General features: G+C 29.3%; 4 protein-coding genes and 1 long non-coding RNA gene across 9 annotated transcripts; 1 reads left to right on the top strand and 4 right to left on the bottom strand.

The window, feature by feature from the left end:
• Positions 1-2,680: 2,680 nt before the first annotated feature.
• Positions 2,681-8,530, bottom strand: LOC107171725 (uncharacterized). Of its 4 annotated transcripts, XM_089224224.1 has the most exons (10): positions 8,347-8,530; positions 8,174-8,284; positions 8,024-8,074; positions 7,852-7,942; positions 7,718-7,782; positions 7,421-7,561; positions 6,431-6,607; positions 5,956-6,171; positions 5,831-5,884; positions 2,681-3,325 (listed from the first exon to the last, which is right to left on the bottom strand). In XM_089224224.1, exons 3-10 carry the CDS (start codon positions 8,042-8,044, stop codon positions 3,284-3,286), a joined length of 807 nt encoding a protein of 268 aa, XP_089080350.1. In that variant the 5' UTR covers positions 8,045-8,074; positions 8,174-8,284; positions 8,347-8,530; the 3' UTR covers positions 2,681-3,283. The 4 variants fall into 4 exon arrangements, with proteins under 4 accessions (XP_089080350.1, XP_089080349.1, XP_089080348.1 ...); XM_089224223.1 differs by lacking the exon at positions 8,174-8,284; XM_089224222.1 differs by having other exon boundaries at positions 2,683-3,325; positions 7,852-8,074.
• A 33,693-nt stretch (positions 8,531-42,223) lies between these two features.
• On the top strand, positions 42,224-60,771 carry LOC107169851 (nose resistant to fluoxetine protein 6). Its single transcript, XM_015519779.2, has 15 exons — positions 42,224-43,254; positions 53,059-53,231; positions 53,822-54,000; positions 54,080-54,255; positions 54,323-54,370; positions 54,445-54,612; positions 54,728-54,821; positions 55,058-55,186; positions 55,275-55,440; positions 55,528-55,607; positions 57,089-57,184; positions 57,280-57,409; positions 57,489-57,663; positions 58,651-58,793; positions 60,063-60,771. The coding sequence occupies exons 1-15, from the start codon at positions 42,513-42,515 to the stop codon at positions 60,186-60,188; spliced, it is 2,625 nt and encodes an 874-aa protein (XP_015375265.2). The 5' UTR covers positions 42,224-42,512; the 3' UTR covers positions 60,189-60,771.
• An 842-nt stretch (positions 60,772-61,613) lies between these two features.
• On the bottom strand, positions 61,614-67,402 carry LOC107169635 (26S proteasome non-ATPase regulatory subunit 5). 2 transcript variants are annotated; one of them, XM_015519443.2, is made up of 10 exons: positions 67,085-67,402; positions 66,868-66,991; positions 64,499-64,676; positions 64,287-64,431; positions 63,986-64,207; positions 63,612-63,870; positions 63,326-63,541; positions 63,107-63,228; positions 62,314-62,512; positions 61,614-62,211 (listed from the first exon to the last, which is right to left on the bottom strand). In XM_015519443.2, the coding sequence occupies exons 2-10, from the start codon at positions 66,911-66,913 to the stop codon at positions 62,000-62,002; spliced, it is 1,599 nt and encodes a 532-aa protein (XP_015374929.1). In that variant the 5' UTR covers positions 66,914-66,991; positions 67,085-67,402; the 3' UTR covers positions 61,614-61,999. The 2 variants fall into 2 exon arrangements, with proteins under 2 accessions (XP_015374929.1, XP_015374937.1); XM_015519451.2 differs by having other exon boundaries at positions 66,886-66,991; positions 67,085-67,401.
• A 4,503-nt stretch (positions 67,403-71,905) lies between these two features.
• On the bottom strand, positions 71,906-79,255 carry LOC149057701 (uncharacterized). The gene is made up of 3 exons (XR_016190968.1): positions 79,191-79,255; positions 77,533-77,744; positions 71,906-72,353 (listed from the first exon to the last, which is right to left on the bottom strand). It is a non-coding gene; the product is annotated as an uncharacterized LOC149057701 (long non-coding RNA).
• Positions 79,256-97,860: 18,605 nt separating this feature from the next.
• hb (zinc finger protein hunchback) lies at positions 97,861-104,799 on the bottom strand. Its single transcript, XM_015519837.2, has 2 exons — positions 104,262-104,799; positions 97,861-101,587 (listed from the first exon to the last, which is right to left on the bottom strand). Exon 2 carries the CDS (start codon positions 101,578-101,580, stop codon positions 99,847-99,849), a length of 1,734 nt encoding a protein of 577 aa, XP_015375323.1. The 5' UTR covers positions 101,581-101,587; positions 104,262-104,799; the 3' UTR covers positions 97,861-99,846.
• Positions 104,800-144,179: the final 39,380 nt, after the last annotated feature.

Below are 144,179 nucleotides of genomic sequence, written 5' to 3'. Positions count from 1 at the left end.
TGAATATATTAAAGCCTTATAGGTACTTTTTTTATTAATTTTTGGGGTGGATTGCATACACCCGTCTGTATAGGTACAATTTCCAAAATATTTGGACCACAACCCCTATTTTTTTATTTTATTTAATTGAACTTTTAAGCACAGACCACAATGAATCCAAGACGTACCTACCTAAAATGTACTAAATATATACCACCATACTTATTCGCGCATGTGAATGTGAACAAAATGCATATAGGTATAATGACATAATGTATAGGTACGGGTGTGAACTGTAAATAATATATAATATAAATAGGGTTCAGAAATTAGAAGCCAAAAAAGACAAAATATGCAGAAAATTATAAAATATGCATGAAAAATAAATCGATTTCTAGCTTGGTCTATAAATCGAGAGCATACAGAACAATATGCAACTCCTATAACTCCAAACTCTAAATATAAAAATACATTTTATTTACTTATTTAGGTACTTATCACATATATATCATATATGGCAATTCTGATTCCAAATGTGTTCTTGCAACAGCACAACGCAGTGAACACATACAATATTGTTATTTGATATTCATACAGCGTGTACATTTTCACATCGCATAAGTAACATATACCGCAGGTATATGAACGTGATAAATCAGTAAGATAAAAACTATACATTTTAAGGTTTAATCTTTTTGGTATAAATCATAGATGAGTGAAATGCCTACACGCACATCTGCACAAAACCAAATAAAGCCGTAAAAACTCGCATTATGATGATTTAAGGACCAAATAGTCGCGAGACATCACATGCGATACAATACATAGGAATGGGTGTCATGGTGAATGATAATAACATTAATACCTAATATAGACATCTTCTTCATAGGCAATATTAATTTAAAAAATAGCAATAACAAGTTATGTAAACGTGGTAAACAATACGCTGCAGAGAATTTGACTGAAAAACAAGATCCGAAGAAACATACAAGAAATACTTAAAAGTATACATATTGAATTCATTATTCTTCTATTATTGTTTGTAATCTTCATTATTCTTATTACCTATACTGAATGAATTTTTTTAAATACATTTAATTTAAATAAGTTGAAATCAGCATACCAGACATTTTTTTAAAAATAAATAAGCCTCGGCGTCTTTGGCCATTGGCATTCAAGGAGTTTAAACTTAACTTTTTTTAAGGATACGGTATTTACATATTATATAAACAAGAACAGATTTTAAACTATTTATAAGATTGGTTTTAATTAAAAAGGTCATCATGTGACTTATGGTATCTGGATGGAGAACTTCCGACATGATATTTGATACCCCAGATTCTCGTTTGTCCGTTTCATAGAAACGGCATTCAGATACAATGTGTTTGATTGATAGGAGTATACTGCAACTGGCGCATCTTCTTGCTTCATCAAGTACTGGTGTGTTAGCGACGTGTGTCCTATACGAATTCTATTTATTGCCGTTTCCGTCTTCTTTGAGAAGTCCGGTAGAGAGGGTCATGTGTGGAGGATATTTTTGATTTCGTTTAGTCTTGAGGTACCTTGTTTCCATGCCTTTAGCCATAGGTCAAGTATTCTATGGCCATATATTGATTAAGATTATATTTGATATGGATTTAGCGTCGCGGAGGTTGAAACTATTAAGTCCAATAGCATCAGAGAAGGTAATTGCTTTACGAGCTTTTTCGTCAACTCTTTCATTTCCCGATATTTGGTTGTGACTAGGAATCCAAATTAAGGAGATTGAATAGCCAGATTGAATAAGGTCGTTGAATTAATTATATATTTTCCTGGTGATCTCGTTTGGGTAGAAGTTTTCAATACTCTTCAATGTACTTCGTGAATCGTTTAGGATTATTGAATTATGTATACGTTTTGTTTTTATGAGGCCCAAAGCAAAACAAATTTCCACTGCCTCAGCTGTGGAGGTATATAGAGCTAAAATTTGGTAGTCTCAGCATGGTGACGTGATCTTGAAATACTACCGCTGCTCCGTCACCATTTTCCATTTTGAAGCTATCAGTGAATATTTTTGTATAATTGTGGAAATCGGAGATGATTTAACTAAGTTATCGGTAACGTGTCTTGTATATGTAGTTTTTTAATAACCAAGGAGACGTGTAGGAATGGAACAGTAGCGGATCTGAAGTTTATTTGAGGAGGGGGCAAATTGGTATCATAAATTGATAGCTACCTAATAACAAAGACGCAACCACGTAACTAAATACACATTTCCGATTTTCATATTTAAAAAAATACTATTTTTTGTATCATATATTTATAAGTTAATGTTATAGCTATGACTTATGAATTTCATATTCATCTTATCATACGGTGCTATAATTTAAGTAAAAAAACTTCCCTAGGGAGGGGTAATCGCCACGTTACCCCCCCCCTCAAATCCACCACTAGAATGAGATGTCTTTTAGAGCGTATATGGTCTGTTTCGATAACTTGAGGCTATTTTGGGAGCGTCTGGTTTCGACTTGTGAGTAGCATGGTCTCTCCTGATGTCGAGTGGGACTACGCCGGCTGTATTAAGAACGCTGGGAATAGGGCTGGAGTGAAAGGCTCATGTGACAAGCCTTAGTCCTGTATTGTGCACAGTATCGATCATTTTAAGTGCTGATATCTTCATACCAAACTTATACTGGACACAAAATGCAAAAATACAAAATAACTGATGACTATATTTTATAAAATTAAGTGTTGTATTATTGACTTTTTTTCTTAAAGTAAAAATGCACACTATGTAAACTTAAGACTTAACTTGAACACATTAACATTTTAAGATTAAATAACCATGAAAACTCGACAGTTAGATATTTACATCTTAAATTTAAAAGTAAAGGCTTAACATTAAATATTAAGTATGAAGTTTGGCGTATTTTAAATGCTATAAATAAAATCTTATCGTAAAAATCATATTATTTATACTAATTTCAATTTCATCATGAAAAAAGCTGTTTGGAACACATAATTACCATTTACAACTATTACCAGTGCAAACATTTGAAATATAATTTTCAAAAAGTAAAATTATAAACAAGTTTCTTTTTTGTCTTGAAAATCCCATAATTTGTATCAAAATATTTACAAATTTTTTATGCTATAGGTAATGAGTATAATATAAAGAAATAAAACATTTATATACAAGTACTTAATAATTTAACATTTGAAACTTTCTTATTAAATATTAGATGACAAATAAAAATGTAAAAATATAATACTATCTTAACTATTACTAAACAAATTTTATTTATTTTTTATGACCAACTAGTGTTTATGATGTATTTTTTTGACATTCTTTGCTATCCAACATAGACTGAAAAAAATAATAGATTAAAACTTAAACATATAGTGAAAAATCAAGATATTAATAATATTATCAGCAAATAATCATTTTTTCTAGAGTTCCGTGCTACTAACAATTTTTAAAAGACAAACATAAAAAAAAATATACAATACATACCTACATTTTAGTTTAAAAAAAGGATATGTTAACATATTTATGAAATCAAATATTAAATACTATCGAAATTTCTCCACATTATTAAGTCTGAAAATTATATGAAAATGTCTTACAGATTATGAAAAGTAAGAAGAGTTTGATATACATTTTTTTTTATGATTCTGAATCTCTTATCCAAATCATTTCTTCGACTCATGAATTTAAAACTTTCTAAAGATTCATTAACAAGCATTTATTAGCCATGATTTAGACAAAAATTTTATGCAAATGTAAAATCATTATATAATACAATCTGCTAACCATACTTTACAATAAATGTCTTATAATATAATATAGAATACAGAATTATAACCTAATTTTCATTAGAATACGTAATCATACAACTATCAATTAAAATAAAAAATGTTGATGTAACAAAAATTTAGTTTAGTAAAATAATTTAGTAGTAAATGTTTTCAAACCCAATTATTTTTATTAGTCCTAACAACTATAACAAATTTTCCTGGTCACTTGAAATTCATTACAACTAATTTTTACTGATGTATTATATTTATAACAAGACTTAGATATTCATTTTAATTAAATATGTAATATAGTAACAGTTTGAACAATTATTGACAATACTTAAAAATGTTTGATCAACTGAAAATTCAAGAAATATTTCATATTGAAACTGTTTTTAAGTTAAAGTTGTAACAGAAATTTGTTCTAAACAGAATAAAAAAATATTATAGACCTATATAAACAGTTAAGCTAAGAAATACTTTTCAAATATTGAAATATATCAGTCAATCAACACATGACTCGACAAATTAGTAATAATTTTATCCAATCATTACAATGGAGGGTGCAATACATTAAATAATTGCTGTATACAAAAATATGGCAGTACCTAGAACATGTTTTAATGGCAATTCAGACAGTAAAATATTTTTATTTTGTATGTACCAACCAAAATATAAATACATTTTTAAGTATATTACTAAGCTTTTCATAGAATAAAAATTATTATTATATTAAAATATCTATTAATTGTAATTGATTTAAATTATATTGGCAAACATACAAAGGGTCTAAAAAGTCTCACATAATATAGTACATAATATAGTAATTTAAAAGTTGAATAACTATAATAATAACATTAATTAAGTAACACATTATAATTGGTTTAAAAAAAATAAAGCATCCATATCAATTATTTTATTATTAACATGTATATTTATAAACTATTTTAGGAAATTAAGTAATTAAACTTTTAAATTACTATTATACAGGGTAGGTATACCACAAGGATTTACCCATTGTGATATCTCACGGAATAATGGATACATAAAAATTCTGGTTTTATAAGAAGATTCACAGGTATAAGAACTACAATTATTTCATTTTTAAATTTATTTTAATGTTTTTGTAAAAAAAGTAAAAAAAATATTTTTTTATTTAATTATTTCCAAAAAAATTAAAGATAGCCATTTTGTAAAAGTTTATTTTTCTGAAAATAATGACGTTTCTAAATTTTATTTTCATTAATTTCCTGATTTTAATATTTTTTTCTAGTTTTGAAGAAAAAAATATGATTATAACATTTATAGCTATTAGGAACACAGAAAAGTATTCGGCCCGCCGTAAGAGAATGCGCGTGGGTTGCATGGTCACATGTTTGATAACATTACGATGTTAAATAATTCACAATTTTTCTCGAAACTAAAACAAAAATTAAAAATCGGGAAATTAATGAAAAATAATTACAAAATTGTTATGGTCAATTTTTTTGGAAATAATTAAATAAAAAAATATATTTTTTAACTTTTTTATTTTTAAATTTTTTTATTGTGTTTACTGTACTTGTATTTTGTAATTCGTAATTGTAATTTTAATTGTAATTGCTGAAACTAATTGTATCCACAAAGTTTAGATTAAAAAAAAAACTTTTTTACCAAAACATTAAGATAAATTAAAAATGAAATAATTGTAGTTCTTATACCTGTGAGTCATATTACAAAACCAGAATTTGATATCACCATTATTTCGGGAAATATCGCAATCGGTAAATCCTCATGGGACACCCTGTGTATTAGTGAAAAAATCTATTAACAGTACCTATAGAGAGATTTTTTGATCTACTGTAGCATATCAACCAAATAAAAAAGTAGTTACAGTAGCTAAAACTAAATCACTACTTGAATTATTAAATTATGGATAGACTACATCATATAACATGAATAGTAATATAAATCAATAATGTTTAATCATACATTAAAATTAAAAAATATTTTTAGTACTTTTCAACATTTCTAATCTTCTTTTGTTATAATTGTATTATTAGGAAGTAATTAATAATAATTTGTAGTATTATACCTGTACTATTAGTGAATCAGCTAAAATCTGTAAATCTTGTTCAGCTTTAATAAGCTAAAAAAAATAAAAATATTATTATAACCAACAATATTATTATTACATAGCCTAAATGAATTTATATTAACCTTATGGATACATTCCACTTTTAATTCTAAGTTTTCGGTATGAATCAATTTTTGTTTTTCTATTAGTTCAAGAAACTCTTGTGAGGTCATTTTAATTGAGCCCTCATTTATGAAAGGAGTCATGTTTTTGTTCATTAAAATGTTAATACATTGATCAACTTCTTTTTTTATTGATACTAAGTCCATAATTTCAGAGCTTGAATCTTGTGTTTGTTCCTAGAAATAGTAGAACATACTTTATATTATGTATTGACAAACTTATATTACATACTATTTTTATGTTGGAACTTAAAGTTAATCAATAAAAGTTATTTATTAATAATCATTAGTTATACACAACATACAATATATATTTTGATTATTTACATATTTATAAAAAAAATAAGTGAATAAAAATTATCAAATATATTAATTATATATCTAATATCAATTATCGATTATACATTTTTAAGAAATTTTAATTCTTACAACCTACCTCACAATTTGAGGTTGTTTTAAAATCATTATTTCCATTCGGTAATATTGGTTTATTTATTATCTTAATTAACTGGTCTGAAATATCATCAATACTCTCACCGTATTCGTTTAGTACTGTCTCAACTTTTAACTTTGATATAAGTTCTGGAGGAAGATAATTTTTTTTTTCAGCAGACTAAAAAAAACATAACAAGTAAAAATAACAATTAAGATTGATTGAACATTCCAATGCTATAATATAATATTATAAAAAATAGGCTTCAAAAAACATAGTTGGTACTTTTCTGTTATCCCTACTACCGCGACTCTCAATCGTGTTATTTCGACCATTATAGTACTATCCAGATAGTTCCGTATTTTAATAAATAATACACATCATAAATTGCCATTTATGTAATAATGTATATTAGTATAACGTTTATTATCAGCAATCACATAAATTATCACAGTAGTGGAGAGTTATAGTATAAAACCACGATTTACAATAGTATTAACTTAAATTGTGTATAAAACATAAAATCGTCAAAATTATCACAAAACATCAAATTACAAATTCTAAAATTATCACAACATTGGATAGTTATTATAATATAAAACAAAAAGTCTTCAAAATTATCAATAAAACGTAAAGCGGTAGTCGCGGCATCGAGCGGTAGTAGGGATAACAGAAAAGTACCACATAGTTCATAGTGAAATACAATAAAATATGAATGTGCATAAATCATTAGTATTTAGTATTTATCTATAATACACAAAAACAATGTACTAAAACATTTTATTTAATTTTAAACTAAATAACTGTTATTTTCTCTTAGTTTTTTGGCTGGTCATCCATTACTTACTTCAAAAACCAAAAGTTATTAGAATACATGATATAAAATAAATGGAATAATAAAGTCACTCAATATGTTTTACTACTCAATACATTTTACATAAAAATTTACTCTAATAATAATAATACCAATAACAAATTTATATAAACTCTTACTCGAAAATAATTACTCTTTTCATAAATGTCATTCATTAGTTCATCATAACTTGGATATTGAGTGGTGACTGTTGTAGTTGGTATCAAAGATTCAATAATTTTTTTCCAAGTAGTTGTATGTAACTTTGTAGTCATATTACCCTAAAAATATAAATTTATTTTTATTTAATAAAAAATTATTAATTGATAAGAATTCAAATAAATTTTTTTTAAGTTTTTAAAAACTTAAACTTTTTATTATAATTAACAATATCCTCAAAAAAAAAAAACTACTTATAGTTTAGAAACTTTGCTTACTTTTAAAAAATTTTGTGCAGCTATTTTATCCAACAAACCAAATGACACTAGTATATACTCTAAATCTAAAACAAATTATAATACATTATTTTACTATTACTATATTAGTAATAAATCATATAATTGTTAATTACCATATGTGTTTGAGTCCTCAGACTCAGGATCAATATCCAATAATAATTTATACACCAAAACCTTTATAAATTCATCTCTGCTGGGTCCATTCTGGAATATCAATGATTGAAGATTTTCATCATCAATATCAACTAAATACATTAAATCAACCTTGGTGAAACGGTTACGTACCCATTCCAAAAAAGACTTCATAATGTAAAATTATAATGTACAAGCTATAATCTAAAAAATAATTAAAATACATAAAAATATACAATATACATATAATTAATTAATCCACCACTATCCTATGAAGTGATAAGCGATGAAATCGATACAAACATCAAAAACAACACCCATCTTTTTATGTAATCGGGTTAGAAAAGCATACATCAATGTTGTAGAACATACAAAAATTTAATTCGAATATTGGCTATGATGTTAGTAGATTTTCTATATTAAAAATTATTCAACGAAATTAATATTGAATTTAAAAAGTTTAGACTATTACATACTTGTTTGGTAAATCGTAAGAAATAGAGAGCAATAGGTTAAAATCGGAATCAAAATTATGTTAACGGCTGACTTGATTTAATAAGCTTAAAACTTTAAACAATTAAATTAATCTTCATTGTATTTAAAACTTAGTAGGTCTCCAAAAACAAAACGGTCATTGCTCATCAATATGAATATTATCACTTATCAGTAATACAAATTATGAGATGATACTACAATCATAGAATAAAAAGAGATGGGAACAGTTCGGTCTCGTGATAAGAGTTCGGCATTTTGATAAGATATTGTAACTGATTAAAATACACAGATATATAAAAAATATTTTTATATATCTGTGGTTAAATACTAGTATTTATAATCAATAATATCTATGCTCTAATCCACGATTTAAAATACAATTTAAATAATAATAATAATATTTTAAATCGTGCTCTAATCTCAAATTCTCAAATAATAAATATATAAATTAATATCAAGCATCAGATATTGTAAATAGTCCTAGTACGCTTTTTGCTTTTTTTGAGTGTATGAATTTCTCGTCCTGATTCTGGATCATAGGTATACATTATTTATTCGTAATTTATCCGTCGGCCGTAATTAATATTAATAGTAAATAAGTAATATTACTGTTATTTAACGACTTTATTACTTTGCGGGTTATCATTTTATATTTTTACAGCTGATAGACGTTGGTACTTGTGTTTACTTAAACTTTATCGAATAATTAAAAAGTTTGATCATAACTATCAATGTATACCCATCCAAATAAAAAGTAAAATTGTTCAACCAATAAATTATCATTTCAAAAAATAAATATCTAATACATACTTCAAGCACCCGTATTTAAATTAACTATCATCGAGCCTGCGCTGAAATTATATTACATGTGAAAAATGCTCTACATTTAGCTACATAACCTTTAAGAATTTATTACTTGAAAGGTTGAAAGCAAGTAATGAAGATTTTGATCCCTTCCCCATCACCCCTGTGTTATCATATGACATGAACTACTCTTAGGGAGCCCTAGGGCTCCGCGGAGCACAGTAAGAACCACTACAATATGCAATATATGAGATTTAAATAAGGACCAATAATGACCAATGACCCACCTCTGTATCCGCCACTTATTTACGTAATTCCTGTGTAGATATACCAGGATTACGAAATAAATTCGGTCAAAGATATGGTTATAACTTAGAACTATAACGTTCTGCAGTACACTTGACTGACCACAAATACAAATATGCAGACATGCAGTATTATTATATTGTAGTATTGTACATTGGTTTCAGAACTATATAATAATATGACTTATAATATACACCAGAGGTTCCCAAACTTTTCATACTCGTGGAGCCCTTTCAGAACTGAAGTTTTCTCATGGCGCCCTTAATAAAATTTACGTCCTTTTTTTCATCGTAAAAATAAATATCGTTGTTTATTTTTAGACCAGATAACATATGTATAGTCGAAAGTGAGGCACAGCCGCAGCTCCTCTGACAACGCACCGCGGCGCACAGTTTGGGAACCTCTGATATACACATATTGGGCCATATCGAACGTTAAGATTCTGTGACCAAGTGACCAAACGGAGCTGGCCGAATGGCCGGATACGACCAGCTGCAAGTGTGTATGTCTCTATACTCTCGCTGTACAAATGAGCACCTTTAATATTGTACTATGTATTATATAGTGGCACACATAGAAATAATATAACATATGGGACTACGCACTCAAGCGTACACGAGATAGGGTACTAATACATATAATAAATACATGGAATGTAAGCTATAATATCATACAATTAAATGAGTATAAGTGATGTAGTGGAAAACCCACGACAAATGTAGACCAAGGTTTTCAGGTCAAGTGTTATGCACAACCTGCGCTGAACACTCTGGTAGTCGGGTAGGAACACGTCAATTATAGAAAATAATTGATAATGTATATATTTACGATTACACGCCGAGTATTTCGTTAGCTCTAGCCTATAATAATAACCGTTACGGGAAAAACCATTGATATATTAATAATTATATGGGAAAAACACAAAAAAAACGCCAATAAATCGGAACAATTTTTGATATACTACATATTCGTTTCTTTCGGTATAGAAACGTAGTGCAAATATAAAAATCGCTAATGTTTTTTTCACGTAATCGTAGGTATCATATTCTCGATTGAAAGTACAAATTATTGACATAATTGATTTTTGTACGGGTTCATTTTTTCTTAAGGCGATTTCGCGATAAAGTAATTTTTATGGAAAATTAAATTTATGGATATATATACACAACTTATTTGAAAAGCAATTCGTTTGTATAGTGTACATCCAAAACAAAAACTGAGCATAATTTATCTGCCCTATTGCAAGTTCTACTGCAAGTCTGCAACGCATCAGGCAATCGAATTGCAAGTACATTTTTTCCTTTCATTTTTTTATTTAAGTAGTAGTGTAGTACATAAATGATTTTTCAATGACACCAATCCCTATGTATGCTAAGGGCCTGACCACAGATAAAAGTATTAAACAATTATATCTAATATGGGTTGAAATGACCTTTGGGCTTTGAGCCTCTTAAATCATATACGACTGAAAAAAACCTTCTGATAACATATAAAGAATTAAAATCAAACATAAAAATTTGTGGAACAATTTTGTTAAGGAGTTGTTCACTATAATATTACAAAATCAAAGTATAGATTATGATTATTATGATTATTTCCTGCCAAATATCTAATTTGTAAGGCTAAGATTTTAAATCAAATGTTTTTTTTTTTATATATAATATAAGATAGAAATCTTATTTTTTTATACTAAAATCTAAAGTAAAAAATTCTCAATATTTTTCTAAATAATCGGGATAAACGAACTAAAAATTAAGGGAAAAACAGAAAATTTTACGCACAATTGGTTTTCGAAGAAATCGATTTTGGTTTTTAGGGTGACTTTAAAACAAATGACCATAGATACATAAAATGTTCACCATATGTTTATATAAGTAGATTTTAATCACCATGCAATTTTCAAAAAATTTCGACTCTTTACAATTACACTCTTTATGCACAATATGCAATTTGCGATCATTATTAGTTTTTTTTTAAATTAATATCGATAAAAATGTATTTTTTGGGTAGAGAAGCTTCAAAATTTAATTCAAGCTCCTAACACATTGTTACAAAAGCATTTGAAAAATAAAAGAAATACATATTCACAATTTTTTTTTACTAGTATTCAAAGTTTGAATTTTGACAACAAACGTAAAAATCACGAAAATTCGCAAAATATTTTAAGCTAGAAATTCATAAAAAATCTTCTTTTTAAATCTAAGATTTGAACATTTTTAATAGATAGATAGTATAGAATATAGATATATTAAAGGCAAATGTTAAGAATATAAATGTTAGAATATTTATCGATGATAAATGTATTTACTATCTATTGGATAATACCTATTTTAATTTTAACCTTAGATATTCAGGCTATTGATAGGTTTTGCCATGAAATTTAAAATTTGACAATTATTAAATAGTGTCCTATAGTTTTTAGTTATACACTTTAATGATTTTAAGAAATTACGTATTAGTGAATTTTACCTTATATACCTTGTATGGCAACCTTGAACTTATATTCTCCTGAAAAACCTGTGCACAATATTTGTAAGAAGGATACTTTAAATAATTTTTATGCTTATATTACCCTTTATCTTTTATCTGTTTTCGTGACTCTACTTGAATAAAGTAGAATAAAACGGCGTGGATTTAATTTTACTATTTCTGCGTTGATGTGTGGAAATTATGATGAGAAATCTGTATAACAGGTACATTTTAAGTTTTATCGATTAATAGTGATTGGTAAGTTATAATGAAATGTTTGTCTTCCGTGTATAGGAAACGCGTTTTAGTACGCTTATTGAACACTTATTTTTCTAATTTATTATCAATAAAACAAGTTAAGGATCAAACCTAAAACCTTTTATCCTTTACCAGTTTTTGGATCCGACGCCGATACTCTACGCTATCGTCACTGTTGCGTAAAACCAATTCGAAATGATTGCACAATATCTGCACAGATAATAATTGTGAGTTTAACACACACCTCGTCATATAAATATTATTATTGTATGTATTAATATTATATTGTATGCCTAATCTGTACGGCACAGACGGCATTGGCAATTACATAATATAGGTAGGTAGATACATGTGTTATAATATGAACGTGAATATAATTTATATTATATATAATAACAAATTATAGTATGTATACTTACTGCAGGTAAATAGTTTATTCAATATTGTATACATATTGTAATGATATTATGATTGTAGACCGTGTGACGAATTGACCGGCGGTACGACATTATTATAATAATAATTCAGCTGATATCGCGTCCTCCGAAGGTCGCTACCGATACCAACCATAACACGCCGACATCGACTCCTTATAAGAACGCCCGTGTGCGTTTTCCTCCGCCGCAAACTCCATTAGTTCCCTCTTATTATGTTCGCTTTCTTCTCGGCATACCGGGCCACCGTGCTCGCAATATGTTGGAAAAATCTGTGCGGTTTCCAAACGCCCATAAATTATGATAATATGATGCCAGCAGTTTGCAGCCTATTGCAATAAAAATATATGTACACCTTATACATTATTATACGACTCGAATCGCGCCCTTGTAACAGTTGTAACACATTTGGGACGATCAACGACCCCGAAGGGTCTGGAGTGCGACAATGGCGGTTTCACGGGAAAATACTAAGACTATACATAATTATACACAATACTTATACACATATATAGGTTAGTATATGTCATTATTTCGACACGCCGCGGTCGACTGCAGTATAATATTAGTAATAATAATCGATATATAAATTAGTTAAACATGCTTTTCCCCAATAGGTGTACGAATTTAATTTTGATAAAACCAAAACCGTTAAAAAATGCAAATCATATTTTTTACATAAACGATTTGTTTGATTAATATTGGCCTCGTAGAAATACGTATGTGTTAATAAAGCAAAACTTAATATACTTTTACATAGGTATACCTGTATAGTTATTTTTTCTCATTTCCAAATAACTTGTTTTCTGGAACAAGTTAAACAGTTGAAGCGATTTTTAAAAAAGAGAATTATATGTATACCTAGTAGTTAGCAGAAAAAAAACATTTTGGGATTATTTTCGACACAAAAAATGCTTAAAAATCACATTACGATAAATCCCGAATCTCGAGATTTCCATTGCTGGTTGAAAGTTGTAATCCCTACCTAACTTTTATTTTCATAAGTTTTTCTACTTGCAATGTTCCTTTAATCTACGAGATTATGAGGAAAATTTAAAAGTAGTGTCTCACTGAATTAGTTTTGAAATAGATATTTATTTTATTCTTTATCATTTTAAAATGTACAGCGAGTAGAGAGGGATAATGGGAAAGCTAGTGTGGCTTTTTATTATTTTACAAATTACAATTAAATACAAACAATTATTTTATTATTTTAATTACCCCCTCTATAATCATACCAATATAACTTACAAGTCTAAACTAGAAACGTTAAGCACTTTTAATCGACAAGACGACAAAACTCTTACATCGTAGATATATATAATGTATACAGTAATACCTATACAGTAATAATATATTGTTAATATGTTTTGACAAAACATATTTAAAAAAACTCCAATTACAGAGTTCTACTTTGGGTGATGGTGTGTAAACGATGCTAAGAATAATATAGGCACAGGATAATTCACACTGTATACTTACTCCAATGGCCAAAATGGTATATTTTCAACAATAATACATTTATTCGAGTTATGATTTCTGGGATTTTCGGGTATCCTTTATAGGAACACATTTTCAAATGCTTTGATTTTTGAACTATCTATTTAAGTGCTATTCTGTATACATATTCATTTTTTCAAATGAAAACCACTCATTTCTTTACTATAAATTGTTAATCCAATGATTTTTTTGAAAATGATTATAGATCTCGAACGAGTAGGTACTCAAAGTTTCTTAGTTAAATAAAATGTTTGTAGAATAAATGGCTCTCTCACTGGCGAAATCTCAACACCAAACTCAACAAAATAAAAAATAATATAAACCCATGGAAAAATCTTGAACAAAATAGAAAAGATGAAACAATAACAAACCGCCTCCAAACTGGTCACACACACTTAACACACAGCTACTTGATGAGTAAGTAAAGACGATCCTCCACTATGTGAGTCATGCAGCATACTTTTAACCGTCAACCACATCATCACTGAATGTCAAAAATACAACCAGTATCGAAATCAATTTCACATATCCGAACAAATCTGTCAAGCACTTAGGCCAAACCCACAGGATGTAAAAAACTTAATTTTATTCTTTAAAAAAACAGAATTGTACAATTTAATTTAATGTAGAAAATGTATACTTAAAATACTAAAAATGTAACAAAAAAATGTCTTTTACTAATGGCCTAGTTGTCGATGTACTTTGATCAATAAAAAAAAAAAATGTTTGTAGATACTTAGATTAATAGTCCTTAACATTAGTTTTACATAAAGTTCACTTTAAAACTAAAAATCAGAAGTTAAGTAAATGAATAATTTATGGGGAAATGGAAGTAAACATATACTTAATGAGTCACTTTGTACTGTAATAATTCATACATCACTACATCAAACCCACGCGGATAAGATGCATACCTACCGCTATTGCCTAAATATCGGTGCATTATACATAATATACGTACATACTCTGAATTACGCCTATAGCACTCTAATTTAAGGCCACTAACCTAACTTAAGACCACTGCGGAAGGTCATCAACATCACTTTTTCTACAACACGCCCCTCGAACCCGACAACTTTTCATATCTATTATTAACATTTCACACTAGTGAGTCGTAAAGCATTCGATAAGAGTTTTCATTTTAGTATTTATTTTTATCAAAGGTAATTCAAATATATAAAAAATAAGTTGATACCCTCTGACTCGTTTCAACACGATAGTGAATAGCTATAGTCCTTATACTGATACTTGTGTTATTTGATACCCTTGTACAACAATTATTATCATGATGAACAAATCAGGTAAGAGAAAACCGAATTTTCCATTCTTAATGGTTTCTATCTATATGGATACGGAAATTCCTAGGTAAGTAATATACTAATATATACACAATTTAAATTTAATCAGCGTGACAACATCATTTTACTGCCTATGGAATTCTGTATAGCTGGATGGTAAATATACACATTTGAACAGATTGAACTTCACGTTGTAATATCATTATCATTGGCTTCCTGCAATAATAATTAAAAACATACGGAATGTAGTTAATTTAAATAATAATATTATATGTCAACAAAACGATGGAATACGATAAGGACGTTTTCTTGTGAATGGGGCTTAAAATAGGTGTTTTTTAAGAATACAAATCAACAACATTTATTTACTCAATTATACATTTATACTTATATGCTTTAATATAATATGCTTATTAAATAAATTGCGATCTTTTCTGTCAGTCATCCGTTACCTACACACTATACTTCTAGTATTATAGTAGTGTAATATATGAATATGTTTACCATTGTCATATTATATTTAATTACAAAAATATACAAAAATCTATTTTGTGCCAAGAAACACTTATTAATAAATATTTCAAATATAGAAGACAAATATTTGCTATTAAATTATAGCACAGGGCAAAATTTGTGATGTAGCGTTATTTTTTTTCGTTAACTGAATTCAAAAGTTGTGAATACAGAATAATTAAACAACAATCTTAAAAACTAATTAGATACTGGTATAGCTACTTAGCGTTTAATACCATTTTGACCTTCTTATACGTTATAATTTTTTTTTTAAATTTATATAATACATATTTTTGGTTCAGGTAACTATTTATCACCTATAATACCTATTTATAAAGACTTGTTAGGAAAATTATACTTGTGAGTTGTGATTACTATATAGTTATATAAATAAATTCTTGAAATATTATTCGAGAATTTTTTTTAAATGTTATTTTTGCTATAAAGCAATAAACTATAATATAGGTAGTAGTTATACAGACACAAATTCTTTAAATTGTTAGAAGGATCTATATTCGATATTTAGTGGCCAGTATAGGTAAATGAATACTTGATATAAAAATATATGATGTGATACTTGCAACGTAACTCTATCAATTGAACATATCGTAATCACCTGCCCCAAATACACTGAAGCACGCAAGATACTCCAAAATCCTGCATCGCTCTATCAAGCCTTCAAAGATGAAATTACAGCAGCAATCAGTACATGTTTCCATAATATAAACACTAAATACCCATTGTAAATAATAACTATAATAATGTAGTAAAATGTATTCCAAAATTTAATGTACACATATATATATATTCCTTTCTTTTTCTTGTATAAATTTTGATTAAAGTAGGCTAAAAACCTGCGTTTGAAGCCTTAATAAACTTTAAAAAATATATGTATATAAATATATGTCGAACAAGATCACTGTGAGAAGACTTTATAATACAATATTTGGAAAAATTCAAATGTTGTAAGTATTCGGGTATCCACCGAATTTTTATTGGGATATCTGTTAATATTAATACCCTTGAAACTGTCACTGACAGTTATTGTCAGAAATTAAATAAGTAAATGGAAATATACAAGCTAGAAAGCATCAGTTACGAACAAAATGTCAGTCATTTCCGATATAAATAAACCAAAATGTATCCAAAAATCCTAATAGGATTTATCGATCTTGATCATTGGCTTAAAATTATAAGACATTTAATATCATCTGTAAACACGTTACAATTTCAGTATTCAAATTTTCCCCTTGTAATTTTACAAAGGATTCCCTCGCAAAATTTGTATTGTATACTAATACTAATCATCATTAAGTTAAACAGCTTGGAATAATATTATTACTATATCATAATAATCGCGCAGTATTTAAATTATGTTGTTATTATTTTTTATAATCAACAAATACCTATTTATAATGATATTTTTCGCCAACATAATAAATATTATAATACCTATTCCGCAGCGAAATACCTGTACCTATCTATACGACGGATAACATAAATTTTTAAACCAGAATTTTCTCCTTCCGAGCGTGTTTTGTTTATACTCTCAACGATAAAATCCTGAACACCTTGAATAATAATGCGGAAAATGCTTGCGGTTTAATCAGGCAGTTCTTTTTTCCTATATGCTCAATAAAATATTATGATGTATAGTGCCTTACCTACTAATAACGATAATACTCGTACACTATACACTATGAAACTGATACTTGCTGTTAACAATGAAACTACATGTGGTACCGTGCCTATAAACATGGCGTAGTAATAAATTAAACGATTAAATACGTAAAAAATAAATTTGAATAATTGATTTACACGCATTTTATTATTATTTTTTAATATTTATGCAGTGGGTGTGAACGATGATGGTCTAATAGATATTAAACATTTGTAATCGAATTATTTAAATTCGATATTTTGTTATTATTCACATGGCTGATCTATGTCAAATTATTATGTTTTCCTTAAAACCTAGCATAACCCTGAAATTTTATTTTTCGACAATAACAAAAAACAAGAACTCCTGAAATTGTATCATTTTACAATATACTATTTAACATTTATGTAGGTATATATAATGTATATGCACGTATAGAATATTGCTAAAAATGTATTTGAATTACACAGGTTTACTGTGGTTATCATTGATATATACTATTATAATTTATACAGGATGTAACAGAAATATATGACACATGAAATATATAAAAATATATAAAGACATATTATAAGATATGGCATTCATATTTCTGTTACACGCTATATACTAGCAACTACCATAAAGGCTGAGTCGTTAACTCGAAATTATTTTAGAAAATAAAATAAAAAAAATTTATAATTTAGTAAAGCAATGTGATAACGGTATGATATAATGTGCATAGAAAAATTAATTTCGTCCAGTGATGTCCCAAATGAAAAAACTTGTCTTCGAAAACTTATTACATTATCTTGCCTTAACTAATTTCACCAAAAACATCGCATATAAATATAACACCATAGGCAGTTTCTGATATTGACCCAAGCAGCGCCGATCATATTTCATTGTTGTTAGATATTCAAGCAATTTAAAGTATCTGTATTTGAAAAAAAAAATTCAAAAAAATTTACATTTTATAGTAAAAATTGTGTTTTTTAAGTTATTATAATTAAATAAAAATATTTTATATAATTTAATTGAACATACCAATTTTTTCGTGAGTTTCTTGAAATTTAGATCACCTATATGTCGTAAAAACGGTCAAGAGCAAATCTTTATCACAACTTATCAAGAAAACAACTAGTGGAAAAGTAGAAAATTTAAAATGTCTAAATAAGTCAAAATAACCTATTTTTAAAATTGTATCATGTTTAGAAATTGCTGATATAAATGTTTTGAGAAAATAAATTACAATAAATAAATTGAATTTACCAATAAAATTGAAAAGTACAATAAAAAATGTGCTCAGATGTTTATATTATTATTAAGGCGGATGGTATATTCGCAAACGTTGTCTCCGTTTAACAACATGTTACAAATTATATGTTCTAAACTTCTGAATAATCGATTTAATTTTGTTATGTTTAATATTTGAGAGAATTGAGTAATTGGCTACTATCACATTTAGAAGAAAAAATATTATCTATTGAATTTAGTGAATTTTTATATTTTAATTTTAGTTATGAACACATTGAAATATACAATTATTAATTTACAATTAATGATCATAACAAGCTTTAAAATTAAAATATAAAATTAAATATAAATTATTTTCTAGATAATATTCTCATTTCTAAACTTGATAATAGTTCATTTTGCCCTAATATTAAACACATTAAAGTTAACAGAATGAATTATTTAGAACGTACGATTTGCTTTATTATGGGTTTGTAAAACGAAGAAAACATTTGTGGATGTAGCGTCCTCCTAAGTAATTACGTGAGATCTTATCTTAAAACATTTTTTTTTATGATGCTATAGACTTAAGAAACGCTGCTATATAGAGCAACTGGCGGACCGCGGTCCAAATCCAGACCCAGAAAGGCAGAAAACTGGACCGTCAACATGTCTTAACATTTGCTTGTTTTCATATAGGTAACTACTATAAAAATATAAAGATTTTACAAAAATTGTTTTAGTTGGACCTCATTTATTTAATATTTTAATCATCCAGGCTCCGTTAGAAATTACTTGCTGCCCCTGCTATAGAGCAATAGAGCTTTGCAAAACGTAACGTACTAACATGCTACTAGATATTTTCTACACTGCACAGGTAAATATTAAATCAAGGAAATGTAATGTATGTTTTTAAAATTATTTATAAAAAAATGTATGAACGAAGTTGGTATAATATGGTAACATAATTGTAATAAAAATCGTTCCTATAGGGCATAGGCACCTACTTTATAATATAAGAATAAATTATAACGTTCTATAACATTAATTCGATATATAGTCGCCATGGCAATTGTAATAATGTTAGAAAAATTCGATTAAAAAAATGTTGTTTAAGCCCAAAAATCTCGTCGAAAACTGATTTAGTGTAAAACACACCTATCATGACTTCTAACAATTATTTTGAAAAATATTTATTTTTTTACTTTTGACCCTAAAATTCCGCTTTCAATGTTAAAACATTTTTATTGCTTCAAAACCAGACATTTCACAAGAACTATACTAGGTCTAGTGATTGCTATACCTTGAATATAAGGGGGGGTGGGTATAATAACATAAAAACATAAAATAATTAACTTGAATTATGTTCATTATTAATTATCATATCAGTTGGTACCTATTTACTAATATTATCAGTTAAAATATGATAAGATGTATAAAATAATATAATTTTGAGTTTGTGAAGGGGTGGATAGGTTAGTAAAATTATTTCTTGCTACACCTGAAGAATATATCTTAGGTGACACTGACTAAAATGTAAAACAAAAATCATTCATCATTGGTGCTCATAATCTAAATCGGAATAAACCTCTTCAATGTCAATATATATAGTTATACAATTTGTATAATATATAATAATTATAATACATTTTTGATACAATATTTTACCGGTATAATATTGATACTACGTTGATAAATTAAAAAGTAAAACTTGAATAAGTTATATTATTATAATTATGTATTATAATAACTGGTTGAAATATCACGTATTTTTCAATTTATTCAATACGTAAATAGAAAATACCCACCGTTTTATAAAAAAACTACCTATAGTTATTGTTTGAAAAAGCGGAATACATCAATTATTGCTAACGTAAGCGGCATTGAAATAAATTGAAGGTGTTGTATAATAATAATAATAACACGTCATAATATGTGATATAATAATATAATAACTTATTATAATACTAAACGAATTCGTGAATTTCACGTATAGGTATTAAATATAAAATAGTTAAGTATAATAATGTAGAAAATGTAGTTAATGGTTATAAATAGGCATAGGTACATTTTACATTTACATATCACTATATCAGGCAAAATGATGAGTAAATATTGATTCAATATTGTTGATCGTTGCACTACGCGTGCGTTAATGTTAACTATTGTGTACATATAATAGGTATTTAACATAAATTATAATAATATACGAGGAGGTATAAAGGAAGTAAAATCATTTAAGGATACATCGAAATGCCTTGCATCAAGTACTACCTACTACAAATGGAAGAGTAGTATAAAATATCAATAAATTATTGTTTTATGTTAAAACATTTTTAAAAACAATACTTAAATATTATTGTTAGTATGTATTATACGATAAATATTAAACACTTTATACTTATTGCTTTATATAAATTATATATGTTTATTATATATAAAATATTATATTATTATGTGCATTGTACATATTATATAGTCTTGATTGACTATTTCGATCACAGAAAACACTATTCTGAGCCATTGAGCACGTTGATTCAAAAACTGTTTTTACTATAGACGTCCAATCCGCGTATCGTCCAGATTCATAGGTATTCTCTCAAATTTAAACTCAACATATCAGAAAGGCCGTTTTTGCTCTTAACCTAATTTTATTAGCTAACATATTCATACAAATCTCTGATTCTAGCCACATTAAATTGTATTTCAGTATTACACACAAAAACTATATGATAATTATTAATTAGTATTACCTTTATGTTATAATGTGATATCTTAGAGGATGTTTTCTTGTTTTTTATTGGACATTTCAGATGATATGATCGCCTAATGCATTTTTATGGAGACTAGGAAATAAATTATGATTTTGTGTGTTTAATAACTCATGTTGGAACGTCTGATTTAGTCATTTTTATTGTTTGATGGTTTCTGCTCACAAGGCCACTCGTACAATTTATAAACAGAATTAATGAATACTTATAAGGAAGGACACAGGAAGGACCATTAATCTAATGCTATAGAGCAGCCTTTTAAAGCACTTATACTTATCTACATATATGCCCAGAAATTTAGAAACCAATTATACGAGCTTTATTTGGTTTAGATTGAATTAAATAATAATTAAGGCACATGCATTGTCTAGCTTTATACTCTCGTGGCGTCATCGTCCTTATATGGATTCTAAATAATTCGGGGTCAGGTAAATGCAACATATATACGTAAATATCTGTATTATTTTTTTAAATTATTTTACTATGTTTATTTTCGAACTCAACAATGTTAAGAAAACAAATATTAACACTTTTACTTATTGTCAGAATTGAGATTTCAAAAAACCCCCGTTATAAACTGAGGGTCAAGATAAACTACTACACTGTTCAGTGTTCATTCGACTACAGAATAATTTAAATCCCAGACAATAAATAAAATCTTTTTATTTCAATTCAGTTACGAACGGTTTTGTTCAAAGTAATTATGTCTTATCTATACGTATAAAAATAAAAATATATATTATATGGCTGTATCGTGGTTGCTTGTGAATATAAGTACAGTGAAACCTTCCTTGAGGGACACCTCTAAATAGCGGACACCGCCAAATGGCGGACGTTTTTTCGGGTACGGGAACATTTTCACTATTTATTTATAGGAAAACCTCTAAATACAGGACACTTTTATGACATTGATATCGTTCAGATGAAATTCTGTACCTACGTAACTCTCATATAGTAGAACCTAGTATAGATGTTATAATATCCAAATTAAAAAAAAAAATGCCTGTGATTAGTATTTAAAAGTCGGTGGTAGAATATAATCATGCAATCAGTACTTGTGTTGTAGGATTAAAAAAAAGTAAATTTGTGAACGTGAAAAAACTGGTTTAAATTTCAGCCACCTGCCATTTGCCAATGCAGCTTTTTCTAATCCTTTCATGAAAACACCATATAAGATATACCGTAATAAATAATAGTTATTATGAATTACAATTTTTTTACATTAATTAAAAACACGCATTTATAATAAAGTTTATCAGTATATATCATTATAAACTTATCTATACACAACAGCAAAACTCCTTACTAGCCAAGTAGTTACGATTACGATATCAGAAGATATCTTATACAAAGGTAAAAAAATAAATAAATAGGGAAGAACCCAATGAATTAATTTTCTTTTCAAAAGTGACAAAAAAAGTATCATAAATTGTTTACCAAATGCAGACGAATGAAAACCTATACAGAATGTAAGAATGTCTGTTTATGTGCTTATATTTATAATAATTATTGATAGGGTCTGAATTTAAATGACTTAAAAACTAAAAACTAATAACTATCAAATAATAATAATAAATTATTTTGGAAAAAATAGAAATTATTCATCATTGATGGTTTTTTATCGGTTAGCAACATGTCAAGATATCATCTTAGGATCGTACTATACATCCTATAGACGTACAAAATATACAACTAAGATTATTTTATGTTATGTTGAAATTTATGTTCAGCTATATAACATAATACATAACATATAGGTAATATGTATATAATATAATTGTTTGATGAAATAGAAGGGAATTCCTTTTATGATGGTTAATCGAACATGGTAATCAAAATATCAATATATGTATATATATATTGTAGATAGGGTCAAAGCCCTTTGCTCAATACATAATGATGAACTAAACTATAAAATAGACAACGCAATTTATAATAATACTCGTAATATCTTCCAATATGATCAAAATAATTTTTTGTTCCTTATACCTTATACCTATACTAATGCAAAGACTTAACACACATATATTATGATAACTTACAATTATTTTTAAGAGTTCTCGGAGGGGACGGAGTATTATATTCTTTGATTCTCATTGATATTTAGTATAATAATAGCCAAATGGGTACCTACTACTATCAACTTATTAGGGGCCTGAAATCAAAGGCACAGTTTCCGAAGAATTCCCGAGTACTGTATTGCAATATTTTTTGGGTTAATTGATTGGCTTGTGGGCCGCGGTAGTGCAAGTTACAGCCGCATAGCCTCAGTCGGAGACCGATTGGGAAAATTCATTATTCAATATATTGAGTAAATAAAATGGATTTGAATCGATTTTTTCACTGGATAATAGATATTTGATACTTTGCATAGTATTATTATAAGTGCCTAGTTTACAAAAATAAATAAGTACCTGTAGGTAGTTAAAATTACCAATTACATTATTATAGCCTTGTAGCCACCGTATTATAGTAACAATAACACATCCTACCCGCAGTGTACCATACAATTTATAATTTTGATTGTTAAAAATGTATATTTGACCGATTGTAAAATAATTGACCAATTTACTTTGTATATTTTATTCTAAAAGCTAAATAATAAAAAAAAATACACGTTGTATATGTTTCAGCAGCAGTTTAAGTCTATGAACGCCTATGTCTAGCATATATTGTATAAAACGGATGGTATCTTTTTCGGAGGTCAAACTGTTCAGTTTTATAATAATTAAAATTAAACTTACTATAGATGCATGTTACAAATTACCACAATGATTAGAAAATCGTTTTAACGTCCAACTTATTATCGTATACCTACTTTGTTTAAACTGACTAGTTGGTGCGAAAAATCATTTTGAATAAATAATAATAATTATCATTTACAATTCGCATATTTATTAATTAATAATTAGTATTCATTATGAAACTGCAATTTTATAAAATTATAATTTCGTACCCCTTATCTTTATGTATTGTACATAACTCTAAAAGCATTTATCGAATAATTTAATCAGAAAGCTAAACACAATTTTATACAACCCGTATATAATATTTCCACACCAGGCATCGTCGAATAAAAATTAGGTAGATAATATGTTCATTAATATTGTTTTACGTGAGATTCATTATTTCCAATATTTTACTAAGCAATTTGAATTTTAACATATTGCTCAACTTGGTGGCTTGGTGCATACTGCATATTGCATATTATTTGAGATGCTCAACCTACTTTTACACATTTTTATTAATCAGTGTGACATCGTATCTTATAATCTTAAGAGTTATGTTACATTATGATTATATGACTAAGCCAACTATAATTACAATTTAAAGGAGCGAACGGTGCAAAACGTTTTTGTCACTCCATACCGTAATTATATTATGATAATTAATCAAAATATTTATCCTATCACTTATAACAATTTTTTTTTTATATTTAATAAATAATTATTAAGTAATTAAAAAGTATTTTCACGTGTTATTTGAAAATTTAACCATGCTATACTTTTTTATAACTGAACGGTTCTAGTTTTACTGCATATTAATTGCATAATTTTTATACTCGAAGATAATAAAAAATGCATAATTTTCGATTTTTATATTTACTAGATTTTGTAACATAATTAGTACACGACATTACGTTGTTTCTGTGGTAGATACATCTTAGTTCTGAGGTGGTAAATTCCAAATCCCCTTCTCCCTTTATTTTATTGGTAAATATATTACATTAATATATCCACATTTGAATCAAATATATTAATTTAATATACTTTGGTGATAAAAAATTACGCTGGCTTATAAGTTATAAGTAACAGTGCATCAAGCTACTGTTGTGCTTCTCTTATTTTGGCTTCAATCCTTCAATGCAATCGCCAATCAGTGTATTAATCAGCAGATAAACATTAGGTATATAAATTCTTAAGTATTAAGACATTAAATTGTAACCTATTGTAGGTAAGTAATATTGTAATAATGTTATAATTGTTACAAAAATCCCACCCTTTGACGATTCGCCAATTAATCCCCCTTCGATATCATCGATCGGTGCGCCGTAACTCCGCACGGATCGATATCAACAACTGTATTGTTTGAATGTTGTAAAGTACACACAATTTCAGTCACTCATAATTAATAACACATAGTTTTTATATTAAGGAATTTTTTTTAAATTTTAATATCTACATTTTTCTATTTTATCATATATATGTCGCAAATATGTTAAGCTAATTAGTACATATATATATATATATATATATAATAAATAATAATTACTTAATCAAGAATAATAAACAAATAATTACATCACATATAAAGTGAATTTTGTATCACAATTAATTTAATATTCATTACCTACTATCTACCCTTCCCAAATTTAATCTATGGCGTTTTAGAGTTCCGTGTTTGGCGTTTGTTATAGATATAATAAAAACTATGTGGCAAATTTATAACTCAGTCCTGAAATACTATTGAAGATATCCACAACAGACACAATTTTAAAACATAACTAATTAAACAATTAAACATTTGTTTCGACTTAAGTTTTATGTCAGCAATTAAATAAAACTAATAAAAAGTGGTTGATTGATGAATATGATAAAAGTTTTATTTTAAAATGGATTAAGAAATTATTTAGTCGGTTTAATGATTATTTTTCCTTATTTTTTAAATATTTGGATTACATTTTGTTCACACGCTCAAGTCATAAATTCACATAATTATAAATTAAAAGTTAGATAACGAAAAACGAAAACGTTATTAAAAACTGTTAAGTTAAATGATTGTATGTTGCAGGTGACTTTGAATACACACCACCAACATATATTTTATAGCACCACCTCCTTTTTACGCATAGTCACCTAGATAAGTACTTAAAAAAACTATTGTTTTTATAGCACAAACATCAATCAATTTAATGTCATATAGGAAAGAGGTCTTGAGCAACATCTGTATATGTTAATGAGAGAAAATGATCTTGACTCTCGAGGGTATTTCGTATAATTTATTTTCATCTGGCAACGAACAAAAATCAATTTGTACAATAATAATTTTGATTATTATTTTATTTAGGAGTAACTTCATTTTTTATCTATTACCAAACAGTAAACATAAAACAATCACTGTTACACTAAGATAGATATTATATATTATTTTTATTTTACCATATTAACGACTGGTGGCAATTTCGAGTAACATATTATCCCTGCGGTAAAACTATATGCACCTAGATAAGAGATAATATGTTTATGAATGATGATTTATGACGACTGGTAGTGGTGTTATTCAATCGACTTAAATTGATTAGTTTAAAGGATGCATAATAGGGTACTGCCATGATGATGATCTATCATACATACATGTACTAAGTATTGCGTGCCTGTCTTATTATGTCCTCGTAAGAAATTATGAACAAATCGTTCGAACCAATATTAATGGGGCCTATCCTTTTATTTTGCTATTAATTTTCTTCTCGGAAACTCAAGAGATTGTATAAGTTCAAAACAAATAATATTCTATCAGTTATTAATACATAAATATATGAGTTAGGTACTTTGGCTAACTTTCGCCTATAATACTATATTATGATCTTTATTATGTAATGTACTATGTGTCTATGTGCATACAATATATCTTAGACTCAGCCACACGAACTATAAAGGCTGGTATGAAGCGTACAAGTATATTTTATGAGAAATACTTGAAGAAATGAACTATTACTACATTCTTTAACGTCTGTTTGTTCAAAATAAAATAACTTAATGCCCCAATATAATATTATAGTTTAATATTTGATTAGGTAGTGAAAGGAAATTGTATTCTACAAACACTGAATAAATTTAAATTATTAAATTATTATGCAAAGACTAGCTAAATGAATGAACTTAAAATTATATAATAAAATGTATTTATTATTTGAATGAATGTCTATGCCTTTATTTATTATTAAAATTAAATTAAAGGAACTAGTTAGTAGCTAGTATACACAAAAGTGAATTAAAACTTTAAAATAACTAAGAAGCAATGTAATACTTTTTTTGTTTGGTATAGACTCATCAATTTATTTTTAAATATTTTAGTAACTTTAAAAGTTTTTAATACCTAGAAGCTGAAAATGTTTTGATTTTAGTCTACACTTAATCCATTGGAATTAATGTATTTTATATTCATTTTGACTTGGCCTTACAGTTTATGTCCTTATGATTTGACATATATTTTGGGATTATAACAGATTTTCTAGGAAATTTCACAAGCTTTAATATGATATTTGTCTCACGAGAATTCTTTTTTTTTCGTACAACAGCAGCATTATCTATTGTCAGAAGTTCATTACCTAATTTGATTTTATATTCTATATTCCAATCAAAAACAATTGTTTTTTAAAAGTGGTTTCATATAAGTAGTTATTTAATCTATTTTATTTTATTTCATTCATAAAAATAAATTTTAAAAAGCGGGTAAGTTGTGGATGTCGCTCTGCTGTACAGTAGGTTACAAGTGGGTTACTGTAATGGATGGAATTAAATTTGAATCCAATGATATTATATCATTGTATACGAAAAACGATTCTGAGCGAAGACGGTTTATCTGTTTAGAACATATTATAGATTATTAACAATTTTCAAATCTTAGATATAAAAGGAAAATGTTTTATGAATTTCTAGCATAAAATAATTTACGAATTTTCGTGATTTTTACATAATATATATGTTGTCAAAATTCAAACTTTGAATGCTTATAAAAAAAATCGTGCCTACGTATTTTTAATATTTTTTAACTGCTATTGTTACAATGTGTTAGAAGCCTTCTATTAAATTTTCAAGCTTTTCTACCGAACAAATAATTTTTTATCGATATTAATTTTAAAAAAACTAATAATGATCGAAAATTTCAAATGCCTATGAATAGTTCAACTTAAGTCGTAAATTTTTGAAAATCGCATGGTGGATAGATTATACTTATATAAACATTCGGTGAAAATTTCATGTATCTATATGGTCATTTGTTTTAAAATTACATCAAAAACCAAAATCGATTTTGTCCAAAACTGATTGTGCGTAAAATTTCCCGTTTTTCCCTTAATTTTTAGTTTGATTTTCTCGATTATTTAGAAAAGTATTAAAAAGTTTTTACTTTTGACCCCCCCAAAGTACCAACTAGATTCACTTTCTGATCGAACGAGGTACTGAAGTCAAAAATCGAAGCACTTTTATTGCCCCAAAACGTGATGACAGACACAAAAAAAAATTTTTTAAAAAAAACACACATCATGGTAAAATCAGTACATTCATCGCTCCGCTCAGAATCTAAAATCTATTCTAAGCATATCTGTTAAATGGTTTATTTTGTTTTGATTTGGAAATCAAATGGATTCCTACTTTATGATGAGTAGTTTTATAGTTAAACCTATCCTAATATTAATACTGCGTTCTGTTTTAGTCTACTTTAGTAGCATACAACCCACATTTCTGGTAAGAGGACGCTACACCCGCATGAGTGCATAAGAGAAAAGAACAACCTGTAGTTACCATAGTTTATACTATGTAGGTATTGTAATGATATTATATTCAACTCATTTCCCTATCCATAATCACAACTATATTCACAACTACTTATACTTGTCCTGATTTTTTTGTTTAGTACCTGTATAATAGCAGGTAGTATATATGAATAATTTTCGAGCAGTAATCAATTTTGGATCCCATTACACTACCAATTTGGCTATTGATTATAGGTGTATATTTTGTTTGTATCCAATAAGATCACGTCACTATATTAAATATTTATCTAATGTTATTATAATAATTTTTAATTTGTATCTACACATGCATACTGTACATTATTAAGTATTATATAAATTATGGGAACTTACGACAAATCATGACAACAAAATAACTCCATGTTAACAAGTAGCGTGACGACAATAATGAGATCTCGTGATCCTATGCTATTATATCAATCTATTAATATCTGAAAATAATTATCAATGGATTATTGATGCAGGTTTATAATATTATAATATTATTATGTTCGGCACACACACAATTCTTCTGACCCACTCCCACCTGTTCATCGACAGCCCTATAGTTCGTGACAAGCCCAACTGGTTTTAGCGTTTTTTTTTTTTTTTTTTTTTTTAGATTCTTATTCATTGAATAAATATTGAAAACTCATTATGGAGTAGTGAATAAAGTTTGACAACTAACAAAAAAAATGAAAATGTATGATAATAATGAGAAAGTGAATAACATTCACTTAAATAAATGACATCTTATTACGGCTTACTAAATATAATTTATGTTGAGTTATTATTTATTTTTCTAAACATGTACTTAGCCCACCACAGTATTATTACTGACAGCTGTACTATAATGTTCAGTACTTCGATGATTATTGATTAGTGGACGTAGTGTTAAAAACTAATTGAGAACAAATTTGTTATACATTTTCGATTATCACTATGCAAATACAGATTCTAAATGGAAATTAATTAATCTAAAAATAATAAATATAGTATTAATCTTTAAGTGAACTAAAATTTTTTTCCGTAAAAACTTAATATGACACTTATAACATGGTACTTAGTAAAAAATAGTAATGTAACAAATACGCCTTTGAAGTTTGAATAATATATTACAATATATAATAATCTGTTCGAATTAATTTTATTATTATTATTGTTAACATTCGCCCATCATATGACACAATATTGACACCCGTCGTTAGATATCGCAATAAATAACGTAATGAAACGGCTTTACGGTTAGTAACAATGGTCCCCTCAACAATGCAACAGATCACTCTCTCAAAGCATAATATACGAAACGTATATGCATATGTCGTATGTGTACTGTGGACGATGTAATGTGTAGGCACCTATATAATATTATCATGTTGGATGTTTATTGATTCAAAAATAAAAACCTTTTATTTACACACACAGTTTTCGAGAATATATCGACACTTCTTGTTTTGTTTTAAATGAAAAGAGTATAAAAATCACTTCTGGTTAGCTAACGTTGAATATACCTAAACATGAAACTCACCATGATAGAACAAATAATATTATATTATGATGCATTGACGCCTATTAATTAAGCAACGTTGAATTCACAAACAAAACGTCATTATGTGGATTACGACAATCGTGCAACTGTTGTTGCTGATGTCTCCGCTGGTTACACTATATTGTAATACATAACTAGCCGTCTGTTTCTTTAATTTCACTAGTAATTTGGTTGTTCTATGGTAAATCCAAGCACAAATTCATCTCGACAACAATTATAGGTATACACGCATTTGGTGTTTAATCACTTTAATTATAACTTCGAAGACAGCAGATGATTTGTGGGTATTATTTTACTTCGAGTCCATCATATACGATTTAAGGTCGAATACTTTACTGTAATTCACCTAAAAAGCAATTACTCACAATCAAAAACTCTACTCATAGACATTATCGAGACGGCCAGGCGCAAGACATATTACACTTGTAAAATATTATTTGCCAATACATTTATTTATATGTCTTTAAACAATGAATCATCTGCTACTAATATTTCGTGTAATATGACAGTTCCTACTTTTTGAATCCTACATAATATTTTATGTTCAATCGATCACTGACGAAATTGTTTTTTACATCGTTTTTTGAAATTTCAGAATCTTAAGCTATATATATTTAGTCAGAAATTCAGAATCTATATTTTTATTGTGTTACGCAAGTAGCGGTAACTGTAAAGTTTGTAACCTCAATAGGAGTAAATTGAAATCCGGTAAAAATAAAACGTACATAAATGTTACATTTCCATATAAAAATTATGATGTAGGTACACTCTTCAAAATAAATTCCTGTTATAAACATATAATTATTATTATAACATATATCCAAGTTGTGAAAAAAATATGATATCGAAGGACGATCGAAAAGCATTATAATTGTTTACAGTTAAATCCTATACGTGTTTTCATTAACTTATACGAATATGAATTTTAAATTAATCAATTACTTGAAAAATCTGTATATGTAGTTATTTATTGGAGTGGTTTTGTGTATACGGAGTACTGACTTAATTATTGTGATTATAATTATTAAAATACATTTATTTATTTTTTTACAGTAATATTGTGCTTATAGCTTAGGAACTACATTTATCATATCTATTATATCTGTTTTAATATTTTTATAAGAAAAACTGAATTATTACAGAATCTTATGAATTAAATTTAAATTACTGAAAGTTGTTTTGTGTCTTTATGTTTTATTTAGTCACTAAATAAAAAAATAAAAGTTTTTTCAATTTCAAAAAAAATAATGTATTTTTCTAAAAACATTTATTCATTGTTTATATTTACCTACTAAAACTTTACCCATCACGTTATTATTGCGTCCTAAAATTCACCATTCATTTTTTGTGAAAGTCCAAATTATATAAACATATGATTATAATTATTTTAGATAATTAAATTAATTGTGTCAATATACCAATATTTTACAATCATTATAATAATCTTTCGAGGTATGGAAACTTTTTCATTTAATTTACAGAGGTAAATTGGTAAATATATAAATATATAAAAGTCGCATATTGTCTAAAAAACAGTTGGTATATCTAATACTTATATAGTAAGATATATTAAAGAAATTCGTAATTACCTTTAACCCTTCCCAAAAAATTATCAATGCATAATTCATCATTATACGCTATATAAACACATAAGATTTAATTACACTTTTCAATATTTTATGGAAGTATATAGGTAATATATTGTATACATTTAATTTCCAATAATAATATTGTTTTGGAAATTAGTTAACTAAGTTTAGTATCTACCTATAATTTACACTGATTTAAAAATTTTATAAGCACCATCGTATGTTATTAAAGATAGACAATAGTAAAGTACGATTAACTCGTCCATTGTGGTCCCAAAATGATAAGCTCTAAATTAGAATATCTATAAGTTTTCTACACATTTTTACTGAATCCACCATTGCCGTAACTATATATATCATCTGATTCATATGATACATTATAGTTATATATTAATGTGTGTATACCATCATGATTCATAACTAATGTTTCATTTGAAATGGTAATTTTAAACTGTATAGCCAATTCAATTATAGTTTACGGTGATCGACGACATTTCGTTTGTGGTCTGTGTGTCACTGAATCAAACAAGTGGTAGTATACATATAAGTATTAAGCCAAATCCAAAAATCATTCAAAGAATTATTGTTATTCAACGTCGAATAGATACAATTATAGAAGTATATATATTGAACATAGTACGCACTATTGTTATAGTATTTAAAAAATACCGGTAGATTTAAAATATATAGGACAGGCGTGCATAACGATTATATGCAATATTATTGTATGCGTGTTTTGTTGATATTGTTATGTAGGTATTTGTACTCCAAACAAATGCGGTGATTCGGTATAGAAAATGGGTTAACCAGCCGATCATCCGAACAAATCCGCACGGTGTAAATCTAAAACCTGTTATCCAACTATGTTCATTCGATTAAACCGTTTTAACGCGTGTAATATAATGTTGTCGAGCGGAAAAAACAGATATAAAACTTGTACTTTTTTATCTTATTTTTTTTTTTGTTTTACATAAAATGTAATACGTTATATTATTATCATAACATAAAACGAGTTAACTCGATTTATTGTTACCATAACAACGCTGTAATGAGATAATGTGTGTAACACAATAATTTGTCAAAATCAAAAATGCTCTACAATCAATATAGGTATATAAGAATATAACTGCAATATGTGATATATTATATTATAGTTTTTCGAGATTGCCATTTACAGTTGATTTAGGTTTATTATGATACTGATATGTTAATTGAAGTGGGACGCAAATATTTGTTTTAACATGTTCTTAATAGAAATATTGTACAGTTATTAAGAATTCAGAATGAAACAAATAATAATTATAATTATATAAAAACAGGTATTTTTTTTCTCAGAATAAGCCGTGAGCATGTGAAATGAATGAACTGTATTTTTTTAGTCGAAAATCATAACATTCTTTACGGTAGAGGCCGGAGCGTTGTGTTGCATTTTAATATAGGTATTAAGGAAAAATGCATTTGAGAAGATTTATAGTCAGTGTCATGGGATGGTTTGGTAATTCACAATGGCGTATTTGTCAGTTTTTTGGCACATACAATTATACAATAACAAACAAATGAACTGTGTATGACCGTCGCCGGTGGCAAGATGAGACTGCGATGAACACAAAAGGACTGTGCATCTGTGGTTAGTGTCTCCCAAATTTTTTTTCGAAACGAATTGCTCTTAAGCCCATCTACGAAAAAGTATTAATACATGTCGTAAATGATACAATCTCGTTTCTAAATTATTTCGCCGAGTGGCGCTCGAAACTCTACCAAAAACGAATTCTAAAGCGCCATTGTAAAATAAATCGACCAAATACACACGCGAAAATTTCATACAATATAAGACTCCTACCAGCGTTATACGTGCCAAACATTTGTGAATTTTTTTATAAACTAATTTGTAAAAATACAAGGTGTAACAGAAAGACCTGACCAAAAAAAAAAAATTATGCTAATTAAACGTATGACAAAAATTGTTAATATTATATGATAGGTAAATAATTTAAGAAATATACTTATGTCGGCAAATTCTCAAAAATCATCTTTTTAAAAAGTTATTACGTTCCAAATTAATTTGATCAAAAAATATTAATTTTAAAAAGAATTCTAAAAAATAAACCCCTTGACGTAGATATAAATCTTTTTACCGTCAAAATTGTTCTTGTAATCAGATTCACAAATAGGCTATTTTGAATTTATTCAAACATTTTTAACTAATTTTTTTTTAAGTACTAAAAAATAAAACATAAAAATGTATTATACATGTAGCACAATTGTTGCACAATAAAAAAAGATTAATTTGAACAACAAATGTTATTCCAAAAATCAGTTATATCTATTACACCTTATATATATGTAAGTCATATTTCTACAAACTGTAATAGTAATATAGTATTTTTAACTGTATAAACTGACTCCACAAAGAAAACATATACAAATATAAAGTAAAGCGCTATGTATGAATAATTTGGTTTAAGTGTACCTAATTGTATTGTCAACTGGATGTTGACCATGAAAAATTCAAATCTCCAGATATCATATTTTAAGTTCTATATTGCGACGCGTTGATCAGTCGGAAAACCCAAATTTTCTAATATTCCAGAGATCTTGTTAAATTTTTTTCTCCGTAAAATCTTATTCACACACCACAAATATATATATATATTTTTTTTAATGAGCCAAATTGGACTAACCGTTATCATATGATGCGGTTAGTTAGCAACGAACAGCATTTAATTTTTATTTATTTAGATTAATTATTTCTTACGTATTAATTATTTTTAGATATATCTAAATAATTTTTTTAAGATATCCATTAGTAAGCCAATCCATCATCCATTGTAGAAAACTTTACTAAAATCCGTTAAATACTTTTTGACGTATACGCGTACATATCTATTCGAAAAAGAGGCTTCTTAAAGAATTATATTTTATTAACTTGATTAAAATTACTAATACGTCTGTAGGTCTCACCGGAAAAGTCATGACAACTCGGTTTATTTTGAAATGTTATTATACATATAATGTGTTTACTTAACATTATAATGGCCAGTGGCGTAACTTCAAAATTTGGGCCCGGGAGCGAGATTTTCAACGGGCCCCCCATCGTCCAGGTATATATATTAAGAAGATCCGGGGGAGTGTAATCACCTTACTAAAATAACTAAAAAAAAAATTTTTAAATAAAAGATATTAATTTAATACTTCATATTATATACATACAAAAAAAATTAGTAAACAGTTATAGCAGTTGTAACAAATAACAATTAACTCAAAACTTAAAACATTCTTCTGGACTTCTTATTTGCCAAAGTAGAAATAATATCTGATGTATTAATTTCTTTCGCAATTTTCTTTTCTATTAATATTATTGCCAAACTTGACAGACGAATTTGAGACATCGTACTTCGAAGATAGTTTTTAATTATTTTGAGTTTAGAAAAACTTCTTTCTGCAGTGGCCACCGTCACTGGTATTGTCAAAAAAAGAAAACAAGCTGTACATAAATCTGGAAAACTTGCCGCTATTAAATAATTGTCTACAATTATAAATTTTGCCAAGTCATGTACAGAATTTAATTTTGAAATTTGATTTTCAAACGAACGTTTAAATTGAATAATTTGGTTGACCAAATCTATTGTTAAATCATGTTCATAATTGTTTACCAAAGAGGTAGTTAAATGTTTAAGTTCATTTTCATTCATTGAACATATATTAATTGGTAATATTGAAGAAAAACGTTTTATTACTTGGTTCATACCATTAAAACGGTGTTCGAGTTATTTGATAATTATGTCCAGAGTTTATTCTGTCCACGTTGATATAATAATGTTCATACCCATATCGCCTACCGCAGCGAAAAAGGTCGTATCTAACAATTTTGAATTAATAAAAAAAAATGATATGTTCAATAGTATATTATAATAGAAAAATATAGGTAGTTTTAAATTTTTATTAATAATTAATAGAAAATTTTTTTTATTTATTTGGGCCCCTATACGAACGGGCCCGGGTGCGACCGTACCCTCTGATCCCTCTTAGTTACGCCACTGATAATGGCGTGTATTCCAAAGTCGACAAATCTATGGCAACCTCGTTGCGAAAAATCAGCCTGTTATAGAATCTGCAACTTTAGGCTATTTATAGGTATAGTTACTCAGCACAGCTATATAACTTATATACATTTGATCGCGATTTAACGCTTGAAATCGGATTGATCTTAACCGTGGTTATAGTATCGATGAGACGTTCTACCATGTTACATTATTAATTGATGTACGTTACATCTATACGTTTGAACGTGTCCTGCAGTGTGCTAGATTTTAAATACAATATTTAACACAACATTTTAACAAATTGGTATCTATAAAATCTAAAAGAGGAAATATGACTGAAGAGGTTTAAGAGTTTGAAAAAAATATTGTAATTATATGGAGAGTTTTTTTTTTTTAATTTGCATTTTATTAAAAAATAATTATAGCAAAACAATTACAAACATATGGAGAGTTAATAAATATACTATCTTGCTTACGTGAAACGAACTGGGACATAGTATAGTTTAATACAGATATAGATAAAAACTATCGATACTGCGCTGAATTACTGGACTGTTTTCAATACATAACCGGCCTGGAAACACGCCTTCTAATATAAACGGGATCATATGTACCCATACACACCAATATGTTTTTGAACGGCTGACAAGAAATTAGTACGATTTTGGACGCACCTTGCGAAATACGCGACGTCAACAAAAAAAATCGAGTTTAGAGCCGTCGAACAATGCGTGTCTATAATATGGAACAAAACTAAATCAGTCAATGAAACTATTATTATTATTATTGTTATTATTATTATTATTACTATTATCATTGTTATTATTGTTATTATCGTTTCAATAGATTACATCAGAACCTCGCGGTGTATGCGTGTGCGTACATTTTAATGAATATCCATCGACAAATAAGACTTACGCTCGATTCGTGTGTACTTACACAAACAATGTGAGTTTATTAAGTAGTAATACTATAATAGTATAGTAAGTGCAAAAATTCAGAAGCAATTATTGCAGAACCATGAATTGCGTGAGATAGGAGAACATCGTACGAGTACAAACACTACAAACGCATCAAATGTGTAAACACGATTGACTAATATAATATAATGGTGTTACGGATGATATGTCACCCGTCGGTGATGTATTCGCGTCGCGTAATATTAACCATATAACCATTTCGGGTAAGTTCCGTAAGTTTTATTATTTTAACGTGAACCGCAGTATACGGGGTTGTGTCCCGCGAAGATATACCCATTGCGATATCTCAAGAAATAATGGAGATATCAAAATTCTGGTTTCATAATAAGATTCATAGGGATGAGAACTACAATTATTTCATTTTTTAATTTATTTTAATGTTTTTATAAAAATTTAAAAAATATATTTTTTTATTTAATTATTTCCAAAAAAATAAATGATAGCCATTTTATAAGAGTTTATTTTTCTGAAAATATTGACGTTTCAACATTTTATTTTCATAAATTTCCTGATTTTTAATAATTTTTCTAGTTTTGAAGAAATAAAATATATGATTATAAATTTATAACTATTATAGGAACACGGAAAGTATTCGGCCGACCGAATGGGAATGCACGCGGCTCGGTGGGTCACATGTTTGATAATATTATGGTGTTAAATAGTTCGCAATTTTTCTCGAAACTAAAAAAAAAAATATTAAAAATCTGGAAATTAATGAAAATTAAATTTTGAAACGTCAATATTTTCAAAAAAATAAACTCTACAAAATGGCTATCTTTAACTTTTTTGGAAATAATTAAGTATAAAAATATATTTTTAACCTTTTTACCAAAACATTAAAATAAATTAAAATATGAAAGAATTGTTGTTCTTATCCCTGTGAGTCTTATTACAAAACCTGCAGAATTTCGATATCACCATTATTTCGGGAGATATCGCAATGGGTAAATCCTCACGGGACACCCTGTATATTATGTCTCTCGGCGTCTGAAATATTTTGATGATTCAAGTTCAACGGGTACAAGCGAGTATAAAATATAAAATATTATTAAGCTCTTGCAAAATATAAGAAGTTTGATGTGCGCGTGGAGTGGGTTTTATTGGTGTTTTTCCGTTCACATGTGTCAACTACTATCACGAAAAACACGAGGGTGGATGGCTTCACAATTATAAGATTGTATGGAATATAGATATTTCAAATACACGAATGACGCGTAGGAAATCGTTTAAAGACGTTGTTGACCACGATTCACTGTGAAAATAATAATAATTAAAGCGCACTGATGATTGCATAGTGTATACCACTTATAATATATCACGTTAAGCAATGACGTGCGCATCAATCGATTTAAAAATAGGTATTTGATATTGTAATTTGTAATAACTTTACGACCGTTTCGAATTTTATTATCATTAATTCAGTAATCCACAAATTGTATATGGCCAATGTTATCTCATGTGGCTCGTGATGTCGTATATGAGTACGATTGTGTACAACTATAAAGGTTAGGCAAGGTAAATGGGAAATACTTTAATCATATATCCTGACTCTATATACCTTAAGTATACTATTTCAATACTTCTTAGTTCGCTTTATAATATTTTAATAATTTATTGTTTAACGCACATTTTGATCATAAAATTTCCTAAAAAGAACTATCGTTGAAACCTTTATTTGAACATAAAAAATTGATTCACAAACTATTATCTGTTCACGTTGCTTGTGGTACTGATAATATAATAGTTAGGTATACAAATCAGATAAATAATTAATCGAAACGATTATCCATAATAAGCGATATATACGAGTATGAGTATATAACTGGAACATTATTAAAATAAGATTATGTTTTGGTACCTAATTTACATTTATTCCAAACCGTACTGTTGAGAAAACATGCCTGTTTAATTAACATAAATAAATGAATAAATGAATAGTATTTTATAGGTAATACAATTTCTCAATACAAGCGGAAAAACATAATGATATTATAATCCCACTTATTAAATTACACGTCGTTATAATGTTTCCCAAGTATTCTTAAGTATGAATTATTATATATGTGTATAAATATATATATATATATATATCATAGTATTACATTGGATAAATGTATTATAGTTAGTAAGTATTATATTTGCAAAATAAACGTACGCTTCACATATATGTATACATTTTATGTCACGCCAAGATTTTATGTGACCTTTAACTTTTTGACTTTTTCTTCTATAAACTACCATAGTTATCAATTAATCGATTGCACGATATATATACTTAAATCATTATGTTTAATAATTTATATGTGATAAATGTATATATGGCCGAGTCAGAAAGATTTTTCTATATTATAAAAGCACTTCTATACCAAAGTTCAATATAAATTATAATATGAAATGCAGTGCAAAGAAAAAAAAGCGGGTAAGTAGATTACTGTAATGGATGGTATTAAATTTAAATTCAATGATATAATACCATTATTCATTGTATACGAAAAACTATTCTGAGTGGAGACGGTTTGTCAGTCTAGGTCTAGGATATGTTATAGGTACTATATTAATTATTATGTTAGTATTTAAAAAAAAAAAATGTAGTTACCAATAAAATATATTCCAAAATATTTATTATTATATATATTGAAAAAATTAGAATATAAAGTATGCTCTAGAAATTTCAAGTACGCACAATAATATTTTTAAATTAAAACTATATAACTAAAACTGCGTTATTCTTGGTTATTTAATACGTAATTTCATCCGAATTCGAACTAAAGATAACTATAAAAAAAAACTGTTAGTATATAGCTTTTAAATTTTTTTGTTTTGTCGCAGAATTAACTACTTATGTGGAACTTTGTTTTAAAATTTAAATCCCTAGCTATAAAAGTTCATCGTGTTATAAATTTTTAACAACCAAAGAATTTGTAAATTATCAATTAAATAAATATCAAAATTTAAACTTTAAATTAAATGGTTATAAAACAAAAAAACTTGGCCATATATTTTTAATATTTTCTAACTGATATTACATAAACTTATGGGGAAAATAATGAAATCAAAATGTAAAAAAGTAAAATGGCCCTCGAGTATTCTTAAAAACTTCAAAAATAAGTATTCAAATAATTGCAATATTATAGCAGAAAATATAGGTAAACGTGCTTAGTGAATACTAAATATACATCCTATATACACAAATAATGGATACCTAAAGGTACCTACCTCCTATATCACATAATATATATGCACACAAACGAACCGTGTTAATCTGTTCCGAAACATTTTACACGTCAGTTGCATAGGTTGGGTAAAAGTGACGGTTGCATATAGGTACGACAAAATAATAATAATAATATCATCTGTGCAGCCATGGTCGCCGCGGGTGCCGATCGTCGACCACAAACATTATTATACGCACCCGCCAGATGACGGACACAACCCGGCGACGCTGGCTGCTGATGTAAACGATAATTTTCGAAAAACATTGTTTAAAAAACCAATTCGTTTAAAATCTCTGTACGTGTTCGGACGTGATTTCGGATGTTTTTTTTTTATCGTTTCTGACCGTCAAGCGCATCGGAAAAATCGGTCATTTTAATTTTATATTACGAAAAAAAATCTAACGTTCAATAAGTTCAGAAAAAACTCTACAAACACCAATTACTAAAACACAATGGTATTGAGTAATAAGTACAATATTTATATGGTAGCACAAAGATGTTCAAGTTTGTGGAACGGTATAATATTGTCTTTGTCCATATTACAGTCGCGATGTCGTTATAAATCATAAGATTCGTGTGTAATAATATAAATACGTTTACTGTAGTATACACTCACGTACATAGTTACCTATGTAATATTATGCAAGCACGATGTGATACGATGATTTTTTTTCGAGATAAAGTCGTGAAAATATGTCAACCTAAAGTAAAAACGCGTGTGCTTTTTGAATATTGTGCATCATCCTGATTGTTATATAAGTTATACATACAAACAAATGTTCTCGATTTGCTGTTAGTACACACTTATAAATAATATATATTATACGAGGAACCTTAAAAATATTTACACGCATGTCGTACGAATGCGTATTACAATCGTACCTAATAGTATATTGACCATAACCACCGATGAGACCATGGTTAAGACCTTGATGGTGGTAACCAGCAGCTGTTCATATAGGCACTGTATATAATATACGATTATCTGAATAATATCGTATTATAATATGCACATACCCTCACGCGATAAATTACATCTATTGAACGAGTGGCCAGACAATTTCGTATCATATTTTCATTATTATTTTTATGATTATTATTATTTATTAGTAGTAGTAATAGTACTAGTGGTAAAAACAACACGACAAATCGCATCAGAAATTCTAAACACCTATTGTATTATTGCAATAAGTTGTAATCTTATTATTTTAATTAACATAATGAAAACTGTAATTTATTGTAACTTGTGCAATTTTCGTAAATGCTGTTGTCTTTATATATAATATTGAAACTTATGAAAATAAACGATGGCGGACCGACGGGAATGCAAGGCATATGCAGTTCTTCTACAATTAAGATAAAAAAATAAATTTTAAAAAAGTAGTAGTAGTAGTAGTAGTAGTAGTAGTAATTGTATTCAAAATACGTATCTGGAATATCTAGTCTGACTGTCTGAGTGTGCGGCTATAAAAAAATCCACTTATTATTACAATAACAGACTACATGTGTTTGGAAAAACCCGATGGAACGACAACCGGAACATAAATTTAATGTATGCCACATACCGGAGTGGTGGTAAGCACCTGTATATTATACCTGTCAGTGGCGCGCTTACACGGTCTCGGGCCCCTAGATCCGGCGCGGCCGTCCGCACCAGGACCGACAACACCGACCGGCTAGCGGCCACGGCCTCGCCTCCCTCTGCTCGCGTTGATTCGAGTGCGCAAAACAGATATTTCGAGCCAGCGGAGACACGCGACGCCGCCCGTTCGTATTACAAGATCATCGAGCATACGTGATCCGGCCACCCGACGCGTATCAGTCTCCACAAACTTCTGGCGCGGCACGGTCGTCGTAGCGCGCAGAGATCAATAATCATAACATTATTATCGGCAGTATCGATTCGCATATTTTATATCACGCAACGTACTTTTTACGAAGTGCCGTTCAGTGTTTGCACTCAATATTTTTTTTACAAATATAAACGTGTCGAGCTCGCAAGTCGGTAATTGCACACGAAATTGCGAGCTATGAAAACGTTACTATGGTGCTGCTGTTGGACGCTGATGTTCGCGTCGATGTTGTGGCCATCCCTGTCCACGCCAACGACGACGAACAGCTCGGCCGCGGAACAGGATCGACGACAATTGCACGACGTCGGAACATCTCAAAACTCCACGGCCATTAAGGCCTCATCCTCGGTGGACGATGACGATAATAGCAGTCGGGCCTCTGACTCGGGAGAGTTGATCGGTGGTGACCGCGGTGAAGATGACGGCGGCGGAGGTGTCATCAGCGCCGACGAAAACGCCGCCGACGGCCGGGTGGCCGAACTCTACGAGGACCTCGAGGATTCGGTGACGTTCGACAACTCGGACGGCCACGGTCACGATGGCGGTGCGTCAGTCAATGACGCTACCGCGGATCACCAGCCGCTGACCAACGTAGACGGACCGGTGCCGGCCGCAGCCGACGGGGGCGAATCGTCCGCGTCCGCCGAGGAGTACGACGCAGCCGCGGAAGACGCATCGCCCGCCGGCAGTAGCCCCGTCGGCCACGCGCTGCAGCGGTCGGTCAAATATCCAGAATACGTACGGTCGTCTAGCTACCGACGAGGGTGGCCAGGTGGCAACGTCACCAGGCCCGAAGAGGTGTTCCGATTCTGGGACCCGTACGAGTTGACGGCCACGCCTGCCGTGTCACCCCAGTGCGCCGAGCACGTGCAACTCTATCAGGCGGCCCTGCGCAACGGCAAAATGTGGGCGTTCAAAAGTGAGTCTGTTGCCAATTTATTACAACTTATTGCAACTTAATACCAACTACGTAATACATATACTATTCTTTAATCGGACCCATAGTCGTATAGACTATAGAGTACCTATAATAATAGATCAGACTAAATTATTTCAATTTTCGATTGTCCACTCCCCACAAGTAGCTATACTGAGATTCAAAGATGTTATGCAATTTGTTATTGATTTTTTTTTTTTTTGTCTTAAATCCCAATTAAAACTGTTTAAATTTAGTAAGCGACGGGGGAGAGCTGTTATGCTCTCTTTCAAAATAAAAAGTAAAATGTACTTATTACGGTCTCTTACGTGAGTGTTAAAAATTATTTCGGCTTTTCAGACGAATTTAAAAGGTTCTTTTAGTTTCAATGTTAGGACAAATTTATCTATTTTCAAACTTACTGAAAACGGAAATAACGACAGTCTTTTGTTGGAAATATTGTTTTTTTTTTACGTTTGATATAAATATGGGTGAGGCGTCCTCTTATAATATTTGAACGTAAGCGTTACATCAGTAAAGTAATCAATGGTTTACTTATGATAAGATATTGTTAACAACAATAATCAAACAAGAAAATCATTCACTCGAACCAACAAATTACTATCGAGTATAATTACGTATAATGATGTACGGTAATAAATATGTATTAGTTTTATGAACCTATGTGCGGTCGTAAAATTTAGTTTTTTTTCCAAATGCATACTATTGCTCTTTATTCTAAATACACGATTTCATCGAAAGATATAAAAATAATAATTTTAAATTTTTTAGCATTATTTTTCGCAATTTTTAAAATATCTCAATTATGGTATAACTTTTTTCTCGTGACTTATGAAATTATGACATATAAATTATAATTTATAACTATTATGAGGAATTAAGTACCTACATCACGTTCTGAAAATGTTTGAAAGATTATAAAATATACTAAATACGTATTTATATTACAAATTATTACTAAAATAATGGTATACAAAAATAAAAATATATAGCCATCCTATTCGAAACTTATTTATAATTTTTATTTTAATTCTTAATTTAACTATATAGTAGAAAGTTTTTAATCACATAAATATTTATAAAACTTAATGAACCTATCACATGTTTGATAGAAAGTTTTAGGACTTTATATAATACTAAACTTTAATGAGCCTTTATTGTCGTTTACATAAGTCTAGATTAAGATTAAAAAAAGTATAAATCTGTTGTGAACAATTAAAATATTTTATTAAATATTTTTTTTTAATTTAGTTGGCATCTACTTTTGTTTTAAATAATATAAAATAGATTTTCTGTTTCTAAACTTTAAAATGATTTTTATCTACCCAAGGTTGATAATAGTAAATGTTAAGTAAGTATTTCAAATTTCCATATCTATAGATAAAAATGTTTTTTTAGTTATTCTTCTACTAATTATATTTAACTGTTTTATATAATATGTTTTTATTCAATATGTGCTCAAGTATACATCTAAGTATTGTAGGTACATCTTTTGTCGAAACTTTGGTTGGAAATGTTTACCTTAATAAAACATGAAAAACTAAATATAAAAACTACAATGTGATAAAAACAATCATTGAATTAAATGAATATTTGTCATCGAAACTATTTTATAAGTAGTTTAGCAGTTACTATATAATAACTAAAATAATTTAACAATTATAAAAAATTATAATAGAACGACAATTGCATTTGTATAAAAAGGGTAAAAACCTTTTTTTTTTATGGACTAAATTGTTTCAATAAGAAAAGCTCATATTATTTGAAAGTTGAAAACAATTTAAACGTTTAACGCTAGACTTGCGAACCATGATTAGAACACTGAACTTTAGGGGATAAATTTCTCGTATAAATCGAAGAAAATAAAACCACAATAAATAATCGAAAAATGTTATATAAATTTTAAAACATTTGTATTTATGTGTTTTTTATTGTTATTCTGTCGCCTTGGCTGAATTAACACACTAGCTTTTTCCGCGTTCATCAAACAAGATGAGTGACCTGAAATAATACAAAGTCATATTAAAATTAATCTATACTTCTATATAATTTATGTAGTGTTAAAGATAGAGGAAACAATATAATAATAAATGGTTAACAGCTGCAATGGTATACAATATACATTTATTTTAAAGGTTCGTAAGTAGTCATTACTGCAAACTCATATATTATAATTATAAGGATCGTTTAGTGAAAGAGCGAAGTACTTCACCCCCCCCCCCCCCCCCACCACCACCACCACCACCACCACCTAAAACAATCATATCGAGTTCAATCACTTCAATAGACACTGATTTATTCTAGTCCATAAAGTAGCACTTATTTTGTTTTTTCAATTATACCAAAAAATATATATTTAGACGTTTAGGTCATCGGCCATTGCGACTTTATGTAATATTATTATAGGTCACTATAATCGCACAATACAAAAATATGATATGTATAATTCAATCGGATCTCTAATGACAAAATAATAGATTGGATAATATTATCATTGTCCAACTATTGTGTCATAGCCATATGGATGCATAATATGATATTTGGAATCTCAGATGAAGTCGAATACGTATGGCTAATATACAATATTTAACAAGTCAATTTTAAAGTTCTTGAAAATTTCGATATGATGAAAACTCTCCAAACGTTAGAAGTTTGTTTTTCTGCAAAAGATTTAAAATAATCACGTTGAAATGTATACTATTTACTAAAAATACTTTATTATAATTTATAGAGTCCGACATCTGTCAGCTATAATATTTAATAATTTGTATAAAACGTTATACATGTATACATTTTAGAAATTATAATTATAAATTGCTGTATAAACTGATAATTAAATTCTTCGCTTTAATTTGAGTATATGACCGCCACTTGGGTAAAATTATGATAAGAGGTTTAAAACGTCCATAAAAATAGTTGCCTATCTGTATATATAAGAAAAACTTAACCCCTGAACGGACTTAAGGGACTATGAGAACTTCTTGGCCCCCGTTTCGATTTGAACATAAAGGATAGTATTGTAATTTTTAGATAGATATCAGCAAAACAAATGTGGCCTAGACAAACAAATAATAAGGCCTCGTATTTTTATTTCTCAAGCCTTTCCTCCCCCTCCTAAAATATACACGGTATCATAACATACGCGTCATCTGGTCGGAAATCACATGCTACAAAGCAGTGATGTCATCGTCTCGTCTATTGGTTGTGACGTCATAGAACTGCAAAAGTGTGTGCTAGCGATGTGTCGGAAAATCTAAAACGAATTGAAAACAAAACAAAAACAAAAAAAATACAGAAAAACAAAAACAAACTCCGCTTTTAATCGTGAATATTGTAATAAGATATATAGGTATAATACGAGTGTATTATGGAAACGACTTCGCTGAAACCGATCACAATTTAACACTTATAATAGTACTATTGAATGTGACCGTCCGCGACCCGTCGCCGTGGGTAATTCGATTTTCGTGGGTCGGACGGGTTGGGAAATCGAAAGTGTGGCCAATTAACAAGGACCCAATTTTATTTCAAATGGCGCGTGTCACAGTCGTCATCACGGTCAGTGCGTATAATACGTACTTATATATAACTCTTTTTTTTTGTGCTGTGCAGCGGCGCCATTGCATATAGGTAGGTACGTATATTCGACGCGAATCGAACGCGATTCGACATACGATTAAATATAGGCACTATAGGTAAATTATATTATAAGACAATATATAATGTTATAGGTAATATGTAGTTATTAATAGTAATATACTAATATTGTATTATTATATATCGCATAATATACCGAGTTACCTATTTAACGTACGACACTCGTTGTTTTAAAAACTATCAACGTTTTTGAAAATATTTTTTTGTTTTACACGATCTCAAGTCGTTAAAATACAAATTTCCTAGTAAATAAGGTTTTTAACTATTTTTACTACTTTTTTCTAATCAAAACATTCGTTTTTAATTCCTCATTCTAAAGCAAAATATATTATTTGTATAGTACCTATACTTAGATATTACATAAAAATCAAATCTTTAACAAGTGTGTATCTTATGAGTTATAAGTATTTAATGTAATAATAATAATAAAGCGTATTTATATGCTAAATAATAATATACTTGAAGGTATTAATCATTTATGTTCCTTTAAATTATAATATGTTTTAAAAATTTGACAGTCTCAAATACTCAAATTATTACTATTTTTTTATTTTAAGCTCCAGGCCATTTTCTTTGATTATTAATGGGATATAAGTCCTACGCCCATTAGATATTTAAATATTTCGATCTCCAGTAGTTTGACTAATGCATACGTACAAACAGTGGGTACATTACTAGCTATTTTGGTTTTTGACTTAAATTTACAACACGGAAATTAATTATTTTGCCAGAAAGCTGTAATGAATAATTTTTGATGACATCAAATACCTACCCTGATATCAATAATATAATAAATGCGGTTGAAGATTAATAATTTCATATCGAATTCAAAATTACGAAATAACATTCAATTTGTGTGTAACGAGTAAAAAACGATTTTTTGAATATTTTTAACGTATAATTACAAATTATAGGTATCTTATATCTATAATTCATATATACATTGTACCTACATGGCTAAATACCATTATTATCATACTATATAAATTCTGAGCTTTTATTGCATATTTCTCATTGGCCTATATGGCTATATGAAAGTAATCAAGAAGCCAATTTATCAAAATTCTATAACCTACTTCAGATCACATGTATTACACCGTAGAAATGTCAGACAATATACTTGACATCATAACACAGGAATTCTTCATGACGTTCACTGACCACAGTGCAGCCAGCACTCATCGTGCCAGAAGAATAACATTACGTAATCTGTATAAGCAAAACGTTTCCGAGTATAAACATCGTTCGAAAAGCTTTCTTTTGAACATCACCGTTCACGGATATGAATAAAGTGAGTAAATTTATAACTCACGTCCGAGACGGTGATGAAACCGTCGGCCTCATATATAATATTGGTTTGTATTGGTTTTGTTGGTATATATAATATTTTAAATACATCACATTATATTATACATATAGGTACTACCTCCCACGTGTTGACGTACCGTGTAATAATGTCTTTTATTGTATAGTAAAAACCCTTGTAAAAACACTCCGCATAACGTATAGCAGCTATATAGCGGTTCCAAAACTCTTTTTTACGCAGTGTCCTTTTTTGGACCAAACATAGCCACAGCGTCCTGCTGTGAATACCTTGAAAGACTGGACAAACGAATTTTTGAAGAAAAAAATATCTATATATATTAAATTATTCATTTTGAACCGTGGACCGTGGTGCCCTCAGAAAGTGCTCGCGGTGCACAATTTGGGAACCACGGCGAGTCGTGTAGGTATATAATATATATATATATATATATATATATATATATATATATATGTATACACAGTCGTATCTACCTATATAATATATTCCATTGTGTTTGTTCACGTATAGCGTTTTAAAATCTAATATTATGCATATTCGGTTGACGGTTGTAGGAAGGTAATATGTATTACTATCGAGGTGGCCATAATAATAGGCCCTTAAAAAACCGATCCACCATTATGATAATACATTGATCACGATCGAATAATACGCGTTTATACGTCTGATGATCTACCGCGAAATACGTATCGGACTATAAAAATCACGACGGGAGAAAGTGAAAAATGTATAATAGTACCAACTCGTCACGAAAATAATACTCGACTCGGGCACATCAATTTTACCTAGGAGCAACGTGTGCGCTACGTTTATTCGTTTGTACACAGTATTATTATACAACGAGATTATAGACACAAAGAGACGATTATTTCATTATTAATTATTAAACAATACACGAACAATAACAATATCATACACAATAATTAAATATTATGCGTATTATATCATTATCGTGTGTCGCCGCGAGCAACCATGCAGTACGTACAACAGACAAAACACGGTTTCCTATAATTATTTATTTGTGAATGTTACAATACAGTTTGTACACGAGACTAAACAACCTTGAACTTGACTCCCAACGCATGACGTTACGCAACGGAAGCCCGTATACAATTTCAGCGAGTTTTCGTACTGGTTCCTTTGCTTGTTTGCGTGTTTAAAACGCAACATTGCTGTTGATTTGAAAAAAAGGTTTTTTATTTGCCGATAATACCTTAACGGAAAAAATCATAATATTATTATCATCGAATCGGCGTTTTTCGTTTTTCCGTTGGCCGCGTTTGGTCTAATTTATATTATTATTATGTATGAACGAACCGATAAGATCTGCTACGACGCGCGACGCCCGCACGTGGTCTTTGCGACTATATATTATATCGTACGACGTATTTACATTATTAACGCATTGATCGATTGATCAATCAACAATATTTTAACTACTGAATAATCGATATACTTCCCGACTTCCCGTGACTGTCGGTAAACAATGTTTTTTTTGATTGGATGTCGATTTAATAAATGTGTAGTAACAATATTATAATAATGAAACACTAAAACGATTACCGACCAACTAACCAAGATCGTTGTTGAAACACCGCCCAATATTATGGGACCTATACGAAAAATAATCAACCACTATTTTTTTATTTTTTTTTATTTTTTTTATCGCATACTGCACGCTGCCTGCAGTGGTTCAGTGATTGAAAGAGGGGGTAGCAAGGGGGCAAATACCTTATTCTTTACAAAAAATATTTATGCATACCTACTCCCTTATATTCTTCTTCTTCTTCTCAGCTTACCGGTCCGTTGAGGACCATTGCTGCCTTCAAGAGATCTCGCCATCTCTCTCTGTTAAAATTACTAACTATATTAATATTTTTTTTTTTAGTTAACTGTCGTTTAATTGTAAACTCGATTCATCTGGAACGTTAAACGAATGTATTTTTATACATTATCCTTTTGAGTTTTGATGTATATATTCTATTTGTCTTTTTATTATAAGTGTTTTTATTTTTCATCCATAAAATTTAAGAGTACTAATTACTCTTAAATAATTACTCGGTTCTTAAAATTAAAACTATAATAGGTACTGCCCATTAATTCTCAAAGTCGCATTATTAATAGAAACTAGAGTTACAACAAAATAACCGTAATAAATTTAGGTTTAAAACTACCAAGTCGTAAAAATCAATGTTTATCGCAACATTCTAGGACCTGGTGACGAATTATTATAGGAAAGTCCATATGTGAACTATCCTTCTGATTATAATTAACTATAACGTATTATATCTGTGGTTATTTTATAATCTGCAGGAGGGACTAACTATATACCTACAACTTTTGGTAGTTAAGGGACTTAGGGCAGTTCATGTTAAAAAAACAAATACGGCAGCAATCTTATAAATTCCCAAGATTATAATTTTTATTATTTACTCAATTAACAACAGATTGTTTTAGTAAAAACATATTATTATCTATCTATTACATTAATAAAACGTGAGGTCTTAAATGTCTTAAGACAGCTATATCTGAAATTCAGAAGTTCTACCAAACCGATTTGCATGATTTTCTTTTTTTAAATGCAATTTTTCAGTGTGTAAATAAGTCATTAAAAGAGAAAATTCCAAAAAGTTAATAGTTAATTAAATAGTTGTTGAAAGTTTAATGTTGGCCGTATTGTTATATGGTGACGTATGTTGCTACCACCGGCATAATCCCCACACTATTCCTACTACTGCTACATCGTTGTCGTTATAACTTATCGAGTCATATTATTGTTGTCGATATCGCTTTTCGTTATTGTTATGTTTACGACGACAATACCTACCCAACTACACGATTGACGCCTGACAGCAAGTCAGCAATCGACACACTGACAGGTCGCGCACCATTTTTTGTACAAATTTGGACTTTAGTTTAGACTTATGATCAGTGTTAACAAGTTAGTGCCCCGAGTTGGATGTTTTGATTTTTTACATAATGATAATTATAATCGAAACAAACATACAGATACAATACAATATAGTAAGTGCGAAAATTGCTTTTCCTATTGCACTTTGAATGTGAGAACAACTAAAGGACATTTTAATTTATGTTTTGTATACTTACAACCGGGAGCGACGGGTCATTCAGCTATTAAAACAATATTATTCGAATAAAATTGTTTCCAGAAATGGTTATAGGTGCATTATGCAATGTCTAAAATTAAAATAATAAAGCTCACAACCTTAAGTGTACATGCAAATATACAATTAATAAATAATTATAGGTTCACCCATTAACACGCATGATAAATAAATTAATGCATGCGCAGATAATTTATTCGAGTTACGCCAAGCCATGTACCTACCTAATAGTCATCATAATCTCATAAAACTTTCAGAACTTATTTCAGTATATTTAATGTTTTAGTAAAAAAAATATTCATCAAGATATTCAATGATCATTTAGGTAGTTGTTGGTTTTTATGTTTAAACATGAAACTGCAGATAGAGAAATACCAGTGTAAATAGTTACCTATAACAAAACATTATTGGTACTATAGTATTATTGAATAAATGCTTGTATGTTATACCAATTAACCATTTATATATTAAATAATACATGTTTAATCTACAAAGGTATTTATTTTTTTTATCGTTTTATACCATTATTTAAGATATAGGTACTATAGCATATTATCTAAAATCGTGGCTTACCTATACTTTATAGTTTAATTATTGCTTAATTTATTAGACAAAAAAAGTCGATCGGAGCAGCTACTTTTTTAAGGGCACCTGCATACTATGGAATGGATTTCGAATAATTATTACCTACCTTAAGAGTACACTTTATTTTGTTATACATATATTTCCCTGGATAATATTTCAATGGGCGTAAATAAATTTCGCCTGTAGATTTTTTCAGCCTTCAAATATGAAAATTAACTCCATCAATACTAAATTAATATGAATTCAGTTAAAAAAATCAAATTTGTGTGTACAATTTATACTATATTTAAATATACATAAAAATATGTTATGTTATGTTATATCCATATCTTTTAAAATACATTTTTTGCTCATTGTTTCATGTATTATATTAACGTATTAACATTTATCACATTACCGTATATAAATTATGAATTATGATTAATAAATAATACTAGTACATGCTAAGTAATGTAATATCTTAATAGTTTAGAACGGTCATACTTTTTATCATAACAATTATTATTGTATTGTCAGTTGTCGCGACGGCATCAGAAGTGCCTACCCACCTAGCAGTAATATTATAGCATTCTGGAAATATTATATTTTTTTAAGCCGTGATCGCTTGTTGGCGTTTTTAGACTTACCTAATATTCTAATTAACTCTGAGAGTGGTAGGATACTGGTGACAGAGTGTTGTGTTTATTTAATTGTGATTTTATGCTAATATAACTACTCTTAATTAAATGATAACTGTGCGTATTATTTAGTGCCCTCCTAACTATAATAGAGATTAAGTAAATCTTAATTGGTATCTAAAGTTTAATTTAGGTATAACTAATTTGTATTAATTGATTAGAATTGGTTTTAACTTTTTAGAACTAAATATATCTTTAAATTATAAAAAAAACTTAAGCCTACTTTAAGAACTTTTTAATGTAGTCTCAAACCTTAAGTTCCCCAAATACGAAAATTATTTATTTATTTATTATATGATAATATTTAAGCGTAAAATGATGTAAATAGACATCATCTCCAATATTATCATTATTATTTTAACCCCACGTTAATATTAATTAAATTAAATAATTTTTTTTTTTTACATATTATATATAGTGTCAGATGCTAGTGGACATTACAGCAGTGGTTATTTCTGGGGAAATACGTTCTGGTTAGGATCGAAAAGTTTGTGTACAGAAATATCAGAATATGATGAAGAGCTACCTTTCAAACTAGGATTCAATATAATAAAAACATACATCGCCTTGAAAGCGCCTATTAATTATACGGTAAATATGATTTTACTTAATTAACATAATATAAATATGTAACACTATATTTCAAATTAATTTTATATACCTACCTAAATAACGCCTATAATTTAGATGCAATAGTATACCTATGATTATTATTTTGCAATCAATAGTAATAACCACTAATCAAATATAAGATTATATATTATATATATACAGCGAGTGTCTTCAGCCTACGGTTAAGCTGATTGATGTGTTTTGAAAATATATTAGTGTTTATTGTTTTCAATATATTAATTAGGTACTAAAAACAATTTTTAATTCAGCCGCGATATCGTATAGCGAGTATCAGATATTTGACCCATTTTAAGAAAGGTTGAAGAAAAATTATTATTTCATCTTATAAATGTTTTTCTTTAAGTATAAGTTATAGTATAATACCTAGATTATACAATATAGCAGAAGTCTCCACAAAGAAAAAAATATAATGGATGAAACAGTAATTTGTATACATTATTAAAAGAAAGTTTTTTTTTCATTCATAAATATTCCACATTACAGTTAATTAGTTTAAACTTTACCCATTGCTTATATAATTGTCTTATAATATGTGTTTTGGTAAACAGGAGAGGTATCAGCACTTGGGTTTGTGTTTGCCTTACTCGTGTTCCAAAGAAGACGTGGACGAGATGGTCAATCAGACTCTGCATCAGGACATCCCAGAAAGAGATGTAAAAGTCGCCAAAGTGAAATCACCTCACGATCACTACGACTTGTTTGGTGACAGAGTTTTCTGGCTCCTCGTGTAAGTGTCCACCGCGTAACTCAACCATCGATTGCATTGTGTTTAAACTGTTTAAACCGCGATATTTTCCCATTTACAGAATAATATCCGCCACAACCACGGTATTCCTGATATTGGGCACAAGCTTGGACATGTATTTAGAAAAAAACGACCGTAACAAAATGAACGGGTTCATGTATGACAATTACAGGTACGCTGTAAGCAGTGCCAAATTAGAACCGCTTTCCGAACATTCCAAAATAGATTTAGAGTCTGGTAAGCTTGGATTTTCAAATATTTAAATAATTTGTGTTTTATTCGAACGTGTTTCTATGTCATGCAGCATCTTCGAAGAGCTCTGAGACGTTGTCTAAAACCGAACCGATGACTTGTAAGTGTATATTCCGAAAGTCGTCACCACAGAGTACCTATAATTTGATCATAATGATTTAATCGCGTTTGCAGGTACAGCCGTGAATATGTTACTTGCATTTTCAGTGCTAAGAAACTTTAGACAAATATGCGATAAGTCGATTGGCGAAGACACGATATCCACGGTTCACGGTCTCCGATCATTGAGCATGGTATGGATCGTTTTGGGCCATGTTTGCATTGTTTCATTTAAATACTCGGGTAATTATCATCACTTGTAATCATACTTTGTATAGGTCATCACTCGTCGTCTCATCACGATCTAAAAACGTTAACGAAAGTTAGATATGTATCATACAATAAATATTTGTTTTAGACAATATGGAATTCCGTACCACTGCCGAACGGCATTTGTTGTTTCAATTGATCAACAAAGCGACGTATTCGGTAGACACTTTCTTCTTCATCAGGTAAATGCAGTGTTATTAAATATTTAAATACACTTTTGTTCGTACTTATGGAATAATTTTTATTCTAAATGTTTAATTTAATTTTATTTTTTTGGTAATAATCATCAATATTACTAAAATGGTACAATTTAACGATAACTTTAAAAATATAAAATAATAATAAAAGTATTTCAAATAAGTACTTGTAAAAACCAGTGTATTTACAAAATAACAAATGTTTTTTCTTGTGTTTATAGCGGACTTTTGGTTTCATTTCTCTACTTCAGGACCACGGCAAAAGTGGACGTTAACAAACTGACCAAAACCACAGGTTTTTTGTCTAATTTTATCGAATTCATAGGACTTCTGGTTTACCGATTCTGCAGGTTAATAGCGCGTACAAAATTACTTGCAGACTGCAATTATTTGTTATTCGATTAATTAATATTAAAATGTCCAAATGTTTATACTCAGACTTACCGCACCATATTTCTTCGCGTTGGGCGTCGTACAGCTGACAATGAAATGGTTCCATTACAATTCCGTTTTCGATCCTCCGACAGACGACCACTTAAATTGCCCGAAATATTGGTGGAGAAATCTGCTGTACATCAATACTCTGTTCCCCGTTCAAGATATGGTGAGTTAAAATCCACCATCTACCTAGTAAAATGCTTAATTGCGATTTTCTGACGTGACTATAATATATTACCGTATTTTGTTAAAGTGCATGCTCTGGAGTTGGTACTTGGCAGATGACACACAGTTCTACATACTTGGTGTCATTCTTCTCATACTATCTGTTCGGTGAGATTTCAAATGATTAATATTATTAAACATAAGCAACCAAAGATAATGTAATAATATTTGTGACAGACTATTTATACAGGTATATTGGTATATACATTGTGTATATATATATATATATATATATTTATTTACGGTACTTCGTTGCAACTCTAGGAATTGAGAAATTGAAGTTTATTATTTTAACTAAATAAAATAGTAGTTATAGATTTTTGAATGATAAACATTAATATCTTAGTCCATTTAAATAGGTAATTTTGCATTGCCAATCTCCAACATTATAGATAATAATATTGATAAAAAATAATATAATATCATCATTAGTAGATCTTGTACCCACCTAACGAGTTACGATACTTCGAGTTTTAAATGCTATAATATTGAACACATTACCATAATATTGAACAGCCGTTTCCAATGAGTAAAACTTTTTTTATTCAGTGAAAATAAAAATGGGTAAAATCATATAGGTACTCCCTACTCGAAATAAGAACCAATAAAATAACACTTAAATTGAAATCTCGGAATAGAGATTGGAAAGAAAACCAATTAAAAGTCAAGTTAGGTGCAAGTCATTATCATCTAAATACAAATTTTTTCAATAAAATAATAGATTTTTTGAGATTTTCCATTTCAAGTAGGACGTTTTATACGTGTATCATATATTATAATCATATCACAAAAAGAACCTTCAATTGATTTTTGACCAAGATTCCGTTAACAAATCGCCACTATGTCTAACCTTCGCATTTCACTTAAACTTATTGTAAACCTATAATACAGATTATGTAACAAATAGTTATATATTGTATAATGTATGTAACATATATGTTTAAAACTTAAAAGCAACCTTAGTCCTTACTTTTTGTTCCGTGTAGCCATGAGGCCTGCAAATAATGGAAAATATGGTTTTATATAATAAAAATAATTGAATTCCTCTATATATTATAAATTATTACGTATGCATTTATTTTTAAATAATTTAAAAACAATTCAAATTATTTATTAGGAAAGATTCATTTTTATTCGGTTATTTCGAATTGTATGTGAATTTGTATTTAACTTGATAGTTTTTCCCAAGCGGAACCGTTTTTCTGCACTATCTCACGATTACGTATCAACAATACTATTGCTGGTTATACTGTCGGACAGACAGGACATATTTCATAAAACTTTGCATCAATATTTTAATATATTTAAAACTATAATTATTTTAAAAATATCAACATAACACCTCTTAATTAGCGGGTGTGAGTGGAGAGTCCATTTGGTCTATAAGTAAGTTTAAAAGAACCAAAAATACTAAATATCCCACACCAAAATACAATAATACTATAATAACAATACCTCCCGTTATTACGTCAACAAATAGACTGACGCACTGACGAAGAAGCTATCGACGAATATAATATTCTTACATTATTTATATTTTACGACTAAGCTCAAGTTTTCAAAACGCACTGTACCTATTGGCTATTTAGGTATTTCAAGGTATCGGCAGTAATCTTAGTGCTGTGCACGGTCGTCTCGTGGTTCACCACCGGATACATAGCGTACACTAACAAGCACATGCCAAAGTGAGTAATGGATACAATTCAATTTCTTTATATATATTATTACAATATAAAAGCGATTAAAAAAATATGACAAACAATATGCTTTCCGACGACAGCATTGACGACCCGTTGGCGCTATTCGACAAGATCTACGACAAACCGTGGACGAGACTTGGGCCATATTTCGTGGGCATGTCCATCGGATGGCTGCTGTTCAAAACCGAGTGCAAAATCAAGATGAACACGGTAAGAGCGCCCCGGTAGCGTTTTATTTGATTTTCGGTTCGATTACATTATTATCACATTCCCGTTTTAATATTTCTAGTTGTCCGTGATTGCGGGATGGACCATTTCCTCGGCAGTGCTCTGCAGTCTGATATTCGGTCTCCATAAAATGGATCTACATCCGGTCGTTGCCGCCGCTTATTCTTCGTTGAGTCACACTCTGTGGGCCCTTTGCTTATCGTGGATAGTGATCGCTTGCGCCACCGGACACGGGGGTAAGTTACCTTAAATTTCCAACGCATACGTACACACAAATCACGAAAAAAAAACCAAAAGAAAAACAGACCATGAAAATAAAAACCAAAATTTGATATTTTTCTATATTCATTAGATATGTTATAACTTGTTTATTAAAAACTTTAGAATTTAGACCACTAATTCAGCTATAATGCTATATATGGTAGCTGAGCCACCAAGGTGTTCTATCTGTTGAATATTCTTGTAACCAAATTTGTAAATTTTGAATAATTAAAAAAATATATTTTATATTATTTTAAAAATACAAAAAAACTAGATTAACTTTATTAAACTATGTTTTGGTAGTAGGATTTCCGTGTTGGGAAAATTTTGTTTGCATCATTCAATTAACATCTCATATCTTAGGTATATCGTTGTACCTTTATGTATGGCTATAATATGTGTTTAAGTATATATATATATATAATTAATTTCATAAAGGTACTAAAGAGGTATATAACTACCATCAGTGCTCGAATTGGTGGGGAGGGTGCAGAGGGACGGAGCTCCCCTACTATTTTTTTTTTGAGCACCCCTACTATTTTTTTTACTTAGACGGGGGGACGGTACAAACTAATGTCCGAAATAATTTTTATTAAAATATGGATTTTTAATTAATGTCAATTATATAAAAAATTTACTATGTTTCATATCAAAATTATTTTTAAAATAATAGTTTAATAATTTATTATATCTTTTCTACACGGTTTAAGATATACGTCTACCATTAAGATTTAAGATAAAAAAGGCATCTACCTATACGTTATTCATTTTGAAATTCTACTTATTTAGACAGTTAAGATAATACAGACACATGTGCATCATTTTATTGTAGGTATTACCTAGTGGCCAACTACATTGTTATAATGTATCATTATAGTCATTCAACACCGCTAATCTGCTAAAACTTAACTAATATATATTATGTATAACAATTAATAATGATTATATTATCTGATTTACAGGTTACATAAACAAATTACTGTCCTGCAAAATCTTAATACCGTTCAGTCGGACAACCTATTGCGCTTACCTAGTTCATCCAATCATCATTAGGTACGTGGTAATGAAAAGAGACACTCCACTTCACCTGACCGTAGAGACTGTGGTACGTATATTATATATTATAATCTGTAACAGTGGCGGATTTAGCGTCAGGCAAAGTAGGCAGTTGCCTAGGGCGGCAATTTTAGGCCAATATTTTATTGAAAATATACTCTAGGTTTCTTTTTGATTTTCTTATGTACGGTGATTACTTTGAAGGATGGAAAATGAAAATGTTTAATATTTGTATAACATAATATTCTTGTTAATATAATTTCTTCATTATTTTATAATACTAATACATAACAATAAACGTCCAAGTAAATAATCGAACGACTGCCGGAACGTATATTATCTATTATCTAAATACTAACCATAGATTACATATTTCATTATTTTGTTTTTTACTAAGTCGTAATGGGGTGGCAAAAAAAAATTTGTCTAGGGGCGGCAATTGTGTAAATCCGTCTGTGATCTGTAATAAGTGTATAGATCAATAGATGGAAGTGGTTCAAAACTGTACCTACCAACTATATGTAGTTCTAAAGTTAAAATGTATTTTTTACTTGCAAATAGTGTCTTATCAACCTATATTGACTAAACTCAAATATACCTACGCAAGAAACGAGAAGAGTTGTGACATGATTGTAAAGAGGTGGCAAATGGCAATACATTTTTTCAGGGGGGAGGGGGGAGAAGTATCATTTTACCCACTAAGATCTAGCATCTAGCCGATCTAGGTACCTACAGTAGTTATCTAATATCTTTAAATCTTTTAAATTAATAAAAAAAGAATGCAATATATTTAACATACAATTTTTGAATTATAACTTATAAGATGAATACATTGTTTTCCTCAAATCATTACCTACATAAAGTACCATAAGGTATCTATATTTATTTCACACATCTATTAATATAATATATTAATATGTTGACGTATTTTTAACTTAATCAGTTACAAAAATAACCCAATAATATTATTTCATGAGTTATCATTACACGATTATCATCACAAACATTTTTTTTTTAATGAACTTTAGTGTATGTGGGTACATTAATATTAAAGACTTGTGTAGTTGTGCAAAACAAACTACCTATTAAGTTATGGATTCGATGTTGATTAGTAAATATTATTATAACTCTCTCTCATTCTCAATCATAGTTTATAACCCAGTAAAAGGACTTATCTACATAATAGGAATAAGCAATAATAACTGATGATGAGTATAACATAAGTAAGTAACTTACCTCTACTGGAACTTTTCATCTCTATTTGACCACCTACTATAAAGTATACCTAAATACAGATTTGACTTCGTTTGGTTTTCAGGCAATATTGTTCTTGGGGCAAATTGTTGTGTCTTACATTTTTGCGTTCATCTTGTCTATCGCATTCGAGGCACCGATCGTGTCGCTGCTGAAACTCGTATCACCTACCAAACGGAACAACCACTGATCATTTATATTTTCTGTATTTCATTACATTGACATACATGCCTATTATTTTATTTTATTATTGTATTGTATTATATAAACTCGTGACTCGTCCACCGACTCGAAAACGAAATTTTCTCATCTTGTGAACAGATTATAAATATTACACTAATAGTACTTACTACTTATTGTGGCGAGAAAAACAGAGTATTTATAAATTAATTTATAATATTTTTTTTTGTTGATTATTGTTTTAATAACAGAACATATTATTATTATATTGTATGTTAATAATTGTTGTTATACCTATTAATATAAAATCATTTTCGTTTTAAATAATTATATGTTTACGTATTTACCTAAAAATGTTACTGATTATTGAAGTATATTATAACTATTTAGGAATTAGGTTAATAATGTAATATGCAACATCTTTTTTATATTTGTTGTATTTAATTTAATGTAACAAATTAATTATAATTTGACAGTAGATATTTTTAGATATATGATAATGATGCACTGCTTCCTAAAACATTAAATATTGTTATAATTTCATTGTGTATCTGTTTGTAACATTTGAAAAAATATACGTAAAATGTAATTAATATTTTGACTTATTTAATTATTCCTAACATCATAATCTAACCCCAACAGGCTATTATTTTTCAATTATTTTGTAAAACTGTTGATTACAATTAGTAAATTAATTTCTTAGTTCGTGGCATTAAATTATGTATGATATACAGAAGTCACAAATAATCTATTTAACTCTATATTATGTTTAAATGTTAAGAGTGATTTTACTTATTATCAACATTTTAATTTTTTAGCAAGTTATGAGGATTTTAAAATTTAAAAATGTACAATTATCACACGTTTTCCTTGTCATAATTGAAAAAATGGAAAACAAATTTGGATTTGACACGTCCTCCTCTCAAGGCTAATTTTAAGCTATACATAAAAATTAAAATTGTTTCATTTAGTCAATTTTTTTGCTATAAATATTGATGAAATTTCATATGCCACGTTAAAAAAATTTAAAATGCAATACAGGATTCCGCATAAATAGATCATACCCTGTATAAAAGGTATCTACCATATTAATTATAGCAATAAAAAAAATATAATACTAAATATTAAAATAACTTTAGAAATATTATTAACTTAGAATCATTTTCAATGATTTATCAATAAATTCAAATTTAATACAACTAATTGCAGCATCCAGCTGAATGACAAAGTAGGAATGATTTATGGTTTAGAATCTAGTATTTATCAAACAAAATTAAGTCTTATGATAGCATTTAAATAATTATGGTTTAAACTTTGAGGTATTTGAATAAAAGGCTAATTCAATAGTTGGGAAAACTAATTTATCATAATATTACAAGAATTTAAAAATATAATTTTCAACCACTATAAAAACACAAAAGAAAAAAATCAATGATTTAAATGTTTAAAGTAAAATATATTAAAAATTATACTTATACAATACTTTGACCCTCAATGAATTGTATATTCAGTCTTTATTCTATTTTATGAAATGAATACAATACCAATTTTATGACACAAAATGCTATAGATAATTTTATAAATTACCCTTAATTTGTTAATAAAAAAAATTCTTTGATGTTTTTTCTTTAAACTTAAAGGGTTAGTAATTTATATAATATTGAAGAAAAAAAAATTAAATCAAATAACCTTAACTAATAATAAGTAAAAAAAAAAAAGTTTAAAGATCAAAACAATTATTGAAATTATTGAGTTATAAAAAATACACCATATTGTATAAGTCAATATGAATAATATTTATATAGTAAATGAATTGAATTATTAAATGGACATATTTTCCACTAACACATCAGGTTGAGGTGCATGTTCATTTGATTTTATAACATTACTATTTTGAATTCGGAATAAAAGTTCTTCACTTAAAGTATTTTTAGAAGTATCAGACTCTAATAGAGTTTTAATAATCATTTTCTTCAAATCTTTTATTGGAATAGGATCTTTTGGACAGTCCTTAAACACAAGATCCAGTAATGCTGAAATTAAAACGTACTGACATAAGAAAATGTACACAAGTTAAAAGCTTGCTTAAAAAGTTAAAAATGATAAATTAATATTTAGATACTAATTATACTTACATGGACATTTATTAATTTCTTCTTGGCCCCATGGTTGTTCAGCCAGTGCCTGGAACATTTCATATCCAGCTTGCTGTATGTCTAAAAATGGTACGATACATGATGCATGGACAATATTTTTTAATGGATTATCTTTCAATTGTTTGAACCATTTTTTTGTATGTTCAATCATATCATTTCTTGTAGAAAGTTCACCACTCTAAAATACAATGTTTATGTGAGTATAAAAATAAAACCAATAATTTTAAATATTGAGTTAAAGGTAATACAAATTATTAAAGAGAAATTATCTTTAATTTGTACCAAATATTTATAAGGCGGGGAACCATTTTAATGTTCATTTTAGGGAAAACCTAAATTAAATAAAGTATACTGGAAGAACAATTTTATTTATAATAAAGACGCTTATTTTTAACAACAGATTAAAATGCATCTTAATTACTAAATGTGTTGTAAATTTAGAATTTTTTCAAAATATGAATAAGTTGTAATTAAATTTATGAAGATATAATAAATTAAAATTAAAATTCATAACATAAACAACAATTCAATAATACTTTAGGGATTTAGTAAATTATAATAATATATAGAACGAACAAAACCTTGATAACTCGAATTGGTCGGGACAAAATAAAATAATTCTAGTTATCAAAACTTAGAATTATAAAAAACTGTATATAAATATTGAGATGCAGTGAGCATGATGTTCCTTCAAGATATCAAAAAATTTTTCAACAAAGACGTGTGAATTATCACTGTGTCTACTGCAATAATATACAAAGATCTTAATTACCTCTACTTCAATAATCTTTGTGATTGCTTGAATAGCTCCTGCTTTTAATTCAGTTTTGGTACTAGTAGCAATACGATTTAACTCTATGATAAATATACTCCAAACGTCTAATTCCTCTTCACCTGTTTATAATAAATAATTAATTAAAATGTTGAGTAAAAATAATTATAGTTGAATATATATAATACATTTTTAATATTTAAGCTTAACACACTTTACCGTCATAGTTTAATATCATACAAGCTGAATGACTGTCTAACGACATTTTGCACTCCCAAGAAGATGCCAAGGTAGTGATTGCATTTATAGCCACACCTACTAGTGAATCATCCCCTTCTTTTAACACTTCATAAAGTACAACAAACACTTTGGGATATGTAGTTAACATGAAAAGTGGTCTGACTTGAGTAATTTTTATGAAAAACTCCAACACAACTGCACACACATAATTTTTAATATTAATTTATCATATTAAATATATACAGATTATAAAAGTGGTACATACTAGGGTTAAGTATGACAACAGAAGGGTCTACCAATTCTTTTGGATTAGAGCTCAGTAAACGATACAATCCACTTATAATTCCAATAGAATTCAAATAATCAAATCCATATTCAGTGATACTCAAAGGAATTAACATTTGTATAGTAACCATCTGCATCATTATATCTGGGTAGGTGATGTCTTTAACCAAATTGGTAAAGAGACCTTTGGAACTTATTAAAGCTAAAGCATCCACAGATTTAGCCCAATGAATTAAAATCTGTAAAAAAAAAATAATAAGAAAACATTTAAAAAAAACTAATAGTTAAAATAATTTATGAATTTGAAAATACCCAGTAATTATTTAATAACTACAATATGAGTAAGTAACTCACATCATAGACACGTGTACGTATTTTTGCATCAGTTGCCATTATGGTTTGTAATTTTGATAATATTGGAACTGAAGAAAGGGTTTCAACACTTTGAAATCGTTTAAGACATTTTACTGCATTGTATGAAACAGACATATCACTGCTTGTTAAACAGTCGACTATAGTACATGCCAAATCCACTTGGATGTCCACATTATCATCAGTAGCTAACATTTTTTCTAACTAAAAAAAATTGTTTAATTAATAATGCATAGAATAAAGACTAAAATATAATAAACCATATTTTATTGGCAATATTAACCTCTGATAAAATAGTAGATTTAACTGTATCATTTGGATGATGTATAGAACGTTCAATGCTGGCTGAATACTTATTAAATGCTTGATTTGGCTGTAAAATAGATAAAAGTTTCTGGAGCAAGGCACAGCTCATTTCAATTTGTTTTCTATAAAAATGATTGAATAACTGCATTACAATAATTAATATTCAAAATGATTAATCATTTTACTTACTGATCAGTAGTATTCAAGCAATCAAAAATAAGATTTAAATCCATGAGGTTAGCTGATTTTAATAAATCAGAACGGTTCAATTTAGTGAGATAAATGTTGCAGTCAGTCAGTACATCTGCAACATTTGTGTTGTCGATTGATAGTTTGTGCATTGCTAACGCAATTAAATTTGTATCAACTAAAACATAATACATCAAAATTATATTAAATGTTATGTTTATAATATATTATGATTATTTATGTAAATTTATTAAAAACTAAAAATAAACTTGATCATTTTTAATTTTTTTTTTTAATGTTAGGTTAGAATAAAAGGTCTATGAACCATTTCTTTTTTAGTCTATGTGTTGTATTAGGTACCTTAATAGAGGATAAATTTAAAATCACTGTAGTTGGTGAGTGGTTAAGTGTTTGTATTTGAACCCAAAATGAGTATTAGAAACTATATTATTTTGGATTGAAATAGGGTAAATTCATTAAAGAATGATTTTTCCCAGTATTTTGGAAAAGGTTATTGGACAATATGATAAATAGCACATAGGAGGTTTATTTGGTTTTAAAATTGGGACTATAATATTCAATTTTTTTCAGAATGCAGGGAAATACAAGTCTCATTAAAGTAATGTAGATATGATTTAAGAATAATATTGGTTTTTCAGGATACGAAAGGTTATTAAGTCGTTGCCAGATGCTTTTTTTGATTGGTAATTTATAAAATAATAAATATTATCTCTGAAGAAAATCGGAAAAGGTTGATTAATTACATTTTCTTTAGTTGGGGAATTTTCTTAGTCATATTTTATACCAGTGTAGGGCTCAGTTATTTTCTAGAGATGTACTTTTCAGGTTGACTTCATAATTATTATATATGGCATTATATGGCAAGAGTATAATCATTATCACTAACACGGCATAATTTGGCAGCGATTTAAAAAATTGATTGTATTTATGCAAATTGAATTTTTCTGTGTTCAAGAGATACACAATAAATGATTGTCATTTGTCTTAATGTTGTGTTAATTAATTGATTAAGTGTTTATTTTTTCACTAGGATTCTTGTTCTTTGCCATTGGTTTTGGGCTTTTTCTTTTTTTTCTGAGGAATTGTTGAATTTAGTGGGAAGGTTTGTTTTATATGGTTTAGTGGCTGAAAATTCTGGGGATGATTCTAATACCTTTTTTTGATTATTTTTGTAACATTGATAAATTAATTTTTGATTCTAATGTTTAAATGAAAACCAGTTTATTAGACCAAGTTTTAGAATGGAATAATATTTCAATTAAGTTTATACAGTATTGTAGAGTGGTCATATTATGAAAGAATATTTGAGTTTTCAATATGGGAATATTTTAGGTGGATACAACTTTTTTTCCTGACCAATTTAGTGCAACCAATTTTACAAAACCAATATTCTTAATTTTTTTTTATATACAATCATAAGTGCATCCATTACAACATATCAATGGTTCTTCAATTTTCCTTGTAGAGAAAAATATTGAGTTGGATGTTACATTTTGTATATTATTAATTGTAGTGATCAATGATCATGTAATCAATTAATTGCTTAATACTTGAATTTGAAGCTAAGAGTGATAATGGTTTAACATATATTTATACATATAGGGAGAGATAGGTGATACACCTATCTAACCTAACCATCCCAAACAAATATAATATAACTTAAGTTTTAACCTTAATACTTTTATTATACATGATTGCTATATAATAATATTGTCATAATAATATCTACTGCTTAACATCTTAGAGATATTTTAAAGGGCCCTTGTGAGATATGTAGATATTTTTTGCCATTTTTAATCCATGTAATTTTCCAAAATAATTTTTGATAAAATAAACTCTGGCAAACAAGCAAATGGCTATACATTTAAAGGTCACGAAAAGTGTAGATCAATTACTTAATAAAAACAATTAACAATACAACCAGATGACTTTAAACAGATGAAACCTGGTTCTAACTACATTGCTTCAAATTGTATTCCATATAATGCTAAATATTAAACAATTAACAAAATTTAGGGACATTACCTACAAGTTAAATATAATATTCAACTCTACAATCTACATGTACTTAATTAAGTGAGAACTAGGTTGAACAAGTTAACTAGTCTGGTTGCTACCAAGTAAAGTTAAGCCAGTGATGAAGGAGTCCTGATTCTTATTATTTACATACTAGGCATTAAAATAGATACTTAACAAAAACACATCCTCCTGGGAGCCAGATCTACAAAAATAGTTGACTCAGATAATGCATGATAGAAACAACATAATATTTAGCACATTAAGTATTATTATTTATTAAGTATAAAGCCTAGAATTGTATGTATAAGTATAAATCAATAATAACTAACGAGTATGAGTATTGTTACCGTCGACCGGAGCTAGATCCACAGACATGACTACCGGTTCCGTAATGAGCTTTTGGCGGAATTCGCAAAGTCGACAGATCGAAGCCGAAATCAATGGAACGACGGTCTATGAGCGGACAAAAAATCAGTAAATTATTACTCGGAGAAAATGATTTATAGCGAATAGTAACGAAAATAAATAACGGCTAATAGTGAATACCGTTTAATGGACACTGGTAACTGGTCAGTCAGTAAGTTGTAGACTTGTAGTTGTAGATTATTTAATGAAGACTTAAGCCACAGGGCACATTCAACTTTACTATTCAAGTGACGAGTAACGAGTTAGTCACGTTCGGGTGCCGGGGTGCGCAGTGTTTGTTTTTATTATTGTTTATATTCTTTCTGCGAAATCATTCAGTACAGCACGACCAACATGACAACATATTAAACACTGCAGTCGATCAGTCGATTCAGTCGTCAGTGGCCAGTGGTTACCGGCGATGGGAATTACCACGACGACTCTCAAATCCAAACTCTTTTTACATCAAAATATTAATCAAGCCAAAAAATCAATAACATTATCTTCCAAAGAAAAACAATAATGTTGCTTGACGATTGTTTGCTTTGAAGCACGATTATTAAGTTCTTTAAAATCAGCTGATAACAACACGTTGAAATGTTTTTTATCACACGCGTCACATAGATGGCGACACAAATTACACCAAGCCCATCCGATTTAATGTAAATTTAATTAAATTTAACATAAATAGTGTAATAACTATTCATAGCCGGATAGCCCCTATGTCTTTGGCCTGGGTTTGAGGCGTTGGGGGGTCAACAGACCCTCTGCTTTTCTCTGAATATTATGTGGCCCCCAAATTGGGGGCCCCAATTGAATCATAATTACTTTAAAAGGCCCGGGACCTTATACACGGCGTTTTTCCACCGCATACTCCACAGCGTTTTCCGTTGAAGTCAAAACTAATATTGCATTATATTGAAGTAGTTATACACGACGGATGTAACACGCCGTGTTTTAATCCGAGGCGGAAAACGACGGCCAGCTTGCATTTTGGCGGAAAACGATGTGTATCGGGCCTTAGTAATACGGAGACAGCTGATGACAATACATGTGGGTATGACATTCTAGTATTTACGTTGTTCCATTAATTTACATTCATAATATACTCAAGTCACAAATACCCTACTAATTATTAATGGAATAATCCATTAGAGTAAAATCGATGCCATTAAATTTAACTTTTTTTTTTAACCAGAAAAAAATTAGGCCCGGGTGGAACTGTTAACCACAAGACTGCCACCCATTAAATTTAACTTTAAATGAATATTATTGATGTAAAAAACAATTAAATTATGTAACTATATTACTATGTAAGTAGGAGCGGCTTTCCAATACATTCAAAGTGGATTGGTTCCTACTAAAGTGGCCGCCTCTCGTTAGTTAGCCAGTAAGCTGACCCACACTACTAAAATCCTATAGCCCAAAGATCCGTCGCCGCATAGCACGTAAGTCACAAGTACACGCTTAATATTGACTTTCGTTTAAATTACAAAACTTACATGCGTTACGTTCAATTGTAGATTTAACTTTAAGAATCTTCACTTCTCAACGTTGTAAAATACAATTCAATAAAGTGGTTAAACGCACATATGACGTTATTTATTTTATTTATTCAATCACATCACAAAGTGGTAGGATGTCGGGTGTGTCATTGAGCCACATTTTCGTAATTTTTTTGTTTGAAAAATCGGTTGGATCTTAGATTTTTCGACGTTTAGTCAAATGCCAATAAAATACTCAGTTTATACATTTTAGAACAATAACTGGTCTATATCATCCAGTCAAGAGTCAACATCTTAAAAGAGATAATATATACAATCGATTAATCCAATATCAATCGATATTGAAAAAGAAAAAAGCCGTTCTTACATATTATTTCATTCGATATAATATTAATCATTATTCATTATGTATACATAATTTTAAATCTCACCACAGCAACAGATATTATCACACCGACAGACTGAAAAATGTACCTATTTAATACAATACTTCAGGTTCGAGATAAAAAAATTAAAATACCTACCAACTGATTTTTAATAGATAACAAAAAATTAATAACTTATAGTTACACCTACCTAACAACGATTTTAAACAATGTGAAAATATGCCTTAGTTACCTAATTGTAAATGTTGTATAATATAGTTTATAGATAAAATTTCAAATCTTAAAAACAAATAGAATGTTAAAATTACCACCCCTTGAGGCTTAGAGAGGTCAGTTAGTTGTGAAGAATCTAATTTCAAATCCAGCAAGTCAGTTTCATATTTCAAAACATATTCCCGTAATCCAATAATAAATACATACGTCGTACATATAGATTTAGACGTATTGAACATTATTATACCTACCTGTATTTTAGATAAATCTGAAAAATTATTGTATGCACACAGACACAGATATATCTGGCAAAAAACAATGTTATTGACATTTAATTTAAAAATCTTTGATATGAAAACGATCTTTTTTAAATTAAGTATAAAATTGTAGTAATTTTTATGAATTTTATCAAAATTCTAACTTCAAGCTCTCATAAAAATTATTGTTGAATTTAAGCTTATTCCAAAAGGAACCTTGAATTAAATGTACAAGTTATTTGACAAACGAACAAATATTTATAGACATTAATTTAGAAAAATTAATAATAACATTTTCATATGCCAATAAATAACTCAATTTAATTATATGTATATATATATATATATATATATAAATATTATTGATATTGAAATTATCAATAATTTCTGCTTCGAAATTTGAAGCCATTAGCATTACATTCAAAATATTTATGGTGTATAGAAAATAGTGTTATAAATATTCAGTGGAATTTGCACATAAAAACGATAATTTTTTATAGTGACACCAAAAATCAAAATCGATTTTGTCGAAATCTTATATTGTGTAAAAATTCACAACTATACTAGATTAGGTTTTTTGATTTTCACTGCGCTAACTAGATTTACTTTACCGTCGGAAAAGATAACTGAAGTTAAAAATCTTATCGTGACTTATGACTTATGACTTATCGTGTTTACACACAAAAAATTACATTTGATAAAATTAAAAAAAAAACATTATTATAAAATAAACACATTTATTGTTCCACTTGAAAATCTACTGTAACTAGTAATCACAATGTTGTTAATGATACCAATATTCATTTATTTTCTGGAACATTTTTACATTTCAATATTTGTATCATAATTTTCTCTATGAATCTATTAACATTTAACATAGCAATGAACTTAATTTGAAAATTACGAATATTATAATGTAAGTAGGTACCAGGAAGACGACTGACTTTTATTGACTAATAAAATGTAAACAATCAATTAATGTCAATCATATAGACAAAACAAACGCCAAAATAATTCTTTGAAATTTATGAATTATGCACTAAGATAAATGCAGAAAAATATGGTAGAATTTTATTTTCTTAGAAGCGTACTATTGTATAAGTATTAAGAGCTATTGAGAAACCATATCAAATACCAACAATTATTATATACCGTATAAAGTATGGACTGTCAGAAATTCGAAGTTCAGGAGAATAAAATAAATACCGATTTAAATATTTTAAAATATCAACAACTAACTGATATATTATGGCAATTTTAAGAGGAAGAATCAAGAATTCTGAGCTATTACAGATCGAGTAACCGAGAGTCCGAGAGTAGACTTAATTATATAATTTAAAACATTTAGAATATATTTTTATTTTTGCCATCTTTTAGACTTTGATAATATTTTAAATTTCATCTATTATTAAATTGAAATAAGTACCAATGAGATTTAGTTCAGACTTGATTTGAGCAAGAATTTCGTTGTAAAAATAATACCTAAATACCTAAATATTTGATAACCGTAATGATCGTTCCTGTAATTATAGTCATCATACACAGTTAAAAATATATTTTTAAATTCTTCAAATTGGAATTTACACACATTAATAATATATAATATATTAATATAATGTGTAGACTCGGTTCGACAATAGGAATTAAAAAGGAAGTTAATTGATTTTTTTTTTGTCGGTATCCAGTGACTGGAAACAGGAATGACATAATAGAACAGTTACATACCACACAATACACAAAAACATACAACCAAACGAGTAGGTAGTACTGTAGTTAAAAGTAAGTAGACTTACAATATTATATTGTTAGACTCATTACTCCAAATCAACACATTATACGATAAAATATTTTATTACAATTTATCGTTTGGTATAAATATCTTTTTTTATAGATTTCATGTCTATCATAAATGTTTAGAAAAGTTGTAAATACTTACTAGTAGTTAGTCTACAGTCGCTGAGCAAAATGCTAAAATTAATATTTTTTTTTTTTAAAGTATTATACCATTGATTATCATTGACTTGATGTACAATTAATTTTTAGACAGCATATTATGTATTTTATTATTATCATACAATTTATTTTTCTCTGTGACAACACATATTGTGTTGAGGACATCATCTATAGTCTATAATCTATATTTTACTGGTCTACGTGACATGTGTGGTATAATAATACAATATTATGTACGACAGAACAAAATATTTATTTTCATTGAACCTGCAGTAGCATCGTGTGGATCGTTCGGCCTATCGGCCCCTTGGCGCACCTATACTTTAACAAAACTATATACGGTTTCTACTGGGGCCAATGTCCCCTTTCTTCTAAAATCATCCCTTAACAATGCTCTGTAGTCTGTGTTGAACCAACCCTGTGGGCCAACAGAAAGTATATACATTATATTAGACCCTGCAGCAGAGCGTGTCCATCATGTTTTGTTGAAACCGCAGTGTCATAACGAAAAAACGAGGTAGCCCACCCACATATCATATAAAAATAGGCGTTTTAAATTTGTACAATTCAATGTCCCTGATGCGATGGACGGATATAAACGTATATAAAGTCAAATCCGGAAATGCAGGGATAGTCGTTTGGAAAACTGTTAGTATTTATACTAACAGTGCTAACACTGCTAACAGCATATACGAGTAAAAACAAGATTTCCGTTGTACAGAATAGAAAATAATTTTAATCATCAAACATCAAATATTTAACACGTAATATTATATCATTACAATATTATGACGATATTTAATAATAATGTATTATGTACCGGTGGATTATTTCGATGTCCTATAGCAGCGGATTCCGGGATATTTCGTCTGCAGACACGGAAGAGGAGTCGGGACGTCCGACTGAAATGCTAACGCACCGTGTACAATGATTTATAGTTTGAAGGAGCACAGCATCATTGTATCCCGCACTCATTCCTCGATGTCAATATATAATAGGTATTATAGATCCACAGGGCCGGATCACTTATACGTTGTGGACACGGCGATAACAACGACACGTCCTTTGATCGTGTGCTCGTATGCCGGCTTTCTAGCTGTGAGCAAAGAACATAATAATAATATAATAACGAATGTAGTCCAGGTCTAATAGCGTGTGGTCCTGCAGATTTATACACAGCGCAGTGGTTCAAGTACAATAGCCCATCACAAGTCTATATCTAAAAAGAAAACCGCACATACCATAATACAAGCGTCAAACCGTGGACGTTACGAAAGAGATTAACTGCAGCAGCTTAATTCGTTTGTTTATACTATTTAATGCCGAAGCGCAGGTACCCGGTATCGTTAAAGGGACAATGAGTATCCTCCAATATATTATAAACACACGCAAGAAGACTTAATAAAAAAAAAAAGTTGCCCGGAAATCCAAGGGGTGTTGCCGAAAAATTGTTTGAACATAATTTTCGTGGAAAAAAAGATCCGTCTGTTATAACTGTTTATTCTTTAGACCTTCGTGGTTTTATGTCGAGGCGTCGTAGTGGGTGATGCGGTCGTAAAAAAAAAATAGTGGATGTAAGCCAGTTTGTTTCATTATTGTTTGACCAACTCAAAAAAACTAAAAAAAAAGATAAAAATACCCAACATCTCGAATATAGCATGCGTGAAAGAATATAAATCTTAAATGACGCTGTAAAAATTATGTTATTTTAAAATTTTACTCTGGCTTTTATTTTGTAATAAAGTATAGCAATAATATACACCTCTAGATTAGGAATATTTTATTAGAAAATTATGAAACATCTTTTTGATACAACACACAAGTCATAGTCAACCATCGTTATTTAAAATAGTTATATTTATAGTATATATAGGTAGTAGGTACTTCTATGCAATTTTAACCCAAACGACACATATATAATACTATAAAATAGTAAAGACATAGTTTTTAGCTGTAATAATATAATCATTATGAGACATAAACGGAATGACGAATGTTATTTTAATTTCTGTTTATCTAATGAATTAAAAAATAAGCAATGTTATCGGAAATTAAATACATTAGTACAAACAATTTTTTTTTTAATCCGTTTATTTGATTTTTGCAGTGATTAGTCTAGTCTATGTTTGACATCAGCATCTATAATGATGATACGCTACCAGACTTCAACCGTCCGTTTTTTTTTTTTATGCAGTTACAATTTTATGTCAAAAGTACACATTTCCCCAATATCCGTTGTACAAAAACTATTTCGATAAGTGCTAGGTACCTATAGTAGTTAAAGTGCTAACTATCGTCGTCGCAGTTACCGCGGTAACGGTGGCGGAATCAGCTTCGGCGTATTATTTAGCATGACAACATTGATCAATTTCGTACATATCGGCGACGACGGCCGCTCGCGTTTTAACAATAATTATTACAATTTACAAAAAAACGTATAATAATATACATATTATCATATTATCGTAGGTATGCGTCACATATCACAATCGACACCTAGTGTATATATATTATACAAAAGACTTGGGGGCCCGTATAACGAGCGAATCGAAACCGCATAAATCGCGACAGACGGACGGCCCGTGTCCAGAATCTCGACGAGGTCTTGATCCCCGTGCCCGTTTGACGGACAAACGTCAAGTGCGGAACGAATACACGGAGTATAACATTATATCGAGGTAAGCGGCCGCTCCGAGGGGGGAACGTCGAGAAGAAAAAAAAAATCATAATAATAAAAATACCGAAAAAAACATCGAATATAATGGACAGGCATGTAATAATAATAATAATATAAAAAAAAGATACCCAGCGCATACGCGCGCGTTCCCTGCTTCTCTCGTCGTTGAGATCCTAATCTCCATCGTCGCGGGACCGACTATAATATTATATTATAATATAATACAATATATTATTATTATCTATACATAATATGTATATATACATATTTACTATGCTCTATACCTACCGACGCGCACGCGCGCGTACATACATCTTTATTTAACATCTTTACACCTGGACGGCGGCGGCGCACGGGACCGCTGTGTGTGTGTGTGTGTGTTGTAATCCTCCTCTCGTCTTATCGGTTGCGGTTTTTAAACCAATACCTACCTACCGTTTTCGAGACATTGTACGGATTATCATTATTGTTGTGCGCAGTGCGTGTATATAAAAAAGGAATAATAATAAAAAAATGCGATACGCGATCTGAAATTTGTTTTTCTTTTCGCCTCCGAGTCTCGATATAATACATACGTATACATACCTTCCCCTTTGGCCGACGATCTCTTCATCAACCATAGCGAATCGAAAAAAACAGAACACCGCGGCATGCGTATTATGTCTCATTACTCATTAGTCATTACTCGTCAGACGTGTCGCAGACTTGTATCTGACGAAGTATTTTTACATGAATCATTCGTGTTTGGTTTGCGATAATATTGTTATTGTCGTGTGTTAAAACATAATAATATAAATCGTTCGATCTCGACGCCGCGTATCGGCCGGTTATATTATAATATTGTTTGTTCCGGTTTAGGCGTAAAAAAGTCTTAAAATACTTAATCAATATTTAATTTTGCCTACATAGATTAGACGTAATTTATTCTTGAATAAATAATACAAACTGCGCATAAAATTACCCATATTTTAGGCAATTTATTGATAATATTAATGGATGTTAATTATGGGATGCGATAAAATATGATTTAGAACGATAAAATAATATATAGGAATTTGAATGCGTTTTAGAATAATACATTCTAATAAAACGGTAATATTTCTCATCGTCCAATGTACAATTATAAAATCTAAACGAATCTAGACTGATGTTTTCGATAATTGTAATTAATATTTTATACTATGTATTTCTGTCATTATGGCGAACTATTGTCTTTGTCTCCGAATAGCTCCACAGGCGTATCCGGCGGAAATCCATTCTTAATAAACTACAAATGAAATATACATTATAGCCTATAGGTTTTTATAACAGAAAAGCTAAAGAACCCCAGTAAAAGTTTAAAAATAAATATTTTACTGAGAAAATATCGTGTAAGCCACAGAGGTAATAATAATAATCGCATTTTTTCCGTGAACAGGCTAACATCTATATTATCACAGACGATCATAACGATTTCAATTTTTAATTATTTTCTTATTTTCTTTAAACTTTTCTATATTTGTACTCAATTAAAGTATTTTAATCGTAAAATGTTTGTAAAACCAAATATAACCAGGTCGTAAATTAGTATAACAGACCCCATCATTACTGAGAATAAATCATTATCTATATATCATTATTCATTATACAGAGGTAATAATATAACGATAATATTAAATAAGATACTATAATACAAAAACGAACAAACATTATAAATTACCTGTCTACGTATCAAAAATGTAAATGTCAATTTATATAATGAAACGTTTTTCCAAATCCGTTGGATATTAAAAGGGAATCTAAATTGTCTACACGTTTACGAAACGGATTTACGTAAATTATACTTCTCTACACAGTAATAACCAAATTAATTATGTAACGTATTAATTATTTATTGTGAACGTTTATAATATCATTATGAATATAAACGTCAAGAACACCGCCGAAATCTCAAAATTAAAACTCCATGTCACGTTTATTTAATAATAATATTATAATTAGCGTCACACGATGTATCCATATTAATTGTATGCAAATTATTGTACTCACTTTTTAGTATTAGGAAAATTTATCTTCAAGTATAAAATGTAAATATATTTTATTTTATTTATCATTATTTTTCTCAAATACTAGATAAATACATTTATGGAATGCTGAAATTATTGTTGTGACTAATATTTTCGTATCTATAAAAATGTGTTACAATGTTGTCATGTTATATTTTATTTTTAAACGTTAGAACGGTTAGACACGGCTCTCCGTGTCTATAGCTTCTTTAAAAGATTTTACGGTTACTAAGTACAAACCCCAATTCTTTGTTAAATTCCTGTTGCGCAAGGGAAACCTTAAAAACCGTGCATTTTTTGTATCAAGTACCTAGCCGTCCTAACCTAGTATTTCCGTTTGTTTTTCATTTCTGTACGGATACCACGAATTTGAGATCACAATCATAGAGTATCAAAGTATTGTATATTTCAATCGAAAACCTTCGGTAGGTATAAAGGCAGACTCTGTAGGTAAAATCTTATAGTGCCGGTCGGCGAACATCAAACGCATTTTATATCAAAAACAACTGATTTGGGTAAAATTTTGTAAAAAATTGTATGTGATATATCCCGTACCTACATACAACTGCCAAGAATGCTTCACTGCCATAGCGTATACAGTGGCGTCGAAGAATACTATGACATCGTACAACTATGTACATCAAGGGGCCCCTCACCATTCCACTGTTAATTTTCAATTTAACAATTAGCTAGTAACCAAAACACCGAGATAATATAATGTATAATGGTTCATTATAAGTTTTTAACTGTACAAATATTTAAATAGATTTATAATTTTAAACGGAGTGATAATGTAGGTATTAAATTTACAATGACATGTTTATTTTTTATATCCGTCTACTACACGAACAATAGTAGAAAAATGTTTCGATATTTAACTTTGAGGGTGATTTATGATATAAATTGGTTGTAGTCTTGTAGATATTGGATACAAATCTGGTTTATATTTTTGACTTCTAATTGATCAATATTAATACGAAATTCGTAAAACTGATAAACTTATCTACTATTTTTCTAAATTACATTATATATTTTGTATTATCATTTGAATATTTTGTAATTATAAGTAAAAATCAATAACTGGTTTACCAATGTATTTAGTATTTATGAAAACATGTTCTTTAATTGTATACAATATATTTTTAAGGGTATTAGCACAATTGGAAACACTATTAGACATTTGAATATTCTATACATTTTTTTCATGTAACTTTGGGGAAGTGTTTCTCTATCTTTTTAGTACAGCGGCCCAAATTTTCCCCAAAACATCCTTCGCGACCCACATGGTTTCACTTTTAAAAGTAGTAAAAAACAAAATTTTTACTATATAAATAATAAAATTATATACATTTTTTATCGGTATTTAGTATTTATAGATTTATAATTAATATATTCTTAGAAATATACTTTAAATAATGAGATGTATGCAAAATGTGTACTTGTTTTCTGTTATGGTTAATAACAGCATTGATATCGACGTCAATTTTAGTTATATTTAAACGTAAGGAGTTCGTTAAGTTTAGCTTGTTTCGATGTTTATTTTTGATGCCCACCTTTGTCGAAAATCCAACTTCACGCATGTATGAAGATGAAAATGGGAAAAGTTTTGATATAACTTAAGATGAATGAATTGAAAATTTTTGTTGAGACGATAGCCAAAAATTAATCACATTACTGCGGTTAAATTGAAGTTTTAAGATGAATCTTCTGATAAATCAATGAGTTCTTCATCGGCTTTTGTCGCTATTCCAGTAGATATAGCTTCCTGAAACGAATAACGAATTAATACCCGTCATAATAACTAAATATACGACGAATTTTTATTTATATTACCCAAGTGATTTTTGGTACTATATTACTATAATAATTTAAGTATATTTAATATTAATTTAACATAAATTCCTTAGTATCCATATAATTTTAAAAAATGTTCGCGATCCAACAAAACTACAAAACTGACTGACGACCTATCAGTGGGTCGCGACCCACACTTTGAGAAACGCTGTTTTAGGAAATTAAAATACCGCTTATTGTCATATTATCGATGGGCATAAAAGTATCAGATTATTAGATACCTATTGTATTTTTATTGACCAGGAAATATCGATGACGGTTCTATAAAAAAAAAAAAAATGACATGGTGTCAGTGATGTAATAAGACGGCTGTTTATACAATTTACTTATTAAAGTATAGATATATTTTTATACGGGTACCCCTCACTATATTATACGCGTGCATACGTAAATTATACAGATTCGAGATAACTGTACAACACCGCCGCACATAAGGGTAGAAAAGTGAAATATAAAAAAAGGGAAAGGAAGAACTCAATGGCGAACGTGCCGCTCTGTTCCTATATAAATATTTAAACGGAAAAAAACTTATATTAGTAAGATACTCGTTGCATCTATTAGTGGATAAACACAAAAGCGAAGCAAGGCAAAAAAAAACATAACTGTATTGATATAGGCGGTGGCGGTGGCGGCAGTCGATTTTTGAAGGGTCCAAAAATATATATAAAAAAACAGCTGCCCACCAAATGTCCCATAACCCATCCAGGTGCATCTTGACCACACCGTCTCCCTTTATTATTTTATTTTTATTTTTTTTTTTACTTTTTTGTTGCCTTATAAACCTGGTCAGTAGTGGGTGACATATTACTTTTTGCGGGCCTTTTGTGTCTGCTAAATCTACCCCTAAATAACCGGAGAATGTTTTAAGTCGCACCGGCCGATATGTGTTCTCCTCGCCTTGAATGGGACAAAACGAATAAAAAAAAACTGTTAAAAAACGTCGATGCGTCGTCCACGTGTGCACCGCACAATAAATAATAATGTATATAATATATACGGCTAGCACATAAAGAAATGCATAAGAATATATCCATATATATAGATACCTATATTTTTGGACGTTCGGTGTATATTGCTCTGTTCAAAAGACACGACGACTTTTGTTCGGTTCGACGCCGAACACACGTCACCGGGTCCATCTGTGCACCGGTTTCTTAAAATACGAAATCTCAAAACTAATGTTTCCGGTTAAAATAATAATATATAGCCAGTAGCTTTATATAAAATATGTAACGTATATAAATTATTGCAACTTCCAAGAAGAAAGGTTCAAAGGGATTGTGATTAGATGATCGTTGTAGGAGTTTAACATGCCTCCATGACGAAAATGCTTTTTAAATCATTAATATTATTTTACCCGATAATTCTACATTGCATTGAATGTTAAATCCAAACATCCTAATAGTCTGAGCTCAATACAGCCGACAGCGCTGGAAGTCAATAAATTTGATTTTTTTATGCGTTTTCTGAAAGGTTCAAAAAAAAACAAAAATACCAAATAACTGATAACGCATATACGTAGTTAATACAATTATAAAAAAAGTATTAATACAACACATACTTAAAAAATTGATGGCAATAGTAATTTGCATCCGCATCCCGCATGATACATTATTACTATTATTATACATATTTTTGTATACTTTGACGCCTTTGAATATTTATTAATATATAATTTTGTACTTTCTCTACTACGAGTTTTTAAAATAGTTACACATAATTATTAATTGGTTTTTAAGTAATTTCATTTTTCATCGAATATTTAATACATTCTAGAAATAAATTAAGGTTATTTTAAATTGGTTTATAATATTAATACGCTTTTAAATACTATGTTTGACGTACCTAATTTAATTTTTCACTGAATATTAAACACGTGTTTAAGCATTCTATAATAAACGTGATCAATAAGAAAAATATAAAGGTTATTTATTATATAATTATTTTTTAGCACCATTGCTAATTTTCCACGACGTATATTATGATGTCATAAAATAAGTTATCAGTAAGTTATGAACGGTTCTTAATTAAAAATTAAAATGTAGTTGTAATAATATCATAGGTCACACATCCTCTATCTACGAATGCAATACTTGTACCTATAATAATATATAGCTTGATGTTTTGCTAAAAATTTAAATCATAATTTTCTTTCGTTTAGTGCTTAATGCTAATAGATATATTATATATACATAAATACATAATATACATCGTCACTGCACCTGATGTGATGCGTGCACGATTCCATCGTCACTCTGCGGCCTAAAAGACCACCCGATCGAGGGGTTAACATAATAATAATCGATAACCGATGGACCGTCGGATATTCGATTACGATCAAAAATTCAAGTTTTTTTTTTTTCATCTGACCCAACACTTCAATGATTCCGCTCTAAAACGCATAAACGTATTTCACAAAAAAATATTATCTTATGCTGTTGTTCAACTCACCGCTTACGGTGGGGATACACAAAGGTACACCGTGCTAGATGAACAAGACTAACTGATCGCATTCTGTTGGTGAAATAATTATTAATTATTGAGAAACAAGTAACAATTTAGTATTAGTTGAAATACTACATAGCCCAATGGGAAATTATTTTACTTATTTTAATGTAGATATAATCATTAATCACTAATACTAATTGTTAAACATAATAAAAATTAATCAAATCACGAAAAAATTTTGTTTTAAGGTTACCTATAAATATTATTTGAAAGAAAAAAAATTTGAATAAAATATAAATTGCAGGTTACATGCATACATATAATTGTTGTTTAAAGTTTAAACTATATGATACCATGTATACAAATTGGTTTAAGAAGATTTTTGTATGATAAATTTAATTTTTAAGCAATAGTGCTAATTAATTAAAAGTGTTGGTTAACTAAGTATTGCATTACCTAATAGTAATATTTTGTCAAGTGCAGACGATTATTTATTTTTGAATAAGCTTTAAAAAAGAATAGTTTAACAATCCTAAATTTAAAAAAAATACATAATAAACATGCGAATAGATTATATCAAGTATATTCAATTATTATTGCATTTTGACATTTTTAGTGTTATGATTTTATGAATTTATGATTATATTTATCATTGAAAATAAATATTATAATATCGACATTGAAACTTATACAATGAAAACAATAATTATTTTTGCGTTCAAGTGTGGTTTGAAAGGGTTCAAATTAAATTAAAACACGTGAAAATATGCTCGCCGATCTGAGCGAAGGAGATAATACATCAAATAAAACCAATAATACGAAAACGTTTTGGACGTGAAAATAAATATTTTTTCGATTAATTGAAATCGATTGTTTATTTTTTTATTATTATTCTGTGTTTGTTTCCGTATTTTTTCTATACACTTCTCCTATATTCAATACAATAATAAAATATTTATGTTTTGGCAACTTGCTACCTATATAATATACATAATAATATATAGTTAATACCGTAACACGGATTAAAACCGTTCGGACTGTAAACATTGGTTAACCGAGAGCAGTGTACTTACATGATACATGGTACATAAATACAAAGGGTAAAAATAGTTTTCCTTCCTCGCAACCCACACACACCCACCCCGTTTCACGTATAGGTATAACCGTTACTTATATATATAGGTATATACTATACGCGTATACACACGCACGTACACACATACATTGTTCCTCACCATATTATATATTATTATAAATCTATATACTCATATACGGCTATATTATATACATTATTGTTGTTGCAGTGCCCATTTTTTTGCTTCTTATTATCGCTCGCACACACTCGCAAACAGTCCGATTGCACACACGAGTACACGACACACGCTGTTTATTGTAAACATTTTATTGGCTTATTGTCCCGAAAACAACGGCAAGATGTCCGCCACACGCACTTTCTCTCGGACCCATAACTCTTGCGCGTTAATTCCGTAACGAATCGCCGCCGCCACCGCCGTACACACCTCGTATATAGCCGTGATGAGATACAGACCCGTGTGTGTGTGTGTATACACTTCTATAATTCAATAGGAGCTCACACAATGTACGGTTGTACAAAGATTGCGCAAAAATCTAGATTACGAGCAGCCCCGGCCCCGGCACCGACATGAGGTCCTCGTAGGCGAAATGTGAGCATTACATTCCACAGTATTATTATGTAGCATATCTCCTCCGAAGGGATTATCGTTAGGGCGATTGATTCCAGCATACATTTCTGTAGACATTTTGGTGTACGGCGAACTTGACCTATATCGGCTATATCATGGTATACATAATATACATATGCAGCAACCAATGGAGTACTTTTTTGGTGGGTGTGTGTGTGTGGGGGGGGGGGGGTGACATCTTCCATGTCTGGACACTCACCGACTTAACAAAAAAAGGCTTAAATATTGGTATTATCATTTATTTTATAATTTACTATTTTTATTTTAGTATACAATGTATATTCATTAAATGTTGGATACCCCCCGAGAAATCAAAATACGCCACTGACTGGAGCACGATCATCACGATCATCGAAAACTATCATTACTGCACTGCAGCCGTAGTGATGTTACGGTTTTATACGCATATATCCATTTTAAACACACACTGAGTACTATGTGTGTAATGCGCACACGTCGGTGATTTCGGGCTATTCAATATAATACTCGTTTACCATTTTTCCCATAAATATATATTATGTGCATGCATGTGTGTGCGCGTGTGTGTGTGAATTATATCCTTTTATTGTCAACGCCGTTTTTAAATCGGGTTTCAACGCCGTAGGCCGAAAGAATATATACATCATATCGATATTATTGTACGCGTGTTGTAGGTGGTGGTGTATAATAAATAATAATACAAATGGTCATCATCGAAGGTGGACGGGTGAAAAAAATATTCGCACACAAACACAACGATCTCCGGCCGTGCAAAATATGACGGCGACAAAAAGAATCGGTTAAATTTAGACCATCTATTATGTTTGTACAAAACCTATGTAGTGACTAGTTATGGACGTTTTCGATATATCTCACGCGCACCTTTTTCCGTTCCGGCCAATTTAAAAACATCTCGCGGCAAGGATTTTTAAAATTATTATCATTTTTTTTTCTCTCACCCCTCACAATTCCATAATACACGCGTATAATGGATTTTTTCGATATAGTTTCCCTATAGAAATATAAATGGGTTCAACACCACGTTTCTCAAAACTCGTTTGTACGACAACGGCGGGGTACTGTGTTAAAATTTGGATCAGAAATGTTTTGTATGTTTAATGTTCTTCTGGTACACGTATTACAATATATATATATATACGACGTAGTAAATTGACTAATGATATTTTAGGTGCTTATATATACTACACAACTGAAGTCATCATTAATATCGTCCAGTTTGGTAAAAAAAAAAAATGAGATCGCATTAGGTATATCGTACAATTCGTACATTATACTAACATTACATATTATTGAACGGGGGTGTAAGGTAAATTTTAATACATCAGAAATATTATATAGATTCAAAATTACCTCCTAATCATATGAATATATATATTTTTTTTTTAATAAAGAAATAACCCTCGGCAAGTTGGCCATTGGGATAAGATACTTTTTTTTTTTCGAAAGGTGTTACATTGTAATAATAGAAAAGGTTTAAAACAATAAATGTCTAAATAATAAGAGTATAATTATAATAAGGTTGTGTTTTTTCAAATGGTTAAATAAGTTTGTCTAGTCCTGTCTCCTGAAGGAACACGAATATGTCAGGTTATTGCAGAACAGGTCCCAGTATGTCGTATAAATCGCTGGACAGATGATTGAGATTTCTTGCATCGAGGTATGCCATATGAATATTGTATAGTTATATATCCACATAAAAAGAACGCAAGTACAATATCTAAGGAAACTATTTATCATTTTCAGAAACCTAACAACTATTTAAGTGGTTTTTAATATAATATTATGTAAATGTATTAAATAACAAACGTTATATCAAGTGTTAGAGCGTTTCACTAAATTCATAAATGAATAAAATGTAAAATGTTTGCACCACGTTAAAATTGTTAACTGCAGTTGTTAACAATGACCTGTTAAACCGAAATCGTTTGCGTATTGAAATAACTAATAAATCATAATATGTAATATATTTTTATACCACACACAACTTGCTTGAATGTGGACATATAAACATGTGGAATAATAATAACTGATTAAAATTGTATAATTTTTAAGAGATAATAGAAAACAAATAAGTTGTTATAATATTCTAAATTTGTAAATCACATAATACGGCCTCCTATGATATTTGAAATTAATTTATTATATTACAACTAATAACATATTTGAGTTATAAATTCACGAATAATTTTAGTTTGATCATATGCATTTTGTAACAATTTCAATTTATCGTTGATATGATAGTAGTATGTATAATATGTACTTTTCTCACGTGGGAACAGACATACAGTATAATATACTTAGCACCTATATGAATAAATAAATAAAAATCGATGATTAATTCTCCAATGAGTTTTTTTTAATATACATAATTTTACACGTGACACTTCGACACTTCGACACTCCGTTTACCAATGCCTTCCGTCAATGCAGACGACGTCCACAACTGTAAACGCGGAACTAAAAACTGCGTTGGATGACTGCAGTTCATTATATTTAAAATCCACCGAGATTGAAGATGATTTAAACAGACATGCGATGGACGTGATATAATATACAGATACAGGGTTAACTATAAATACGCCTATTATTTATTTTGAGTTCAAAAATCAATTAAAAATATTTTCATTCACCCACATCGATAAATAAATATTATATCGATGTCATCACTGCTGCTGATTCACCGCGCATATAGCAGTATATTATGGGAAAGAGTCGTAGGTATACGTGCGTCACACCACTTACAAAATGATATTGCTACAAAATACAATATTATAATGTGCATACAAAAATGCGCATTGTAACGGCTATATACATAAATATATATTATACAGCAGCAGATGACCGGGTCCGGGTGTTCCGAAATCGGACTCGCTCTCGGATTTCACTATATATTAGCCGATCGGCGGCGTCGACCGTTTCCCATATATATTATTATATCGAGGCGCTGCTCCAACCCTATCCTCCCCACACACAGCAGCATACACGGCAGTACATACACACGTCACACGCACACCCGCGCACACGTTTTCGCATAATAATAATAACGACGAAAGGCCTGCAGCAATCGCATGTGGTATTATACATATTATTATTATATATTTTATTATATGGGTAGCTACAACAGTCGTATAGCCAAATGTGGTGAAATCACTGAAATCGCGGGGGTGTTATACACAGTGGTCGTGGGGAGCGGCTCGGCACAGTATGTATATATATATATAAATGTGTGTATTATGTATATCGAGACACGCACACAATCGGACGGGATTTATATACATTTTCGGTATTAAAAATAATTCGGATTGCGGCGACCGGCCAACAGACAATTCGGACAACAAACGAAACGCACACAAGGACACAAAAAAAAATGTACAATAATAATAAATAAATAATCAAACCCAAAACATAAAAGTGTAGTGTACCTATACTACGCGCGTATATACATATAATACGCTAGCCAACATCACACTATTATAATATATATATAAGTGTCGTAATACCGTTATTGTGTCCTTTTTTTTTTTCCGTACAAAATAATCAAAAACGGCGCGGCGTGTGCGCATATTATCTCGTTCGGACCTAACGGTTTTCGTGCTGTGCGTACCAATTGCGCAATGCAATACAATAAAAACTCGGCATGATTTGTGTTGGCGCGAACGCGAATATATATATATATAAGATCTTAGGAACCGGTGGATTAGTGTCCCACGACGATTTTCGTACAGTGCTAGTTGCGGGGGATGTGGAGGAAAAAAATAAGTCCAGCTACCTAAGGGATAGTGTGTGCGTGCATGTCCTATATAAGTACTCTCTCTTCTCGGAGACCCGAAGAATCGATATTGCGCAATACGCCGTGTGTGTATTATATTATTACACGGTACACGCAGGACATAATATAATATCTATTATATTGTATAAAAATATTACAAGCTTGAAGATATATGGATAAGGACCCATAGACATAAGCAGTGATTTATATTATATTATTATATACGTTTACTAAAATCGTGTGTGCGGTACGAAATTGGAAAGTGTGCATTACGATTTTACGAAAGATTTCTCGTATTATTCAAAACTCTTATAATATCTTCTAACGCAAGTGCGCGCCTCTTATTGTCAAACGGGCAACATCGCAACATATATATATGTATTATGGTATAATGTCGACGACACCACCGTTTCGATATAGAGTGAAACTTATACGATCGCTGTCTCCCGTAGATGTACAGTGTGTGAACCATCACAGCGTTTTACTGCCTCGGGACACTCCCACGCTGCTCTTAAGGTGGACATTGACAACATTTTAGCGAAACGCATACAAATATTTCTATTACATTGTTAAATCGCGTTTTATGAGGAAAAATTAATTATTATTTCTTGATATCACGTTGTACGATTGGGTAAAAATGTTCATTTCATAAAGAAGGTACTATTAGTAATATAGTAATATAGTAATATGGTAATAAAGTAATCTACCTATAAATTTGAATGTCATTAAGTTTGATGAGATTAACAATTTATTTTATTTAAAAGAAAAATTAAAGATATTTATTAATAAATAGTACTTAAAGGTATAGGTAAACTTATAAGTAACCATTATTATAAGTAAATATTATTTTTAATTTATAGGTTAGCTGCAGGTAAGTGGTATCAACCAAATATTACTTAGTGCTGTAATATAATTATAAATTATAATTATGTATTATGATTTATTAAAAGCCAATAAAAAAAAAAAATATATGTATTATCAAGTTAGAGATATGTTTACTAAATGGTATTTAAACTTAACAACAATTTTAATATAATTAGTCATGACTTCAGAGTTCAGAAACTTCTTTATACTATATCTAAGCCAATACTTTATGTATTTGTATAATAATATGTATATAGTATATTAAGAGTACAAAGAGTCCGCGTTCTGCAATATTAATTTTAATCGGTGTCTGTGTTTCGTTTTTTTTAGTGTTCAGCCGTATAAAGTGACATAGTGACCTAGAACAGGTAAAATTTATTCCTTGAGTATATTTTGGACTATTCTATGATATATTATGAAATATACTTATATACTATATTGTAACAACAGCGTGTTTAGGGGAAACGATGTGGATGACATATCGCCCATTATTGCTCTTGACCATTTTTCCCAGCAGTTAATTATTGTTAGTTCAAAACATACTTAACAATTTTTCTACACAATCAATATATAATATAATCATCATCAGTTTTACTCAATAAAGATTGGCTAGAATCTGGTATTAGTTGAGTTAAAAATATGAAAAAACAAATTCCTTGAATAATTTGAATTTTAAGACAGCAATGATGGATGCCATTTTAATAACAAAGGAATTATATCCGAATAAACAATTTATTTGAAAAAAAAATTTTCGTAGGTACCTAATATTTACCTACCATAATGGTAACAATGTAGTATACCACTTACGAACCTGAAGATTCAGCCAATAGCAATCACAAATTGTTTTTAGGAAATTATAATTACTAGGTGTAAAGTTGCCTTCTCAGTTCATTCCATGCTCATATTGGTGTTGATATACAGTTTTGCATTTTTAGGTGCCTGAGCGCACAACAAATACAGCTTTAGTTTTATATACAACAGAACAACGCGGTTTTGATACTTTATTAATTATACGTTTAACTCTTTTCGTCTCTTATTTATAATGGTTTTCGAAACGGTCGAATTACTACAATCGTACAGCGGAGGTCTTAGTGTTAAGCGATCCGATTATTTAAACGACCCGTACGAAGTATTTCAAAGATTTATTCACAGCAGCCAGCCAAAAACCCTCAACGTATCACATTTTACTTTTCCATCAGTGATTTAAATAACATTGTTTTTCAACCTGGGTGTTGCGCGATTGTATTTTTACTCATGCATGCCAAGTGATCTCTGTGTTTTACAACGGTATTATAATAAGACGTACAGATATTTGTTTTTTCTATAAGAAAGGAAGTTATACTTGCTAGTTTTTAGTTAACACATCGAATAATTTAAATAATTAATAACCATACATTTTTCATTCGGATAAATATAGTTGTGAACTATTTGAGTAAAATGGCTTAGATTTAGTTTTCAAAAACAACTAACATTATCGATGGTAAATAATTATTTCTGATTGGGATAGTAAAAAATATGATTAAGTATATTTTATATCTAAATAAAATTTCAATAATAAAATACAGACACATTAATACCTACAAAGAGAAGGTGAATAAAATGATATTTATAAGGGTTTATTTATTTATAAACTTGTGTTGTAACAAAACGTATTTTTTTTCGTTTAAAAATGGGTTGCACTCCAGTGACTTGTACATGACATATCGACGGGATATTTTATTTGTATGGATGTATTTTTTTCCAAAAAGATTTAATGGTTTTTAAGATTTGACATTTGACCATTCGAGTAGAAAAAAAGGATTATTTAGAGACGATTGTGAGAATTGGGTCGTCAGATACAGGTCAGGTCAATGTGTGTTTACGACCGTACAATATTTGATCCAAAATCAAAACATATAGATTGTAACTTGTAAGTATATAATAAATGGTTTTTTTTTTAAGGTACCTAAAAGGTGAAACCTAAAACCCTACGGACGTACACAAACGGACATTCCGTATTTTACAAAAAAAAAAGTATATAACAATACAATATATACGTACAACTAGAAATAACGATTATTCATACTCGGACAGATGAAGTGTGCGGAATACATTTCTTTTTGAGCGACTGTACAACAAAAATATGGCAAAATTATTGCCAACTCAACGATCATCGCCAGTCACACCACCCCCGTCAGAGGACCGAACCCGCTAGAAGCAACAATGACATGCAAAAATCCGGATATTTGTTTGTGACAATATTTTTAAAAATCCCCGCAGGCATAATGCATTTTTTACGACCCTTTTAGGAGACCCAAACGTCTTTTAATGAAGTCGCCGTCGACGTTTTTATTTTTCCACCACCGCCCCCGTGTCCACCGGAATTTTTTTTCTTTCTTTAGCCACGAAATATTGATTGATCGTATCCTCCGCAGAAATACGTATTACAAAAAGATCATTGTCACGACGCACACAGACCGCCGTTTCCCCATTTTGCGGCACACAATAAACACAAAATACATATATGCACACAGTGTACATATAAACCTTCGGTCTAATCACCTCCTTGCAGATTTATATTTATTTAATGCATTTCAAATACTCACTCTTCCTTGCAACCGTCATTGTCGCCGTCTTATTGCATATACCTATCGAACCACACACAGAGTAGAAAAACTATATTAAATATTCCACCGCCATGAGTTGAACAAACGCAAAAACCCTAAAATAAAACAGTTCGGAATTTTCAACAGTTTGATTTTAATTCGATATTATAATATTATATGATACATTACACTCACTATAATATAATTCTGTTACACAACGCAGCCATTTCAAATAAAAAAGCTTTTAACACATTTTAACGTTTCGCAATGGTACAAAAACAAAACGTATCTGATTTACGTAATATACAGTTCATGATAATTCCAGAGTTTATTTTAGCAACATATTCAAAATTCTTGAATTTATTCTAATTTTTCCGTTTTGATACATTATATTTATATCTTCGAATCACATTCATTTACGTCTACGTCTTAAATGCCTTATACAAATCTATATCCAATTAAACGATAGATTGATCAAATCGAGCTTAATGCCGTTTAACGTTTTACAATTTTTTTTTTTTTTTTTAAACCAAATAATATTATGGTCTCTGTTTTTTCGTTCTAATGCTTGTATATAACCGGAGGTAGCCACTGCGAGTAGTTTGTGTTTTATTTTGCGACCAGATGTTTACAGAAATATTTCGACTCCACGGTAAACGCGCGTTTTTGACCGATCGAGCTCATTTTACGCGAGGGACCTTGCACCTGCGTGTTTAATGAAAAACAAGGTACAGAAACTGATTAATTACACGAACACTGAACACCAAGAACGGAAAAAATATTATTGCAAGAAAATGTTCAACCATTATATATATGTATACCGTTCTATATAATATTATTGTTATATAAAATAAATTTATAATTGTTGTATTTTACATAAAATCTACTTACCAAAATGCTTCACTATATTTTAAGTTACTGCGATTATCTATAATCTAGTAAAGTTGTAAGAATAGATGAGAGATTATATAACATAAATTAATTATATAGTTTCTAAAGATTAATACATAATTAAATGTTAAAAATGTCTGCAATATAATAAAATGAAATTTTCTAAAAAATTTGCAAATAATTTAAATGTTAACAACCAATTTACACTCTAATATAGAAATATTAGGGAAAACAGTAAAACCAACAATAGAGAAAATATTACTTAAGAATTACATACTGATAAGGAAGTTAGGAGAGAAAGGTTCATAAATACAATCAAAGTACCATGGACAATTTATATTATTAGTTATTAAAGTTAATATTATTCAATTAAATTACAACAATTTTTCAAATGTAATCAAATGCTTTTTTTAATCATTTTTCAGTATCTATATTCCGTTGTAAATAAAAAAGTAATTAGAGTTAAGATCTTGAACATCTTTTTTGATAATTTAGTCTATCGGGTAGAATTTGTTTATATTCACCATCTAAAATAACAATTAATTTCGCACCATATTTAGTTTTGATAAATTCGAATAAAGGAGCGGTTCCATTTTCCTCCAAAAACGAGATACCGTTTCCTCCACATTATTTTCGCCTAAAACTATGACTATTTTTCTCTAATATTCTAACCTGTGTTGTAGAATTACGTTCTCTATTGGTATTATAAAGATAAAAGATAGAGTTAAGCTAGGATCACAGTTTGTGCTTATTGGTTGATGATTACATTCTGGTATCGACTATCTATATCAGCTATCAAAAAACGCTAGTCCAAGCAATTACAAAAAGTAAAATAATTATATCTAATTTTTATTTTCTTTAAACAGGTATTCATTAGTTGCTAAAATGTCCTATAATTATAAACAATATAATATTATAATCAATTTATTTATTTAATAATTAATTTTTTTTTATGTGGGGGGGGGGGGGGGGAATGACTACGGCCGAAAAATATGTTCAGTATTTTTTTCTAATTATGTAGTGAATTCCAAATCACAAAACTTCACAAATTTTAAATTATTCTCGTTTTTATTTAAGAGTGTTTTAAGGTTTTCCATTTTATTTGTTTATTTATTCAATTACATGAAACAAATTTTCCTTATGAAATAATATTGAACGGCACATGAACGGTAGGTAATATAGTACGTTAATTTTACTAATTGACAATTGTGCAATAAGTTTATTTTTCAGCTAAAAACAACTTAAAGGCCAACAAAGAGATCTTATTTTGTACGAGATCAAACCTTCAATAAAATTTTATGGAACATTATTTTAATAATATAACATTATTAGAATATAATATATAACATATTATAGTTACATATAAAACAGTAAATAAAATAACATTTTATTCCCTATTAATTTGAACAGGTAGCTTAATTTATTCCTTATTTTCACTGGCTAAAAATTTAAAAAATTTAAATATGTAGCAATAATCTTAAGAAACTAATTTATTAATTCATGTTATAATCCCTCGTCTATTCTTACAATTTTAATATACTACAGTTTTCAAGTTTTCCAGCAATCATAACTTCGGAGAAGTTAAGGTCAATTGGCATATTTTCTACAACTTGAACACTTTTCAACGGCTCAACACTTAGCTCACAAAATCTAAGGCATTAGTTCAACAGCTCAACATTTATCGGGACTCAACAGATACAGAATCTTTATTTTGTTTTTTAATAATTGTATAACTTTTAAAAAAACTGAAGGAAAAGTTTAAATAATATTGTTTAAGGCAGTTGAACGTATGGTTTGATTTTTTCGTTACCTATAAAAATAAGGTAATCAATGTGGTATATTAAATTAAAATATTGTTACTAAAAATAATTCACGTTGGGTTGCGTGAAATGTACAATTTCATAGTTATGAAAAACTGATGATTCCATATTAAAATTATTATTTGTATAGTTGTTAAAATCTATATACTGATGTTTTGTGTTAAATTATTAAAAATTAATGCTTTAGAACTTTTACTGATTAAAATATATAATCAATTTATTGTTATTTTTGTGATTCAATTATGAAAAGTAGCGTTTTATGATATTTTTGAGAATTAATTATGAAAAGTATAGATTTCTGATAATTTTGTGATTTAATTGTGATAAATAGCGTTTTATGATCTTTTTGTGATAAAAATCAATTTTCTGAAATGTGTACCAGAGTGACCCGCCAACTACTTATAAACGGTATAGGTTACTTTTCATTGTGAGACGATTATATAAACTCTTCGGATCGTAATCGTTAACGATAATTGGATAAGCTAATTTAGGGTTTGGTAATGTTTATAGCAATAATATTGTCGGTCAGCAGCATCATTTAACCAGGGTTTATTACGGGCAGTAAACTGGTAAAGCGTGCGGTATTTTATTTGTCAGCAGCGTTGGCAGATCAAACGCGAACAAACGACTTAGGGGCGTTTGTGTTACATACTTATAATATTATGTAACCAGAAGTGCCTGATCGGTGCAGCTCCTCGTCGATAGCGACATAATCAACTCGATATTATAATAACATGAACAACAATAATAATTTCGGTGTGGGTACGTGCCGCGACCGGTAAGCGGCACATTATATTTCCGTCAATGTACCTACGACGACGTATAATAAATGAATAAACTCTATTATACACGTGTATAATGCACCTCGAAGTTCTCTCATTCGTTATGGCAGCCGACAGGTCTCTTGAATTAAAATTTATGATACGATTAACTTGCTCTCCGCTCACTACTAACTATTATTGTTATTATTAATTATTAATATTATTATTTTAAACGTCCGCAAGAGCGTGTACAACACAGTGCCACGTATTATAATAAATTAATTTTTTCAGACACCATTGTCGTTTCCTTCCTCCGAGCCATTCTATTGCGATCGAACCGAAACGATTGACGTTTTAAATATTTATAAACAAATAAAATCGATTGTGTAGTTTGGCGCGAGATGGACGAGATTTCAACGGAATGGGCATTATACATTTTACTGTGCCGCCGTCGTCGTCGTAGTTGCGATTTCAGAAAAACCGAGAAAAACGCTATCGCACAGGCGCGGGTGTGTTGTACACATTTAAAATATATATATCGAGTCGAGGGCGGTCGTTTCGCGCGCGCCGGCGTTCGTCGGACCGTGTAATGTGCGTTTTTCACGAGAGCACCAAAAGACCTGCTGGAAAACCCGAAGAACCACCCCCCCCCATCCCATGCCGGATATATTATTAAAAAAAAAAAAAAAATATTTTAATATTATGTACCTACGCGAGATGGAGGAGCGCGCGCAGTGCCGCGCACACACACACACACACACACAGTCATCACTCGTGTGGCAACAGCGTTTCTCCGAAATTAGACGAAAATTATACGGCCGGACGGGCGCGCGGCGTCTCCGATTTCTGGTGGTTAAAAATCCCATAAATCTCTTACTCGTGATGGTAAAGGTTAAAAAGACTATGTGCGCCGCAGCAGCAGTAAAAGACCAAACACACGTGTGGCGGTTTTTCGGATATTGCTTGCACGTTTCACACACTGCACCGAGCGGGGAAAAAGAAAAACGTCGTTTTCGAAACCGTTTTGCCCGACGCGCGTCATTATTAATAGGTCTCACTCTCTCTCTCTCTCTACCTATCTACTTACCTACCATCACGTAAATATATATTACATATATCATATGTGTGCTGCAGTAATATGCAAGCCGTGAGCGTATAATATAATATGACGTGCGTGTTGGTTGAACCTCTCGATGACCTCGAGGGGGAAAACGCGCGTGACACGGGGGGGTGAAAATAAAAAAGTAAATAAATATATGTATAATACCAAGCGCGCGTAGTGCATAAAAAGGGCGAGCGCGGAGAAAAAATAATAACACGCGCGCGCACCCCAAAACGGAATTCCGTAAACGAAGAAAATGTGTGTAAAAAAAAAAACCGTTTTCTGCCGTCGGCGGTGTATTATATACGTACCCCTTGGAGAGGCGGCGACGGCCCGAGAGGGGTCGACCGAGAGCAGCAGCAGCACGCGCGCGCGCGCTTTTGAAACGCGCGCACGCGCCCGACGTTTCCGACCCCCAAAACGGGGTGGCGGGCGGTGCGTGCGCGGTTTTTTTTCCGTCGATTTTTTTCGTTCCTTTTTTGCTGCGGGCCCCGTCGCACGCGCAGCATCCGAAGGGGGAAGAGAGAAAAAAAAAAAACGAGATTCGGTTTTGTTCGCGTTATATTTTCATTGTACGGTTACGGCCGACGGTTTGTTTGTCGTCCTCGTCCGTCGTTATTACTATGCCTATTATATTATTACACATTATTATTTTTTTTACCGCGTAATGCGGCGGCACGAGACACGCGACGCGTCTTGTTATTGGCCCCGGCCACGGCCATTTTCGAGAGCGATTTTTTTTTTAACGCTTAAAAAAACACATACACACGCTGCTCCCCTCGCCTTAACCCATTTTCCACGCGCCGCTGCCGCCATTTTGTCGAGGGGATTTTTTTACGTCCGGATGTAGTTTTTTTATACGCTCGGCATGTTCGTATCCATACAAGAGACTATGTATAAAAAAACGGTTCCCCCATATAATATCCGCTTCGGTATGATATTATTATTAACCGAAGGCCCATGGAACGGCCAATCGCGTGCGTCGAATGGAGGCGTTGACGGTAAAAAAAAAAATGATACAAAAAAAAACTTTAAGGCGAATAGAAGAATTTTCAGGGCGGAAAAAATGTACTACCGATTTGGCGATTTTGTGGCAAAAAAAACGTCATGTGCTGCCGCCGTTGGCATCGCGAATTCACCACCAACTGCCACCGCCGCCGTAGCCATAGTTTCGGATCGATCGAAATGTGATTGATAGAACACCGATTGACATAAATCGTCACGACAGTCGGACAAAGTTCATAATATTATAAGTAGCTACTTCAAATCCATTGCCATCAATTCAAAAAACGTATAATAATATTGAGATAAAAATGTAAATACACAATTCTGTAAAACTATACTGACTCCATAACCATAACGTAATCACCAATCACAACTAAACCATCCATTAATAATAATGTAAATACAATCGCGGGCTAATGACCCAAAGTCTTAATTCTCAATAAAAAAAAGAAGAAGATATATGTATATAATATATATACAATATATAATAATAGTATATATATATATATATATATATATAAGTACCGATTGCGTTCACTGAAAGACAGTTAACCAACTCGTATTTTTTTCACCACACACCATAATATTATATAGGTATAATAATGAAATAATAACTGCGGTATCCGCAGTGGTTTCATAAACGATGCGACAAAATTAATCCTAATATGAAAACGTTTTGTTGACATAATTTTAATTTGTATTTTCTCCGCATAAAGTAAAAAATAAAAATTATATAATAAATTATACAATGAATTATTCTCTACGAATACCCGTCCATATATTTTGTAATTATAAATTTCTAAAGCTGAGAGGTTTTTTCAAAAAGATTATTTTCCAAGCGTGTATGGGTATAAATAATAATTATTGGTTATCTTGATAAAGGTTCATATCAATTTGGTAGCAATTATAAACATCTCTCATCGGTTTCCTTCAATATGCATTCAATCTAATAACTTTCATAATTATAAATCATAATTAAAACACCATTAGGCCACCAATTTTAATTATTACGCTGTTACGAACGTTCAAAAAAATAATCTCTGGGAAATTAACTAAATTAAAACTACGGTATGATGGGTAATGTACTAATGTCCATTTGAAAATTTTAAGTTATCGAAGTAACGCAAAAAAAAATAACATATCAAAAACGTTTTTTGATTTATTTTTTCAAACTAAAAAATCACATAAAATAATTTTTTCACTCTCCAGTCGCTCGTCTACGAGGTAAAAGCGGATGGTGTAGTACATATTGATAAAGTTCGTTAATATTGTATTAAAAACTAAATAGTTATATAAGGTACTCTAATAATAAATTTAAGAACGATATCTATCCAAATTCAATATTACCATTACCTGGTTTATTTTCGGAATATTCTCCGAATATTTTGAAGTTTGTTTAATAAGAACCATAATAATATATAATTTGTGTCTACATTAAAGACCATTAAATAAAACGAATGTTGCAGACAACAGTTCCTAGAAATAAGTTTCGTCCAGGAATAATAATTCTAACAATTCTAACATTTTTAATCAAGTCAGGCATGAACCGAACCGTAATTAAATGAAATACGGTCGTATTATTAAGTGTATAATAATGTTTTATTTTTGTGAAAATTATGTATAGAAAAATAATTAATAGATTCGATTTTAATTGCTATTACCTAGATACACGACAATAGGACATTATTATCATAGGAATAAATAATTTTTTGAGATTTGATGTGGCTAAATTTAATCATCAGTAAAAACGTAGTAATCAATAGTCAATTTCTTCAATTATCTCCCAATAAATGTCCTCATTCTCTTATAGACACGTCATAATGCACTAAATGTGACTGGTACATAAAATAGTAAGTTTCACGAACGTCAGATTATTTAGTTCCACTCTCAAGATTCGGTTCAAAAAACATAATATAATATCATAAATGTGAAGTACAAGAACGCGATACACACAACAATAGGGAAGGTGGTAGGTAGTACACGGTGTTGTTATTGTTCAGCGTGTACATACGTTTATTTCCCGTCACAAAATGTAAACGCTAAACTCGTATTTTACAATTCTGCGAATTTCTTCTTTATACTCCTTCGGTGCACACACACAGACACACACTTTGACAATATAAAATAAAGCATACTTACATACTCCATTCCTTTTTGCGACCACCGTATATACCTATATATCATTATTATTATGGAAATAATGCGACGTTCACCGGCCGGGGCAGTCCTCTTTTTAAACCCCTTTTAACTCGGAAATCGTTTTGTTTACGTCTTCTCGGGTCGGTGCACCGTGCACGGCATCGAATCACTCGTTTTACACAGTACGACTGACAGCTATGGTTTTGGTATTGACAACCGTCAGGTACATGAAGAAATTTATCTCACGCACAGGTAGTCTCCGAACGACACACACACACACAAACGACTACCCACTCATAGACTCGTAGTCCTCGTGACGATGGTTAAACTCGATTATGTTTATTATTTTTTGGTCGTTTCGTACACAAATAGTCCACAACATTATTTTCGTCATGTTTATACTCGACAGAGAATAGAATCCGTTTTTGCTTTGCTACAAGTGCATATTAACACAATACTTTTTTTTGAATTAGTAATTTAATTGTGTCAAGTATTTTTACAATATAAATTACAATTCACGATTAATTATGTTAACAAGAATAATTTATTTTAACTCGAAAACAATATTTTGTGAGAGATCATGAAACGTGACTGGAGACTATTCATTATTTTCGTCGATAATTTCAACCGATCCATAAAATGGTAATAATTCCTATATTTAACTTTAACTATTAAAACGTTCCGCTTTAAAAACACAATATTATGAAAAAATTATATTTTGTGGGTTTTGTACGATTAATTACAATTCCTATTACTGAGGAAAATACACATCATTTATTGTGCGACGACGAACTCTTCGGGGCTTTGCAGTAAATTTCATGAGCAACGATGTGACGATAACAATAGGAAACAATATGCTGGTTGCAAAATCGTAGGTAGGTATATATTTAAAAAAAAAATGTTTTTTTGTTTTTCATTTGTAAACGTAAATACGTTTATTCTCTTCAAACAAATATTATATGATAAGTATGATAATTATTAAACTTTTTGGCACATAATATTTTTATTATACATAGTACATGTAGTATTTTTCAACTATAAATAAAATTAGATAATCTAAATAAAAGAATACAAAAAAAAAATCTTTCAATTTCACCTATGTTTACATAGAGATATTTATTTACATAGTAAAACAGTTCATTATAAGAGTACCTATACATAATATAATAAACCGTATATTAAATTTATATATATAATATGTCATATAAAATATGACGTTAGAGTGACAAAAACACGTTAGATTGCTAAACAGAGATCAGACTTAAGGCCTCTTCACACCCGCAGTATATTATATATTTATATATAACTGTTTTGTTACACGAGTGCGACGGCAAAATCTCGTTAAAGATGGATATTTTAATTATTACATAACATATATGATAGTTTGTTACAATTAGTTATTACAATCCAAGACGGCATTTTCAAGATTTTTTTTAGTCTTAATTAAAATCACAGTATGAGGGAGGAGTGAGGATGATTACGAACAATCTATCTAATCACAAAAATGACAAAAATTTAGACATACTTAAAAATATTATTGGTTACCTATAACAACGGGTGTTACATCATTGTTAATGCGTTTACATTAAAATATAATAATTATTATGTAGTGCAACGATACATATAATTATGAAATCAATATTTACAGACTTAAATTTTCACATCTCTAAGAATTAGTCCTCATGCATATGAAAAGACGCATGCACGGGGATTGAACACAGTGCGATTACAAAACATACACAGATGACTTAAACAGTTTCGCCGATCTCGCACTGAGTAGAATCCCGCCCACGCGCCATACAGACGGGCATATTTTGGAGAGACGTGAGGGTAAGATTGACTAGATCTTCCATTAATGCCGTGATCGAGATTTTTTTAAGACATTCAAGCACCAACAATAAAATTTATATACTTTTTTACTTTAAACATGTACAATTTAAAAAACTAAAAAAAAAACGCCTTCTCGGCAGATCAGTTTAATTTAATTTACACTTAAATAAATAATTTGACGATATTCCGTCGTAAAACAACCTTATCACAACAAACATAAAAAATCAATAGTATTTTTTTTTAATTTTTAATAGTATCTATCATAAGTGTATAAGTATACACGATACTAAACTATAGTATACGAGGAGAAAATAGGGAACGACTAGATTAAACAATAAAAAATAATTGAGTAAATGAGGTATTACGGTATTTAAACGTAAAAATTCAATATTTGTTATTATTAAGTCCATGTCGGGTAATTGGAAAAGTTAAAAATGTATTTTTAAAGATTATAAAATTTACATGTAAAAAATTAACTAATAATTTGTGCTTAACTGTGAGGATACGAATTAAATATTTTTAAATCACTCAAATTGGCAAGGCTTTCATTTCTCGAAAATAAAATTGAAACATAATTCAAACTTTATTTCCAAAAAAAAAAAAAAAAAACGAGAAAAAAATATTTAAAACGATAAACAATTCAACAACTATTATTATTTAAAATGATACTACTAGATATACTAAATGATCACGATATGAAAAATCGGTAACAGACTCTTAAACGTTGACGAGTTAAAAAGTCAACGTTTAAGAACCGGAACCGATCGAAAACACCGGTCACGTATACAAATCAAAATTGTTTTTAGTTCTGAGGAGCCAAAAACCATTTTGATTTGTACGTGTGTGTCTGGCGCGACTGCACAATTAGGGGAGGGGAAATTATAGTTATTAATAAGAAGGAGGTGTATAATAATATAGTACCTATGTAACCATTACTTTATATTCTTAATCTGTTTTCTTTTTTTCTTACGATAAATCCTATATTACATACCTTAAGGGTCAATTATTGTTTTAAAATTTGTACTCTATTATTTCGTATCTTAACTGCAGCGGCGATGCAACTCCTCATTGCAGCTTAACTGTGCGGAACGCGCGCTATGTGAGCGAAAAATGAAAACTTATCTGCCGTTATCTCGCCGCATAGGTTGCACGCGAAGGGGTCCCTGAAACTATGGAAACCCATGTGCATCGAGTACATGATGTTCTCCTTGAATATTATATCGCAATGGTGGCACACGTGCGTCTCGTCTTCCTTGTCTTCTTTTTCGGGCGTCGAAGACGACGACGACGTCTGCTGCTGATGGTAGTGGTGGTGATGATACGGTTGAAATTCAACCTTAACCGGAATCGATGTGTCCTCCGCCGTTCCTCCTCTTGACTCACTGCTACAGTCCATAGGTACCGCAGGTGAATCCGGAACAACCACCACCGGCACCGACTTGGACTGCGGTTCGGTGGCCGGACGCTCTAGTTTGCACGCGATCCCCTTGCGCCGGCTGCTGCCCGCGGCGCGTGGAGCCACAGAGTCTCTGCTCAAGTTCAACGGCCCCGACTCGATGGCCAAGACGACGGGCGGGGGTGAAGGATCTGCGACTGCCAATACCGGTACCTGTGGTTCGGGCGTCCGGTCACCGCCGCTACCACTGCGTCCAGCCAATTCCACTTTGAGCACGTCATCAGAGTGGTATTGATGCCCGCGTTTATGGTAATGATTGTTGTGTTGTTGTTGGTTGTGGTACTGTTGCACGTCCATCTTATCGTCGACCGACGAGGAGTTGTTATTATTGTTGTTGTTGTTCTTGATGGCCAGGTATTCGGCGGCCTGGTAGTCAACCATCTCCATGGAGCGCTTGGTGATCATTGAATACATGAACGACTCGGCCGATGTCGGGTAAGTGACTTGGGCGCATCCGGACGAGGGCATCTGCAACAGCTGTTGCATCGAGTAAGGTGACGGGTGTCCACCGCTGCTGCTGCCGCCGTCGTCCTGCGACGAACACACGGTCATAGACTGCTTGGGTTGTTGCTGCTGGTGCTGTTGCTGGTACGGGTTGTGCCGGTTTTGTTTCTTGTTCTGCCGCGGCCCCCGCCGGTTGCCCACCACGTCGATGACGATGTCCGGGTTCGGTGTGCCGTCTGGGTTGAGCGGCGTGGCCGGCCGGTGGTCGCGCTTCTTCAGGTGCTGCTTGAGACTGTGCATGTACTTGGATGCGTACCCACAGTCGTAACACTGAAACTGGAACACGTTCGAATGCGACTTGAGATGCGATTGAAGCATCGACTTGCTCACGCACTTGTAGTCGCAGTCCGGGCACGTGAACGGCTTGGCGCCCGTGTGGTTTAGCAGGTGGTATTCGTAGTGGTGTTTTAGGTCGGTGGCGAACTCGCAGTTCGGGCACTCCAGCAACTGTTCAGGTTTGATGTGAGTGCGAATGTGCTTCCAGTACTGCACCTTTTCCGTGCACTCCAGCCCACAGTGTTTGCACTTGTGCTTTTTCGGTTTTTGTTCCTTGTTGTTGTTATTGTGGTTGTTGTTATTGTTGTGCCCACCAGTACCGGACCCCGGACCAGACGGTTTAGGGATTTTCAGGTCAAAGTCTTCGCACCCGGACAAGTCGCGGTAACTGGACGTCGGCGAGCTGGCCGTACTCCGGCCTTCTGAATCTTCTTGTAAGTGATCAGTGCCTGACTGGAGGTGATTGGACGCAGCGTGATGGTTGAGGTGATGATGGTGATGGTGTTCAAGCGGACGTGCGAGATCGTACGATGAATGGCTAATAATTGGCTGGTGTTCGTTTTCCAAAAACATTGTTCTTCTGCAAAACGACAAAGAAACAAAACGTTTTTAATAGATTTAATAAGCGTATATATTATAACGCACGGCAGGCGAAATACTTGTTCGAATTGATTTTTAAGGGACGCGAAGGGGAAAAAATCGGAAAAAAATCGAATAAAATATAAGTAAGAAGAAAGAAAAAAAGCCCCGGCGAGTTTTAGGGCGCATGACGTCGTCATCGCGTACATATATATATATATATATGACCATCGAGGAAAGAGAAGCGATGATTGCCGGTATTGATTGAACCGAGGGGCGCAGTGTGAAAGAAGGCCAAGCGAGCGGGTAAAAAATCGTTTTCGCCGCAAGGGTCGAGTTTTTCATTTTTGTTTTCACCGCCGCGGTGTGCGCGACGGCGGTGCGCGCGGGGCGGAAAAATGGCCGACTGTTCCCTGGACAAAACAAAAAGCCATAAAATAAATGCCTCTTCAAGCACGGGGCCCCTCTTTCTAATGAATAAGGGAAGGGGGGGATGATCGGGATAGAAACCACCACCGCCGTGCATACTTTTTTCCTTCTTTTTTTCCTGTTACCGCCACCACCCCCACATTTCATCACCCAGTACGTCGTACTCCGAGTGTCCTACTCCTTTTTCTTTCTCGGAATCGTCTCCGTCTGTGTGTGTGTGTATGTGTGTGAGGTTCGAAGAAAATGGTTTTCATTTGAGGCGAGAGAATGAGATGGACGAGTATGTAAGAAGAGCACAGAATAAATACGCACGCGAGGGGGAAAAAAATAAGTAAGGAAAAGTGAGAGCTTTCTCGCTGAAAATTGAACATTATTTTTACGATTTATATTTTTCGGCTGGAAATTGGAATCTCGACAAACTGTAGCTATGTATTCATATCTTAAATAAAAACTTACGAAATCGTAAATAAGTTGTTTATGAACCTTATGTGTTACAAATGTCACCACATTTAATTTTATTGTCGTTAAATGCATATTCAATATACGTAAATATATAAAATTAATTTAATAAATAAATATAGCTAATGTATACTTGTATTCGTTTCAACTATTCAATTATTTTTAGGTAGGTACTTTATTTTAAAATTGTAACCATTGTTACATCAACAATATTTCAATGAGATCAGTTTTAGTTTTCCAATAGTTAATAATAACTACTAAATTCATAATTTTTGTTTTTAGATTTGAAAATGTATAATTATAAAATAATTGATCATACCTGCCTATTATATTTTTGAACCTTTTTAATCTAAGACTTCTATAATAAAAATTGGTAACGATATAATTTAAGATAGTTTTATTTAATTATTTAATTTCTGTTGAATTAAATTTATTAGGTTGGTAAGTATATTTAATTTATTTATTAATATTAGGTATCAATTGTATATAACAAAAAGACAACGGTATATAGACGTACAGTATTTAGCATTAGTCAGCAATTATAATTCATTGGTTAAATTATCAACAGTTTCAATTAACCATCTGTTTGAAAAAAATTGGGTAGTAGTTAGGTAATGTTCAAACAACACTTAAATTATTAGATCCATTTTTAATACATTTTTATATTAAAAACGACAATTAATACTAAACGGATGAGTATCTTGATGATTGTTCAACAATTACAACATTACAATATTGCTTACTTACACTTAAATAAAAACCATAATATATTAATTTGTGTCAAAATATTTCATTTCTTTCTTCCTCACCCTCAAAAACAAAATAGGGAGTAGATATTGTAATCCGCAATAATTGAGGATTAGTCAGATTTCATAACAATTTAAAAACATGGTACATTTTAAAATACATGTATACTTTTATTCATTGTTATAATACAGGTCCATATAATATTGGCTAAAAATGTAAACGACGATAAGAACTTACGTTTCGTTGAAAATATACCTATATATTGTGGTTTTTTTTTTTTTAAACAACTATTCCCGTTGGAAATGAAACACATTAAGTCGTTAATGAGTTGCCTGCCTGAAATAAACACCGTTCTAACTTATCAGTAATGCCGTTTGAAAAAAACAAGCCGAACCGGTGTTTGGTTGGCTTTTTTTATCTATATATAATACGTAACCACTGCATGAGAGCTTTTAAATTAAATCGGTTATTCTTTATCCACAGGGAATTTCGTAATTATTAAAAATAAATTGTACGAGTTGATCTGTAGATTTTAAATTGACATAGATTGAAATAGGTATACATTGCAAAAACAAGATAACGTACACATTTTCAATTAAATCATTGTACCTACCTAATAGAGAAAAAATATATTTTTTTTTAAATTATTTGAAGTGAACATAAACATGATATTTATTCAAAAAGGAACCGACAATATTTTCAATCGAACAAATAATGTATTTTGTAAGTCCGTCAAAAAATCCTATAGAAAATTGAGTGTGCGCCGTGCGCACACTTATAAAGGGTTAATTGTGATTGGTAAACCCCTTCTGTTTAATCAACTCCCTCTATATAAAACCATTAATTTAGAGATTAATTGAAATTGTTTGATCAAAAGGGTGTCTATCACTAAAGTACAATTGAAGTCTCATATATAGGAATTAATTTATATCAATACTTGACGTAACTTAGACATGGCAGAGATCACCCGCACAAAAAAACAAACAAAATTACGATTCCAATAATAATTATTACAATACAAATCATAAATGTTAACTTACCGTTTAAGTGTGTGTTTTCTATGACGATCGATCAACAATAATTCATTTGTCGGTCGAGCCGGTTGGTAAGTGGTAGTGAGGCGAGTGTGACGTCTTGAGCACTGCGATGGACGATTTTCCTCTAGTTTTTTAAATCGTTGATACCGTGGTCGGTGATTGATACGACATCGGAGCGCAATTCAAAATTAACAACATTTTGACGACGACAAAAAATAAATAATATTCAAGTGGTATTAAATCCACCTAAGTCTAAGTCGCGAAGACCGCAAAGTATCTCGAGCACTAAATATTTATAATTTATTTTAATATTATAAATACGAACGACGAGCCTCTACAGAATAGGTGCCAATGTTTTGTTTCTAATGTTTCGTACAAACAATAACAGAAAAATACGAAGTGAAATCAAATAAAAATCAAACGTTTAAGCGAAATCCCGCACGTGACCGACACTCAAAAAGCGCACAAGTACAACTGAGAGTCACAGCACGGACCGGTCTGGACGTCGCGTCGGTGGCGGCGATTATTGCAGGTTCATCTGCCGCCGCGGGCTCGGTTAACCTACCCCAACGGATGGACGACGTCGACCCCCTCCGCGGCGTTCTAGGGTCGCCGACGGCGCACGACGGTACACGACGCCTGGCGACTCGATACACGCCCACCGAAACGCGCTCGCGAGTGCGTGTCGGTTTTTTTTTTCTCCTCTACCACTTTTTCTTTTTTTACTTTTACCCGTCCGTACGAAAGGATTGGACCGGGCCCCGTAATTGGGTGTGTTTTTACCGCCGCCTCTCTGTCAATAGAAATGCGCTGACGTAAAACGATATTATCATAACGCGTACGTACCTACCTATGCAGTACGTATAATATAGGTGCCTGTACAACATATTTTATTATTAATATTATTGTGTAATTATATGCAGTTAATATTGGCGTTGTACGGTTTATTTATATTTTTTTTATTCAAAGCGCGTCCGAACGAAACGGGACGGTTCGAATCAATTTAAAAAGTAAACGTTTCGCCACCGGCAAACAACCATATTATAGTCACGCCGTAACGTATCCTTGTAATTATTACAAATAGATGCAGCCACACAAATATAATATTATATATATATATATACAACACCACCAGGGATATATAAGTGCATATTATAATATATTCTTTAGTATGAATAGTGTGTATGATATGAATGAGAATCGTTATGAAATTGCGAGATGATGCACGCGACAGATGAAGCAAAGCGTATATAGATACGTGCGAACGGTAAAATTAAAGAGCTAAATACTACATAAGGACGCATCGATAAATTATGGTGTGTTCTATGAGACATTCGGCGACATATTGCGATAATTTACAAACGGATTTGTTTCCTTTTGGCTGAACGCACCAAGTTAAATAAACGTTTGCAGAATACATATACCCGTAATATAGTTGCCATGGTTATCGCGCTGTGCTTGTCTGAAAGAATCATGTTTAAAAAACAAATTTTAAAATGTCTATTAGCAATTTTATTTATACAATAAAAAAAATACCAAAACTCTATTTACACTGCACGGTTGATGAACATTTAAAATATTAAGAACAATGGAATATTCTGAATCACAACAGAATTAGAAGGCAATCATGCAAAATAAAACCTCATGTATCGATCATTAACAACATAAATTATTTATTTTTATTAGGGAAACTATAATTATTTTACATCTTTGATCAAATTTCAAAAATACATGATTGTATATTTTATGTGTGATAATGACTATTGTTAATTTTTTAAATAGCAATTAAATTATTTTCTACGAGCACCAACCTGGTGATTAGAAATAAACTTGGGTTTCGTAAAGGGTTGATCAAAATGGTTATATATTTAAATTTTAACACCTATGATGTAAATCAATATATTTATACCTTATAATATCTTATTCTATATATTATAACATTATGAATTTGAATTGCGAAACTTTTTTATACAATAAAGTGATTATTATTATGGTTAAAAACAAGTTGAGTAATCGGAATTTCCGAATTATAAATATTCATTATACTATTTATACCTATGGCCTATGGGTGATTAATTAGTTTCTAAATAACATAAAATCTGTTTAAAAAATGCCAATAGTAGGGATACATTACTACTACAATATTGTCAATAGTACAATGGTTGTTGGTTGTTACTTGTTAGTAAGAATGTAGGATGATACTCTAATTCTAGATGTAACGTGTTGTAACAACTGCGGGCAATTACAATTTTTGAAAGTAATTTATTTTCGTTAATTAAATATTCGAATAGTCTACCTACCTAATACTATAAGTTTAAAATACTTAGAAATTTTAAAACATTCTTAATGTACTCATAATGTGAACAATACATTGCAATTATGTAATGATACGTAGGTATAAATATACGATAAATATGTAATATTCACAAAATAATTATTTTTTAATTATAACAGAATAAAGCATGGGTCGACAACCCACGGCCTTCATTGCAATGTATGTGACCTGTGAGTAAAATTTATAATTTTGATATAAATTACGGACTAAAATAGTATGGACAGGAAACTGCGGATTAAAACGTTGATTGTTTGTAGCCATTGGAGATACCTATTACCTTTAGTTAATTGATAAACTATACATATAATATGATACTATGTATACATTTTTGTTTTAAATAAAATAAAGTACATTCAAATTTCAAATTGTGGTCCATGAAAAATGTTATTATTAAAATTTGTTATTAATTTACCATTGACATCAACAAGGTTGGATCTCTAGTATAGAATATTGACCTATATCGAGTAAGAAGTGCATATTGTAATATTGCATTTTGGTAAAAAATATAATTGAATATTAGACATGGACAAAATCAATGGCTATAAACCCACAAAGCTTGATTATATTTGAATAAAAACCATGTACCATATACCTGTAATTAAGAAGTATTTACATAATGTAAGTATTGGTATATATATTTAAATCTTAAAATTGGTATTTTATAAAAATTATTTTAACTATAACTTTATTGTATTTTGTATACAAAATTGAATATTTGAATTAATAGAAATTTTAAATATTACCTAATCGTTTTATAGTTACTGAATTATTATTTACCTACATTTTACTTTTACCTAACTATAATTCTGGTATCTATTTGTTTGCATTTATTGTATGAAAACACTTTTCAAACAAAATATGTTTCAATAAAAGTTAAAAAAAAAAAAAGTATTTGCCTGTACCAGATACCAATGTTCTAATATTAAATATTCTATCATATAAGTACCTACACTACCTATATAAGTTAATGACTTATTGTTGTTTGTTATAACCTTAGATATTGATATCTTATATAGTTACATATAAATAAATATTTACAACAATATTATTGGCTTAGTATCAGGTTTTTAAAATAATTTTTATTTTTCCACAAGTGTTTTAATTAGTTTAAATCTTTCGCTCAAGATAAGACAAATTTTTACCTTTATAAATGTATAATTAAAATTGTATTTTGTTGCAAACAATTTAAATATGATATTTGTTCTTAATAAGATTATAAGACCAAACTCACCAATGTGGTATATATTGGTAACAAACATAATAAATTATAATATTATACGGTTATACCTAATAAATAATAGAAATATTAAATGTTTTATACCTATTTAAATTTCAAAACAATTTCTTAAATGCTTACACATAATAATAATAATATATATTATATATATAGTTATTATTGCAGCTTAATAATTTTAAAGCGATTGCTATATTTACTTCTTACAGATATTTGTCGTTAACTAACTAAATAAATATTATAAATACTAATTTGTTTTAATGAGCATTTTGTTTAATTTTGAATCATTTAAATTTAAATCTATATTTTTTTAACCTACTGAATTATTAATTTCTCTTTACTTTCCTCCTATGAGGTAACTAAAAAAATTATAAATTACAAATTGTGGAAACTAAAATATTTTTTTATTTAAATTTTTGAAAAGACGAAAACTGTAAGATGTTTTTATTGTAATATATTTAATAAAAAAATATGTGAGATAATAAAGTAGATAGTTTGCCAAAATATTAATAATACATTATTATTTTTAATATACATTCCGTAAAACATTATATAAAATATTTTAAATACATTAGGATAGTACATATTTTTTTAATTAACATGTATTCATATATTATAATAAGATGACTTAAAATAACTATTGTATAGGTAATACATTTAGTATCTAATTTTTATAATTAATCGAATTGATTATATTTTAATATTGTTACTCTACTAACCTATACTTACATTTTAATTTTACGAAAAAGATAACTCTGAAGATGGAAACGTTTTTTCTTTTGCTTATTATTTTTTTTTTTTATCGATCATATTTGACATCAGCAGCAAAGACCATTAGTCACAATTAGTTTTTGCTTATATCATATTCATTATTTTGTAGCATATAAATTGAAAACTGACAAAAAAATGAGAAATCCTGTTTATAATTGAAAAATTAAATATTTATAAGTACACGACAACATGAATTATTGTTGGTACAATATTATTAGGTCGACAAACAAATAAAAATAAAAATAATCTAAATACTAATATGTATCATTTTTTTCAGTAATCAATATTAACGATAAATTGTATGTACTATATTTTATTAGATAAAAAATCTAGGTTAATAATTGATATTTATATTTATATAAATTTATACATGTTATATATGTTAGAGATAAACATATTAGTCCTAATATCTACAGGTATTTCAAAAAGTATATTATTAGTATTACCATTACATCAATTGATTTTGATTATTCTTGTCACGTATCATATAAGGGTTTTCACAGGAAATAAAATATGCAGGGATAGTGGATAGATCATTCTTAACTCCCAGAATGTGTTAAAATTGTTGGTCAGGGTTCAGAGGGTTGAGAAGTGCTAATTGGTTCCGAAGGAGTTCTTGGCGGATATCATATCTAAAAAATCAAGATAAAATTATATTCCTTTAAAAATTGTCTTAAATATGAAGTAAAAGTATATAAATTATATTTATTAAGGTTTAATGTATTATGTATATTCTTAGGAGTTAGGGTGGAAGAGAAACGGGAAAATTATTATATAAGCACATAATAGTTTTTGCAGTCAAATTTTCTATTACCGCCCATTATAAACCTGGAAAATGCTACTGACTCGTATTTCAATACTATATTAACAGTGATAAACTCTAGTGAAATTTTAATGACACATAAAACACATTTTAGTTTTAAGAATCAATGCAATACATACATATAATTAATAGTTTTCTAAAGTAAACACTAAATGTCTAAATACTACAGCAGACAATTTGTTAATAGGTTTGTTATTGATAAACTCTTAATTGTTAGCAGGTATTTTGTTTTTGTAATTAACAAAAAAAAAAAATAGTAATTAAACGTAAAACAAAATATTAAAATTTAAACGAATTAATACATAAGTACTAACTATAATAGTTTATATTCATACTTATTAGTTTTTATTAACTAACAGTGATATATACTTAGGTAGTCTACTAGATAATATATAAGTTATATTAATATAATAATAATGCGAAAATAACCTGCAATTTAGGATATACTAAAAGTATAAACCTTATTTTGCTAGTCAGCTCAACTAACTATTAATTACTTCAAACTTTTTTACTCGGTGAGCATATTAAAATTAAAAACTCTTTGCTTGTGTATAATCGCATTTACCGTTTATTGTTTAATAAGAAAAAAATATATGCAATACAAATTATCAAGAGGTGCAAATTTTTAACACATGTAATGACATGCTGTTATTTACAAAAGTGTGAAATGTAATTGAAATTTTTTGTATACTAGCTCTATAGACTATAATTAGTGTATTTCTCCTCAACTTAAAAAAATACTATAGTTTTGTTTAATCACCACAATATGAAAACAAAACATTGATTAGTTATCAAGTAACCGTAATCTCATTATCGTCTATCGCGTGATTTTAACATCATATTCAATTAACAATGATTTTAAATTAATTATAGTTGGAAAAATTCATATTCAGATTAAGATTTAAAATGTTATGCCACAATAAACAATAATAATATAATATATGTATATTATGTTTAAATGTTCCTAATAAAACCAAACTAACAGTCAAATTTGATGCTTCACAAAACAAAAAAATGCATACTATCTACAACAAAAATGTTAGTCCTATATAGCTAGGTATTTGAATCATCTTTCATTAGAGAAAAAACTTAACTTTTATATTATATAGTTTATGTATAGTTTTCTACTAATAAAAACGTTATACATATTCATATCACATATGCAACTCTAATGTAATATAAGAGTATACAACCATCGTAGTCATTCCCAAACTTCCAATACATCCTTTCAAAAAAAAATCTTGCCTATCTAAATATTGCCAAGAAATATAAAAGACTGAAATTAAATGGTACTGTGATTTATTATGTGATTAAATCAACGCTTGATGCCAAAAAAAAAAATCCTTAAAAAAACCATCAAATAATGTTATAGATTTTAATGATAGGTATAATAGTGTCGTGTCTACTTAATAATAACTCATAAATAATGAGGAATTAACGTATTGTATTTCTCATTAATATATATAATAAACGTAACCATGTAGGTAATATATTATTAAGTATTTACGAATATTTTCTGTATTATATTAATTTATTATTAAAATAATCGAAAATAAAAATAAATATTATAAACACAACTGAATAATCAAAAATAAGTGTTTTTATATTTAAGCAATAAATATTTAACAATTGCACAATAGATATATCCATATTACATATACCTAGGTACATATCATAAAAAGTATAATAATATATATTTTATATTTATTAATATGTAGTTTATTAAGTATATAATATTTATGAATAATTCATTTCAACAACTATAGTTTAGTGTGAATATATGTATAGAAAATAAAATAAGACTGTATGAAATTATAATTTTCAAATTTTGTTATTATGTGATCGATCATTTTATAAAATGATAATTCCTAATACCTAGTTAATTATTAATATTGGCTAATAGTCAGTAGGTACTAAAAATACTCTTAGATTAAAAATCGTTTTAAAATATATTTTTGCAAATATTGTCAGTTGCCTATTTGTTTTTATTTGAAAATTGATTAAATGAAAGTTAAATTTCTTATTGAGACGTATCTAAATGATCCGAGTTATTTATTAAATATTACAGGAAGATTAAAATACGATTATCAATTAAGTAGGTATTATGAGAATATGACATTTTTAAACCATTTTATTATATTATGTCATTATGCATGTATAGTGTATACATATAATAAATATAAGTATATGATTACGATTACGATAATAATATTATTATCTTGAGTTATAGTTAAGTTTTAAAAATATTATACTCTTTATCAGTCGAATATGTAAACGTGGTTCGATAGAATTTCGGCATGAAATAAAATAACACTAAATATAACTCCAAGTGGCAATCCTTTTGCATCACATACCGCAGTTTACACGATCCAAGTTGTAAATTCCTTCTTTTCCTTTCTTATTTTGAAATACTAAACAAATCTTTATCGTATCCAGCAAGAAACCATGAATAAGGATGTTTATTTTATTCATATATAATATTCATTATTACTTTATTTTTGACCACGTGTACCTATAACTAAATGCTTTTGACAGGTCCCGCTTGTAATGCAATAAAATCATATAAATGGGTGTACCGTACATAAACGATTACAAAAAAAAAAAAAATGAAGGACTGAGTAAAAAAAATATTCCGGGCATATGTAAAAAAAAAAATAAAGCATCAGTCCCCCTCGACCTTGTATTCTTTCATCCCCATTGGTTGTAACACACATTTATTATTATAGAAGGGTTGTTTTTTTTTCCTTTCCCAACCTGCATAATGAACTCGGGGACGTAAAAAAAACCATCTACCAATGATCATCAACGTTTCTTTTTTCACTCCCATCATAAAATATAATATCTATTTTATAAAAAGGGTTTGAACAAAAAAAGTAGAACGCAGTCGTTATGATGAAAAACGACTTATAACAGGGTGCGTGTATATTCATATTACAGAGAAATCGTTTTGAAGCGCACATGTATACGTATCAATGTATCATGTAATACAATAATATATGTAATTATTCGACTATTAGATTCACATTTGCGATTTACTGCATTTAATCGACAAATGTGCACATATATACAATATACTCATTTATAATTTATATACGTATACAATAATTATAAATTATATGCTGGTGCAAATCGTTAGTACCGTTTTTGTGCTAATGTTACCAGAATCTAATAAAAGAAATAAAAATCCACTAACGTAACGATGGGTGATTACTAATTTACTAATGAGCTAGTTCGAAAAAATATGAAGAAACCGGCGTCTCGTAATAATCAGCTAATAATCATGTATTATGTGAGGGAATATTACTGCATTACAGGGTACAGGTAAAATGAATTGTTTACAGACCGGGACAGCGTCATAGCGGTAACCTTAATTTGAATAAAATGTTTGCAATAATAAATTAGATGCATGGTAGCATACTTAATATACCTCATTTTTCTTATAGAAGTGAAATTATTAACCGTAAAAGGTCGAAATTGCGCTTCACAGATGTACCAAAACGGCAAATTCCTCGGTATGCAGTGTTTCTATTATTTTAGGTAATAATTATAATTTAATTGTATTTTATATGTAATCATTTGTTTTAGGTAACACTAAATTTTTCAAATCGATTACGTTAGAATAGATCACGTCTTTGTAAACTACCCCTGGCTTGATTACGAATTTATGATGGATTAGAATTATGTTTTTTAAGTTTATATTATATGATTAAAATCATTCAATTACTTGATTTATTTTTTAAGATTTATTTTTAAATATTAAAAAATAAACTCAATAATATTATTATTTTACTGTATTACAATTATAACGATTATTAAATTATGAAAATAGAGTTTTAACAAATCAAAATTTTAATAAATTTAAAATGAAAAACTAAAATAAAATTTTGTTTATATTACATTTGGAGGGCTCTCATTCAGTTAATTTAAACATTAAAGCCATATAAGCTGTCCAGCTTAGCAAAAGTTACTTTTAAAAAATAGACCTACTCAAATATGGTATTAAAAATAGACATAGCTATTTATAAAGTACAAGTTTTCCTGCACATGCGCGTTCTAGAAGAGATACAAATTTATTTTAAATGTTTCTCGACGTAAATGGATAATTCTTATTTAGGTTCACCAAGCATGTCAACAAAATCACGGAATAATATGTTACGTAATCCAGTCGAGAAATTTAGTTGTGTTACCTGAAAAATGATTATACTGTCACTGCATGTCTGATATTTATATATTAGATTAGGTATAAACACTGTTGAAATGTTGTATAGTTCAATAAATAATAAACTTACGTATGCAAATTACCTCAATTGCTTCATTATCTTAATATGTTCTCATCACGTTACTCTATACATTAAGAACAAAAATAAAGTTATGCTTAACTAAAAATAACAAATATAATAGGTAAGTACTGTATATAAATTATAAGTTTATATAATATTAAACAATTTATGAAAAAAATACAAGGTTTGCTTTAATTAAGATGGAAAAGAGAATTTTTTTTTTTTTCGATCAAGAATTTGGATGCTACGAGGCACGAATTACGATAAACTCGAAAAAAATAGCCGGTGGGTGCGTGGTTGACGACCTAGAACGGCTAGAACCGATTAACGTATAATTATATTTAACAATATTAATCAGCATTTTTTATCAATATATTTGCAAAAGTTACCTTGCCTAAGTTATCTATATCTTTGACTTTTATATCGCAGTCGTCTATCGTAGATTTAAACCTTTCCCAAATATCGCATGCAATTTGTTGAAGCGACAACTACCTACTATTCATCACCTATTCAACTAAAATGTAAACCTAGTACTCAAGATGTCCCTGTTAACCTGCAGTATTTAATATTAGGAAGTTAGACGTTAGATCGTAGCCCGTTGGAGATGTAATCGAAATTTCAAAGACCAATTAGAGCGTGCTATGTCAGATTTTTATTTTATTTTGAAATAGATAAGTATGTATAAGCAGATATAAGTTATAAATTATAAAATCATACACTGCTTTAATGAGTTCATATTTTGTAGCCTTTGATTTTCAGTTCATATTTTATCGTTTGAAATTTATTGTATAATTTATAATGTACAGTGTTAATGTGTATACAAATATACTATAGGATATGCACGAACAATTAGTATATAGCTTGAAAATTCCAATAAATGAATAAAGTGGTATCGTTTGTTTGTTCATAAGCACTTATTAAGTTTGTTGCAGAAGTGCAAAAGGTTATACCTATATACTTAAAACAACGACAAAAATCTTTTAGTTTATTTGATTTGATGATGTATAAAACTGTATATAAGTATCGATTTAATTAGAAATCTTAAATGAATAAAGTAAATAATTCCTTTTATTGAAATCGTTCAAAAAACTATATTTTTTTTATAATATACATAAACACTCAGAAATTAGTGACGAAAATGAATGACTTATTTTTATTACCTTTACAAAACAATTTTCAAGAAAAACGTTTCAGTAAAACTCCACGCTCAAATTATCAATGGCAATTTTAATGTAAAAAGGGTATGAGTTTACTCGCAATCAAACGGGTTAAAAAAGTGTGCTTAAATGTCTTACGGTAATTTTGAGGTAAAAAAATGTGCCCGTGCACTTAAACTTGCGTAGAAACATTTTTATTTATTTATAAGGTACTTGATCACGAATCACATATAGTTCCAAAAATTGTTCTTATATATTTGTGGATATCAATGACCTACATTGACGTATGACGATTAATGGCTAACAACATGACATTAATACAAAGATAATTTCAATATTGATAATTATTTATCTGTTTACCTCAACGCTATACTAGGATTAAATAATAGAACTTTTGAAAACTTATCGTTTACCTCAAATACATGTTTGATAAACGATCTAAATGTATCAATATTATGTTTTTCGTATAGTTTTAATGTATTTAACCATAATTTTTTTTAAATCTCCACAATACCATAAAAATATATTGTATATAATTTCGTATAATCGAATGTAACACCTGTTACTAAATTAAAATGCCGTGATGCTTAATACTTGGTAGGCGCTAAGACTAGAAGCAGACTTATCTCTATTCTATGACTAGAAGCTAAAATGTTTTTAAAAAAAAGACCATTTATGACGAAAAGCATAACTAAAATAATTTCAAACAAACCTGCAGAACATATTCAATTAATATAGACTAATCGAAGATCTGAAAATTTAAAAAAATGTTTATTAGTAATCAAAATTCTCTGATTAAAGGATATCCTGAAAGGTAAGTCCGGAGTCGGACTATTGCCGACCACTATTATACTGAGTATTTATTAACGAGCGGGGTATGACACCAAAAAAGATATACAATAATGAATAAGGTGCAACTGGTCTTCCGTGTTATAGATTTATAACGATGATAAGAACGAAAGCCAACCTAGACGCTGCTTAAGGTCCCAACACAGAAGACGTCCAGAACATGATCAACGCTTCATAAGACAACTGACCTGTTCAACCAAATTTAGAAAAAAATAGTATCTCAACACAATTTCCTACGGCAGAACTGCAAATATTGTATTACTTTTAAATGTATATGAATTTTTATCTAAAAGAAAAAGTTGAAATTTATGATCTTTGCAGCTGATTTAACTTAAGAACAATAATAAAAAAAAAAGGAAAGAAGTTACAAAACGATAAATGCTGCTGAGTGCGTATATTACGTATTACATAAATTTATAATACGATATTAATAATATATCACAATAATTGTTGTAATAAATAATAATATTATGTATATTGCAACTAGCGGAATAGTTAAAACACCATTACGGTCGTCGCGGGGCGGCAGCAGCCAACGTGGCGGCGCGGGTGGAGCGGGTAATTAACGTCGCGGAAGGTGTTACCGAACAGATCCCGTCGGCCCGGGCGCTAGAGCCACTGCCAGCGTGCGCACGCTATAATATAATGAGACGCAGACGCGTGCCACAGGAAATATTATTATTACGTTACGTTTTGCCCCCACACACACCTCGTCGCCCGTCCGCCGACCGAAAACCGCGCCGTCTCCCCACACCCGACGGTAAGCGAAATCATATACATAATATACCAAGGTATATATTAATATTATACACACACACACACCCTGTGCCGCCGCCGTAGCGTTTTACCATCTGCTCGCCGCCCCGAGGTTGCAGACGCACCACCACTCCACCACCACCACCACCACACATCCGCGCGCACGTCTCGTCCCGTCGCAGTGCATTGTTCGGCGGCGGCGGCGGTGCGCGGTGTGTTGGCCCGTGCTGCACGCGCGTATTATTATTATTATTAATATTTATATTATTACTATTATTATTATTATTATTATTATTATTATTATTATGTATAGGTAGGTACACACTTATGGGTACGAAAACATTGTGGGCACCGGGCTGGATGTCCGCCTACGATTTTCACGGCGGTGATGCAGTGGCGGACACGCGAACGGTTCGCCTGCAGGAGTATACTATATACTATATTATACGCAGCGAGATAATAATAATAATAATAATAACATGTTGGTTTGTAATATTATCAGCAGTGCCGGATTAACCTATATTAAGCACTGCTAAAGGAACTCGAAAAAATTCAGTGCGTTAATTTTTCTTTTTGTATTGAGAAAATTTAAGACCTGAAGATTTTCCCACACTAGGTCGATTTCGATTAAATTCTCCGAAATCCTCCAGTACTTATACAGACATCGTGTATTTCCCAATCGATTTTACACAATGAGTTTAAAGAGTTTTGAGTTTTTCATCAACGTCTTATTATTAATTTCTACGAACGATAATGAGAATAATATATCGATGGTCGATGATAGGTATAGTATGTATGTTGAATGTTGATATTTGATTAAAATGTGACTGAGAGTTTTCCAAGTTTTGAAAGGTTCCTACGTTTATATCTTTCTCTTATGTATACCAATGGAACTGGTGAAAAATCTTTTTCCCGATTAAAATTATTAAAAACCGTATTACGAAGATCGTAATACGGTCACGAAATAATCTGCTAAATTTTAGAACTTTGAACATTGAGAGTGAATTTTTTGTAAGATCTCTAGACTTGGATGATGTTATTTGAAATTTTCCAAATGCAAAAGATAAAAACAAAGAATTATGCATTGCATAGATAATTAGAATAGACAAGTGAAGAACAATTGCAACGATGATTGCAGTGACTAATTTTATAATAAATATATGTATTAAAACTCACCTATGATTTAAAACTGTATTTGAAACTATTATGTTATAAATATTACCTATGTATATTCATAAATACAATTATAAACACTGATTTTTTTTTAATTTATAGTTTTCACGGCTGCTGAGATTTGCTTGAGACAGGTGTTTTACTGTTTATGACTAATAATTAGGTTCGTCTGATTTATTTGCTTAAAGCTCGTAAAGCACTTTAGTCTGCACAGAATATTTTTATAACACAATACAATTTAAAATCAGCTTTTACACCGGAATAATTTTTATATTGGTATACGGACTAGATATCTACCAACAAAATATAAGTATCTACGATCTACCTACCTATGAATAATAACACTATGCTTAGTTATATACGTTTTTATCTCGTAAAACCATTAAAAAAACGTTTTAATATATAATAAATCTAAAAATCATTTAATACAACTAAATTTATCGTTTCCAACCACCGTCAGGACATAATTTCCCGATCAAATAGTTTTATGCGGCAGTATTTTAGATAAAAAAAAAAAATGATAGATTACAACGGATTATTACATGATTTTAATGAGATATAAAACTTTAAAATTTCAATTTTAAATTTTAACTATATATTTTTTATAATTAAAAAAAAGCCTGTACGTACGCTAGTTCGTTAAACTTGTGAATGGAAGCTAAATCATCGTAAACACTTTTTATTGTTTATATTTGAGCTGCACACTTTAAATATATATTATGCACGCCGATTCATACTAAACATGTAGCATACAACAGTTAGGTACAAAAATAAGAGCTGTTCCACTAAAGATCATACGGACTAATTTTTTATTTTAGTTTTTATTATTGTATAGTAGGTATACGGTATACAATATAACTAACCTAGCAGGTACGTTTTACAGAACTTTATTATTCACGCGGAAATAAATTTATAAAATCATTTCTTCATAGGTATACGATATATCTACTATTTTTTTCAAACTGTAGTAATATCGTTCTTTACAGTGCTATTATTACCGAGTTCAAAATAAAATTAGTAATTTTTATTATAGGTACCTATATTAGTTATTAATCATTATGTAGAGCAGTATCTAATTTGTTAGTCATTTATAAATTTGATCATTACAAATAATATACATAATATAAATTGTGATCTCTGTTTCCGAAACATAGGATATCTAAAGCATCTATAATTTTTCTTTATTTAAAACTAGATAAAAATCAATGGATTTATCAATGGGTTTGGATAAATTAATGAATCATAATTAAATGTGATTAACAAATAATATACATATACAATTCTAATTTTGTAAATATAATACAATTATTTTTCAAAGTCATAATTAAGTATAATAAATAAAAATGTTGATAAAAATAATATTTGAACCCTTATTTAGACTGAATGATTTTTATTACTTCTATAGTCTTTAGTTCTATATTGTAGCTTATCTTAATTTGAAAAATCCAATTTGGTATTATTCTGATGGAATTCGTCTAGGATTTAAAAAAAGTTGAGTTTTTACCAGACTTCAATGGCTTGAAAAGTCATTAAGTGATTGAGATCACACAGACGACAGGCGCCCAGACAAATAAATGTTAGATTTAAATTGTCACTATATAATATGCACTGTGTATTAAGTAGATTTCCGAATTTGTATCTCGTGTGTTATAAGTTAAAGAAAATTTAATGAATTATTTTGAAAGTTATAAGCCAAGACAATTAATATTGTAAATATTTATGTCGTTATTTATAAAACCAATATGGCGTTATAATAATCGTTATCAATCTTATTTATTACGATGGTCTCCAATTCACAACAAATTGAACATATTGTCCACTGCAGAACATAATATTAACGTTATATTAGATAGGTATTGTAGGTAAAAACTGATTATTGTCAATGTCTGTATGTTTATAAATAAATATAAAATATGTTATATTTAACAAAAGATATACTTACCAGCTTTTCACTAATTGAAAAATATTGCAGTGATTAGCTTAGTCGGAAAATCGAAACCTATGGCAGATTGGATGCGGCGTTCGATGTATTTCTGTTGATAGGTAAATCGATAATCCTAAAATAATTAAATATATTTATATGTGAATACTACATTAATTAGTGACATATATTATACAATAAATTAATAATAAATGAATATAATATCATATAATATTGGTAAAATATTGAAGAATATTAATTTACCTCAAAATATACAATAATATGATTTTGTTTTATTTTTAATCAAAATCAAATTTTAATGTAGCTTACAGTCAGAGACTATATTATAGCTCGACAATTGACTTGTTAAAAATTAGATTTTTATACACTGAAACACTGAAAATTTGATGAAAAGGTTTCTACACAAAATACGCTAAAGATATATTAATTTTATTTACAATGAGCTCTGGGAAATAAACAATAGTAAAATATTACGCTTTCGCCGTGACAGGGTTATTGAACTCATCTTAAGTACCTAATAGTCATAGATTTTATTTTATAAATACAATTAGAAATAAATTTCTACTCTGTAGTCAGAAAAATAATTAATAAAATAGAAACGGATTTTTAGATTGACATTGATTAGTAAAATAAGTATGGTAACGTCCAAGCTTTTGTGTTTAAAGAGTTATAGTTTCTCTAACTTTCAAACGTAATATTTAACCATAGTACCATAGTGATAGTAGTTGTCTCCATGATACAAGCTAAACCAATCTGAATGAAGAGGGAAATGCATTTTTGATTTTTGAACTGACGAAATACGATATTCACTTAATATATTAATAAATACATTTTAATAATTAAAATTAATAATTTTATTAATAATTACTTTGTCAACCCATATATAAATACATAATATAATAATATCTACATAATATATTATCTCGGAGAGAAAGGATAACAAATTATAACGTTCGTTACTTTCTAATACTTTTACTTGATGTAAATTGTAAGTATATAGTCATATATCCATAAAAGTTTAAGTTCTATATACGTATCGGTATTACAATGCAAAATGTACCTGTATTATGGAGTACTATATAGATCAAGGGAGGCCAACCTTTTAATGGATATTATCTTATATCATGTAACAAAAGTCAGAGTATTATTAATATTTTAGTAATGGAAAATGTTGTTTTAGTATCCATTAGTCATTAGCGTATGTTGGACTTGGCTAGATTATTAGATAACATAGCCAAATTTAAACACCAACCAAACCTGCAAGCGTTTAAATAGAGTTTGAATGATGTTTTAAATATCTAACTGTATCGTAAATGTGATTTATTTATACAAGATATTGTATTATTTAAACACAGACATTTTTAGTTTTTGTAAGTCAGTATTTAAAGGGTCCATAGTGTTGTCAATGAATTGTATCGAATATTTTTATAATTGATAACATTTGGCCATTTGGTCAAAATTAATCGAGCCAAATATTATACACAAATGCGTTTATGAATTTCTATGAATATGTTTAAAAAGATGTAAGCACTGATAGACGTCATTGTTATATCTGAAAAAATAACCCTGCAAGGAGAAAAAAAGGAAAACATGAACAATTTTTATTAAATATTATGAGATTTTTTTGTATTAATATTACTTTAAAAATACTAAACAAGAAAAAATAATATTACATTAAAATATTATAATACACATACATTCACTACTACTAGTAATTTTAAAATTAAAATATATTGTTTATTGATTCATCTTTTTAATTAATACAGTTGCCTATTTAATGTAATTATAATTTTATTTATATTTCTGCAAATTTTAACTTTTAAATTAAAATATTTTATTGAAATTATTAATAATATAATATAGATAGATAACCTTTAAAAAATAGTATCTATACATAATTTTTAAAGTGTGTGCTTTATGTTATTATATACAATCAGTATAATATCTTCTGTTTGTATAATACCTATAACAAACTGCTCAAAGTTCAAACTATCTAGTTAAATATTATATAGTAAAAAGTAAAACTGTATAATATTTATTATTATTATTATTTTTTATATTTGTAACATTTTAATATTTTGCTTCATATTTAATGAAAGTATATCTTAGATTGATTTTCTATAATATATAAGTATATATATTATTATGTAGAATATAAATCAATGGTGGATTTACTGTTATATCGTTTGAGTTTATTTAAGTTAGTTATGTACGTGTACGCTAATGCAGGCAATTCAACCATTATTATAAGGTTCAAACATGGATATAAGAACATAATTGTATTTTTTTCCAACCACTCAGAATTTGCAAGTATCGGCCTCAGATCTTAATCTGCATTGCTCGAATTAATCATGGGCAATATATTGATGTAAACCGAAATGTAAACCAATTAATATTATTTTAAGGTAACTTTTAGAAATTGTTTCATGTTTGTTTGTCGATGTAGACTTTATATTTTAGTATGAACAAATTATTTATAAGTGGAACAAAAGTAAGTGTGATTTAGTAGCTTGATTATTTTTAATGTGGGAATGATTTTACCTATTAACAGATTTAAAGGTGATAACATATTCTATGATTAATTTTTCGGTAGTGTTTTTTTGGATATTTTAATCTTTAAACGAGTTTTATGCATTTTAAAATCGTAATATCTTACACACTCACATCAACTCATTTCAACATTTTTTATTTTATAAACGAAAAAAAAATGTCCAACAACCCGGTAGCCGGCCGCTGGCATGCTGTTACCTTTAAGTTTAATATTATAAATTAATAACGAATAGAGATAAATTCGCTTTAATATCAAAACTAATAAAGCTAAACGACAACCTTTAATTTGCTATGCCTGCACTCGCACATTATTCGTAAGATGGAGACAAAGACAACAAATATGCGGGTGAGACGTGCTCTCTCATTACTAACTTCACGCGTAGTGAAATGCTGGCGAAAATGGAAAAATCCGGAAAGTGGTATCCTATAACGGCAGTTATATTATATAGTCTGTAGTGTATGTGCTTGCGAACGCGTGACGTGTGTGTGTGTGTGTGTGTATAATGAAAAAACGAGACGGACGGAATTATGATAATTGCATATCGCTGCACACGAGGAGGGCGCGGGTTCGCGCGGTATATACAGCGGCGGCCGATCGGTGGATTTAATGTGTTTGTGCGTGGGGCAACGACGGCAGAATAACATTTGTTGTCCGAGCCATTAAGTATTGATGGAAAAAATACAGCGGGAGAGAGTAAGAGAGATGTGTATATAGGGAAAGTGTGCGAGCGGAGGAAAAAAGAAGAGTGGAATTTATGATTTTTCGGGGGCACCGAGTGAAAAACGAGAAGAAAACGATATCCAACCGGGGGACTGCGGTGGTGGAGGTCCGGTGGCAGTGCAAAGGGACCGCAATATTTCAAACCATCTCCCCTGCCGCCCGCGCACCGTCCTGATGCCCAATGGTCATTCGTTATTTTTTCCCGAATGTCCACGCAAACACCCCGTTTACGTACCCCCTTCCGATTGCTACTAAATTCACCCTCAGCCTTGGAATGAAAATAAGGGTAGTTGCAGCGACCCGGCCGTTTGGGGTCACGTTTATGAGAAACTGAGTCATCCGTTGGAAACAATTATCGGTACTGAAAAGGAAACGCCGGTGCTGCCGTCGCAGCTTCCGATGAAAATTGTTGTTGGACAATGTCTACGGGGCAAATTTTCCAGCGAAAACGATCGTTGGCCAAAATAATTACGTACATAATTAATCTAATCGTTCGTATTTTGCCCATCACCAACAATGTGACAGAACTTTTGTGTCTAGGTAAAAGTATGTACACATCAATAATTTATAGTTAACACCTTATGTATATATTATGTCTTAATCGTTTTATTTTTATAGCTGTATATTGGTAATACTATAAACCAAGGAAAAAGATTTCAGAATCATTTTTACGCAACATATGCATATTCGGAATTTAATTTAATAGATATAAAATATTTTTCAAGTGAAAAAAGTACACCACACGTCCGTGTACGTGTAATTATTTTTATTTTATAAACTTATTAATCTACATTCCTATTCCTATAACAAGTAGGTACTTTCGGGGTTTCATCGTTTATGTATTTTAAAATCACATGCAATTTACAGAGGATTGTTTTTTTTTTTTACAAAGTAATTTTATATAGGTACATACTCATGATAACATTCAATAAATATAAAAATAAAATAATATATAATTATTGTTGATATGTTATTAAACGCTATAAAAAGCAATAAACAGTTTTAAAATATTTTAACTTAACAATGATTGTACTTGGAATTAGAATGAACAAAACTTTTAAAGTTCACAATAGAACACCGTTCTGTTATAAATACAAATAATAAATTAATTTTTACATTATATGAAAAATAAATCTAAATACCATAAGACAATAGTTTATATACGATATATACATACGACTAATACATTTTTCTAATAATTTATATTCTTTTTAAATTGATGCCTATTTATATTCCTTTACACTATATTTATAATCTAATAATATACCAGTAAAATTTAATGTACCACCCTTTTTTAACTAATCGATTCTATATCATCATTAATACATAATAATTTTTTTTGTTCAAGAAATAAATTAAATGCTGTATTAACTATAGTAATAAACTAATACGTTACATAATCGAATTGATTCGCTTAAAAAAAAAAAATTATATTATAAAGGTATATAACTATATACATTTTAGTTAAGTTTTACCAAACATTATATATTTTTCAAAACTTATAATTATATTTTATTTTAATACAGTTGCATGTATAATTACTAATCAATCGACTCTCGCGTCTAAAACCTACAAGGTTATAATATAACTATACAAGCTTTTTATAATATTAATATCATGACATTAATATTAGCTTATAAAGTTTTTAAAATTTTGACTAAAATTAATAATGAGTCATATTCGCATAATTTCATAATTCAGTAATATCCTTCCAGTTTTTATATTTTTTATTGATTTGGAAAACTCCAAGTATAAGAATTTTCTTTGAATATGATATACAAAATAGAAGTACAAAAAATGTACCTATAGAAAAACCTATCTTCTATAATATATTAAATAATTTCTTTTGAAATAATTGTTATGGTGCTTACTATAAGGGTTTTACAAACATTTCTCGTTTAACATATTTTATTCACCAAAAAGGAGAATAACTGAATCGTTGATATACATTATCCATACTTTTCAATAAGAACCGCAAACCACAGGGAGTCGCCGTATATGGTATTGAGAATAAAAGGTAAAAAATAAATATTCGAGCAATGTGGAAAAAATCGGTGAATTCATCAAAAACATGAATATTCTGAAAAAAGGCTATTTTCAGCTTAAATATTTGTCCTTTATATTTATGTGCAGCTGTTCATGTAAAAATGCAAACCCTTTTTAAACCGAGGAAAACAAGGACCGGATGGATACCAGGGTGTTCGTTATATTTGGACCGGCCATTTTGTTACAAACCATAACCCTTCTGAAAAATAGTTATTTTCGATCGATCCTTTCATAAAAGACACACTGTCACGTACAATAGGGTTTTTTCCACTACCTCCTCATCTCCTGCTATGTGCACATAACGCGCGTTACCGATCGATCGAATCCTGTATAGAGCCCCTGTCCTTCGCACAACACCATTGTTAAATTTATTTCTACCTCTTTCCTCTTCAATACTTTATTTTTTTGCCTTACGTTTCTACCAGAGAACGTATTATTTCCTTTTATTTATTCTATATATCGAATTTTATTACTTTAATGGTCGTATAGAATACTTCACCTGAAGTACTTTAAAAGTTTAGTATCGAAAGTTCAAAATATATAACCTAATATAAACTTATTAATAAATTATAAAATATTAAAGAAAAAAGTACAGACTAGGTATGCCCACAGTGGCAATGCGTAGTTACTATAATAATGTTTAATATACTCGTTCGCTTCAGTTGCGTTGACTTTGTGATATAATTTCTTGCTTCAAATAACAATTTTTTCATAACTCATGAAGATCATTGTTAAGTATACGTTTTTTTCTGTGAATATTTTTATTTAGATATGAGAACTATAGAAAAATTTAATGCAACACCAATTGAAGTTAAAAATCAAGATTCTTATAGTTCGGCTCAAAATAAATTTACTTACGATTACTAACTATTTAAAATTTGGTATAATAATTAATCATTATAATTTATAGTATATCAGAGTCTACGCTAGTCAGTTGTTTTATTTTTTCACGAATATTAATATTATGAATCTACTCTTTTGGCTGGGACAGATGTCTGCTGGAGATCTAATTAAAATTCGAGAGACTTTTTAGTAAGACATCATTCGTTGCTATTATAAATACGTAATATTATGTAATTATAATTAGATTACACATGTTTATGCTGTTATTGGTTGCTATAGCTGAATAGTACAGTATTTGAAATAACACGTTCGTGTTCTAATTTTTTGAATGACACGTGAACGTCGCTTACTTATATTAAACAGAACGTGCACAAAATTCATATTTCTAAGTTTAGTTTGAAAGTCTTATTACGTTAATATAAGTATCTTATAAGACGGCATAAGTATATTGAATAATAATATACAAATTATAATTGTATACTGCATTACTTCATACTAAATTAACAATTAACTTTGATTTAAAAAAATGTACCAATTAGTTTTAAATAATACAGTTATATTTATAATAAAGTCGCAATAGTTTAATTAGTGACAATATGGTATATTTACTTGTAGTATCATAATTCATAATATTCATAATCTTAAATCTAGAAACAATATTCAAAATTTGTTATAAGTGATAAATCGCTGCAGTGATCATGGATCAATGGTAATATAGTATTTTCTTACATTTGATGGTATAACTGTATAAGAGTGAAAATAGTAAATATAGTTATCGCCTATAGGCCTCTTTTGAACAGTTTTTGGAACAATATTACCATTACTATTATTATTATTATTATTTTAAATGTGAACATTTATTTTATCTCTGATTTCACAATAATGTCTGCGTTTACTATATTATGTTCGTAATCTCATGTTTTTCTTAACGAATGAAAGGTTGCTACTTTTTTATTTAAAACTAATCGGTGAATTATTATGTTATAATTTTCATTAATTAAATAATATAATTTAAATACTATAATAACTTAAATGGATTATTCTCATTAGATGAACTTCCTGGTAACCACTTACTGCTGTAGTCAGGGAAATTTTCTTTTATTCAAAATGTGCCTTATTCAAAATAGTAGCATATTTTGTTCAGATTTTCCCTCTTTTTTTTTTTTTTTTTGAAAAGAAAAAAAATACAGTTGGTATTTTTATTTGTAAATTGCTATTATTATTACGCCAATGGGGGTCAATTTAGATGGTCAAAAGGGGGTTAAAGGGTGTCAAAGGGCAGCTGTATAAAACAGTGGTACGACATTGACCCCTAAAATGTACACAGTCCAGCAGCCGTGTGACCCGTCCAGCAAAAGAAATAAAAATTCGGAAGTCCTATTGTCCAAAACCCATTAATCGACCGGACACGTCAGAGGTCAAACAATTGAGCCTTTTTATGTAAAACAGCGAAAAGTCCATAAATTTTTAAACTTGTCATCGAATTATTTAGGGTACATTTTTAAAACGTGAACGATTTCATTTTATACAGATTTTTTCCCCGACAAATGAATAGATTTTTGAGTTTCCCATATTTGGAGAATCTTCTGCAATTTATTTGTAAATTCAAACAGAAGGGTCAGTATAATGGTATGTAGAATATATTACGCAGTACGCATGTTAATAAAAGGTTCACGTATGGATAATTCGATATATTTTAAAAATATTATTTCCCATGTAAAATTAGTCGATTTGTTTTTTGTAGATTTTTGTAGTACGATCAACGATCATCTACAACATATTGATTGGTTATTCGTATTTATATGTTATAAATCTAGTAATAATATTTAAATTCATAAAGACTTTGAGATTTTCACAGAATTTATTATTTGTTTATAATTTTTTTTACTTTGACTTAAACATAAAGGTATGTGATTATTTAAGTAAATAATCTTCTTATTCTACTAAATCTTCATTAAACCTTTACGTTGGTTCTCTATTATTTTACTGCAGGTGATCCACTAATCCACTGCAGGCTATATTGATGATAGATGGGTAGATTACTTATAGTTATAATTTAAGTTTTAAAGTTATTTTTATAAAAAGTAACATCTAACGATCTAACTGAACTTAATTTCTTTCAGGTAAGTTGTAACTTATAATATACAACAATATGTAATTATCACGTTTTTATGCTTACCTAGTCACATAGAACATACCTATAACTCAATAGTTTTTTTCATTATTTTCTTCAAAACAACAGAGAAATTTGAAAAACGACTGTAAATTATGTTATTTGTTTTATTTCCCATTTATAGAGATACTCGAGATAGGCGTATAGAAATGTTATGTTTTTTTATTCCCAACAAGTATGACAAAAAAATTACTAGTTTAAAATAATACATATACATTTTTAACCAGGCCACTTCGGCATGTAATTTCAAAAAAAAAGGATCTTATTAGTTGATGAATAAACTAATAATTAAATTTGACCATGTTAAATTTAAATTTGATTAATGTATACTGTATAGAGTCCAGATGTATTATTTATCTTCATTTAATGTTATGTAGTCGAAACTACGAAAAAAAAATAGTTGCATTATTATTGTGTTAACAAGTGAAATCTGATGTACGTAGGTAGGGGATTACATCAAACATAAATAATATTATAATTTAAAAGTACCAAATTCAAATCATATTTATCATCTAATTCAATTGTATGTTTAGAACTCATTATAAATCTTATTTTTTTTAAAGTAATATTGTGCATTTTGAGCGTTTTTACTTTTATCCCTCAACAGCCTCAACTTATTCATTTTTTACACAGTTTTTTTTTTATAATTTTATGACATTCGACTATTTGAGTATTTGGAATCAATTGTAAATAGCAAAAATTTAATAGAGTAACAATGTAACATATAAAAACTTTATCTTGTTTACGTGTATTATTTATATTATAAATATTATGTTCTGCCGACACACCATGCAGTTCCTATAATATTATATATTACATATGTGTGGGTATTTTTTTCATCTCGTAAGTCGTAACACACCTGCAATATAGTTAAAACCACAGGTAGTCCTCAAAAACCCAATAGCAAATGCCATATAGTTATAAATTTTTAAACACAATATTCAAGTATCAAGTTATTTTAGTACAGGCCTTACTATTACATTTTACCATAGAGAATTATTGACCAGGATTATTTTATTATAATTTACATGATAAAACTGTTTCACACCTACTACAATATTGTCTAGTCTTAGTCTATGGATACTAAAAAGTGAAATCTAATTTGATCTATTCGAATAGGATTATCATCTATCTGAATTGAATATTAATTTTTAAATACTATAAGACAATATTTTTTTAATTTAAACATAATTTATTGTATAGCAATATCATCGTATGCACATGTAAAATTAAATAGCTGACCAATAAAATAGAAATAATAACATCATAAAATATTACATTTAAATATATAATTATGACTTTTTATAAAAAATATTTTTTTATTATTATTATTCATGGTACAGCTTCAACTGCTAAAGTTATAAAAAATGGAGGTATTTAACTACATATAAATGATAATAGTTTCTTAAATTAGTTTTACATTTAAAAAAATTATCAAACTCAATAAGTTATTATTAAAAAATATGATGGTATCCATAATTAATGCACAATATATTTACGTCAATATAGTTATTTTAATATTTAATCATATTTGTTAGTTTAATTAATTGTACAATCAATTAAAGAAATTGAAAAACTGAATAATTTAATGAAATAACCAATATAATGAGATGCAGGACTTTATAGTATGTGATAATATTTAAGGGTAAAGGTACAGTAGATACACGTCATTTAAACGCATCTCGGCATGTGATAAAATAATATATTTTATTATGTGTAGGATCGTTTATAAGAATTCAGGCACAAAAAAGTCTGTTGTTAGCAATTATGACAGAAATTGTAGGAGATGGTACAAAGGGTCAGAACGATTGTGGACTGTGGTAGCGCGGTGCGACGGTTCGTGTTTTTTCTCTTTCTCCTTTTTTCGCGATTCTCGGAAACGGTCAGCTGCACACGTTTTTGGGTTATTTATTTTTATGGATTTGAAAGAGGAGACGGGGTTGAAAAAGGAAGAAAAAATACACACTCTCACAATGTATATGAGAGAGTATATAGAATGTAACTCTCTTTCTCTCTCTTTCTTGCTCACCCCCATACACATACTGGATAAGAAACGAGGGAAAAGGGACAAAAAAATATAGAATGTATATCGACTTCTTTGAACATAAGATTCCAATGACCATGGTTTATAACCGCATATGTTTATAAAAAAAAAATATTCATTTACGGCAGTAAAAAATATAACTAACTCTTATTAACATAATTTGTGATTTTAAGAATATCGTTTTCAATCATTTAAAACTAACTATACATTACCTATTATAATTCAAGTAAAAATTGTTATTTTGAATTAATAATTATTTAAATATTGACATTATGTAAGTATTCATATAATAAATTTTTTTTTCGAAATATTTTTATTCCAGTGAAATATTTAGCCAGTATTATTATATTAAAACTGTCAGACCACACCTAAATTTCCTGCAGGGAATTACAATGGTAATCTCAAAAATATAGTTCTCTACGCAGGTGCCAGGTACCTATATCTTTTAATAATTAACATTAGGGATAAGATTTTATAGTATTAATATCGTGATATTTGAATTTGATTATACAAATGAAAAAACTGGAAAAACGAAAAAATCCTGATCGACTATGAGTGTGATCTTAAGTTTGAGTAACTTCAAGAATAAAATTAATAAAATCTATTATTTTATTTAATCAACAATCAAGGTATTTAATATTGGTTATATAATATACTTATTTATTACATGAGAGTAGTAAAGATGCGAAGAAATTAATTCAAAGAAAATCCCGAAAGGTAGAAAATGACACAAAAAAAATGAAAACACAATTTTTTGTTGTTAAAAATAATAAATTCCTTACCTTACCTATTTCATTTCCTCTATTTCTTAAGATGTAAATTCGTGGAAATCATGGAAAATCCATCCCGAAAAACATGTGTCATGATTATGATAAAATAATAAAATGTTTAACTAGAATACTTGTATTTATAATCAATGGTACTATATAGTATTATAGTAATATACTAATATACCTACGCATTTGATAGAGTTTTTGTAGAGTGTGGAATTATAATCAGTTTAAAACTATAAATACATACAATATGAAACATCCAAAACATCTTGCCTTGCCTGACACTTAGTGACCGAGAACGTCCTTGTAGAATTACGAGGGTTAATTGTGTGTTGTGTTACAACAGCCATAATTCAAAATAGGGTGCAAAAGAAAAAACTAATTTTATACCCACTAATTATGCATTTAACCATTGGCGTGTAAAATTCTAATGTAGGCTAATTGAAACAGACGAGTAAAAAATCGTGCATCTACTTAAGTTTTGTGTACTTAAATATGTTTGCCGCTATGGTTCATATGTCATATAATATTGCTATACGCCTATACTTACATTATGTTAACAAAATACTTTGAATTTTTTTCATTTTAAATTTTTTTTCTACCTATATGACTTCGTGTATAGAATTGTGTATAGAATGTTGAACGTCTGAAAATAAAAATCCCATACAATGTTATATGACTTATATTTTATAGTCATATGGACATTTTCAATACAATATTGTAACGGTAACTGTGATTTTTTGATGTTTTCACACGTATGGCACGTTTACACAATATTTATAGTGCATATATGGGAGCAAAAAATTGTCCATTTTATCCTTAATCTTATAATAGGTATTATTGCTTAATGCAAAAAAAATGTTATGACCTGCTTTTTTTTCCACACTACAACAATGTAATTTCTTTACTGTTATTGTACGTCTTTTGTTCATAAAATGACCCGGACAAAAATGACGTAACCATAATTTCTTAAGGAGAGAGCAAAAAAAAAAAAAAAAACAAAAAAAATGGTTAGACCTGAAACTATCCTTGGGTTTATTTCTTGCGCAATTTCCTTTGGCGGATGTCAAGTGTAGCTAACGGTTCACAATTTCAAATAGCAGCAAAAAAAAATATTTTTTCTTCTTCTAACAATAACCGCTATCTTTTTGTCTTCTTTTACCAGAAAATGTCAATACTCAATACTATAACAGTTTACCTCAATATATCACCATATTATTATATCCTTTATAACAAAATTCTTACATTTTATTGAATCTGGCCGACCAGATAATATTCTTTCAAATGTAACTACAAACTGTTATTGGTACCCTATATTGCCTACGACCTACCTATTGGCAAATATACCTAAAAATGATTATTGTGAAATCGGTAATCCTATACTTTATTTACTTTAGATTATTTAGATAATAGTTGTTACTTGTAAATCAAATATCTCCGACCACATTATACTATTTTTTTTTGTAAGTTTTTAGTTTTAAAAATATTTATATCATTTACAACTATAAAAAAAGTGAAATAAAATAAATCAGCGAAACATTCACAAGTTCTATATATCCATGTAATAGGTACTGATATAAGTTTATAACAGTTGATTATTGATCAGTAAGAACTTATTACTTAGTACTTAGTAGTCTGATGATTTTAGTGTAGATTCGGAATCCATTTGTATTGCGATTCATGTTTCGATAAAAAAAAAAGGGAAAACGGATTGATACTAGTTTGTATTATGTAAAATGAAAATTTTTATAATTCATTTGAACATTTATAGTATTATTATTATTATTTCATCCAATCATTAAATTGAATGAATTATATTTTTACTAAGCATAATATGTAATTTCTTTAACTCTCAAAAGTTGTTACTAACAATTATAAACTATCAATATCTATAACTAATTATAAAAATATATGATTTGTATTTTGTTAGGACAATTTATATTTTCAATAATTTATTCGTATATATTGTATTTACTTTTTTAACCTATATATTAATATAAGAAACTTAACCAACATAAAAATAACAATTAAATTATCAAATATCGACGAGATAATATTATATTATTATAAAAAGTACAAAACTCTACTTTTATTTAATCGTGACCATAACATATTTTGGAAATCAGTACGTATTAAGATAACGAAAAAAATAGCAGTATTATAATACTTTGCAGGTGCTTTTGTATCTATAGAGTAGGATAGTACCAGCGCGGCAGCACGTGTTGTCTCCGTCTTATTAACTCTGATATTTAAAGTTGAAGTCGTTAGATTAATAATACAATTTTTTTAATAAATTAAATTTTTAATGCTATTATTTAAAAAAAAATTCTACGTAGGACTTTGCATAAATACGTTATAATAAATAAAGACATAATAATCTTGATCGTGGCTTACGAGTAATGATTCATAACTTAAAAACGACTCGGATAATCGGTATCATTTACATCTTCACACATAATATTATACAACTCAAAGCCCAAATGTACCGAGTGGCTCGTCACATTATCACATGCGTTCGCAGTTCCCACAGCGCGCGTATCGGTTGCATTCGCAAGCCTGCAGCACGAGCCGTGGGGTGCCGGATTTATACGTAAGTTATATAAGAGTGTTAAGACCATAGATTAAATACAATCATTATAATTATTGTATTTAATCTATGGTAAGGCGGGGTTAACATATACGGGTACGGCGTAATTATATACGAATTTAAATGACATAGCGGCCAAGAAGATAACCGCTGGGCTTACCACGGCCATGTTCCTCCAAAAATATTATCCATATTTCCTAAGTTTACTATAATGTTAAATTTCTTAGAAAAATAAATAAATCTTGACCATTCCGCATTTCCTTTTTAAAATAATGAATTATCATTTACTTATTAATTATATAAAAATAAAATATTGTACTTATTTATTAAGTAAGATTTAATTGGTAGTTAGTATTTTTAGTGATTCTAAAGTTTAAAAAGTATTACTAAGTATTTAATGTTTATATATTTTTTGTGTTATTGAAGGTTAAACATAATATCATCATTCATCACAACATTTGAATACAGGTAGCTATTATTAGGGTAGATGACTTGTAGCCATAAAAAGTCTTTAAATATATATTTGAATACACAAAATATGTATTTATGCCTAAGCCTGAATATACTTTTTTTAAATAAAAATATTAGAATATTTTCAGTATTTTATTTAAATTAATTTATTATTTTGAATAATTTTTATTTATTCCACCTATTACAACTTTAGAATTAAATTGTATTATAATTTATAAGATTTTCAAGCTTCTAGAAAAAAGTGCGTCGGGGTCAGTCCCCGCAAAACCATAAAATATGACAAAAATTAAAAATAAATGTACGTTTGGGTTGTATTATTTATTGAAATTAAGACGACGTCGGCAAAGAAGAAATTTATAAAATTATAAATTAATAATTAATTACTGAACTAAGTTCAAATATGTTTCAAAAAACATAATATCAAAGAAATATGCCCAAAAAAAAAAATATATACGCTACTGTCCTACTTATTATTAAAATATATACGCTACTGTCCTACTTATTATTAAAATCCTCGAATAAAATATAAATAATTATATATTAATAATTAACTATACGCTTACATCATCATTTTTATTAAATTTAAATATATCATAGTTATTAAAAATTTTGATTTTACACAAATTACAAAATCACTAAAAAATATATATAGGTACATATACAATTGTTACTAGATAACCAAATTAGATACTCAAAAGTCAAGTTTGTTTTAAGAATACATAGAAAATTCTATACAAAAAAATATGTTCCATGAACTAGGTATATGTATGAACGATGCATAAATACATTACGCGTTTTTTAGTTTTTTTTTTTTTTGTCACTCCCACTTTCTGTATAGGAGGGTACAAATATAGGGTAGTGTATAGTAAGAGGGTAAGGAAGTGATAAATATCAGAAACGTCCGCGAGGGCGTTGCTAGGAGACCCGTGGACTGTCAATCCGTTGCTGGTGGCTTTAGCCTCTGGGATATGTCGTTGTTCACCACCCCTTTCGTTTCGGCATTTTTATATTAAAAATAGAAAAACCGTTTCACACGTTTCTTTGAACAAAACCTATCACTACTATAATATTACAGTGGCATTTTAAAAATCCTGTATTTAGAATCTTTTGTCGATGTGGGTAGATTTTTTTTACCTGAGACCTACCAATGTAATCCCGCTACGTATACCAAATAAACGGATTGTATTGTTGGAGAATACAAAAAAAATCTTAAGAAATATTTTATAAGCTGAATTTGAGATTAAATGATTCAAAATGCGATCGAGTGCCTCAGATAATCGATGATGACATATTTTTTTTGATCGTTAGAATTACTTGTATATGATGTGAAATATATTTTATTTTATTTTATAAAATAATACTACCGATTAATTATTATTATCAACTAAAGCCATAAAGCATTAATTATGATTTATAATAATCTAATTATTTATATTATATAATAATTTTATGAGTAAATATATTAAATTACGTTAAATATTAAATACATATAAATCATATTATATATTATCATAGTTAGAATAATCAAAAATATGTTTCAAATTAGATCGATTCATCATTCATGTTTCAAAATAATATTTGCACAACATAAAAATATGTTCTATAATTTATATATTTGTTGCAATATACAGGGAACCGAATTTTCTCATTTTTATCGTAGATGATGATTTGCAGTGGCGTACCCAGGGGGGACTTAGGGGGCTTCAGCCCCTCCCATTGGCCATGTTTTGGAATACATTTTATATTAAAAAAGACAAAGTACAAACCATAATATTTCTAAAAAACGGTATTGAATACAACGTATTATCTTTAGTAACAATGACCTAGTATAAGCAAAGCATAAACGTTGTGTTTATTATGGTACCGAATACCGATATAGATTTAGCCCCCCCCCCCCCCCATTCGAAAATCCTGGGTACGCCACTGATGATTTGCATTCTGCATTCTATATAATACTTTCAGACAATTTGCACATGAAGTATCTACGGGTTAATCAAATTCTTATAAAAAAATATTATTTTTTAATATTTTAAATTTAGTTTGTAAAATAACAGTTCTTATGTAATCGTATAATTTCGAACACCTAAGACTTCCTTATATACTACAGTATATATACATCCCGTCATTAATTACTCAGGTAAGTCTTCGTTATGGATGCCATATCCAGGATGCGTTGAATTATAATTCAATGATAAATTTTATTAATAATGATAATACACAAAGGATGAAGAAACTATTATGTATCAGTACCTATTTCTTAAGATAGTTTCATTATTATAGTTTATTTATTATTTTTTCTTAATTCTGTAGATTGATCTAGTTCTTTAAAAAAAAAAAAAAAACATTGCATAGGATATAAGACCATAACTATAATTAGTTAATAACAATTACCGTAAAGAAATATAAAATTATGTGAATTACATAGGTTGTTGTCTTATTGGTTTCACTGGACACTGGTATAACTCAACGTTTGTCTTAATATTTTGAAAATTTCATTGTGTACAGAAAATTATTGTAGAATGTAATACATAATAGCAGAAAATGTCAAAATTATTACGATAGTTCTTTTTAGAATTATAACAAAATTAATTGTGTTGCGACAAGGGCTTCACATTTCAGATTTTTCCGGGTTTGTGAGATTTTAGGCAGCCTAGTTTTAACATATAACCAATAACTACGGAGTTTAAAGTATCAGTACCTATGTCAATATTATCTACATACCTTTTATAATCCTAACTAAAATTATTCATACCAACTAATGTATATTGTAGATTTAAATAGCAAGATTTCATAATTATATTTGATACAAAATCCTATTCATGAATAAAAACACAAAGCAATTGATAAAGTTGTTTATTTCATGAATACTACGGATACGGGTTAAATGATTTTTTTATTTTAAATTAACAAAATAATCATTGAATGTTTAAATAAATAAAAGTAGGTATATATTCTGATCTTGGAAAAAATATTATATGATATGAAATGCTAAAATAGTTTTCAAATCTTAAAAGTTCTTTTAAGTTTTATTAAATATTTTGACAAAAATAGGTACTCGTGATTAAACCAACAACTTATTACTTATATTTTATATATGTTCAAATAAGAAGAAGCTGTCTGCCAATGACATGCTTTTAGCCTTTAGGCTGGCTGTTATAGCGAATGTCACTTGGGGAGTTTCTATAAACAATATAGAATACCTTAACTAATAAAGAAGGGTGGACAGTTTCACAGATACTTCACAATATATATATACATATACGTAATATACTCCAGGGTCTAGATATTTATAACAAATTATATAAGCTATAGACCATAGTATTGATTAATGTTAATTTAAAAATGTAATGTAAACCATTATTAGGTAATAGTTTTAAAATTATGAAAAAAATATTTTTGTTTAAATATTTTAGATACTTATAGGTAGGTATTTAACAAATGTAAATTCAGTAATACATCAATCCGTACATGTAAATAATAAACATGCATATTGTTAAATGTATAATAAACAAATAAATAAAGCTCCAATAGCATACTATTTTCTTTAAGACGGTTTCGTGAATAAAATTATAGTATGTCTAAGATAATTATTCTTAAGTGGACGTCACAATTTTGCAAATTCTACGTTCAAAATAATACATTTTACTCTGTATTTTCTACAATTAGAGTGAAATTACCTCTTATAAAATTTAAAGGCAAAAATATTATCTAGGGCATCTCGGAAGATTTTATTGATATTATTTTTAAGTAATTATTATGAGTTTATGACCATTTTTAAACTTTTTTTCTGTACATTTTAAAACGATCATAACTTACTTAAAAAAAATAATATCAATAAAATCCTCTAAGTCGCCCTAGATAATATTCTTACTTTTAAATTTTATAAGAGACAAATTCAATCTTATTTTAAAAATGACGGGTAAAATGTATTATTGTGAACGTAAAGTTTGCAATGTTGTACATTTGTAAGACGGAGACAACAAATGCCCATGTTGTGTTCTCTTAAACAAACAGTACAAATCATAATTTATTTGTTGTTGAAGAATAATCTCCATATAATATTTGGACAAACATTTAAAACACCCTTAAATTTAATTCTTAATCTATCTTTTTAAATACAGGTATATTATATGTTTTAAATCAATATATTTTTAGTAGTATAAATTCTTTAGAATCCTCTTGAATTTTAAAACTACAATTATGTAAAAATTTGCAGTTCACGAATATAAATAATAATTTGATTTCCTTTGAAAAATTTAAAATCACTTTAAATTCGCAATTAGACTGTTTTATTTTACTCTATATATGTCGGTTCACCACATTTACTTCGACCATCTTCCGTCTGTTAACTAACGAGTAAAAAAAATCTCACATGGTTGTGCAAATTATTAATAATAATTATCCGTTTGTTTCTATTCACTGAGTTTAAAAATCATGTTGTACCGGTCTCTAACGACGTCTGTTCTCGAGGATGTCCCGCGACCCCTCCAAGACCTTTTCGCGCTTCCTGTTAGACCCTTTGGCCCTTAACTACCGGACATGTCAAAATGTTAAAAATCTTTCTATGTATGTATATATGAAGGAGGATTCTATAATATACCTCTGCAGTGGGCTCACGCACGTTTGACAAAATGCACATGCGGTACACGTTGATTTAATGTCGACGACGGGAGACCCGAAGGGAGTACACAAAACTAAAATTAAAAAAAAATAGAGAAGAAGGAAAACTTAAATATAGGCTACCCTATTAAAATAGGGACCCTAGCATTAACCTTCCGTGCATGTACAAGTACACAACTCTGTATTTACTGTGTGCAGGCTGTGACAAAATATTACAAGTTTAAACTAATTAAAAAAATACTAAGGGTGTTCAGTGATAAATGCATTGAACTCTATACTACAGAGAAAGCTATTTCACTACTAATGTTATATTTATGTAAGCTGTGGAATTCAACTACGTACATTATTCTTTAACGATTTTTATATAAGTAATATAATTCAATAGTAGGTATAACTTATTACTAATAATTAATAAGTTTAATAATTCTAAAATTAATATAGAATTTTTGAGATCGAACTACATGTTATGAGTTTTTGACGAATAGTGCATACATTTTTTAACCAATAAAAAATATCATAAAATTAAAAGTAAAATTATATTCGAAGTATATAATATACATTAATACATATTAAATTATAAAGATTTTAAGAATGACCGGTTTTTTTAAATCTTTCTGTATCATCTTGTATAAAAACAACACTTTAAAGTATCTCGTTCTAATAATAAATATTAGAAGCCTAAGGAGAAATTGTGTTCATGTCGTATATTATTCTTTCCTGCCGTTCTTCTATTTTCTATTTCAAATGGCAGATTTATGGTGGGGTGAATTACAACATAGGGATCTAAAGAAGGTGATAAACTATAATTTATAATAGCTTTTAACTATGGTGTTTAATTTGATATTATTCTGATTAAAATGTTTTAATATGGAATAATATTTAGATATTAAAAAAAAAAAAATGTTTATTAATTAATTAAATTTATACCCAGTATCAATTAACAATTGGTCAATAGTTACCATAAATATAAAATTTAGGTAATGTGATAGTATATTGTAATTTCACTATGAATTTAATTAAACAAGATAAACATATTTTTAATTTCTCCAAAGTTATAACTGTAATATTATTTATTTTTAAGTATTTCTAGCCTCTATTGACTTTTATAAAATAAGTAGAACCATTGATTATAGAATAGATTCTATAATCAATGGTAGAACTAATAAGATCATTGTTAAAAGTTACTGTATTGCTAGGTTCTTACTACTTTGATATTAAGTAGGTACTTTTAATAAGAGTTTACAAGAATGGAGTATATATAGTTTAGCTGGAATAGATACAAGTGTACGAGTAGGTAGTACAACAATAAAAGTTATAACACATACATAATATTTCATATCACTTTTTTTCAACTTATTATTGAGCTGGACATAAGTTATAAATATAAATAATAATCATAATCGCATAGGCGTGCGCATGAGGTGACAAGATGCCCACCCTGTAAGCCATACTATACTTGTTACATATACATTGTGACCTGATAAATTTTTATCATGAAAATTTCATAATAAAATTACCAATTACAATTTTCAATGATAGTGGGTAATTAATTAGGTAAATATATTGAAAAATTGAATTGATAAATTATCTTAAAGTATCTCTTTAAATATCTAAATCATAATTGGTTTAGCCCAACCTGCAAAAAACGTCTGCGCACGCCGCACACATATGCACACCTATTCAGTTTTAAAATTTGGATTGAGTTGTGAGTTTGCCGTATACCTATTGGCTATTATTAGGGCTCGGATTTCAATGCATTTGCATCTTTTTTGGGGGATATCTTACGCGATGCATTCCAAACTACAAATATGTTTCAAGTACTTCGCAATCTAACCACAGTAATTTTTTGCGGCATTTTTTTGATTTTTTGCATTTTTAGCGGATTTCATCATTTTTAGGGCATTTTTTGACGGTTTTAATGCATTTTTTTTAATTTTTAGTACATTTTTGGCCTATTTGTCGTATTATGACTAAAAAAATTGACCTCATTGAAATATAAGTACTACATAGTAATAAAAATTATTTTCATTTTGAACTATTTGAACTAATTTAACATCAGGTTTTCCGGTTTTTACAACCTTTATGTCACACCATCCAATTAGCCGATATTATTGCACACAACTAAACTTTTATCGGATTATTTTCTTATCGAGCGATAATATTATATCGGTGGTGTTCGTTTAATAAATAATGCATTTTTTGAAAGGGCATTTTTTGATATTTTTAGGGCATTTAAATCCGAGCCCTAGCTATTATTATTTAAATTGTTATCATAATTTATTAAATCTTGTATATTTATTATGATGTTGATGTAAATATATTTTTAAAGAGTAAATTGAAACACATAGAGACTATAATATTTTAGTATTTAATCAACCCGTTTGTTAATGTGCATTGTAAACATAGAGTTAAAGATAAAATGTCATACCTTTCTATACCTATCTGTCTGATGAAAAATAATATATTTTTATTTTTTATAATTAATAAAGAACATTTAAAAAAAAAAAATATTTTATAGATATAGTGTTCTGAGGTGCTGTTACTTTCCTCCACAAATAATTCATCAATTCATGTAAAACTTTTATTATTTACTATGTACCAAATTTCCCTATCGTTTTAGACTTTAGTTAACTGATTTTAAATATTGTGCAATTTTATTCTGTTCTTTATGTTAATTTAAGAAGTCAACGCTCAACAGGTAACGCGATTTTAAAAACAATTCAATTTGGATACAATTTTTAACCCAATAGTAATTATAAAAACATAATATTTCACAATTTTAACATATATTTTATATTTAAATGAACTAGACAAATGGAGAATCGCAGACCATAGAACATAATATAATTTTGTTTAATGTATTTATATAGCCATAAAGGTACTTATCACCTATATAATAATATTATTAACAAAACAAACATAGCTAAATCTATGAGTGAACACTGTTCTAATTTTATAATTATTGGTTTTATTATTTAGGTATTATAGATAAAATTATAATTATCTTTAGCATAATAAATAATAACATTATATACATTTAAAATTAATTCTAACTTCTAAATAACCTATTGTATTTACAATTTAGTAGGATCATTTTGGATATTCATGACTAAAAATAAAAAAATAAAAACGAATGGTCGAAGTGAAACTATTAACTTGCCGCTTATTATTATAGCAAATATAGTAAGCCGATCCGATACAGATCTGTATTATGTATAAATTAATATATATATATTTTTTTTTGTACATCCAATGAGTAGAACCTTATAGTTAAAGTATTATAGGCCAGAGCGGCAGAGCCGACACAGTAAAAGCGGACAACTAACTTATACGGTGGTTTGTTGCAGTGGCTGTGTGCATTATGGAGTGGAGGGGGTTAAGGGTACGGATCGTGAGGCTTGCTTTAGAGCTACTTGCAAAATATTGACAAGCTGAGATGTGTGCGGTCCCGTAAAACCATTCATAACGTTATTTCCGTGTTTTTACCAGAAACATTGCGGGACTTTAATTCCTTTGGGGTCGGTGGAATGGAAGGGAGTTGTTTTTAAGGGAATTGATTTTTGGGGGGTGAGTGGCGGTAGACTCAACCAGACTAGAAATGGGAGGGAGATGCGCCGGAGAATTGATTGGATTTGGTCAGCTCCTTTTTTTTCCCTTTTCTCTCTTTTTTTTCCTACTTCTTTTCCCGCACACACACCCGTTTCTTTTTCAGCTCGAGAAAACCCGGGGAATTCGGACAATACATAAAACATACACACGCACGCACGGCCGCCGTCGACCGTTCCTGCAATCAGCTTTCTGGAGAATTAATGGTGTGTAGTACGGTATATACTATATACTATATAGTGTTCGAAGTGGGTTTTTTTTCTTCCAACTCCCCCAGGGAGAGAACTACTGTGTAGTTTTATATCGTGGCAGGAGGGGAAATTCTCACATTAGGAAAGTACTATAGAATAATATTAAAAAAATATATTTATACTCTAAGAATATAGCTGATATAATTGTATGTTCAGTCCGTCGGGGACGTAGAAAATAATTATTATGGGTACCTTACGGCTAACACTATTATAACTTATCCACTTGAAAAAATTTAAATATGTTATATAATTTATAATAATATTTATTATGAAATACATCGAACATCATAATATCTATCAAAGGTATTAATAATAACAAAATATTTACAAGCGTACCAACCTACATTATTTTTAGAATGATTAACGAGTCTAACGAGTAATAAAAACACTAAAAACTGAAAAACAGTCTAAATCTCATCCTGGAGATTCGTGAAAAGTTAAATGCATTACCTATATAATTTTTATCTAACCACTTATTTTTGTATTTTATCACACCTAAGGACTACGGTCTACGACTTACAATTTACATTCATACATTTTAGTATAATACACATATTCATTTATATCATAAATATAAAGACTACTAAATAAAATATATAGTTATATGCGAAATAATTGCAAATTACACATATTCGTGATATATTGTAATTTTACACTAGGGACGAAGTTATAATTTTATAAAATCGTTGATAAGTAAACTTCGCTATACAACAATCTATGGATTGATAATTTATATTTAACGTTTTTAGACTTAAGTTATATTAACATTAAAATAGTTTAGTTGTTTTGCATTAAAATTGATCATATTTATTTTAAAGAGGCTTGAAACATTTAATTTTTTAAATAACCTATAATTATAAAATCAATGGTGACGTTTTATTTATTAAAAAATCTGTTTTTTAATTTAAAGTTGCATTATAATTAATTAAAACGAATGTTTAATATGAAATTATAACTATCTACATATTATAATTCATAAATAGTTTTTAAATTCCTTACCAACCTATATAAAAGAATACTTGTCACTAACTTTACTTTATGACTAATCGGATAGTGAAACAAACATATTTTAAAAACAAAAATATCCTCCCCTGACAAATTTCTCCGGACTCCCATTTATCCTAATCTGTCTGAGAGTCATTGGTCACTTATATTAATAGTTTATTAAAACATTTTAAAGAAACAATATTATGCGTTTGACGTCATCAAAGCTGATATCTAATTAAACGATATTGTATTATATTTTTAATCGTTGTAAAGAAAACCAACTCAGATAACCACTAATCATGATATAATTTACATGTAAAATATACAGTGCTGTATATTTTTCTACCTTACATTCGTGTGATTTTCGTGAAACTTGCAACAATGCTCTTCTATCTGTAGTTATTTACAAACACACTCAATTCGCACGCTCCTCATATTGCGTACACGATGACTGACGTTGTGACTTGATCATGTACCTACAACAGTTTAATGGTAGTTTACGGTTTTTTAATAATTTAAGGTGTCAATGCACTGATTGCACTGTCCACCAACCTTGCCAGTCTTAACTCTTCCTGGAGGTGGTGCGTTTAAAAATTCGGCGTGTCGTATCGTGACCCGCGTACTATAATATAGCTTTATGCTTTATATACTATAGATCTATACAGACATATAGAATATAGCCTATAGCCTACAGTGGTACATAATATAATTAAATTTTAATATACATTCATACGTAGACGACAAAATGTTGACGATGTAAAATAAAAAAATAAAAAAATTAAATGTATATACAGTTAATAATTGTAATGTTCAATTCTATAACGAAAAACGGAAACTGTGAAAATAGTAGGTACCTAGATATTAGTTGGTCATAATTTTTTCCAACAACGTTGAACATTAATAATCATGGAAAAATGAAAATACCATAA

Source organism: Diuraphis noxia, unplaced genomic scaffold (assembly GCF_037042655.1).
Source record: "Diuraphis noxia isolate RWA-SAM2 unplaced genomic scaffold, SU_Dnox_SAM2 contig0003, whole genome shotgun sequence".
NCBI classification, from domain to species: domain Eukaryota; kingdom Metazoa; phylum Arthropoda; class Insecta; order Hemiptera; family Aphididae; genus Diuraphis; species Diuraphis noxia.
This window is presented reverse-complemented; position numbering and strand designations above follow the sequence as displayed.

What these genes read in the sequence shown, in the direction of transcription:
- LOC107171725 (XM_089224222.1), bottom strand. Translation starts at nt 8,044, where the DNA reads ATGAAGTCTTTTTTGGAATGGGTACGTAACCGTTTCACCAAGGTTGAT. An exon ending in TGAGGACTCAAACACATATG is followed by an intron (nt 7,783 to 7,851) that starts GTAATTAACAAT and finishes AATTTGTTTTAG; the next exon opens with ATTTAGAGTATATACTAGTG. An exon ending in CTGCACAAAATTTTTTAAAA is followed by an intron (nt 7,562 to 7,717) that starts GTAAGCAAAGTT and finishes TTATATTTTTAG; the next exon opens with GGTAATATGACTACAAAGTT.
- hb (XM_015519837.2), bottom strand. Translation starts at nt 101,580, where the DNA reads ATGTTTTTGGAAAACGAACACCAGCCAATTATTAGCCATTCATCGTAC.
- LOC107169851 (XM_015519779.2), top strand. Translation starts at nt 42,513, where the DNA reads ATGAAAACGTTACTATGGTGCTGCTGTTGGACGCTGATGTTCGCGTCG. An exon ending in CAAAATGTGGGCGTTCAAAA is followed by an intron (nt 43,255 to 53,058) that starts GTGAGTCTGTTG and finishes TATTATATATAG; the next exon opens with TGTCAGATGCTAGTGGACAT. An exon ending in TGTTTCATTTAAATACTCGG is followed by an intron (nt 54,613 to 54,727) that starts GTAATTATCATC and finishes TATTTGTTTTAG; the next exon opens with ACAATATGGAATTCCGTACC.
- LOC107169635 (XM_015519443.2), bottom strand. Translation starts at nt 66,913, where the DNA reads ATGTCTGTGGATCTAGCTCCGGTCGACGGTAACAATACTCATACTC. An exon ending in AATCTACTATTTTATCAGAG is followed by an intron (nt 64,208 to 64,286) that starts GTTAATATTGCC and finishes AATTTTTTTTAG; the next exon opens with TTAGAAAAAATGTTAGCTAC. An exon ending in CAAAGATTATTGAAGTAGAG is followed by an intron (nt 62,513 to 63,106) that starts GTAATTAAGATC and finishes ATTGTATTTTAG; the next exon opens with AGTGGTGAACTTTCTACAAG.